This window comes from Zophobas morio, unplaced genomic scaffold, assembly GCF_036711695.1.
Source record: "Zophobas morio isolate AGI-343-1 ecotype UQ-CSIRO unplaced genomic scaffold, CSIRO_AGI_Zmor_V1 ptg000031l, whole genome shotgun sequence".
Classification (NCBI taxonomy): domain Eukaryota; kingdom Metazoa; phylum Arthropoda; class Insecta; order Coleoptera; family Tenebrionidae; genus Zophobas; species Zophobas morio.
The window spans coordinates 3,860,838-3,982,733 of NW_026972136.1; the positions used below are offsets into that span (position 1 = coordinate 3,860,838).

Sequence of the window (121,896 nt, forward strand, 5' to 3'; positions counted from 1 at the left end):
ATTTGAACTAGTCTTGGACCTTCGATGTAGTTCTTTTTTTTTAATTTGAACAACCTTTACATAATCTTGATAGGCCTTAGTGTCTTATTTTTGAAGAAATTTGAACCAAGTTTTGAGGGTCATGCTGTCCTCCTTTATTTTTTTTGATGAAATCTGAACGAATATTAGGAGCCCTTGGTGTTTATTTTTGAAGAAATTTAAAAAAATCTTTGGGACCTCTGGTCTTTTTTGAGGAAATTATAAAAAATCTAGAGAGTCACTACCACCTTATTTGTTGAAGGATTTTAAACATTTTTGGGAGATTTTGGCGTCTAATTTTAAAAAAATAATAGTAATAATAATAATCTTGACAGACCCCAGTGTCTCTTTTTTTAAATTCAAAAAGTTTTTGGGATCCTCTGGTGTCTTTTTTCAGGAAATTTAAAATAATTTTGGGGATCCTGAAGTCTTATTTTTAAAAGGAATTTGAGCTAGTTTTGAGGCTCCTGCTGTCTTCCTTTTTTTTTTAAGAAATTTAATAAGATATTGGGACCCTCAGTGTTTATTTTTGAAGAAATTTGAAAAACAATTGGGAACCTCTGGTGTTTTTTTTTCTTTTGAGGAAACTTAAGATAATCTTAAGGATCCCCGGTATCTTATTTTTTGAAGGAATTTGAACTAGTCATGGACCTTCGATGCAGTTTTTTTTTTTTAATTTGAACAACCTTTACATAATCTTGATAGGCCCTAGTGTCTTATTTTTGAAGAAATTTGAACCAAGTTTTGAGGGTCATGCTGTCTTCCTTTATTTTTTTTGATGAAATCTGAACGAATATTAGGAGCCCTGGGTGTTTATTTTTGAAGAAATTTTAAAAAATCTTTGGGACCTCTGGTCTTTTTTGAGGAAATTATAAAAAATCTAGAGAGTCACTACCACCTTATTTGTTGAAGGATTTTAAACATTTTTGGGAGATTTTGGCGTCTAATTTTAAAAAAATAATAGTAATAATAATAATCTTGACAGACCCCAGTGTCTCTTTTTTTAAATTCAAAAATTTTTTGGGAATCTCTGGTGTCTTTTTTCAGGAAATTTAAAATAATTTTGGGGATCCTGAAGTCTTATTTTTAAAAGGAATTTGAGCTAGTCTTGAGGCTCCTGCTGTCTTCCTTTTTTTTTAAGAAATTTGATAGGGTATTGGGACCCTCGGTGTTTATTTTTGAAGAAATTTGAAAAAAAATTGAGAACCTCTGGTGTTTTTTTTTTCTTTTGAGGAAACTTAAGATAATCTTAAGGATCCCCGGTATCTTATTTTTTGAAGGAATTTGAACTAGTCATGGACCTTTGATGTAGTTCTTTTTTTTTTATTTGAACAACTTTTACATAATCTTGATAGGCCCTAGTCTCTTATTTTTTAAGAAATTTGAACCAAGTCTTGGGGCTCATGCTGTCTTTCTTTATTTTTTTTTGTTGAAATTTGAACAAATATTAGGAGCCCCGGATGTTTATTTTGGAAGAAATTTTAAAAAATCTTTTGGACCTGTGGTCTTTTTTGAGGAAATTATAAAAAATCTCGAGAGTCACTGCCACCTTATTTGTTGAAGGATTTGGAAAAATGTTTGGGAGATTTTGGTGTCTAATTTTAGGGAAATAATAGTAATAATAATAATCTTGACAGACCCTAGTGTCTCTTTTTTTAAATTTAAAAATTTTTTGGGATCCTCTGGTGTCTTTTTTCAGGAAATTTAAAATAATTTTGGGGATCTTGAAGTCTTATTTTTAAAAGGAATTTGAGTTAGTTTTGAGGTTCCTGCCGTCTTCCTTTTTTTTAAGAAATTTGATAAGGTATTGGAACCCTCGGTGTTTATTTTTGAAGAAATTTGAAAAAAAATTGAGAACCTCTGGTGTTTTTTTCTTTTTAGAAAACTTAAGATAATCTTAAGGATCCCCGGTATCTTATTTTTTTGAAGGAATTTTAACTAGTCATGGACCTTCGATGCAGTTCTTTTTTTTTTAATTTGAACAACCTTTACATAATCTTGATAGGCCCTAGTCTCTTATTTTTGAAGAAATTTGTACCAAGTCTTGGGACTCATGCTGTCTTCCTTTATTTTTTTTGATGAAATTTGAACGACTATTAGGAGCCCTGGGTATTTATTTTTGACGAAATTTTAAAAAATCTTTGGGACCTCTGGTCTTTTTTGAGGAAATTATAAAAAATCTTGAGAGTCACTGCCACCTTATTTGTTGAAGGATTTGGAAAAATTTTTGGGAGATTTTGGTATCTAATTTTAGGAAAATAATAGTAATAATAATAATCTTGACGGACCCTAGTGTCTCTTTTTTTAAATTCAAACATTTTGTGGGAACCTCTGGTGTCTTTTTTCAGGAAATTTAAACTAATTTTGGTGATCCTGAAGTCTTATTTTTAAAAAAGAATTTGAGCTAGCTTTGAGCCTCCTGCTGTCTTCCTTTTTTTTTAATAAATTTGATAAGGTATTGGGACCCTCGCTGTTTATTTTTGAAGAAATTTGAAAAAAAATTGGGAACCTCTGGTGTTCTTTTCTTTTTAGAAATCCTAAGATAATCTTAAGGATCCCCAGTATCTTATTTTTTTGAAGGAATTTGAACTAGTCTTGGACCTTCGATGTAGTTCTTTTTTTTTAATTTGAACAACCTTTACATAATCTTGATAGGCCTTAGTGTCTTATTTTTGAAGAAATTTGAACCAAGTTTTGAGGGTCATGCTGTCCTCCTTTATTTTTTTTGATGAAATCTGAACGAATATTAGGAGCCCTTGGTGTTTATTTTTGAAGAAATTTAAAAAAATCTTTGGGACCTCTGGTCTTTTTTGAGGAAATTATAAAAAATCTAGAGAGTCACTACCACCTTATTTGTTGAAGGATTTTAAACATTTTTGGGAGATTTTGGCGTCTAATTTTAAAAAAATAATAGTAATAATAATAATCTTGACAGACCCCAGTGTCTCTTTTTTTAAATTCAAACATTTTTTGGGAACCTCTGGTGTCTTTTTTCAGGAAATTTAAAATAATTTTGGAGATCCTGAAGTCTTATTTTTAAAAGGAATTTGAGCTAGTCTTGAGGCTCCTGCTGTCTTCCTTTTTTTTTTAAGAAATTTGATAGGGTATTGGAACCCTCGGTGTTTATTTTTGAAGAAATTTGAAAAAAAATTGGGAACCTCTGGTGTTTTTTTTTTCTTTTGAGGAAACTTAAGATAATCTTAAGGATCCCGGTATCTTATTTTTTGAAGGAATTTGAACTAGTCATGGACCTTTGATGTAGTTCTTTTTTTTTTATTTGAACAACTTTTACATAATCTTGATAGGCCCTAGTCTCTTATTTTTTAAGAAATTTGAACCAAGTCTTGGGGCTCATGCTGTCTTTCTTTATTTTTTTTTGTTGAAATTTGAACGAATATTAGGAGCCCCGGATGTTTATTTTGGAAGAAATTTTAAAAAATCTTTTGGACCTGTGGTCTTTTTTGAGGAAATTATAAAAAATCTCGAGAGTCACTGCCACCTTATTTGTTGAAGGATTTGGAAAAATGTTTGGGAGATTTTGGTGTCTAATTTTAGGGAAATAATAGTAATAATAATAATCTTGACAGACCCTAGTGTCTCTTTTTTTAAATTCAAAAATTTTTTGGGGACCTCTGGTGTCTTTTTTCAGGAAATTTAAAATAATTTTGGGGATCCTGAAGTCTTATTTTTAAAAGGAATTTGAGCTAGTTTTGAGGCTCCTGCTGTCTTCCTTTTTTTTTAAGAAATTTGATAAGGTATTGGGACCCTCGGTGTTTATTTTTGAAGAAATTTGAAAAAAAATTGAGAACCTCTGGTGTTTTTTTTTTACAAAACTTAAGACAATCTTAAGGATCCCCGGTATCTTATTTTTTGAAGGAATCTGAACTAGTCTTGGACCCCCGATGTAGTTCTTTTTTTTTTTGAAAAAATTGAACAACCTTTAGGGAACTTCTGGTGTGGTATTTGTTGAAGGATTTGGAAAAATCTTTGGAAGCCTTTGGTGTCTTATTTTGAGAAAATTTTACATAATCTTTATAGGCCCTAGTGAAGAAATTTGAACCAAGTCTTGGGACTCCTGCTGTCTTCCTTTATTTTTTTGATGAAATTTGAACGAACATTAGGAGCTCCCGGTGTTATTTTTGAAAAAAATTTAAAAATCTTTGGCACCTCTGGTCTTTTTTGAAGAAATGATAAAAAATCTTGAGAGTCATCGGCACTTCATTTGTTGAAGGATTTGGAAAAAACTTTGGTAGATTTTGGTGTCTAATTTCGAGTAAATAATAATAATAATCTTGATAGGCCCTAGTGTCTTACTTTAAAAAAAAAAAATTCTTTGGAAAGTTCTGGTCTTTTTTGAGGATCCCTGGCATCTTATTTTTTTAAGGAATTTGAACTAGTTTTGGACCCCCGATGTAGTCCTTTTTTCTTTGAAAATATTGAACAACTTTTAAGGAACCTCTGGTGTCCTTTTTTGAGAAAAATTTATAAAAATCTTGAAGGCTCCTGGTGCCTTATTTGTTGAAGGATTTGGAAAAATCTTTGGGAGCCTTTGGTGTCTTATTTTGAGAAAATTTTACATAATCTTGATCGGCCCTAGTGAAGAAATTTGAAGCAAGTCTTGGGACTCCTGCTGTCTTCCTTTATTTTTTTGATGAAATTTGAACGAACATTAGGAGCTCCGGGTGTTATTTTTGAAAAAAATTTAAAAATCTTTGGAACCTCTGGTCTTTTTTGAGGAAATGATAAAAAATCTTAAGAGTCATCGGCACTTCATTTGTTGAAGGATTTGGAAAAAACTTTGGTAAATTTTGGTGTCTAATTTCAAGAAAATAATAATAATAATCTTGATAGGCCCTAGTGTCTTACTTTAAAAAAAATTAAAATTCTTTGGGAAGTTCTGGTCTTTTTTGAGGATCCCTGGCATTTTATTTTTTTAAGGAATTTGAACTAGTCTTGGACCGTCGATATAATTCTTTTTTTTTTGAAAAAATTGAAGAACTTTTAGGGAACCTCTGGTGTCCTTTTTGAGAAAAATTTATAAAAATCTTGAAGGCTCCTGGTGCCTTATTTGTTGAAGGATTTGGAAAAATCTTTGGGAGCCTTTGGTGTCTTATTTTGACAAAATTTTAAATAATCTTAACAGGCCCTAGTGTCCTATTTTTGAAAAATTCTTTGGCAACCTCTGATGAATTTTTTGAAGAAACCTAAAATAATCATAAGGACCTCTATTACCTTATTTTTTGAAGAAATTTAAACTTGTTTTGGAGCCCCTAAAATTGTCCCTTTTTTAAGAAATTTGGACAAACTTTGGAGAACCTCTGGTATCCATTTTTTGGGAAAATTTGAAAGAATATTGAGAGTCCCTAGTGCCTTATTTTTTTAAGGATTTGGACAAATTCTTTAGGAACCTCTTATCTTATTTTGAGGAAATTTTAAATAATTTTGGTAGGCCCTAATCTATTATTTTTTAAGAAATTTGAACCAAGTCTCAGAGTTCCTGTTGTCTTCCTTTTTTTTTTTTCGAGAAATTCCAGGGAATATTGGGAGTCCCTGGTGTTAATTTTTGAAGAAATTTGAAAAAATGTTTGGGAACTTTTGGTGTCTTTTTTGAGGAAATTTAAAATGATCTTAAGGACCTCTGGTGTCTTACTTTTTCAACGAATTTGAACTAATCTTGCAGCTGCTGATGCCTTCCTTTTTTTTTAAGAAATTTGAACAAATTTGGGAACTTCTGATGTCTTTTTTTGGAAGAATTTGAAAGAATCTTTGGGAGCCTCTGGTGTCTTATTTTGGGAAAATTTGAAAGAACTTGAGGGACCTTTTTAAAGGAATTAAAAACATTTTGGGGAGCCTTTGGTTGGCTATTTTAAGGAAATTTGAAGGAAGCTTGGGAGCCCCTGCTGCCTATTTTTGAAGAAATTGGAAAAAATCTTACGGAATCGACTCCGAAACTATACACTGATTGTTGTCAAATTTTGTATGTTTAATAATTTGGCTAATCATCACCACCAAAAAGTTGATGACATCATCTCAAAAAAGTTGTAGCGTACGAATCCGATTTGAGTTTTTCCCCTAGACATCCACAATTTTGCACAGCAGCAGTCTAATTACGTTTTGTCATAATTTGACTTCGGTAGCCAGGAATACGAGTAATTTATGAAAAATTGGAATTTTTGTCTTCTTAAACCTAGTGAGTATTATGACAAAGTGTATTTATTCTAGAAACTTTCGTATTAAATTTTCAACAGACTGATTCTGCTTTTTTACTTTAGGTAGATTGCGTGAATTTAAACACATCATTTATTAGTAATTTTTAACAAAATTTATGGAAAACTTAGTATTGATATTTTATTTTTACTTTCTTAATGTTTCTAAAATCTCATTTTTTGCAAAAAAAATCCATGAGAACTCCTAAAAACGCAAGCACGACAATGTAATTTTTTCGATCTCTAGTGCAACAAAGACCGAAGCTCTGCACAGAAATCATCTTCAGTGTAATAATTAATAATCGATAAAGGTCATGCAAATAAGAGGAAATACGACAAGGGAAATACATCAAATTCTATTTTAAACCTGCATCAACCAATAAAAAATGTATATTTAACGTTTCCCGACTAGAAAATTGCTCACTCGTATAAGTCGTAAAGTTCAAAACAGTCATCATTTAATGCTCCAAAATTGCCAAATAAATTTCAAAAGAAAAAAATATCCCCCCCAATCAAAGAAAGAATTACCATCGACGTCTCCCTAAACGCGATTTTTGCCGCCCCCGCCTACACCTCCACGTGCAGCCTCACCTTTCCCCGTCGTCGTTGAACGCGTAGTCCCCCATGATGAGGTCCCTCAGCCGGTACCTCGGCGGCAGCGGCAACGGAGCAACATTGTCCATCTCCTTGTCTCTGCCCAAGAGTGCCATACTCCCGTCTTCTTCGGAGGACTGACCCTCCAGGATGGCTGGGGGGGCCGCTCAGGCCGCCGGTGCACACTCACTTTGAACTTGGCGTGAACTCGTCGAACACGACGTCGTGCCTTGGACGTCGCGACGCGGCCGGCCGATGTAAAGTGGCGGGCCACGCGTTCGACGCCGGCCACATGACTTGCGCCACTCCAGTTGCTACGAAACGTGGCGGCGGAGGCGCTTGCCACATCTAATCAAATTAGATAGGTGTCGGACGCTGGGGCCGATTGACCGACTTTTTCGGCGATTGGGAGATTGGATGATTAAAGATGCCGAAGAGGGACTATTTGGTGGGTTCTGTTTGATGTTGTGGAGGTCGGGGGTGAAAGCAGGGGAGGAGGGATTTTCTGGGGTTGGGGTTTCAAAGGGCGGAAAACAGGGAGTTTGGGAGATGTGGCTGTAAAGTGTCAAGTTTTGCGTTTTTTACAAATTGTCGTTGCGCGTCTTCGTAGATTATCATCATCAATAATTCAACAGTTCTAGGTGAGTTTCAACTTTCTTGAATCTTGTCGTACGAGAGGCTCTCCCCCAAGCGTAGATCCCTTGTCGTCGCTTGCTTCTAGTTGGGGTTTTACCACTTTCTGCGGTCGAAAGTTCTCGTCGGCTCCTATAATGTGGTGGGTCCATCTGAGGTGAAATTTAATGTGGGTCGCTGTGTCTGAACTCCCTGCCACCTCATAGTCATAATATACAACTGTTCTTTGAGTCAAAGTTATAATAACGACACTCTGAAATTGTACTGAGACAAAATAAAAAAAAGAACGCAAAGTCACAATCCCAAAAAAAAAGATTTGACACAAACTAAAATTAATAACTAACTACTTTTGTAATTGAACTACTCCTCACTTTCCACTCTATAGGAAAAAGAAGAGGAACAAGACCAGCATCTGCACTGTGCACTATAGCCCATTTTTAAAGATTTTCTTTTTCTTCCTTTAGTCACAGAAATGCTAAAAATACATTTTTAATGTGAAAACTATTTCCATTTAAGGGTGGAGTTTCCAAAATCTTCTCAAATGTCCAAAGGATAAAGAACTGTTTGAACATTTATGAAATTAATTGTCAAGTAATCAAATATAGATTGACTAAATTAGACATTTCGAAAAGTTCAAAATTTGTACTTTTTTAATTTTTCTACAAGAATTAGTACTTGAAAATTCTAGATGTCTTAGAGAGTCTATAATTCCTGAGTAACAATTTTAGAGTGAGCAATGCAGATGCTGGTCCGATTCCTACTTTTCATTCGTTTTTGAAGATCGAAAGCGAAAAATATCTCAGTAGCTGTAGAGAAGAGTGGGACCACTAGGGTAGTCACAAACTTCCGTTTGTTTTGTGTCCGAGAACATTTCAACATTGTTGGCGAAAGGTGTCAGCAACTGTTCTTATATAATCTAAATTTGGCAAAAATATCAAAGTGTTTCGCCAAATATCACCCACTCGTCACTCTCCATTACTCAAACGAAAGGAATAGGAACAGGACCAGCATCTGCATTGCGCACTATAGCCCTATTTTTAAAAATGTCTATTCTTTCCATTCCTTTCTTAAGCCATAAAAACATCTAATGTGAAAACTATTCGCATTTAAGAGTGAAGCTTCCAAAATCTTCTCGAAAATCCGAACTATAACGAACTGATTGCAGACCTAAAAGTTTCCAAAATTAATCCTCAAGTAATGAAAAATAGATTGGGCAAAGGACATATTTCAAATTCGATAGATTCGAAATGTCCAAAGTTTGTACTTAAACAAATTTAGAACTTGGAAATTCTAGATGTCTTCGAGAGTCTCCAACTATTGAAGATCAAATGTAAAAACATATCAGTAACTCCATAGAAATATAGGAGCAGTAGGGTAGTCAGTACTCATTTGTTTTTTGTCCGAGAAAATTTTAAAATTGTTACCGAAAAATGTCAACAATAATTTTTGTAAAATCCAAACTTGGCAAAAATATTAAAGCGTTTCACCAAATATCAGAGCATCTTCACGGACAAAATAATAACATTTAACAATGAACTACTTCACTGTTTGCTCCTTGTCAAATCCTCACTTGCCACTCTCCCTAACGCCAACGAAAAGAACAAGACCAGCAGCTGCACTGTGCACTATAACCCTATTTTTTAATATTTCAGTACTTTCCATTTCTTCCTTCCGTCATAGAAACGCCAAAAATACTTTTGTAAACATTTAGGACCGGTTTATGGAAAAGCGAATTAAATATTTAATCCTGGATTAATTTAACAGAGGATCAAAATGTAGAATATGAGGCCCTGATTGGTTAAAACATGCACGTTGCCTAGGAACGGAGATCAATTAAAAGTTAATCGCGAATTAACTTTAATTTCGCTTTCTATAAACCGGATCCTAATGTGAAAACTATTCCCATTTAAGAGTGGAGTTTCCAAAATCTCTCCGAAAATCCGAAAAAAAAACTGATTGCAGACCTGGAGATTTATGAAGTTAATTCTCATAAAAAAATATATCAAAGCGTTTCATCAAATATCAAAGCATCTTCACGGGAAAAATAATTATATCTAACAATGAACAACTTCACCGTTTTCGATCTAACTGCCCCTTGTCAAATCTTCACTCGCTACTCTCCATAACGCAGACGAGAGGAACAGGACCAGCATCTGCATTGCGCCCTATAGCCCCATTTTTCAAGATTTCTATTCTTTCTGTTTCTTCTTTCAGTTATAAAAACGCTAAAAGTAGTTTTCAAATCATCTAACGTGAAAACTATTCCCATCTAAGGGTTGAGTTTCCAAATTCTTCTCGAAAATCCGAAAAATAAATAATTGATTACACACATACAGGTTTATGTATGTATCAAAGTGTTTCGCCCAATATAAAAGCATCTTCACGGAAAAAATAATTACATCTAACAATGAACTGTTTCACTTTCTGCGATCTAACTACTCCTTGTCAAATGTTCACTCGCCACTCTCCACAACGCAGACAAAAGCAATAGGAATAGCACCAGCATCTGCATTGCGCCCTATAGCCTTATTTTTAAACATTTCTATTCTTTCTATTTCTTCTTTCCTTTATAAAAACGCTAAAAATAGTTTTTAAAATATCTAATGTGAAAACTATTCCCATAGTCTCCATAATTTTCTCTAAAAATCGAAAGATAAATAACTGATTGCACACGTGGAGATTTATGAAATTAATTCTCATCAAAAAAAAAAGCGTTTCGTCAAATATTAGAGCATCTTCACGAAAAAAATAATTACATCTAACAGTGAACTATTTCACTGTTTGTGGTCTAATTGTTCCTTGTCAAATCTTCACCGGCCACTCTCCATAATACAGACGGAAGGAACAGGACCAGCATCTGCATAGCGCCCTACAGCCCTATTTTTAAAGATTTCTATTCTTTCTATTTCTTCTTTCAGAAGATTCGAAAGGTCTAGAGCACTTATTCAAAATTTTCTACAAGAGTTATCAGTACTTTGAAGAACAATTTTAGAGTATTCAATGCAAATGCTGGTCCGACTCCCACTTTTTCTCATTCGTTTTCGAGGATCGAAAGCGAAAAATATCTCAGTAGCTATAAAGAAGAGTAGGACTAATAGGGTGGTCAGTTCTCAGCTTTCCTTTGTTTTCTGTCCCAGAAAATTTCAACACTGTAGGCGAAAAGTGTTAAAAATTGTTGTAATATAATCTAAATTTCGAAAAAATATTAAAGCGTTTGGCCAAATATCAGAGAATTTTCACGGCAAAAATAACTGTATCCAAGAATGAACTACGTCACTGTTTACGGTCTAACTGCCCCTTTTGAAATCCTAACTCGCCACCCTCAATAACGTAAACGAAGGGAACAGGACCAGCATCTGCATTGCGCATTATAGCCCTATTTCGAAAGATTTCTACTTTTTTTTTTAGTTATAAAAACACTAAAAATACTTTTCAAAGCATTTAATTTGAAAACTAATCGCATTTTTAACCTAAGGGTGCAGTTTCCAAAATCATCTCGAAAATCCGAAACAAAAAGAAATTATTGCAGACGAAATTAATTCTCAAGTAATCAAAAATAGGTTGGGCAAATGACACATTTCAAATCCGGCAGATTCGAAAGTCCAGAGTTTGTACATCTTCAAATTCTACAAAAGTTAGTACTTGGAAATTCTAGATACTCTCAAAAGTCTACAAACTGAAGAATAATTTTAGAGTGTTCAATGCAGATGCTGGTCCGATTCCCACTTTTTCTCATTCGTTTTTGAAAATCGAAAGCGACAAATATCTCAGTAGCTATAGAGAAGTGTAGGACCCGTAGGGTAGTCAGTAGCCAACTTTCGTTTGCCTTTTCTGTCCGAGAAAATTTCGACATCGTTGGCAAAACATCAACAATTATTCTTATATAATCTAAATTTGGCAATAATAACAAGCCGTTTCGTCAGTCATCATAGCATCTACACGGGCAAACAAAATACAATTAAGAATGAACTACTTCAGTATTTGCTCCTTGTCAAATCTTCACTCGCAACTTTCCATAACGCAAACGAAAGGAACAAGACCAGCATCTGCATTGCGCACTATAGCCCTATTTTCAAGGATTTATATTATTTTTATTTATTTTTTCAGTTATAAAAAAGCTAAAAATACTTTTCAAAACATCTATTGTGAAAATTATTGGCATTTATTAAGGGTAGTGTTTCCAAAATCTAGAAAATTCGAAGCATAAAGAAATGATTACGGACCTGGAGGTTTACAAAATTAATACTCAAGTAATCAAGAATAGATTGGGAAAAGAAAATATTTCAAATTCCGCAGATTCGATAATTCAAGAGTTTGTACTTATTGAAATTTTTCTGCAAGAGTTAGTACTTTAGTACTAGACATAGTACTAGGAATTATACACATACCTTCGAGAATATATAATTACTCAAGAACAATCTTAAAGTGTTCAATGCAGATGCTGGTCGAATTTCCACTTTTTCTCGTCCATTTTTGAAGACAGAAAGCAAAAAATATCTCAGGAGAAGAACAGGATCAGTAAAGTACTCAGTACTCAGCTTTAGTTTATTTTCTTGTCCGAGACAATTTCAACATTGGTAGCGAAAAGCGTCAATTTTTCTTATATAGTATAAATTTGGTAAAAACATCAAAGCGTTTTGTCAAATATCAGAGCATCTTCACAAAAAATAAATAATTACATCTAACAATGAATTACTTTACTGTTTGCGGTCAAACTGATCCTTTTGAAATCCTCACTCGCCACTATCCAAAGCGCAAACAAGAAAAACAAGACCAGCATCTGCATTTCGCACTATAGCTGTGTTTTTAAAGATTTTTTTCCTTTCTATTTCTTCTTTTAGTTATAAAAACTCTAAAAATAGTTTTCAAAACATCTAATGTGAAAACTATGCTCATTTAAATGTGGAGTGTCCAAAGTCTTCTGGAAAATTCGAAGGATAAACAACTGCTTGAAGACCTAGAGATTTACGAAATTAATTCTCAAGTAATTAAAAATGGATTGGGCAGAGAACATATTTCAAATTCGGCAGATTCGAAATGTTCAGATTGCTCTTATTCAAATTTTTCTACAAGAGCTAGTACTTGGAAATTCTAGATGCCTTCGAGAGTCTACAATTACTGAAGAATAAAAAAGAATTCTTGAGTGTTCAATGCAAATGCTGGTACGATTCCTACTTTTTCTCATTCGTATTCGAAGATCGAAAGCGAAAAATATCTCATCAAGTATAGAGAGGAGTAGGACCAGTAAGGTAGCCAGTACTCAGCTTTCGTTTAATTTCTTGTCCAAAAAAATTTCAAAATTGTTGGAAAAAAACATCAACAATTTTTCTTATATAATCAAAGTTTAATAAAAATATCAAAGCGTTTCGCCAAATATCCGAGTATCTTCACGAGAAAAATAATTTCATTTAACAATGAACTATTTCACTATTTGTGGTTTACCTGCTCCTTGTCAAATCCCCACTCGCCACTCTCCACAACTCAAACGAAAGGAACAGGACCAGCATCTGCATTGTGCACTATAGCCCTATTTTTAAAAATTTCTATTTTTCCATTTTTTCCTTCAGTCATAAAAACGCTAAAAATAGTTTTCAAAAGGTCTAATGTGAAAACTATTCGCATTTAAAGGTGGAGTTTCCAAAATCTTCACGAAGAATAAAAACAGATTGCAGACCTGTAGATTTATGAAATTAATTCTGATCAAGTAATCAAAAATAGATTGGGCAAAGGACATATTTCAAATTCGAAAGATTCTAAAAGTCCAGGGTGTGTAAATATTTAAATTTTCCTACGAGAGTTAGTATTTGAAAATTCTAGATGTCTTCGAATGGCTACAATTACTGAAGAACAATTTTAGAGTGTTCAGTGCAGATGCTGGTCCGATTTTTACTTCTTCTCATTGGTCTTTAAAGACCGAAAGCGAAAAATATCCCAGTAGTTATAGAGAAGATTAAGAACAGTAAGGTGGTCAGTACTCAGTTTTCGTTTGATTTTGTGTTTCAGAAAATTTCAATATTTTTGGCGAAAAGCACAACAATTTTTCTTACATAATCTAAATCTGGCAAAAATATCAAAGCATTTCGGTAAATATCAGAGCGTCTTCACGAGAAAAATACTTACATCTAACCATAAACTAGTTCACTGTTTGGTGTCTAACTGCTCCTTGTCAAATCCCGATTCGCCAATCTCCATAACGTAAACGAAGGGAGCTGGACCAGCGTCTGCATTGCGCACTATATCTCTATTTTTAAAGATTCTATGCTTTCTAATTCTTCTTCCAGTCATAGAAACACTAAAAATAGTTTTTAAAACATATAATTTGAAAACTTTACGCATTTAAATGTGAAGCTTCCAAAATCTTCTCGAAAATCCGAAGGATAAGAACTGAGTGTAGGCCTGGAGATTTAAGAAATTAATTCTTAATTTTTAAAGATTTTCTCCATTTTATACATCAGTCATAAAAATACGAAAGAAGTACTTTTGAAAACATCTAATACAAAAACTATTCTATTTCAGACTTGGAGATTTTCGAAATTAATTCTGAATTAATCAAAAATAGATTGGACAAACGACATATTTCAAATTCGGTAGATTTGAAAAGCCGACATTATACTTATTCAGATTTTTCTACAAGAATTAGTACTTGAACATTCTAGACGCCTTTGAAAGTCTACAAATACTAAAAAAAATTACAGTGTCCAATGCAGATAGATGCTGGTCCGATTCCCATTTTTTCTCGCTTTTAAAGACAGCAAGTGAAAAATACATTAATAGCTCTAGAGAAGAGTAGGACTAGTAGGGTAGTCAGTACTCAGCTTTCGTTTATTTTCTTGTTCGAGAAAATTTCAAAATTGTTGGAAGAAAACATCAACAATTTTTCTTATATAATCTAAGTTTAGTAAATATCAAAGCGTTTCGCCAAATATCAGAGTATCTTCACGGGAAAAATAATTTCATTTAACAATGAACTAGTTCACTATTTGTGGTTTACCTGGTTCTTGTCAAATCTTCACTCGACACTCTCCACAACTCAAACGAAAGGAACAGGACCAGCATCTGCATTGCGCACTATAGCCCTGTTTTTTTAAATTTCTATTTTTCCATTTTTTCCTTCAGTCATAAAAACGTTAAAATAGTTTTCAAAAGGTCTAAAGTGAAAACTATTCGCATTTAAACGTGGAGTTTCCAAAATCTTCACGAAGAACAAAAAACTAATTGCAGACCTGTAGATTTACGAAATTAATTCTGATCAAGTAATTAAAAATAGATTGGGCAAAGGACATATTTCAAATTCGACAGATTCTAAAAGTCCAGGGTGTGTAAATATTTAAATTTTCCTACGAGAGTTAGTGTTTGGAAATTCTAGATGTCTTCGAAAGGCTACAATTACTGAAGAACAATTTTAGAGTGTTCAGTGCAGATGCTGGTCCAATTTTCATTTCTTCTCATTGGTTTTTAAAGACCGAAAGCGAAAAATATCCCAGTAGTTATAGAGAAGATTAAGATCAGTAGGGTGGTCAGTACTCAGTTTACGTTTGATTTTGTGTTTCAGAAAATTTCAATATTGTTGGCGAAAAGCACAACAATTTTTCTTATATAATCTAAATCTGTCAAAAATATCAAAGCATTTCGGATAAGAACTGAGTGCAGGCCTGGAGATTTAAGAAATTAATTCTTAATTTTTAAAGATTTTTTCCGTTTTATACATCCGTCATAAAAATTCGAAAAAAGTACTTTTGAAAACATCTAATTCGAAAACTATTCTATTGCAGACTTGAATATTTTCGAAATTAATACTGAATTAATCAAAAATAAATTGTACAAACGACATATTTCAAATTCGGCAGATTTGAAAAGCCCAGTTTATACTTATTCAGATTTTTCTACAAGAATTAGTACTTGAACATTCTAGACGCCTTTGAAAGTCTACAAATACTAAAAAAAATTACAGTGTCCAATGCAAATACTGGTCCGATTCCCACTTTTTCTCGTGCGCTTTTAAAGACAGCAAGTGAATAATATATTAACAGCTCTAGAGAAGAGTAGGACTAGTTGGGTAGTCAGTACTCAGCTTTCGTTTATTTTCTTGTCCGAGAAAATTTCAAAATTGTTGGAAGAAAACATCAACAATTTTTCTTATATAATCTAAGTCTAGTAAAAATATCAAAGCGTTTCGCCAAATATCGGAGTATCTTCACAAGAAAAATAATTTCATTTAACAATGAACTACTTCACTATTTGTGGTTTACCTGCTCCTTGTCAAATCCCCACTCGCCACTCTCCACAACTCAAACGAAAGGAACAGGACCAGTATCTGCATTGCGCACTATAGCCCTATTTTTAAAAATTTCTATTTTACCATTTTTTCCTTCAGTCACAAAAACGTTAAAAATAGTTTTCAAAAGGTCTAATGTGAAAACTATTCGCATTTAAGGGTGGAGTTTCCAAAATCTTCACGAAGAACAAAAAACTGATTGCAGACCTGTAGATTTATGAAATTAATTCTGATCAAGTAATCAAAAATAGATTGGGCAAAGGACATATTTCAAATTCGACAGATTCTAAAAGTCCAGGGTGTGTAAATATTTAAATTTTCCTACGTGAATTAATATTTGGAAATTCTAGATGTCTTCGAAAGGCTACAATTACTGAAGAACAATTTTAGAGTGTTCAATGCAGATGCTGGACCGATTTTTACTTCTTTTCATTGGTTTTTAAAGACCGAAAGCGAAAAATATCCCAGTAGTTATAGAGAAAATTAAGATCAATAGGATGGTCAGTACTCAGTTTTCGTTTGATTTTGTGTTTCAGAAAATTTTAATATTTTTGGCGAAAAGCACAACAATTTTTCTTACATAATCTAAATCTGGCAAAAATATCAAAGCAATTCGGTAAATATCAGAGCGTCTTTACGAGAAAAATACTTACATCTAAGCATAAACTAGTTCACTGTTTGCTGTCTAACTGCTCCTTGTCAAATCCTGATCCGGCTATCTCCATAACGTAAACGATATAATCAGGACCAACATCTGCACTACGCACTGTAACCCTATTTTGACAGATTTCTATTCTTTCCAACGAGGGGAGCTGGACCAGCATCTGCATTGCGCACTATAGCCCTATTTTTAAAGATTCTATTCTTTCTAATTCTTCTTTCAGTCATATAAACACTAAAAATTGTTTTTAAAACATATAATTTGAAAACTGTACGCATTTAAAGGTGAAGTTTCCAAAATCTTCTCAAAAATCCGAAGGATAAGAACTGAGTGCAGGCCTGGAGATTTAAGAAATTAATTCTTAATTTTTAAAGATTTTTTCCATTTTATACATCCGTCATTAAAATACGAAAAAAGTACTTTTGAAAACATCTAATACGAAAAGTATTCTATTGCAGACTTGGAGATTTTCGAAATTAATTCTGAATTAATCAAAAATAGATTGGACAAACGACATATTTCAAATTCGGCAGATTTGAAAAGCCCAGATTATACTTATTCAGATTTTTCTACAAGAATTAGTACTTGAACATTCTAGACGCCTTTGAAAGTCTACAAATACTAAAAAAAATTACAGTGTCCAATGCAGATGCTGGTCCGATTCCCACTTTTTCTCGTGCGCTTTTAAAGACACTAAGTGAAAAATATATTAATAGCTCTAGTAGGACTAGTAGGGTAGTCAGTACTCAGCTTTCGTTTATTTTCTTGTCCTAGAAAATTTCAAAATTGTTGGAACAAAACATCAACAATTTTTCTTATATAATCTAAGTTTAGTAAAAATATTAAAGCGTTTCGCCAAATATCAGAGTATCTTCACAGGAAAAATAATTTCAATTAACAATGAAGTACTTCACTATTTGTGGTTTACCTGCTTCTTGTCAAATCCCCACTCGCTACTCTCCACAACTCAAACGAAAGGAACAGGACTAGCATCTGCATTGCGCACTCTAGCCCTATTTTTAAAAATTTCTAATTTTCCATTTTTTCTTTCAGTCATAAAAACGTTAAAAATAGTTTTCAAAAGGTCTAATGTGAAAACTATTCGCATTTGAATGTGGAATTTCCAAAATCTTCACGAAGAACAAAAAACTGATTGCAGACCTGTAGATTTATGAAATTAATTCTGATCAAGTAATCAAAAATAGATTGGGCAAAGGACATATTTCAAATTCGACAGATTCTAAAAGTCCAGGGTGTGTAAATATTTAAACTTTCCTACGAGAGTTAGTATTTGGAAATTCTAGATGTCTTCCAAAAGCTACGATTACTGAAGAACAATTTTAGAGTGTTCAGTGCAGATGCTGGTCCGATTTTTACTTCTTCTCATTGGTTTTTAAAGACCGAAAGCGAAAAATATACTAGTAGTTATAGAGAAGATTAAAATCAGTAGCGTGGTCAGTACTCAGTCTTCGTTTGATTTTGTGTTTCAGAAAATTTCAATATTTTTGGCGAAAGCACAACAATTTTTCTTACATAATCTAAATCTGGCAAAAATATCAATACTATCATAAACTAGTTCATTGTTTGTTATCTAACTGCTCCTTGTCAAATCCTGATTCGCCAATCTTCATAACGCAAACGAGGGGAGCTGGACCAGCATCTGCATTGCGCACTATAGCCCGATTTTTAAAGATTCTATTCTTTCTAATACTTCTTTCTGTCATATAAACACTAAAAATAGTTTTTAAAACATATAATTTGAAAACTATACGCATTTAAAGGTGAAGTTTCCAAAGTCTTCTCGAAAATCCGAAGGATAAGAACTAAGTGCAGGCTTGGAGATTTAAGAAATTAATTCTTAATTTTTAAAGATTTTTTCCATTTTATACATCAGTCATAAAAATTCGAAAAAAGTACTTTTGAAAACATCTAATACGAAAACTATTCTATTGCAGACTTGGAGATTTTCGAAATTAATTCTGAATTAATCAAAAATAGATTGGACAAACGACATATTTCAAAATCGGCAAATTTGAAAAGCCCAGATTATACTTATTCAGATTTTTCTACAAGAATCAGTACGTGAACATTCTAGACGCCTTTGAAAGTCTACAAATACTAAAAAAAATTACAGTGTCCAATGCAGATGCTGGTCCGATTCCCACTTTTTCTCGTGCGCTTTTAAAGACAGCAAGAAGAGAAGAGAAAATTTCAAAATTGTTGGAAGAAAACATCAACAATTTTTCTTATATAATCTAAGTTTAGTAAATATCAAAGCGTTTCGTCAAATATCAGAGTATCTTCACGGGAAAAATAATTTCATTTAACAATGAACTAGTTCACTATTTGTGGTTTACCTGGTTCTTGTCAAATCCCCACTCGCCACTCTCCACAACTCAAACGAAAGGAACAGGACCAGCATCTGCATTGCGCACTATAGCCCTGTTTTTTTAAATTTCTATTTTTCCATTTTTTCCTTCAGTCATAAAAACGTTAAAATAGTTTTCAAAAGGTCTAAAGTGAAAACTATTCGCATTTAAACGTGGAGTTTCCAAAATCTTCACGAAGAACAAAAAACTGATTGCAGACCTGTAGATTTACGAAATTAATTCTGATCAAGTAATTAAAAATAGATTGGGCAAAGGACATATTTCAAATTCGACAGATTCTAAAAGTCCAGGGTGTGTAAATATTTAAATTTTTCTACGAGAGTTAGTATTTGGAAATTCTAGATGCATTCGAAAGTTTACAATTAATTACGAAAAATTTTAGAGTGTTCAATGCAGATGTTTCAAATTTCAACATCGTTGGCAAAAAGCGTCCACAATTTTTCTTATATAATGTTACGCTAAACAGGTGATTAAAATCAGCGTGAGTTAAACTCAACAATTTATTCCTTAGTAAGTCGGACTTACATGTCTAATTACAGAACGAGTATGTACAAAATAATTCCGGCGCAACTTGACTGTCTTTTCTCGACACTTTATTTTTTTTTAGTTCATTCTGATTGGTATTATCTTTTTTTTTTGTAAAAACGTGGATTTGTTTGATTGTACTTTAAGCGCAAAGGAAGTTCTGCCTAATACCAGAAGACCAATTATTTTTTTATTTATAAGTGTGCCCCCATATGTGAACTTTTCAACATTTCAATGTTTGCGTTCAGTTATGACTTTCGACTTAACTTTAACATAAGCTGGAACCGCGAGCAACAAGTGTCGCATACCAACTCCAAAAATGATTATACACTAAATTTAACATCGACGTCTAAAAAAAGTTCCAACTAAATCCAAAGCTCAATATTCAGTGTATTAAACCGATTGAACGGAAACTTACGACATGCAGTTTTAAAAGAAATAAAACGTACGCTATCACATCGACCAAAAACAAAAGAAACACATCCACATTCTTCCCATCTTTCCTACGTTGTTCAAACCAAATCCCTGCAGCAATTTAGACACCGTCGTCGACTGCACTACAAGAAAGACGCTTCTGAATCTAATCCTATTAAAATTCTCATTAAAAAAAAACAAAAACTCCGTTTCTAACCGTTTCTGGCACAGTCCCAACTCCCGCCAGACAAAAAAAGAAACCTAACCCTGAAGTATGAACATCGCAGTGGAATCGATACATTCGCAGGAGTTTCCCCTGATTTGTATGAACGTGCGAATGTATGGACCCGAGAATCCTTTCTTTTCCGTTTTGTTATACGAATAACGCTTTTCCTGCTAACAAGTCCTTGTTTTCTGGAAAGGTCTGAAAAGGAAATCGATGGCTGCTGAGAGGTAAGAGCTCTTCCCTAACTACAACCTCCGGAGGAAAAGTGTTCATTTGCTCGACAAGATTCTAGATTTTTTTTTTTAATTTAGTAGTCGAAAAATTGCAGTAACGAAGTGATGCGGCAATGAGTACTGAAAGTAGCTTTAAATTTAAATCTGATTACAAGTTGAGGGTTCTTCAAGTGCTTTGATGGCAGAAATTCACGATCAAAGTTTGAGAATTGCACGAAACGTGGCATTAGTTGGAAAGTTTGGAGCTGCAGCTGGAAGCTACAAATGAGCAAAACAATTTACTGATGACTGAATTTGTTTCCAAAATTTCGAGAACGACAGAATCTACTTAACAAAATTCTGAAGTGACGTCATTAATTTGTCTACGCTGAATTTTTCATGGTCGCTTTTCGTGGTTTGCTTAAGTGCACAAGCCGTAACAGCCTTATCGCCCGTAAAATTTTAATAGAGACTCTTACACCCAACGCAACCATTAAAAATCAAGTTAAAATTAAACAAGTTTGAGTTCCGAAGACGCAAATTTAAACTTCAACTTTAAATTAGCCATCCAAATGAACATAAAGCCATCATTAAATATTCAAAGTTAGCCACCGGAACAATACCTTTTGTGTCAGAAAGAGAAATCCTCTGCAAAATTTAATAATCGTTTCTTTGTACAGCTTTAAGCACGAAAACTGCTTAGTAAAGCTTACACGTTCCGGATAAAATGCGTCAAATCGCCCACTTTGACTAATTGGCAATGCAAATAATGCATCTACGAATGAAAAACTCCACGTTCCAACTCTGAAGTAGCAATTTGTGAAGTTTCAATGAAATCCCGATTCGACTCATCCCTCATAAGTACACTCTCCTTTAATTTGGATTCATTTTTAATGAAAAACTTCGTGCAATTCTGTACACAAGTGGCACGGAGTCTTGGCGAACTTTCCTAATGAAATTTGTTGAGAAGCCATTTTGTTTATTTTCGGCGATAAGGAGGTGCAATTAAGTCGGGGAATAGGTAAGTCTATAAAACACTCGTGCGCTATTTCCTTTGATCTTCCCAATCCGGGTAATAAATTTCGAAAGGAAATGGGGCATGGCCTGGTCTCGTGGGAGAAAATGGGTTTTCACGGTCGACGGACAACAAATCGGCTTTGGTTATCAAATCGTTCGAGTTTTCTGGCGATGAAATGTTTGGTGAGATGAATGTGGGACACGATGAAAATCAAAAATACATTTTTTATCATTTCAATCCATGGTTTTGTGGAGCGAAAAGTTTGTTTTATTTCCTTAAGTATAAAATAAAAAAAAAATGTTGAAGTTTTATAGCAACTAAAATAGGGAAAAGTAGGTCCCCCTGTCCACTAAAATCACCTTAAATTTTATTTGTGCTTTAATAAAGTGTACTTATTTCATAGGTATTTTACAAGAAATAAATAATTATGACTAGAATGTTGTGAAAACTGCAATAATTTTAAGTCGTGAGCTGCATATTAAACGATTCCGGATAAATTAAGACCTGTGATATTAAACCCTTGTTCTGAGATATGTATAAGAAGGAATTCCCGAGAAATTATTACTTACAACGGCACCCTTACTTTTATGCGATAGGGCTGACCTTCCCTTTATCTTAAATTATAGTACGTATACATTAAACTTTATCTAAATTAGGAAAACGGCTAAAATGAAGAGATACAAAATTTACTTTATGCATCATTTCTTTTCAAAGTGTATTACTTTCTGTGGAAATTTACTGAAAATTCTTAGGATAACTTTTTTTAATTTATCCCGGCGCCTCCACCTTTTTTTAAACTAAATTAAACTGTTGATATTTTGGTTGGAAAGTATGTCTATATATCGGCAAATTATCTCGGGATCATAAATCGGCCTTATTTTCGCCTTTCCTTATCAAATAATGGGAGAGAAGTTGAGTTCTTTGTTGAAAAAAATTGCTTTTCAAAATAATCCGGAAAATAGATGTTTTGTGATTTTGTGTAAATATAAATATTATTAAAAACCAGTTAATTTCTTTTAAAATTTACTATTGCTTCCTGTGGACACTCTATGAAAATTATTAAGACTAATGTTTTTTAAATTAATTTTTATCCTGGCGCATCCACCATTTTTATACAAAAATTAAGTTGATCATCTTAATTTAAAAATATGTCAATTTAATTGGAAATTTTATCAGAAAAACGAAAATATCCTTATTTTCGACTTCCCTTATCAAATAACGAAGAAAAATAGGGATTTTTGGAAAAATAATACTGTAAAATTCATTTCTTCTAATTTTTTTATAAAAATTTAATTTAATCTAATTAAACTAAACTAGCTTCTATAAGTCACAATTTATAAAAAAAAATGTTTTTAGTTAAGTTTCAAAAATGGTCGAAAATTGGCCCTGAATTTTCATTTTTCAAAAATTTTGCTTTCTAAAAAGTTAACAAAAAAATCCCCAAAAAACATAGAATATGGATTTCGACGTGTTGATTCCAAAAATATAGCGTTATCATGGTCTTGAGGCAAGATTTTAGAAATATTCGAATTGAAAACCTTTTTTTAATCCACGAAATTGTAAGACTCCAGTGGGCGATTCTGGAAAAATGGTAGGAGTTATTGAAGAAATGAAGCTGCACCTAACTTCTGCATATTGAAATCTATAAGAAATTGTCTTTGGTTATGATTCTAAAATGGTGGAAAATTTGGTGAAATTTTGATTTTGAAAAAAATTTCAAAATTTTCAAAAAAAAATTTCAGTGACATTAGATTTCGACGTGCTGATTTACAATATTCTAACGGCGGCTCTGGAAAAATGATGGAATTATCGTAGAAATAAGACCGAAACTAACTTCTGGCCGTCGAAATCAGTAGGAAAATGTCTTTCAAGTTACAAAAATGAAAATTATTACAAATTCTCGTACTGAAAAATTTTGCTTTTGAAAAACTTGCCAAAAAAGTCCCAAAAACATCAGGGATATACATATCGACGTGCTGATTCCAAAAATATAGCATGTTTATAGACCCGAGCCAAAATTTTAAAAATATTGGATTTGAATTTCCCTTTTTAAATCCAAAAAATTGCAAAATTAGTAATAACTTCTGTAGACCAAAATCTATACGAAAATGTATTTTGTTAAGTTTCAAAAATGGTTGAAAAGTGGCCAAAATCTTCATAGGGGAGTCAAAAAGTTCCCAAAAAAATAAAGGGATATACATCTCCACATGCTGATTTCAAAATATAGCATGTTTGCAGCCAAGGAGTAAGATTTAAAAAAAAATCGGTTTGAAAATCAATCATTTTTTATACAAAAAAAATTACAATATTCCACTGGGCGATTCTGGAAAAGTGGTAGGAATTATTGTAGAAATGAGGCCGAAACCACCTTCTGTTGGCCAAAATTTTGACTTTGGAAAAGACAAAAAATAACCAAAAAATTCAGGAAATTAGATTTCGCCGTGTTTATTCCAAAAATGTTGCAAGTTTTTAGAGCCGGTGTAAGATCTTAAAAACATTCAGGTCGCAAATCTTTTTTTCTTTAATCCAAAAAATTGCAAAATTAAAAAAGTTATGATGGAAAAAGTTTACAAGTTATTAAAGAAATTGGTCGAAATTAACTTCTATAGGTCGAAATCTATAAGAAAATGTATTTGTTAAATTTGAAAAATAGTCAAAAATTGACAGAAATTTTCAATATTGAAAAAATCAAAAAAATTCCAAAAAATTCAGTAATATAGATTTCGACATGTTAATTTCAAAAATATTACGTGTTTATGAATCCGGGTAAGAATTTAGAAATATTCGATGTGCAAATCTTTTTTTTTTAATAGTCGAAATAAATTTTCAGTTTGAAAAATTTTGCTTTTCAAAAAATTCTCAAAAATTAAAAATTTCCTTAAAAAATCAAGGATGTAGTTTTCAACGTGTTGATTCCCAAATATAGTGTGTTACTGGTCTCGGAGCAAGATTTTACAAATATCTATTTTTTTATCCAAAGAATTGCAATAGTCTAATGGAGAATTCCGGAAATATAGTAAGAGTTATTGAAGAAACGAAACGGACACTAACTCCTTGAGGTCGAAATCTATAAGAAAACAATATCTTTAATTAACTTTTGAAATTGTCGAAAACTGGCCAAAACTTGTCAAAAAAGTTCCAAAAAATTATAGATATAGATTTCGACTTTTAGAAATATTCGGTTTCAAAAACCAATTTTTCTGAAAATCCAAAAAATATAAATATTCTAACACGAAGAGATTCTGCAAAAGTGGCAGCAGTTATGGAAAAAATCAAGTTGAAACTATTTTCGATAGGTCTAAATCTATAAGAAAATGTCTTTAGCTAAGTTTAGAAAGCGGTCAAAAATTTTCGGAAATTTTCATAAGGGGGATATTGAAAAATTTTGAATTTGAAAAAGTTGTCAAAAAATTACCAAAAAATTCAAGGATATAGATTTCGACGTGCTGATTCCAAATGTATAACACTTTCATGGTCTCGAGCTAAGATTTTAGAAATATTGAAAACTACTTTTTTTAAACCAAAAAATTATAATATTGCAATGGGCGATTTGAAAAAAAGATTGAAATTATGGAAGAAATGAAGCTGAACCTAACTTCGGTATATCGAAATCTATAAGAAATTGTCTTTGGTTATGTTTCGAGAATAGTGGAAAATTAGTCGAAATTTTCAAAAAAAAATCAGTGACATTAGATTTCGACGTGCTAATTTACAATATTCGAATGGCGAATCTGGAAAAATATAGGATTTTTTAAAGTTAAGTTACAAAAATGAAAATTCATACTGCAAAATTTTACTTTTGAAAAACTTTCCAAAAAAGTCCCAAAAAAATCAGGGATATAGATTTCGGCGTGTTAATTCCAGAAGTATAGCATGTTTATAGATCCAGGCCAAAATTTTAAACATATTGGATTTGAAATTCCGTTTATAAATCCAAAAAATTCCAAGGTTCTACTGGACTGGTCGAAAATTGCCGAAGATCTTCATGGGATGTCAAAAAGTTCCCAAAAACTTCAGGGATTACATCTCGATATGCTGATTTCAAAATATGATAGCATGTTTGCAGTCTAGGAGGACAATTTTATAAATATTCGGTTTGAAAATCAATAATTTTTTGAATTCAAAAAATTACAGGACTCCAATAAGCGATTCTGGAAAAGTAGTAGGAGTTATTGAAGAAATGAAGCCGAAAGTAACTTCTGTAGGTCAAAATCTACAAGAAAATGTCTTTTGTTAAGTTTCGAAAGTGGCAAAAATTGGCCGAGATTTAAACTGAGGAAAAGTTAAAAAATACCCAAAAAATTGAGGAAATCCGAGTTCGACGTGTTCATCGAAATCTGATTGCCTCCATTTTTGGGTGTTTTTTGACTCAGTGTAGGATCTTAGAAATATTCGGCTTGCAAATATTTTTTTTCTTTAATCCAAAAAATTTCAAAATTCTAAATTATATTGGAAAAAGTTTAAGAGTTATTGAAGAAATGAGACCGAAACTAACTTCTAAAGTCAAATCCCTTTTGTTAAATTTAAAAAATGGTCAATAATTGGACGAAATTTTCATTTTTGAAAATGTAAAAAAAAATCCAAAAAATTCAGGAATATAGCTTTTGACATGTCGATTTCAAAAATGTTATATGTTTACCAATCCGGTGTAAGAATTTGGAAATCATTTTATTTAAATGGCCGAAATTTTCAGTTTGAAAAATTTTGCTTTTGAAAAAGTTATCAAAAACACCCAAAAAAAATCAAGATTTTGACGTGCTGATTCCAAAAATATACCGTGTTCACGGTGTTGGAGCAAGATTTTACAAATATTCGGATTTAAGTTTAATTAACTTTCGAAATGGTCGAAAACTGTTGTCAAAAAGTTCTCAAAAAATCAGGAATATAAATTCCGACGTCCTAATTTCAAAAATAGACCTGGGGCAAGATTTTAGAAATATTCAGTTTGAAAATCAATTTTTCTAAAAATCCAAAAAATCTAAATACTCTACTGGCATGAAATTCTGGAAAAGTGGTAGGAAGTATGGAAGAAATCAGGTTGAAATTATTTTCTATAAGTCTAAATCTATAAGAAAATGTCTTTAGTTTAGAAATTTTCAAAAGTGGGATATTGAAAAATTTTGATTTTGGAAAAGTTGTCAAAAAATTCAAGGACATAGATTTCAACGGGCTCATTCCAAATATATAACATGTTCATGGTCTTAGGCTTTGACAGATTCGAGTTAAAAATATTTTTTTAATCCAAAAAAATTTAATATTGCAATGAACGATTTGGAAAAATGGTAGGAGTTATTGAAGAAATGAGAATCTAACTTCTGTGGATCGAAATCAATAAGAAATTGTCTTGGTTAAGTTTTGAAAACGGTGGAAAATTGACCGAAATTTTGATTTTGAAAAGTTGTCAAAATTTAAAAAAAAATCAATGGCATTAGATTTCGACGTGTTGATTTCAAAAGATTTTAGAAACGTTTAAACTGAAAATCAACTTTTTTTAAATTTAAAAAAAAATACTGTTTTCTGACGGTGATTCTAGAAAATGATAGGAATTATCGAAGAATCAAGGCCGAAACTAACCTCTGGGGGCCGAAATCAATAGGAAAATGTCTTTAGAGTTAAATTACAAAAATGATCGAAAATTGTTGTCCAAAATTTTCATACTTAAAAATTTTGGTTTCGAAAAAGTTGCCAAAAAGTCCCAAAAAACTGAGTCTAAAAATCTGGCGTGTTTGTAGACGAGGCCAAGATTTTAAAATTTTAAAATCCCTTTTTTAAATCCAAAAAATTGCAATATTCTAATAGGCGATTCTAGAGGAAATTTTGATTCTGGAAAAATTTCAAAAAATTCAAGAACAAAATTCCGCAATATAGATTTCAACGTGGTGATTTCAAAAATATAACGTGTCCTGGGGCAAGATTTTAGAAATATTCGGATTGAAAATCAATTCTTTAACCTCAAATCTTAAAACAAAAAAACACGTGTTCTTTGAAAAAAAAATAACATTGCTTAGAATTTTCTGAAAATTAGAATTCTTATTTTGTACTTTTCTTCAAATATTAACATATGTAGAGAAATACGTAGTTCCTTCTAAAATTGGTTACATCCTCTCATTTTTTTTTTTTTTTAAATTCTTGATATAAATAATTTTTATTCTGGCACCTTCACAATTTTTATACAAAAATACAAATAAATCATTTTGGTAAAAATGTTAGTCCACCTAGTTGTAGATTTTTTTAATTTTCTCGGTATTAGAAATGTAGAAATGTATTTTCGCTTTACCATTTGAAATACCGAAGAAAAATAGAATTTTTGGAAAAATACTATTGCTAAAAATAATAATAAATTTGTAATTGATTTTTTCGAAGTCTACAACAGGGAATTTTATTACAATCACAAGACTGGTCTTATTTTTGCCCTACATCTCTAAATGACAAAAAATTTCTTTTTTTGAAAATATTTACGTAAGTTTCTCTAAAATCTATTACTTCCTGTAGACATTTCTTGAAAATTCTTGAAATATCCATGTACATTATTAATTTATTACACAAAAATAAAATTGATCATTTCGACTCGTAAATACGTCTATCTATTGTCCAAAATAATCCGAAAATTAGACGTCCTGTTCAAATTTCAATGTTTCTATTTTATATACATATTTAACCTTTTTTATTGAGAATTATTCAAATAAATAATGTTTTATTAATTTAGATCCCGCGCATCCACCATTTTTATATAAAAATTTAATTTTAGCATTCCAGTCCGAAAATGTGTCCAACTGATAAGAAATTTTGTATCTTTATTCTCGCCCTGCCTCTTAAAATAACACTATATATTTTTAATAATTTTTATCCCGGCGCCTCCACCATTTTTATGTAAAAATCGTAAATTTGCCCTGACCTTTTGAAAATGTCACAATCTGATACAAAATTTTCTCCGGATCGCGAATTTCTTGGAATCTTTTACACTATTACGAATTAGTCTCATCATCCCCTCCATTAAACTGATCACATAACCTCAAAATTTTACTAAGCAATTATTGCTTGAGCAGTACAACATGGTATTTCGCATGATTTACAAATTAATTACATATCATCCTTAAATTACAATATTTGTAAAGTCAAATTTTATAATTTATGTTAAAAACTACAAAATGTTTTAAAAATTTAATGCAAGAAGACAAAAATTTTATGTTTTACAGTAAATACTTTGAAGTTAAAATTTTTGCAACTTTTTTATATCAAAAAAGTGACTTTACGTATAACAAACAAATCCAGGTGGGTACTAACCGAATTAGCTTTTTTGTGGTACGTGATTCCTTTGAAAGAAATTAAACGAATCTGAATTAATTAACACTCCTGCACACAGGCTGCAAAATTACTAAAAGTCTTTTTAAGCTTGTAGTAACTAAATTATAGCCTTTTATATTAACAGAAATGTTGTAATTAACGCTTGTGGGCAAATTTCCCCTTAATCATTTTCATAAACATTCCGCAGCTGACAGAAAAGCGTTTAGAATATTAAAATACTCACGTTTCATCATCCGCTTAATAACCGTAAATATCAATAAAAAAATTGGGAATAAAATATGATTTACAGCTGCGGAATTTCGTCCTGGTTATGAGACCCTTCCGGACTTTCGAGGTCACCCGAGCACTATAAATTTTTCCGTTACAAGTGGCTTTAATTAAGTGATCGACCTGTGGTGTCCCTAAATCAGTCACAATGGACAACTTATAGCCCCTGCTCCCGAAGGAAAAGACGTATGTCTAGGTTAATCCGGAAACACGAGTCCACGAGATTAATTAATTTACTACGTCTTTCAAGGTGGATTACCGAAATGCTTTGACGGAGACCTTTTGATTCGGAGTGATTTGTTTGCTCGTGACATTTCAATGTGATGAGGAGACGAAAGAAATATCATTTTGTGGTATTTTGTACGAGAGATGGCGTGGGTATTGATTTTTGCGATTTGCCATAAAGATGAATGGAAATAATTATTTGTAAAAAAATACTCATAATAATTTGTTTCTACAATACTGCAATACGTGCTTCGAATATTGCTACCATTTTTCTAAAATGTAGTTAATACTAGTACTGATAGATGTAATATTTTTCAGTCCGCTATCGCGAAGTTACAAATCCATTCCTGCTTTCACATCATATCCCTATCATGAAAATGTTAATCTTGCACCATGTTGTGAGTTGCTTTCAGTCTGTGTACTCAACTTCAAATCCAATATTCCGCTTTACTGCATTTCAATATATTCCATAAAAACCCTGTTACTGCTTATACATTCCGAAACAGCTCATACTACAAGCTTACATAATACAAAAACGACCGATAACATTATATTGCACATGTCAGATAACTCGGCATCAAAACCAGTCACTTCGATCCCGATATTACATTTACTACCACTTCCGCACAAAAATACATATAGGGTTATGATAAAGTGATGTACAAAAAATCTTACGTCAAATTTGTAAAAGTTATGACGTCATCAATGATCTTTTTTAAATGAAACGCCATTATTTTGATCGGACTGTTTGATAAAGATTATTCTTCTACATGAAAATGTAGGGGCGAAATATTGAAATTTTTGGAAATTTGGAAATTTTCAAATTTTCGCATTTCGTACCGATTTTTTCGAAAATGTTACTCCGTGACCATCTATACGCTATATTTTTCGAATTAACATGCCGAGATCTACGTCTGTGAATTTTTTCAGAATTTTTTGACAGCTATTTAAAGGTGAAATTTTTCCAATGGTCCCCCCTTCTTCAAGTTTCGGTCAATTTTTGACATTTTCGAAACTTAACTAAATATCTTTTCTTGTGGATTTCGAGCTCTAGAACTCACTTCCGGCCTGGTTTCTTCGATAACTCCAACCGTTTTTCCAGAATCGGCCGTTGAATTATTATCGAAATTTTAGAAATTTTCAAATTTTCGCATTTCGTTCCGATTCTTTCGAAAATGTTGCCCTGGGACCATCAGCACGCTATATTTTTGGAGTCAGCATGTCGAGGTCTACGTCCGTGAATTTTTTCAGAATTTTTTGACAACTTTTTTAAAAGTGAAATTTTTCCCCCTCTTCAAATTTCGGCCAAATTTTGACATTTTCGAAACTTAACTAAATACACTTTCTTGTAGATTTAGAACTCTAGAACTGACTTACGGCCTGGTTTCTTGATATTTCCAATCGTTTTTCCAGAATCGGCCGTTGAAATATCGAAATTTTTAGAAATTTTCACATTTTCGTATTTCGTACCGATTCTTTCGAAAATGTTGCCCTGGGACCATCAACACGCTATATTTTTGGAATCAGCATGTCGAGATCTACGTCCGTGAATTTTTTCAGAATTTTTTGACTTTTTTAAAAGCGAAATTTTTCCAATGGTCCCTACTTCTTCAAATTTCGGCCAAATTTTGACATTTTCGAAACTTAACTAAACACACTTTCTTGTAGATTTAGAGCTCTAGAACTCACTTACGGCCTGGTTTCTTGATATTTCCAATCGTTTTTCCAGAATCGTCCGTTGAAATACTGAAATTTTTAGAAATTTTCACATTTTCGCATTTCGTACCGATTCTTTCGAAAATGTTGCCCTGGGACCATCAACACGCTATATTTTTGGAATCAGCATGTCGAGATCTACGTCCGTGAATTTTTTCAGAATTTTTTGACTTTTTTAAAAGTGAAATTTTTCCAATGGTCCCCACTTCTTCAAATTTCAGCCAAATTTTGACATTTTCGAAACTTAAGTAAATAGAATTTCTTGTAGATTTCGAACTCTAGAACAAACTTCCGGCTTGCTTTCTTCGATAAATCCAACCCTTTTTCCAGAATCGGCCGTTGAAATATCGAAATTTTTAGAAATTTTCAAAAATTCGCAATTCGTACCGATTCTTTCGAAAATGTTCCACTGGAACAATCAACACGCTATATTTTTGAAATCAGCATGCCGAGATCTACGTCTGTGATTTTTTTCAGAATTTTTTGACAACTTTTTTAAAAGTGAAATTTTTCCAATGGTCCCCACTTCTTCAAATTTCAGCCAAATTTTGACATTTTCGAAACTTAAGTAAATACAATTTCTTGTCGATTTCGAGCTCTAGAACTCACTTCCGGCCTAGTTTCTTTGATATTTCCAATCGTTTTTCCAGAATCGTCCGTTGAATTATCGAAATTTTTAGAAATTTTCAAATTTTCGCATTTCGTACCGATTCTTTCGAAAATGTTGCACTGGAACAATCAACACGCTATATTTTTGGAATCAGCATGTCGAGACCTACGTCTGTGAATTTTTTCATAATTTTTTGACAACTTTTTTAAATGTGAAATTTTTCCAATGGTCCCCCCTTCTTCAGATTTCGGCCAAATTTTGACATTTTCGAAACTTAACTAAATACACTTTCTTGTAGATTTAGAGCTCTAGAACTCACTTCCGGCCTAGTTTCTTTGATATTTCCAACCGCTTTTCCAGAATCGTCCGTTGAATTATCGAAATTTTTAGAAATTTTCAAATTTTCGCATTTCGTACCGATACTTTCGAAAATGTTGCCCTGGGACCATCAACACGCTATATTTTTGGAATCAGCATGTCGAGATCTACATCCGTGAATTTTTTCAGAATTTTTTGACTTTTTTAAAAGTGAAATTTTTCCAATGGTCCCCACTTCTTCAAATTTCAGCCAAATTTTGACATTTTCGAAACTTAAGTAAATAGAATTTCTTGTAGATTTCGAACTCTAGAACAAACTTCCGGCTTGCTTTCTTCGATAAATCCAACCCTTTTTCCAGAATCGGCCGTTGAAATATCGAAATTTTTAGAAATTTTCAAAAATTCGCAATTCGTACCGATTCTTTCGAAAATGTTGCACTGGAACAATCAACACGCTATATTTTTGGAATCAACATGTCGAGATCTACGTCTGTGAATTTTTGCATAATTTTTTGACAACTTTTTTAAATGTGAAATTTTTCCAATGGTCCCCCCTTCTTCAAATTTCGGCCCAATTTTGACATTTTCGAAACTTAACTAAATACACTTTCTTGTAGATTTAGAGCTCAAGAACTCACTTCCGGCCTGGTTTCTTGATATTTCCAATCGTTTTTCCAGAATCGGCCGTTGAAATATCGAGCTTTTTAGAAATTTTCAAATTTTCGCATTTCGTACCGATTCTTTCGAAAATGTTGCACTGGAACAATCAACACGCTATATTTTTGGAATCAGCATGTCGAGATCCACGTCCGTGAATTTTTTCAGAATTTTTTGACTTTTTTGAAAGTGAAATTTTTCCAATGGTATCTACTTCTTCAAATTTCGGCCAAATTTTGACATTTTCGGAACTTAAGTAAATACAATTTCTTGTAGATTTCGAGCTCTAGAACTCACTTCCGGCCTGGTTTCTTCGATAACTCCAACCGTTTTTCCAGCATCGGCCGTTGAAATATTGAAATTTTTAGAAATTTTCACATTTTCGCATTTCGTACCGATTCTTTCGAAAATGTTGCCCTGGGACCATCAACACGCTATATTTTTGGTATCAGCATGTCGAGATCTACGTTCGTGAATTTTTTCAGAATTTATTGACTTTTTTAAAAGTGAAATTTTTCCAATAGTCCCCACTTCTTCAAATTTCAGCCAAATTTTGACATTTTCGAAACTTAAGTAAATACAATTTCTTGTAGATTTCGAGCTCTAGAACAAACTTCCGGCTTGCTTTCTTCGATAAATCCAACCCTTTTTCCAGAATCGGCCGTTGAATTATCGAAATTTTTAGAAATTTTCAAAAATTCGCAATTCGTACCGATTCTTTCGAAAATGTTGCACTGGAACAATCAACACGCTATATTTTTGGAATCAGCATGTCGAGATCTACGTCTGTGAATTTTTTCATAATTTTTTGACAACTTTTTTAAATGTGAAATTTTTCCAATGGTCCCCACTTCTTCAAATTTCGGCCCAATTTTGACATTTTCGAAACTTAACTAAATACATTTTCTTGTCGATTTCGAGCTCTAGAACTCACTTCCGGCCTAGTTTCTTTGATATTTCCAACCGTTTATCCAGAATCGTGCTTGGAATTATCGAAATTTTTAGAAATTTTCAAATTTTCGCATTTCATACCGATTCTTTCGAAAATGTTGCATTGGAACAATCAACACGCTATATTTTTGGTATCAGCATGTCGAGATCTACGTCCGTGAATTTTTTCAGAATTTTTTGACTTTTTTAAAAGTGAAATTTTTCCAATGGTCCCCACTTCTTCAAATTTCAGCCAAATTTTGACATTTTCGAAACTTAAGTAAATACAATTTCTTGTAGATTTCGAGCTCTAGAACAAACTTCCGGCTTGCTTTCTTCGATGAATCCAACCCTTTTTCCAGAATCGGCCGTTGAATTATCGAAATTTTTAGAAATTTTCAAAAATTCGCAATTCGTACCGATTCTTTCGAAAATGTTGCACTGGAACAATCAACACGCTATATTTTTGGAATCAGCATGTCGAGATCTACGTCTGTGAATTTTTTCATAATTTTTTGACAACTTTTTTAAATGTGAAATTTTTCCAATGGTCCCCACTTCTTCAAATTTCGGCCCAATTTTGACATTTTCGAAACTTAACTAAATACATTTTCTTGTCGATTTCGAGCTCTAGAACTCACTTCCGGCCTAGTTTCTTTGATATTTCCAACCGTTTATCCAGAATCGTGCTTGGAATTATCGAAATTTTTAGAAATTTTCAAATTTTCGCATTTCATACCGATTCTTTCGAAAATGTTGCATTGGAACAATCAACACGCTATATTTTTGGAATCAGCATGTCGAGATCTACGTCTATGAATTTTTTCAAAATTTTTTGATGACTTTTTTAAAAGCGAAATTTTTCCCTTCTTCAAATTTCGGCCAATTTTTGACATTTTCGAAACTTAAATAAATACATTTTCTTGCGAACTTCGAGCTCTAGAACTCACTTCTGGCCTGGTTTCTTCCATAACTCCAACCGTTTTTCCAGAATCGTCCGTTGAAATATCGAAATATTTAGAAATTTTCAAATTTTCGCGTTTCGTACCGATTCTTTCGAAAATGTTGCTCCGTGACCACCAACACGCTATATTTTTGGAAGCAGCATGTCGAGATCTACGTCTGTGAATTTTTTCAGAATTTCTTGACAACTTTTTTAAAAGTGAAATTTTCCAATGAAATTTTTGAAATTTTTTCAAAAATGTTGACATTTTCGAAACTTAACTAAATACATTTTCTTGTAGATTTCGAGCTCTAGAACTCACTTGCGGCCTAGTTTCTTTGATAACTCCAACCGTTTTTCCAGAATCGACCGTTGAAATATCGAAATTTTTAGAAATTTTCAAAAATTTGCATTTCGTACCGATTAGGATGTCTTCATTACTGGTTTTGCCAGATAAAGATTCTACCAAAATATCGTGATATTTGCTAAGTAAAGGTACAATTTTGTAGCCTTGATAAAATACAAAATTGGATGTCCGAAACGTCGACAATCTTGTAAAAATTTGCTATTAAAGTCCGAGCTCCTTTTAACTTAACGCAATAAAATTCGCCCGACGAATACACGGCTTAAATAACCGCATAATACGATTGCCGCCTAGCATAACCCAAAATTGTGAGGAATTCATAAATTCGAGAATTCATTCGTTCGTTAGTCCGCTTGAAACAAATGTAAACTGCGTCTGAGACGGGAATGGTGATAAGGTCCTTGAGGACTTTTAAAGAGGGAGAACACAGTGGAAGAGTTGTGTTCTAATGCCGCGTCACATCATTTCCAGCTTCACTTTTCTCCACTCGTTTGCTACGTGTCTTGTCTGTCGACTTCCTGCAGGATATGTAAGGACGAACCACTTACATTCAGCGCCAACTTTTCTGTCGCTTGTTCCATATCTCGGCGTCATTCGCACATTACAGTTTCTTAAGTTTGATTAGTTTAGTGATATTCGTTTTTGACGTGTTCCTCAACAAATAGAAGAGTTATGAGGAAGTTAGGCTACGTGAAGTTTCCTTAAGTCGGGGAGAAAGACAAGACGTGTAGTTTAACAAGTTCGAAACCAAAATGAAATCGAAATAGTTGAAATAAATTAAACAAACTCATTTGCATGTTAGTTGGTGACCTATGCGATGTATAAATATTTTCTGCACGTTTGTTTTTAAAGCAAACAATGCGTAATCAGCGAACAAAAGTTTATTTATTTAACAATAATGTTTGCATCATTTGTGTGTTTGTTCATTTATGAATGTACATAGTGTGGGCAAACCCAATTTTACTAAACAGGGGTTTCCTATATAAATGTAATTATTAAAAATGGGGTGGTGTTTGCTTGCGATTATCACGAAATGACATAATCCTGCAACCCTCGTCAAATTAATTTTCGTGTTCTCGGGCCTTATTCTAAAAGGATTGTAACGTCCTTTTATAAACCCTGTATTTGCACGATAATACCGGATAATTGTTACTCCAGGTGGCGACAAAAAAAAACGCAACTGTTTTCTGTGTTTTTTTTTATAAAATGGCTATCTTTACCATCTACACGACATTCCTAAGACACCTATAAAATTTGACCACAACCAATCCAGTAGATACAGACAATAATTAATAGGTATCGATATATGCTATAGTCAGACAGATGGACACGGAAGACCCATTTTTCATACTCTAGGGATCATGAAACGTCGAGAAAACATGAAAATATTATTACAGTACTTCCTTATAAGTAAAAATCTGTCATCTAATATTTTTCTAACAGTTTTCGCCAGTTATTTGAATTGAATATCCTAATTAAATTAATTACAGATTAATTAAAATAATTTTAGGTTCATATATTTTTTAAATTATTTAGTAAGATTCCAGTATTCATAACTGTAGTATCGAAGCTTAAAAAATTTCTAATGTGGACAACTTGTCTATCTTTTTAATTAATTTTTTTTCTAATTTTGAAACTATTTCAGAAAGAGTTGGAAAAAAATTTCTGGAAAAAAAGAAATGAATAATTAAAATCGTGTTACTGAAACATGAAATGCACCCATTAAGGAATTTTATTTAATACATTTTTTGAGATGAAAAATGATTAACTAAATTTTAAGTAATTGTATACCTACTCCCCAAATTAATATCAGGGGTAGGTACCAAAATTTCATAAAATCTTTGAGATAAACTTTTAAAAAGATTTTACAGTTCACACTATCATTGTTTGACAGATACAGGAATTTTTAAACGGAATTTTTGCTTTAGAAAGTAAGGGAAGGTCTCCCTGTTAGGTTCATAATTCACTATGTTAATTAAAAACCTTTAAAAGTTCTGGATGTTTTAATTTAAGTTATTGTATTATAACAGACTTCATAATTTCTTTCTTGAGACTTAAAAATAGTTCATTAATGGCATTTAAACTAATCTAATCTTAAACCTTATTATATTTTGATTTTTGAAAGAAAGGAGCTTAAACATTTTCATCAACCTTAAATTAGTTTCACTGTGGACTCGAAAACGGGAAGGCTGTAATATTTTCTTAAAGGTTTAATAACTTTTTACGACTTTTATTTGAACATTTATTTTTAAAAATTTCGAAGCTTGCATAATTCAATGTCATCTAAATTACTTGTTGTTTAAAATCTTTGATAGAGTAAAATTTCGACCACCTCTTTTGTTTTGTTTTTTAAGTAGTTTAAAAGAATCTCGCAGACTCCTTTTGTTCTGGTTTTTGAAGCAGTTTGGAATAGTCTTGGGGATCTCTAGTATTTGATTTTTGAAGTACATAGTTTGAAAGAATTTTGGGGAACCTTTTTTGTTTTGATTTTGAAGTAGTTTGAAAGAATCTCTGGAACCCCTTGTGTCTGGTTTTTAAAGTAGTTCTTGGAAGAATCTTGGGATTTCTTGTGTTTGGTTTTTGAAGTAGGTAGTTTGGAAGAATCTTGGGGGCCTCTTGTGTCTGTCGTGTTTTTGAAGTAGCTAAACAGAATCTCGAGGACTTCTTGTATCTGGTTTTTGAAGTAGTTTGAAAGAATCTCGGGGACCCCTTGTGTCTGGTTTTTGAAGTAGTTTGGAAGAATCTTGGGTAATCTATTTGTTTGATTTTTGAAGTAGGTAGTCGAGAATCCCAAGAGAAACTCTTGTATCTGATTTTTGAAGTAATTTGAGAGAATCTCGGAGATTCCTTTTATTCTGAGTTTGAAATAGTTTGAAAAAATCTCAGCGGCCACCTGTACCTCGTTTTTGAAGAGGTTTAAAAGAATCTCGGGGACCTCTTATATCTGGTTTTTGAAGTAGTTTGAAAGAATCTCGGGGAGCCCTTGTGTCTGATTTTTGAAGTAGTTTGGAAGAATCTTGAGAATCTCTTTTGTTTAGTTTTTGAAGTAGTTAGTTTAGAAGAATCTCAAGGGCCTCTGTGTCTGTCTGGTTTTTGAAGTAGCTAGACAGAATCTCGGGAACAATTTGTGTCTGGTTTTTGAAGTAGTTAGTTTGAAGGAATCTCGGGGGACCATTTGAGGCCCTCTTGTGTCTAATTTTTGAAGTAATTTGAAAGAATCTCGGGGATTTCTTGTGCCTCGTTTTTGAAGAAGTTTAATAGAATCTCTGGGACTCCTTGTGTCTGGTTTTTGAAGTAGTTTGGAAGAATCTTGGGAATCTATAGTGTTTGGTGTTTGAAGTAGGTAGTTGGAAAAAATTTCTGAGAATCTCTTGTGTCTGTTTGGTCTTTTAAGTAGTTTAAAACAATGTCGAGGATCCTTTGACATTCCCTTGTATCTGATTTTTGAAATAATTCGAAATAATCTCGGGGATTCCTTTTATTCTGGGTTTGGAGTAGTTTGAAAAAATCTCAGGGGCCCCTTGTGCCTCATTTTTGAAAAAGTTTAAAAGAATCTCGAGGACCTCTTATGTCTGGTTTTTGAAGTAGTTTGAAAGAATCTCCGGGAGCCCTTGTGTATGATGTTTGAAGTAGTTTGGAAGAATCTTAAGAATCTCTTTTGTTTAGTTTTTGAAGTAGTTAGTTTGGAAGAATCTCAGGAGCCTCTGTGTCTGTCTGGTTTTTGAAGTAGCTAGACAGAATCTCGGGAACCCTTTGTGTCTGGTTTTTGAAGTGGTTTGGAAGAATCTTGGGAATCTCTTGTGTTTGGTTTTTGAAGTAGTTAGTTTGAAGGAATCTCGAGGGACCATTTGAGGCCCTCTTGTATCTGATTTCTTGTGCCTCGTGTTTGAAGAAGTTTAATAGAATCTCTGGGACTTCGTGTGTCTGGTTTTTGAAGTAGTTTGGAAGAATCGTGGGAATCTATAGTGTTTGGTGTTTGAAGTAGGTAGTTGGAAAAAATTTCTGAGAATCTCTTGTAACTGTTTGGTTTTTTAAGTAGTTTAAAACAATGTCGAGGATCCTTTGACATCCACTTGTATCTGATTTTTGAAATAATTCGAAATAATCTCGGGGATTCCTTTTATTCTGGGTTTGGAGTAGTTTGAAATAATCTCAGGGGCCCTTGTGCCTCATTTTTGAAAAAGTTTAGAAAAATCTCGGGGACCTCTTATGTCTGGTTTTTGAAGTAGTTTGAAAGAATCTTGAGAATCTCTTTTGTTATTTTTTGAAGTAGTTAGTTTGGAAAAATCTCGGGGGCCTCTGTGTCTGTCTGGTTTTTGAAGTAGCTAGACGGAATCTCGGAAACCCCTTGTGTTTGGTTTTTGAAGTAGTTTGGAAGAATCTTGGGAATCTCTTGTGTTTGGTTTTTGAAGTAGTTAGTTTGAAGGAATCTCGAGGGACCATTTGAGGCCCTCTTGTATCTGATTTCTTGTGCCTCGTGTTTGAAGAAGTTTAATAGAATCTCTGGGACTTCGTGTGTCTGGTTTTTGAAGTAGTTTGGAAGAATCGTGGGAATCTATAGTGTTTGGTGTTTGAAGTAGGTAGTTGGAAAAAATTTCTGAGAATCTCTTGTAACTGTTTGGTTTTTTAAGTAGTTTAAAACAATGTCGAGGATCCTTTGACATCCACTTGTATCTGATTTTTGAAATAATTCGAAATAATCTCGGGGATTCCTTTTATTCTGGGTTTGGAGTAGTTTGAAATAATCTCAGGGGCCCTTGTGCCTCATTTTTGAAAAAGTTTAGAAAAATCTCGGGGACCTCTTATGTCTGGTTTTTGAAGTAGTTTGAAAGAATCTTGAGAATCTCTTTTGTTATTTTTTGAAGTAGTTAGTTTGGAAAAATCTCGGGGGCCTCTGTGTCTGTCTGGTTTTTGAAGTAGCTAGACGGAATCTCGGAAACCCCTTGTGTTTGGTTTTTGAAGTAGTTTGGAAGAATCTTGGGAATCTCTTGTGTTTAGTTTTTGAAGTAGTTAATTTGAAGGAATCTCGGGGGACCATTTGAAGCCCTCTTGTATCGATTATTGAAGTAGTTAGAAAGAATCTCGGGGATTTCTTGTGCCTCGTTTTTTAAGAAGTTTAATAGAATCTCTGGGACTCCTTGTGTCTGGTTTTTGAAATTGTTTGAAAGAATCTTGGAAACCTATAGTGTTTGGTGTTTGAAGTAGGTAGTTGGAAAAATTTTCTGAGAATCTCTTGTAACTGTTTGGTTTTTTAAGTAATTTAAAACAATGTCGATGACCCTTTGAGATCCCCTTGTATCTGATTTTTTAAATAATTCGAAATAAGCTCGGGGATTCCTTTTATTCTGGGTTTGGAGTAGTTGGAAAGAATCTCAGGGAGCCCTTGTGCCTCATTTTTGAAAAAGTTTAAAAGAATCTCGGAGACCTCTTCTGTCTGGTTTCTGAAGTAGTTTGAAAGAATATCCGGGAGCCCTTGTGTCTGATGTTTGAAGTAGTATCGAAGAACCTTGAAAGTCTCTTTTGTTTAGTTTTTGAAGTAGTTAGTTTGGAAGAATCTCAGGGGCCTGTGTGTCTGTCTGGTTTTTGAAGTAGCTAGACAGAATCTCGGGAACCCCTTGTGTCTGGTTTTTTAAGTAGTTTGGAAGAATCTACTGAATCTCTTGTGTTTGGTTTTTGAAGTAGTTAGTTTGAAGGAATCTCGAGGGACCATTTGAGGCCCTCTTGTATCTGATTTTTGAAGTAATTTGAAAGAATCTCGGGGATTTCTTGTGGCTCATTTTTGAAGAAGTTTAATAGAAACTTTGGGACTCCTTGTGTCTGGTTTTTGAAGTAGTTTGGAAGAATCTTGGGAATCTATAGTGTTTGGTGTTTAAAGTAGATAGTTGGAAAAATTTCAGAGAATCTCTTGTAACTGTTTGGTTTTTAAGTAGTTTAAAACAATATCGAGGATCCTTTGAGATCCCCTTGTATCTGATTTTTGAAATAATTCGAAATAATCTCGGGGATTCCTTTTATTCTGGGTTTGGAGTAATTTGAAAAAATCTCAGGGGCCCCTTGTGGCTCGTTTTTGAAGAAGTTTAAAAGAATCTCGGGGACCTCTTCTGTCTGGTTTTTGAAGTAGTTTGAAAGAATCTCGGGGAGCCCTTGTGTCTGATTTTTGAAGTAGTTCGGAAGAATCTTGAGAATCTCTTTTGTTTAGTTTTTGAAGTAGTTAGTTTGGAAGAATCTCAGGGGCCTCTCTGTCTGTCTGGTTTCTGAAGTAGCTAGACAGAATCTCGGGAACCCCTTGTGTCTGGTTTTTTAAGTAGTTTGGAAGAATCTACTGAATCTCTTGTGTTTGGTTTTTGAAGTAGTTAGTTTGAAAGAATCTCGAGGGACCATTTGAGGCCCTCTTGTATCTGATTTTTGAAGTAATTTGAAAGAATCTCGGGGATTTCTTGTGGCTCATTTTTGAAGAAGTTTAATAGAATCTTTGGGACTCCTTGTGTCTGGTTTTTGAAGTAGTTTGGCAGAATCTTGGGAATCTATAGTGTTTGGTGTTTAAAGTAGGTAGTTGGAAAAATTTCAGAGAATCTCTTGTAACTGTTTGGTTTTTTAAGTAATTTAAAACAATGTCGATGACCCTTTGAGATCCCCTTGTATCTGATTTTTGAAATAATTCGAAATAATCTCGGGGATTCCTTTTATTCTGGGTTTGGAGTAATTTGAAAAAACCTCAGGGGCCCCTTGTGTCGTGTTTTTGAAGAAGTTTAAAAGAATCTCGGGGACCTTTTATGTCTGGTTTTTGAAGTAGTTTGAAAGAATCTCGGGGAGCCCTTGTGTCTGATTTTTGAAGTAGTTTGGAAGAATCTTGAGAATCTCTTTTGTTTAGTTTTTGAAGTAGTTAGTTTGGAAAAATCTCGGGGGCCTCTGTGTCTGTCTGGTTTTTGAAGTAGCTAGACGGAATCTCGGAAACCCCTTGTGTTTGGTTTTTGAAGTAGTTTGGAAGAATCTTGGGAATCTCTTGTGTTTGGTTTTTGAAGTAGTTAGTTTGAAGGAATCTCGAGGGACCATTTGAGGCCCTCTTGTATCTGATTTTTGAAGTAATTTGAAAGAATCTCGGGGATTTCTTGTGGCTCATTTTTGAAGAAGTTCAATAGAATCTTTGGGACTCCTTGTGTCTGGTTTTTGAAGTAGTTTGGAAGAATCTTGGGAATCTATAGTGTTTGGTGTTTGAAGTAAGTAGTTGGAAAAAATTTCTGATAATCTCTTGTAACTGTTTGGTTTTTTAAGTAGCGTAAAACAATGTTGAGGATCCTTTGAGATCCCCTTGTATTTGATTTTTGAAATATTTAGAAATAATCTCGTGGATTCCTTTTATTCTGGGTTTGGAATAGTCTAAAAAAATCTCAGGGGCCCCTTGTGGCTCATTTTTGAAAAAGGTTAAAAGAATCTCGGGGACCTCTTATGTCTGGTTTTTGAAGTAGTTTGAAAGAATCTCCGGGAGCCCTTGTGTCTGATGTTTGAAGTAGTGTGGAAGAACCTTGAGAGTCTCTTTTGCTTAGTTGTTGAAGTAGTTAGTTTGGAAGAATCTCAGGGGCCTCTGTGTCTGTCAGGTTTTTGAAGTAGCTAGACAGAATCTCGGGAACCCTTTGTGCCTGGTTTTTGAAGTAGTTTGGAAGAATTTTGGGAATCTATAGTGTTTGGTGTTTGAAGTAGGTAGTTGGAAAAAATTTCTGATAATCTCTTGTAACTGTTTGGTTTTTTAAGTAGCGTAAAACAATGTTGAGGATCCTTTGAGATCCCCTTGTATTTGATTTTTGAAATATTTAGAAATAATCTCGTGGATTCCTTTTATTCTGGGTTTGGAATAGTCTAAAAAAATCTCAGGGGCCCCTTGTGGCTCATTTTTGAAAAAGGTTAAAAGAATCTCGGGGACCTCTTATGTCTGGTTTTTGAAGTAGTTTGAAAGAATCTCCGGGAGCCCTTGTGTCTGATGTTTGAAGTAGTGTGGAAGAACCTTGAGAGTCTCTTTTGCTTAGTTGTTGAAGTAGTTAGTTTGGAAGAATCTCAGGGGCCTCTGTGTCTGTCAGGTTTTTGAAGTAGCTAGACAGAATCTCGGGAACCCCTTGTGTCTGGTTTTTGAAGCGGTTTGGAAGAATCTTGGGAATCTCTTGTGTTTGGTTTTCGAAGTTGTTAGTTTGAAGGAATCTCGGGGGACCATTTGAGGCCCTCTTGTATCTGATTTTTGAAGTAATTTGAAAGAATCTCGGGGATTTCTTGTGCCTCGTTTTTGAAGAAGTTTAATAGAATCTCTGGGACTCCTTGTGTCTGGTTTTTAAAGTAGTTTGGAAGAATCTTAGGAATCTATAGTGTTTGGTGTTTGAAGTTGGTAGTTGGAAAAAATTTCTGAGAATTTGTTGTAACTGTTTGGTTTTTTAAGTAGTTTAAAACAATGTCGAGGATCCTTTGACATCCCCTTGTACCTGATTTTTGAAATAATTCGAAATAATCTCGGGGATTCCTTTTATTCTGGGTTCGGAGTAGTTTGAAAAAATCTCAGGGGCCCCTTGTGCCTCATTTTTGAAGAAGTTTAAAAGAATCTCGGGGACCTCTTATGTCTGGTTTTTGAAGTAGTTTGAAAAAATCTCCAGGACTTCTTTTTTCTGGTTTTTGGTTGGGAAGAATCTCGCGAATCCCTTTTGTTTGATTTTTGAATTAGTTTGGAAGAATCTTGGGAATCTCTTGAGTTTAGTTTTTGAAGTAGTTAATTTGAAAGAATCTTGGGGTCCTCTTGTGTCTGTCTGGTTTTTGAAGTAACTAGACAGAATTTCGAGGATCCTTGAGAACCCCTTGTATCTGATTTTTGAAGTATCATTTGAAAGAATCTTGGGGACCTTTTATATTCTGGGTTTGGAGTAGTTTCAATGAATCTTGAGGACCTCTTGTATCTGGTTTTTGAAGTATTTTTAAGAAATCGGGAGGATCCCTTTTCTTTTGATTTTGAAGTGGTTTGAAAGAATCTCGGGAATCCCTTTTGTTTGATTTTTGAAGTAGTTTGGAAGAATCTTGGGAATCTCTTGAGTTTAGTTTTTGAAGTAGTTAATTTGGAAGAATCTCGGGGGCCTCTTGTGTCTGTCTGGTTTTTGAAATAACTAGACAGAATTTCGAGGATCCTTGAGGACCTCTTGTATCTGATTTTTGAAGTATAGTTTGAAATAATCTTGGGGACCTTTTTTATTCTGGGTTTGGAGTAGTTTCAATGAATCTTGAGAACCTCTTGTAACTGGTTTTTGAAATATTTTTTAAAAATCGGATGGACCCCTTTTCTTTTGATTTTGAAGTAGTTTGAAAGAATTTCGGGAATCCCTTTTGTTTGATTTTTGAAGTAGTTTGGAAGAATCTTAGGAATCTTTTTTGTTTAGTTTTTCAAGTAGTTAGTTTGGAAGAATCTCGGGGGCCTCTTGTGTCTGTCTGGTTTTTGAAGTAGCTAGACAGAATTTCGAAGATCCCTTGAGGACCTCTTGTATCTGATTTTTGAAGTAGTTTGAAAGAATCTCGGGGACATTTTTTATTCTGGTTTTGGAGTAGTTTCAATGAATCTTGAGCACCTCTTGTATCCGGCTTTTGAAGTATTTTTAAAAAATCGGAGGGACCCCATTTTCTTTTGATTTTGAAATAGTTTGAAAGAATCTCGGGAATCCCTTTTGTTTGATTTTGGAAGAAGTTTGGAAGAATCTTGGGAATCTCTTGTGTTTAGTTTTTGAGGTAGTTAGTTTGGAAAAATCTCGGGAGCCTCTTGTGTCTGTCTGGTTTTTGAAGTAGCTAGACAGAATTTCGAGAATCCCTTGAAGACCTCTTGTATCTGATTTTTGAAACAGTTTGAAAGAATCTTGGGGACCTCTTGTGTATGATTTTTGAAGTAATAATCGGTGACCCTTTTTGTTTTAGATTTATGTAGTTTGAAAGAATCTTGGGGATCCCTTGTGCCTAGTATTTGGAGTAGTTCAAAAGAATCTCGGGGACACCTTTTGTTTTGTTTTTGAAGCAAATAGAAAGAATCTCGATGACTCCATTTGTCTAGTTTTTGAAGTAATTTGAAAAAATCTCAGGGTTAACCGTGATTCGAGGTTAAAGCGAAACTGACGGTTTCTAGTTAAAGCTGTCGGTTTTTCTCTCATGACAATTCGCCCTAACAAATGTTACATTAGAAACTTCATGGGGAGACCCATGTTTGATTTGATAGTTGGCCGTTTTGCAAAAGCGGGGTAAAACATATAATATGCGGCAGGTTTTTTGGTCTTACAGATGTGGCACGTGTGATATACTGTCAATAGAGTAAAATCATTGAGGAAGGGTGACAGCTCAAATTTTTTATTTATTGCAAAATAATTATTGAGCAAATATGCCCTGAAATGCGAAATTTGTACTTTCGTATTTTATTTTTAAAACTCAATTAAATCAAATCAGTTTTTAAATTCAACTAAGGATTGTTATTTTACGATATTGATCGTGAAAAGTTGTACATTATGCAACGGGCACGGAACTTCTTTTCTTATTTCTCACGACTACGGTATTATTCAATGAAAGGAACTGATTTACTTTAATAACCTCCGTCACAAGAGTAACAGGAAATAGAACATTCTATAGGTAACATAAAGCCTGATTTATTTTCTCTAAACCTCCCACTCACCTAAACGAAAAAAATAAACCTTTTATTGCAATTCTGTATGCATTTAGAAAATAAATCACCCGTTTTGAAACTTTCATCAGTACACCGGATAAAGTTAAAATTTAATAAAAAAACTAAGTAATATTCATCCCACATAATCCGGAAAAAAAGTACATGAAATAAAGCGAAAAACACGCAAATATATTTCGCAGGCAATTTCAACGCCAGTCCCTAAACACAGAGCATTTTACACAATGATTAAATTTTTTCTGCCCCCATGTCGTACTAAAATTTTCATCAGCACTTCCCGCGATTCGACTTCAAAGCCAGTTTTTCAATCTATTAAGCGAAAAAATTCGTTCGCCAACATGATATCTAATCAAACTCATCAAACGATGCTTTCTGTCTCTGTCTTTCACTCGCGAAGGTCAGCCGCGTCCAACGTGACTCTGCATTGTATATTAGGTGTGCAGGGTTGCCAGATCAACCGATTTTTTATTATAATCAAAATTAAATCGTACGACATCTATCGAAAAGTGACTAAATTTCATTCGAAGCATCTGGCAACACCGCGTACTCTCGTGTTTGTTTGTGTGTGTGTCACGGTCATTGCGGTTTGCAAATCATCTTCAAAAATAATGAGTCAAGGGCAAGGAAATTTGGTCCATGTGGTGAAAAACCGCGCCGAAGTCGTCAAGAAATTGGCAGACTTAATCGCGGAAGTTTCGGTGAAAAAAATATCCACAAGTGGGGTGTTCAACATAGGGGTTTCCGGTAAGTGCAGCGGTCTTGACACGTACGACAACGTTGAAATTCGTTTGTTCCAGGGGGGTCGCTGGTGGGTTTCTTGAAGGAAGGTCTCCCTAAAATAAACACAGACTTCAGTAAATGGCGCGTTTTCTTTTGTGACGAGCGCGTGGTTCCGGAAGACAGCCCGGACTCCACTTACGGACAATACAAAGAACTCGCAACAACGCTTAAACTAAAGGAAAACCAATTTGTTACCATCAAACAGGGCATTTCTGGTATTGTTGCCACCTGTTGATTGCTGTTGGCTTGACAGGTTTCTTTATTAGCGGAGGAAGCGGCTGAGGATTACGGCCGACAGATGGCGCGGCATTTTCCGGAAGTTGAGTGGCCTGAGTTCGATATGTTGTTGTTGGGGATGGGTCCGGATGGACACACTTGTTCGCTGTTTCCTGGGCATAAATTGTTGGAGGAAAAGACGAAGTGGGTGGCGCCGATTACAGATTCCCCCAAGCCGCCGCCGAGTAGGGTCACTATGACTTTTCCGGTGATCAACAACGCCCTCTATTGCGTGTTTGCGGCGTGTGGGAAGGAGAAGGCTGATATGGTCAAAGTAAGATACCTTTATTTGTTTTCGAAGTTATCTAAGAGAGGTGTTTTAAGAGTCGTTAAAAATTATAACATCGATGGTGACAGAATCTGTGGATGAATAAAATTAGTCATATAATGATTTTTTTTCTGACGATTTTGATCATTAATAACTATTCGTGACGGTAAACTAATTAGATGAAAATTTAACAAAATTGTGTAATGAACAATTTCTTGTTTTATATTATTGTTATTAAGTATAACCACTCAATTTTTTTATATTGCCTATTTAGAGGTAATTTATTTAAACTTTCATTAGAAATTTTGAAGGTCGTAAAACTACAGTTGTGACCAGAAAATCGTTGTTTTTCTGACATTTTGAAAATGTCACATTGACGTTTGAAGTTTAAAATTTTTAGCATCACTATAGTGTCAAAAATAACAAAACTAAAAAAATAAGGTTACATTTCTTAGAGCCGAAATTCACTGAAACTAAAATTGATATTTTAATAAAAAAATCATCACAATTGAGATGGGGTGGGTGGGCGGGGTTTATATTTTGCCTTTTTGTCTTAATATACTAGGATTCTTTGAACAACACGATACTGAAAAACATGTTTTTTATTTCTTTATATTTTGCCTTTTTGTTTTAATATGTGTAGACTTTTTTCATAACATGAAACTTAAAACATGTTTAAAATAGAAAATTTGTATCACGAAATATCGATTAAAATCCATATTTCCTTGCAAAAATGTACCATTTTAACCATGTTTTAAGTTTTTTGTATGAAAAGATAGCTATGTTCGATTGCATATATTTTTTGATAAGTTTTCTTTCTGATGCAATTATTTTTTGAAAATGTTTATTTTAATTAATTTTTTTAATCATCCGTGTAAAAGACTTATTTTAAGAATTTAAGTTTGAACTATAATTCTGATTAAATCTATAAAATAAATTGATTTGAGATTCAAAATTAAATTGCAAAATGTTGTTTTATAATTGTGAGTTTTTTCCCAAAAATCAGGACGTTTCTGGATAAACTCAACAATAATATTTAAGATAAGACTGATATACGTTGTAAGAAAATAGAGGGCGGATCGGTGGGGCTAGTACTTGAAAAGATAAGACTGGTTTTGGCAAATGATATACGCTTTAAGAAAATAGAGGGCGGGTGGGCGGGTCTTGTACTTGCTAAGATAAGACTGAAAACTGTCAAGAGTAATCACTAGAATGAAGGAGGGGTGTAGAAAAAGCTAAACCCCCCCATCTCTCTCTCCCCCTTGCCCCTTTCACTCACTTATTGTATTTACTGTGAAATGGGAATTGAATTCTAGTTTGACCCTAACTCCGTTTTGATCACTTATTTTATTGGGTCTCAAAGCATTAAGTAGAAAACCAGTTATCCATGTGCTCAATTGAATCGGAGGGTAAAAACATTCCATGAACAAATTTTCTAAAAATTTTCGTTCGACTGCATATATTTTTGATAATTTTACTTTCCGGTGAAGTTATTTTTCGAAAATGCTCATTTTAACTTTTTTGTTTAAACATCCGTCTAGTATTACACTTATTTGGAGTTTAAATTTGAACCATAGTTCTGGGCTAAAACTGATTCATTTGTTGTCTGAAACTAGAATTGATATCTTAATTTTAAATAATCATAAATTCGAATACAACTATTTTTTTTAACTGGAATTAACTGCTATTAAGACTTTTATTATAAATGAAATTAAAGCAAATTAAGTACGTACACAATTTAATCGGAGGGTAAAAGCATTCTATGAACGAATTTTTTGAAAATTTTCGTTCGGCTGCATGTTTTTTGATAATTTTACTTTCTGATGAAGATATTTTTTGAAAATGTTTATTTGAATTTGTTTTTTTAATCATCCTTGTAGTAAAGACTTATTTTAGGAATTTAAATTTGAACTATATTTCTGATTAAATCAATAAAATAAATTGATTCAGTCATTAATTTCTTTGAGACACCCTGTATAAACACGTCTAAAAAAATATTAATGCAGTGATAAATCACAAGTATAGACTCATCATATTTTACACATTTAAGAATTTATTCAGCAAAATTTTGAGGTGACGTCATCAATTTTAGGGCGAGGCGGGGGAATAAGCAAATACGTGTAAGATTTCAAAGCATTCGGTTTTCAGCTTCAAAATTAAATTGCAAAATTGTGAGTTTTTTTCCAAAAATCAGGACATTCCGGGAAAAAAACACTAATATTTAAGATAAGACTGATTTGGGCAAATGATATATCTTTTAAGAAAATAAGAGGCAGGTGGGCGTGGCTTGTACTTGTAAAGATAAGACTGATGTTGGTAAATGAATAAAAAAAGATTAGGCCCCACCCACCTGCCCTATCTCAATTGTGATGAATTTTTCATTCGTTGGCAGATCGGGGGGCGGGTGGGTGGGGCATATTTGTGTACAAGAATTTACCATTTGAAACGTGTTTTAAGTTTCTTCTTCTGAAAAGACGACTAGGTATATTAAGAAAAAAGGCAAAATATAAGCCCCGCCCACCCGCCCTATCTCAATTGTGGTGATTTTTTTTAATCGTCGAGAGCCAAAAGAGCGGAATTTAATTACAAAATCCTTATTATTTTTCTACAAGAAATTACCATGTAAGACACGTTTTTGAGTATCGAGTTATTCAAAAAATACTAATAATATTAAGAAATATAAACGCAAAATCCACATTTCCTTACAAAAATTTACCATTTTAAATGTGTTTTAATTTTCTAAGAATAAAAAAAAACATCACAATTGAGATGGAGTGGGTGGGCGGGGCATATATATTTTTTTCTTAATATACGTACTATTCTTTGAACACGATACTCAAAAACATGTTTTTAATTTCTTGTAAAGAAATAAGTTTTTGCAGTTAAGCTCCGCCCCTTTAGTTCGCGGCGAATAAAAAAAATCATCACAATTGAGACAGGGTGGGTGGGCGGGCTTACTTTTGCCTTTTTGTTTTAATATGTGTGTACTTCTTTTGATAGCATGAAACTTAAAACATGTTTAAAATGGAAAATTTGTATCAAGAAATATCGATTTTGCAATTAAGCTTCGCCCCATAATTGCAAAATCCATATTTCCTTGCAAAAACGTACCATTTTAATCATGTTTTAAGTTTCTTGATGTAAAAAGATGCTCATGTATATTACGAAAAAAAAGCAAAATATAAGCCCCGCGCACCCGCCCTGTCTCAATTCTGATGATTTTTTTTAATCGACATTTCCCTATACAAATTTACATATTAAGAAAAACGGCAAAATGTAGCCCCGCCCACCCACCCTCTCTCAATTGTGATGATTTTTTTATTCATCCTGAGCCAAGGGGGCGGAGCTTAATTGCAAAATCTTTATTTCTCTACAAAAAATTAAAAGCTTGTGTTTGAGTATCGTGTTATTCAAAGAATACTGTATAGATTAAGGAAAAAACGAGCAAAAAATTAAGCCCTACCCATGTCCACCCCAAGCTCAATTTTGATGAATTTTTTATTCGTTGTCAAACCGAGGGGCGGAGCCTAACGTAGACACATTTCTTTCCCTAGTGTAACTTTTAAATGTGTATTGACGTTTAAATGGCATTGACAATGAATATCTATTCAATTGAGTCCAGTTTACACAACTAAATTTCTTAGAAAAATTTTTTTCAGAAGGTGCCCTACTTTGGCCGCCACTGTATTTTTTGATAATTTTACTTTCTGAGTAAATTATTTTTTATAAATGTTGGTTTAACTTATTTTTTTATATAAACATTCGTGAAATAAAGCCCTATTGTGCAGTTAAATTTGAGCCATAGTTCTGGGGCTAAAACTCATGGTAATTTATTGTCTGAAACTAAAATTGATTATTGACTTATTTAGCTAAAACTGCAGTTGAGACTTACTACATATAAATCTAATTAAACTGTTATATAGGTAACCAATTATACATATACACAATAGAATCAAACGGTAAAAGCATTTTATCAACGAATTTTCTAAACATTTTCGTTGGACTCCATATATTTTTTGATAATTTTACTTTTTCATCAAATTATTTTTTACAAATGTTTGTTCTAACGTATTTTTTCATAAACAGCTGTTCCTGCTAAAAAGACAGATTTTGGCAAATGAGATCCCTCTAAGAAATTAGAGGGTGGGTGGGCGGGGCTAGTTCTTGCTAAGATAAAACTGATTTTCGCGAATGACATACCCTCTAAGAAAATGAAAGGTAGAGGGTACGTCATTTGGCAAAATCAGTCTTATATTGGCATGTATTGGCCCCGCCCACCCACCCTTTATTTTCTTCAAAGGTACGCCATTTGGCAATATCAGTTTTATAGTACTAGTCCCGCCCACCCGTTCTTTATTTTCTTAGAGAGTAGGTCATTTGCCAAAATCAGTCTTATTTTGGCAAGTACTATCCCCACCCACCCGCCCTTTACTTTCTTGGAAAGTAGGTCATCTGCCAAAATCAGACTTATTTTGACAAGCACTAAGCCCCAACCGCCCGCCCTTCATTTTCTTAGAGGGTATGTTATTTGGCAATATTATCCTTATCCTGCCAAGCACTAGCTCCGCCCACCCGCCCTTTTTTTCCTTAGGGAGCTAGTACCTGCTAAAATGAGACTGGTTATGGCTAATGAGATCCCTCTAAGAAAATAGAGGACGAGTGGGCGGGGTTAGTACTTGCTAAGATAAAACTGATTTTCGCAGATGACATATCCTCTGAGAAAAAAGAGGGTGGGTGGGCGGGGCTAGTGCCTGCTAAGATAAACTGATTTTCGCAGATGACATATCCTCTAAAGAAAAAGAGGGTGGGTGGGCGGGGCTAGTGCCTGCTAGGATAAACTGATTTTCGCAGATGACATATCCTCTAAGGAAAAAGAGGGTGGGTGGGCGGGGCTAGTGCCTGCTAGGATAAAAGTGATTTTCGCGAATGGTATATCCTCTAAGAAAATGAAAGGTAGAGGGTACGTCATTTGGCAAAATCAGTGTTATATTGGCATGTATTGGCCCCGCCCACCCACCCTTTATTTTCTTCAAAGGTACGCCATTTGGCAATATCAGTTTTATAGTACCAGTCCCGCCCACCGTTCTTTATTTTCTTAGAGAGTAGGTCATTTGCCAAAATCAGTCTTATTTTGGCAAGCACTAGCCCCACCCACCCGCCCTTTACTTTCTTGGAAAGTAGGTCATCTGCCAAAATCAGACTTATTTTGACAAGCACTAAGCCCCACCCGCCCGCCCTTCATGTTCTTAGAGGGTTTGTTATTTGATAAAATCAGCCTTATCCTGCCAAGCACTAGCTCCGCCCACCCGCCCTTTTTTTCCTTTGGGGGCTAGCACCCGCTAAGATGAGACTGATTATGGCTAATGAGATCCCTCTAAGAAAATAGAGGCCGGGTGGGCGGGGTTAGTATCTGCTAAGAGAAAACTGATTTTCGCAGATGACATATCCTCTAAGAAAAAATAGGGTGGGTGGGCGGGGCTAGTGCCTGCTAAGTTAAAACTTTTTTTCGCAGATGACTATCCTCTAAGAAAAAAGAGGGTGGGTGGGCGGGACTAGTGCCTACTAAGATAAAAGTGATTTTCGCAGATGACATATCCTCTAAGAAAAAATAGGGTGGGTGGGTGGGGCTAGTACCTGCTAAGATAAAACTGTTTTTCGCAGATGACATATCCTCTAAGAAAAAAGAGGGTGGGTGGGCGGGACTAGTGCCTACTAAGATGAAAGTGATTTTCGCAGATGACATATCCTCTAAGAAAAAATAGGGTGGGTGAGCGGGGCTAGTGCCTACTAAGATAAAACTTTTTTTCGCAGATGACATATCCTCTAAGAAAAAAGAGGGTGGATGGGCCGGGCTAGTGCCTGCTAAGATAAAACTGAATTTCTCAAATAATTTACAAAAAAAATCTCAATGGGCTCCCAAAATACTGCACCATGGGTACCCAAACAGTGCGGCACCCAAGACTTTTTCAAGTTCATCCAGCAACAAAACACCAGATTTCTTTAAATTTATCCGAAAATAAGACACCAGTAAAGGACCTAAAATTAACTGCGAACATTTTAAACTTTGGTTTTGAAAACCAATTTTTATACGTCAAACATTTTTAAGTGCTTACTCGATTTTTTCAATGGGCGAGAGAAATATTAACTAAAAGTTTTTTTACTATTTTTTGATGCTTGGATTTCTCAATTTTTCAAGTTTTCAATTCTCAATTTTTCAGGATTTGAATATTGAGAACTTTTCAATTTCTGGATTTTCAATTTTCAGATATTTTAATTTTTTGATTTTTTAATTTTTCGATTTTTGGGTGTTTCGATTTTTCAATTTTTAAATTTTTGATTTTTCGATTTTTCCGATTTGTTGTCTATACTAAATATATTTCATGTTTCAATTTGCGCCTTCAGCGGGAGTATTATTTGCAGTGCTGCACTTGACGGGCGAGGGAAGTTCTGTCGATATAACCTTCGACCAATTTTTATACTTAGCACGTTGGGTTCTTACTAGCATTCCTTATTTAACTGAACAGTTATTAATTTAACTAAACAGTTATTAATTTAACTAAGCAGCTATTATTTCACCAAGCATATATTATTTTTACTGAGAATTTATTTTTCAACTGAGCATTTATTATATAACTTAGCATTTATCATTTTTACCGAGCAAAAATACAGAGCGTTTAAAAATAGAACTGTGCATTTAATTTGTTCCTTTATCTAAATAACAAGAAAACGGTATGAGATCCGTCTAAGAAAATAGAGGGCGGGTGGGCGGGTTTAGTACTTGCTACGATATCACTGATTTTATCAAATGACATATCCTCTAAGAAAATGAACGGTAGAGGGTATAACATTTGGCAAAATCAATCGCATCTTGACAAGTATTGTTTTAATGAATCTGTCACAGTTCTGAACTAAAACTCATAGTAATTTGTTGGCTAAGACTAGAGTTGATGTTTTAAATAATCATAACCTAGAGTATAATAGAATAGAACAACTATTTTAAGTTTTTTTTTTAGTGAAAACTAATCATTTCCATTGAGACTTTTCCAACTGACCACTTGCCATAGTTAGAAAGGGGTAGTCACCAAGGTCTGGTTTCGCTTAAACTTCAAGCTGTCACTTCTGTTACGTTCTCTGACAGTTTTGCCCTGAATTATGCCCATGTTCTCTATTGAACTCGTGTAAAGACATTAATTTTGTGTGCTAATAAAATTTTATGGCCCTGTCAGTGTTATTTAGGGCACTAAATTTCCTCTTCGTTGATTCTTTCCTTCATAGTCCTCGCCTGTCAGCTCTGAGATCTGCGTAAATTCCAGGACTGTATTTCAGAAATTTGTAATAAATCAAGTACTGAGATTTACTCCTATAAACAAAAGTAATGTTCTTACTGTAGGTCTAGGATGTTTTCGCTATTATTTTTAATTCGTGGAAGGTCGTAAATTTTCAATTGGAGGTTTCCGATCGGGAGTCTCTTTGAGGTTGGCTTAGCGAATAATCCTGGTGCATTTTTATCTCGTGACTAATTACAACCTATCAATAAATAAATATAGATTAAATTTGTTTTAATTGTAAGCATATTGATACAGAAGTGTAACATTTCGTTGTAGTCATTCATTAATATAATAATAAAGATTACTAAAGTCACACCTACAAATTCACGGAAAGATATTGACTCGTTCATCCCCTCCTAAACTTTCATGACGTCATTCCAAAGCCATTAATTGTGCGTAAAAGGGAGTGCTACTTTTTTTTAGTTCTTTAGAAATTCTTTTATACTGAATGAACCAATTCATTTTGTTGATTATCTTAGAAACGGTTAATCTAATCAGGAATGTCGTAACCGTCCAAAAATAAATTGCGTAAGTTGCTTGTCACAAGATGTTTGTACGAAATGACGTCGAAAATAAGTGGTTTTAGTAATTCTCGTTTTTTCCAGAGAATTCTTGTGGATAAGGAGGATTTACCAGCTACCCGGGTGCTTCCCTCTGGTACTCTAGTCTGGATTCTGGATGAAGAGGCCGGCAAACACAAGCTCTAACTGAAGTCAAGTTTTTATTTTAAATTTTATATAAATACTTACAATACAGAGGTATAATAAATACCATTTTATTAAAATATTAAGTACATCACATCGTCCTTTTAATCTCAATCATGGAAAATACACAGTATCAATATTAAAATTGTCATTTATTAACAGAATCATGCCTTCTTTGGTAAATTTAACAACATCGAGAACGTGTAGACTTTAAAACTTACATAAATGTGTCAAAGAAGCCACATGAGCGTCAAGAGATGAAATCTTCGTTTTTCGTTAATAAATTAACGGACATTAACAAACATGTTAAAGCCTATTCAAGTATTCTTACAGTAATAACCTGTACAAATAAATAAACTATGCAATAAAAATTGCTAGAAACATCTTTTGCCCGCAAGCCAGACAAAATGAGAGGGAATTTTATAATTAATAATAAATAATTTGTTCCTAAAATGCTCCTGCATCACGTCATGTTCACCCCGAGCAGTCGACTCGAGTACTCGTAGACGACGTAACTTATACTGACTGCGGGCATCACTTTGATGAAGTTGGGCGTTATGCCGCGGTAGAGGCCGAACACGCCCTCTTTCCGCAATATCGTTTTGAAGACGCCGCTCATCGTCACCGATGCGGGGTCTACCGACGGGTGCACCACTGCAACAAAAACAAAACGTCAGCATTTGCCGCTCCCTAGACCGAACTATAAAGTAAAACGAGTAGCGAACGTGATAATTACCTTGCGCCTGCAACCTCGTCCGCACCAACGCCAACGGATACGAACACATTTGACCTAAAGTACTCGAGACGCTGCCGCACGCCAGCAGCATCCAAAAGCTGGGCTGCTCCAGGTTGGAATGAGTCTTCAAATACTTCTTCTTCAACGTTTCATACACAGCCAAATCTATGCCGGCGTACGGCACGATGCCCAAAATGTTTGGAATGTAACCCCTGTAGAAGCTGCCGACCCCCTCGAAGTGGTAGATCTTGAAGGCGGCGTCCATAATGCCCTTATACTGTCCGGTCTTGCGCAGCGCTAACCTAGTTTTTAATACTTCCAGGGGGTAAATGGCGGTCTGGCTGATCCCGCCGGCGAACGCCCCCGCACAGAACCTCTCGTAAATGCTGAGGGGCGCCTTCGAGTCGCCCTTAATCAGTCGCTTGATCTGCTCGTAGGCGGCGAACTTGATGGCGGACTCGGGGGCGATCTTGAGCACGTTGATGCCGTTGCCGCGCCAGAAGCCCGTCACGCCGCCCTCGCGCAACATCATGCTGAAGCAGTCGCCGATCCGCTGCTTGGAGGGCTGCACCTGGAGGAACACTTTCAGTCTGTCTAGAGGGGCTGTGCAGGTCCGGGAAACCGCCCCGGCGATGCCTCCAGCCGCTAAATGCCGCCACCACATCCCTGTCTGCATTTCACTCTGGGTGAAGTCATCAGGGACGTTCATGTCCTCCCCAATATCGAGGTACTGCAACAAAAAAAACATAATAAGACAAGGGTACTTCAGGGGGTTGGTGACAAGAGTACTTGGTAGCGCAAGCCATCGGGGGCAAAAATCGTGAACATCGTGGGGTGTCTCAATACCATAAGGGGGATTTTATTGTCAGTGTGGACGCTTGACGTATCAAGTGTGACAGGTGTCAAAATTAAGTGGTTAGTAACTTGAAAATAAAAATTATTACGGCATGAATGGCTTTCGCCAGCGTTCCATCTTCAAACTCTGCGATTAACACCGATAATGTCTTCATTGTAACTGATGTCAGAATTTTCTATGCTTAAAATGAGGGTTAAAGCTTAATTTTAAAAAGTTTGACATTTGGTCCACTTGGTCCAAGGGAGCTTTCACTGACACTAAATAAAGACAAATTTTTAAATTTGAATATGTATGTTTTGCTTAAATCCATGATGTTAAGAAACATGCAAAACGGGCATAACGTATTCCAAAGATTGCACTCTTGTGATTGCACTTAATCAACGTGAAGTTAGTCGCGTTGATGCAACCCACAATACACCGCCAATTGAGGGAATATTCAATCGATAATCATGAAATTGATCGATTTAACTGATCTATTGATCAACGCATTCTGTATTTTAGCCTCTAATAAAGTTTACAAACGCGACCAGACCATAGGAACGACATTACATTTAATGATGTATTAAAATGGTTGAAATGTTGGTTGCATACTTTACGGGCGTACACATCAAAAACCAAAGTGAATCATTTGTGTCCTTGTTTTAAACGCCTACAAGTAGAATTTAATGGCGATTTTATTTCCAACAAGGACTGTGGCCTGGAATAGTAATACTGACGAAATAATTGGTCGAAAGTACAGTCAAACAAAATTTGATTTTGTGAAATTTTACTGTTTTATATTTCGAAAGTATTAGTCAATGTAATTGAAAAAGTTTCACCTTCTTAAAAAAAAGGCAGTTGGGGACCCCGAGGTTTTACATTCATAAGAAAAAGAGACACTTGGGACCCCCTAGAAGGTTTTACATTGTTAAAAAATACAGTTGGGGTCCCATAGAAGGTTTTAGATTCTTTAAAATACAGTTGGGATCCCCGAGCAGGTTTCACATTTTTAAAAAATACAGTTGGGACCCCTGAGAAGGTTTCACATTTTTAAAAAAGACAGTTGCGACCCCCGAGAAGGTTTCACATTTTTAAAAAACACAGTTGGAACTCCCGACAAGGTTTTACATTAAAAAAATTATATTTGGTGCCCCGAGAAGGTTTTACATTTTTAAAATAAACAGTTGGGATCCCCGAGAAGGTTGCATATTAAAAAAAATTACATTTAGGGCCCCGAGAAGGTTTTACATTATTAAAATAAACAGTTGGGACTCTCGAGAAGGTTTCACATTAAAAAAAAAACATTTGGAACCCCTGAGAAGGTTTTACATTTTTAAAATAAGCAGTTGGGACCCCCGAGAAGGTTTCACATTATTAAAAAAGACAGTTGGGACCCCCGACAAGGTTTTACATTAAAAAAATTATATTTGGTGTCCCGAGAAGGTTTTACATTTTTAAAATAAACAGTTGGGATCCCCGAGAAGGTTGCATATTAAAAAAAATTACATTTAGGGCCCCGAGAAGGTTTTACATTTTTAAAATAAACAGTTGGGACTCTCGAGAAAGTTTCACATTAAAAAAAAAACATTTGGAACCCCTGAGAAGGTTTCACATTTTTAAAAAAGACAGTTGGGACTCACGACAAGGTTTTACAATTAAAAAAAAAACAGTTGCTACCCCCGAGAAGGTTTCACATTTTTAAAAAAGACAGTTGGGACTCACGACAAGGTTTTACAATTAAAAAAAAACAGTTGCGACCCCCGAGGTTTCACATTTTTAAAAAAGACAGTTGGGACTCACAAGGTTTTACCAGTGGCGGCTGGTGACGTTTTGAAATGGGGGGACACAATTTGATTGATGAGTTAAATATGAAGAACTAAAACAGGTTGTCATTACCAATTAATAGACGAAATTGTGTGACGGAAATAAATACAAAAATACATTCAATAAAAATAAAAACGGATTTCTCCACATACCTTTTTGCCTTCGGTGTTCATGGCATCTAAAAGTTCATTTTGGACAGTTTTAGGCGTTCCTTTAAAAACCGTTGCTTCTTTCAAATGATCTGATAAAGTCGAATTCAGCCATAAAATCAATCAGACCTCGAAATATATCTGGATTTTGTGATTCCCTACTTTCGTCATGTCCACGTAAAGCAAATTCAAACACTCCACAAAATTGTATGCACATTATCAATCGGCGTAATATATGGCGATTTTTGTCGACCCTTGCGTTATGTGCCCGAATATTATTAATATAAGCGGTGTGTAGTTGTTTCCGAATGTCTGTATTACCGAGAAGATTATCCAAGAATATTTATCATACGTGTTCGCGCAGAAGGAAAATTAAAACCCGCAGTAGTAACTCAATCCTCCAGAGCACGATCGCAATGGGCTCACAAGCCAGTTGTATCAGGCGCATATCAGGCGGCCACGACGTGTACTTTCCATTGCACCGGTGTAAACAAAACATCTAAATCGGTCATGATTCGGTCCATTCGGTCTCTGTGCTCGGCTTTTATCAGCATTTCATCAGAAATAACATATCATATATCCAAGGCACATCTTTAGATGCAAGTGGAAGTAAGTTTTGATACATTTTATACAAGTGGAGCGAGATAAAAAAATTAGTTTTGATAATTATGACACAAATTTCCGGATAATTTTTTAAATATTGAAAATTACTATTTTGCTATGTCCAGTGTGTTTGTGGACGTTGTAATTTTGGGGGGGCACGTGCTCTTGTGCCCCCCGGCACCAGCCGCCCCTGGGTTTTACTATTAAAAAAAAACAGTTGCGACCCCCAAGGTTTCACATTTTTACAAAAGACAGGTGGGACTCCCGACAAGGTTTTACATTCTTAAAAAATACAGTTGGGACCCTCGACAAGGTTTTATATTCAAAAATCAATTGGGGCCCACGAGAAGGTTTTACATTCTTAAAAAATGCAGTTGGGACCCCTGAGAAGGTTTCACATTTTTAAAAAAGACAGTTGGGACTCACGACAAGGTTTTACAATTAAAAAAAAGCAGTTGCGACCCTCGAGAAGGTTCCACATTTTTACAAAAGACAGTTGGAACTCCTGACAAGGTTTTACATTAAAAAGAAAGAACAGTTGGGGGCCCCGAGAAGGTTTCACATTTTTACAAAAGACAGTTGGGTCTCCCGATAAGGTTTTATATTAAAAAATCAGTTGGGGCCCACGAGAAGGTTTTACATTCTTAAAAAAAAACAGTTGGGACCCCAGAGAAGGTTTCACATTTTTACAAAAGACAGTTGGGACTCCCGACTAGGTTTTACATTAAAAAGAAAGAACAGTTACGACCCCCGAGAAGTTTTCACATTTTAATAAGAGACAGTTGGGACTCCCGACAAGGTTTTACATTCTTAAAAAATACAGTTGGGACCCTCGACAAGGTTTTATATTAAAAAATCAGTTGGGGCCCACGAGAAGGTTTTACATTTTAACAAAAGACAGTTGGGACTCCCGAGAAGATTTCACATTTTTACAAAAAACAGTTGGGACTTCCGACAAGGTTTTACATTAAAAAAACAGTTACGACCCCCGAGAAGGTTTCACATTTTAACAAAAGACAGTTGGGACTCACGACAAGGTTTTATATCAAAAAAATTACAGTTGCAAACCCCGAGAAGGTTTCACATTTCTACAACAGACAGTTGGGACTCACGACAAGGTTTTACATTCTTAAAAAATACAGTTGGGACCCTCGACAAGGTTTTATATTAAAACATCAGTTGGGGCCCACGAGAAGGTTTTACATTCTTAAAAAATACAGTTGCGACCCCCGAGAAGGTTTCACATTTTAACAAAAGACAGCTGGAACTCCCGACAAGGTTTTACATTCTTAAAAAATACAGTTGGGACCCTCGACAAGGTTTTATATTAAAAAATCAGTTGGGGCCCACGAGAAGGTTTTACATTCTTAAAAAATACAGTTGGGACCCCTGAGAAGGTTTCACATTTTTAAAAAAGACAGTTGGGACTCACGACAAAGTTTTACAATGAAAAGAAAACAGTTGCGACCCCCGAGGTTTCACATTTTTACAAAAGACAGTTGGGACTACCGACAAGGTTTTACAATTAAAAAAAAAAACAATTGCGACCCCCGAGAAGGTTTCACATTTTTAAAAAAGACAGTTGGGACTCACGACAAGGTTTTACAATGAAAAGAAAACAGTTGCGACCCCCGAGGTTTCACATTTTTACAAAAGACAGTTGGGACTACCGACAAGGTTTTACATTCTTAAAAAATACTGTTGGGACCCTCGACAAGGTTTTATATTAAAAAATACAGTTGGGACCCCTGAGAAGGTTTCACATTTTTAAAAAAGACAGTTGGGGCTCACGACTAGGTTTTACAATTAAAAAAAAACAGTTGCGACCCCCGAGAAGGTTTCACATTTTTACAAAAGACAGTTGGGACTCCCGACAAGGTTTTACATTAAAAAAAACAGTTGCGACCCCCGAGAAGGTTTCAATTTAAAAAAAAGAACAGTTGGGACTCCCGAGAAGATTTTAGATAAAAAAAACAGTTGCGACCCCCAAGAAGGTTTCACATTTTTACAAATCACAGTTGGGACTCCCGACAAGGTTTTACATAAAAAAAAAAAACAGTTGGGAGTCTCCGAGAAGGTTTCACATTTTTAAAAAAGACAGTTGGGACCCCTGAGAAGGTTTCACATCTTTAAAAGAGACAGTTGGGACTCCGGACAACGTTTTACATAAAAAAAGACAGTTGGAGCTCCAGAAAAAGTTCCACATTCTTAAAAAATACAGTTAGTGCCCGAGTGAAGGTTTAACATTCTAAAAAAATACAGTTGGAACTCCCAAGAAGGTTCTATATTTTTAAAAAAGGCAGTTGGGACTCCCTATAAGGTTTTAGATTAAAAAATCACTTACGCAGGAGAACATCATTTTATAAAATTTAAAGAACATTTATTATGTAAAATTGTAGCATGACGATCATTTTTTGGGAAGACCATAAACGAATAGATTTTAATTAACGATAAGTAAATTTTAAACGTTTGCGTCATTTCAAATCATTCAGTTTTGAATTTTCAAAGTCAAAATGTAAAGCACAATTTTGAATTTTTTCCCACAAAAGAACATTTAAATGTCTAGGGTAAAACTGAACACGGGTTCATAAACCACATGAAGCTAAGCTTGCGCTTAGGAAACAAAACAAACAGGAAGTTAGGGCTTTGGGAATGCCGAAAGATAAGAAAACGGGTCACATCTAAAATTTACGTTATCACATATGCTCTGATTATCGCTTGGTAGTAACAAGGGGAACTAAGCTCTCGAGCACCCATAACCGTCAAGCCTGAATTAACCAAACGGGTAAATGCGTGGATTCCAGAGTTAATTTCGTTGGCACATTCCAACCAATAAATATCATGACTAGCTAACCTAATCCCTAAACAAACAATTCTCGCCTACAAATATTTGACCTAGATGGTATCGATTATGAACCATAAAACACGACCTCATTTCCACCTCTTCCAAGTTTATTAACCCAAACCAAACCCCTTCGATTCTTACATTCAAAAGTCGAATGACTTTCCCCATAAACTTTGAACTGCTCTATTTACTCTTTCAAATATTTATCAGTGAAAGCAACAATTCACGCAGTTGCATCAGACACACATTGTACTCAAAGTTTTCATTATTTTACAAAAAAATCCGTTTCACGATGACTTTGTAAAAATGACCAATCATCATGACGTTCCGATTCTTAACAGGTTCAACCAGTCACAATAAACCACCTCCAGCGCCAAAAACAAGAACTTTTCCTTTCACTCCGTGCCATTTTTCCGTAGATAGAAAAAGCGTTATCTCTGGTTGCTAGTCGGGAATCACAAGGTTCAAAGTTTTATCGCTCATGACGTCACGATGACGATAATTCAGCAGAAGCGTGATGTAACTGTGTCCGCGCTGCACTTACTTAATTTAAGTCGAGTGACGTCACTCCGGCCATGGAGACAACACGGAATTGGCATGTGAATACCGAAAATCTCGATCACAAATTTGTGTTACGCCATGTTGCTCAATCTGTTTGCAGAAGTTACTTAACCGAGGTACTTAAGTCGCGTTATCGCAAATGTTCCAGGCTAGAGATGGGGGAGACGCTTCCGCTACTTATCTCGCTAACGGTAACAAAAAGCGGGCAAAAACTTTCACATTCCGTGGTAATCGAACCTTGGATTTGGATTTTCGAACGACACATTATTGCCACGACCCCTGGGTCTTCAGCGCTAATTTAATAATTAAAGAGTTAGACGGTGACTCACGCGTTGAATTTTTTAGCGATCTGGCGCTTTCTAATTAAACTTTCATTGCTAGGCTTTCTAGAGCGTCGTTATAATTTTAGCCAAAGTCACATGTGGTCGTGGTTACATAAACCCTTACCTTCATTAGTTCCTTGATAAGGTAAATGCATTCCTCCAGGACGTCCGGTATGGACGCCGGAGCTAACTCTTGTTCGTACATCTCGTTATTTATCACAATTTTGCTTAATAATTTAATCACTTATGAAAATATAAATAAGATCACTTAACACAGTCACTTTGGTTTAGCACATGCCTTACAGCTCACCGCTGCGCGTTCTGACTAATGGCGGGAACTCCACCAGCTGTCGAGGATTTACTAGCTCGGACAGCGCTATCACTCTATAGATATGTCTGCTCGAAAAGGTGGGGGGACGGTCGCTGATTACCGGCTATGATTAGTGAAGCTGAAGGATCAGGGTCTGGGACAAAATGCACTTTGACATGAGGTTTGGTACATGTGAGGCTGTGATTAGTTGAAGAGGCTGTGATTGCGATTTTGCGGCCAATCAGAGGCTTGGAAACAGCCACACACTTATTGATAAGGGTGACCTTCAGACAGACGGCTGCAGAAAGATTTGTTTGGGACAGCCGGTTTATAACGGAGTGAGGTTTACAGGTAGAATTATAAACAATAGCTTCCTTGGAAGGATTTAGGGGCAGTTAGAGGTGTTCTAAAATCGATTTGCTGCACGTGTTCGACCGTTTTATCTACCACAAAGTCTACTTTTTTCCAATATTGCGATCAAGAGGTGATAAGATTTACGTCTTTGTATGAAGTAGGTGGATTATCGGACCGGATATTTTGGTTATCTAGATCAAATTCTATTGTTTTGAAAATTTGGGACGATGAGTCTAGTGCAGAAGCGGTCCAAGGTTTGTTTGGACCCTAGGAACCCTGACCTAACACTATCAGTGACTACAAAACAAAACACTGAAATTGTTCGCAAAAGACAACTAGGAAAATTTCCGCTGCTATTACGTCCGTAGCAAATTAATATTAATGAATAGTACGAAATCAAACCATACATTTAAATGGAAATAACAACCTCGTAAAAATACACCAATAAACATTAATTTTTATGAACAATGTCGTCGAGATTAGTTACAAGAGGATTACTATTTTGCAATATCCGACACGGTTATCAAATACACCGAAAATAAAATTTAGTCAATCGGAAAGTCTAATATACATACAAAACAAAATTCTCAAAAACAATACCACGAAAAAACATAACAACAAAAAATGTGAGTACCACCATAAGATATAGTGATAAAATGCTCTTTACCACACTGTGTACACATAATTTTCGAACGAGAGGAAGTTGAAAATATTTTGTTTACAATTTCGGGAAGGGTGATTCATAATTATTATTATTACAAGCCAGGTGTATTTATCTCTGAATGTACGTATGTCTGTGGTTGTTGAACAACTCGCCCTCTATGTACAATCGCACGCAAATGTTTTGAGCCTATGCCTCACCGAAGAAGGCGGTCCAAATCCTTCAAGGGCAGAATTTCAGGTAGGCTCAAACTACAACGAAATTTACATTTTACTCTATAAAATTTTATTGACAATAACGGGACGGACAGTAGTTACATTTGGTAAGAAATATTTATGGCTCACGCCAGTTCTCTGGAATTTGTCGGAGAAGATCTGGCAGGTAGTTGTTCCCATAAAATAATGGTCACTTTCGTTCGTGAGTAACGACTTTGTCAAATAAAATACTTTTAAATGTTCATAATAAATAAATAAAAAAAAAAAACGATATTGTCATTGAGTGACATGTAACTGGCATAATAATAAAAACGTGCCATTTTTGTTAACTGATATTTTTTTCATAAATGTCGCAAAATTATTAAATTTGTCTAATCATCCCCACCAATAATGTGATGACGTCACTTCAAATTTATGCATAGTGAATGGGTTTTAAATTGCATACAGTAACATAGTCCTACACATGTAGTTTATGACTCCGTGTTGAATTTTTATCCGAAACGTCCAGATTTTTGGAAAAAAAATCAAAATTATAAAACAATATTTTGCAATTTAATTTTGAATTTGCAAAATCGAATACTTTGAAATCTTGCAGATGTTTTAAAGTCATGATAAACATGATACATTTTTTATTAAAATATATTTGCTTATCCCCTCTAAAAAATTTATGACGTCACCTCAAAATTTTGCAGAATAAATCCTATCTTAAATGTATAAAATATGATGAGTTTTTATACTTGTGATTAATCACTGCATTAATATTTTTTTAGATTTGGTTATACAGGGTGTCTCAAAAAAGCTAATGACTGAGTCAATTTGTTTTATTGAAGAAATCAAGAATAGCAAAACTGAATACTTTGAAATGTTGTAGATGTTTTAAAGTTTTTGTAAGCATGGTAACTTTTTCGAAAATTTGATTAATATGCGGCAAATCGAAAATCGGAAAAACTGAAATTCACTAATGCAAAAAACAGAAAATCGAAAAATACAAAAAAATCGAAAATCTAAAAATGGATAACCAAAAAATCGAAAAGTCAAAAATTTGTAATACTGAAAATTAAAAAAATCAAAAACAAAAATTAAAAAAAATCGGAAATTAAAATAATCAAAATATGTAAAGTAGAAAAAAATTGCAAAGCCTTAAAACTGAAACGAACAGAAAAATCGAAAAAGCAAAAAATTGGAAAAACAAAAATTCGAAAAATCTAAAATCGCAAAAGTGGAAAATCGAAAATCTGAATAAAGAAACTTGGAAATTCTGAAAATTGGAAAATCGAAAACCAAAAAATCGGAAAGAAACAAAATTGAAGTCTAAAAGGTGAGAATGGAAAAATTGAAAAACCGAAAATTCTAAAAATCGACAATGGACAAATTGAACATCACAAAATTTAAATTGAAAAATTGAACATAGAAAAATCGATGAATTGAAGAATCGGAAATTCGACTACTCAAATTTTCTAAAAATCGAAAAATCGTAAAACCGAAATATCCAAAATTTTAATGGTCGAAAGTCTGAAAACTGAAAATCGAAAATTCTGAAAAGCGGAAAATAGAATATCGAAAAATTTAAAAGAAATTGAAGTCTAAAAACCGAAGAATGGAAAAATTAAAAATCAAAAATTCGAAAAATCAAAACCGAAAAGTCCAAAGATTCAAAAAGGAAAATCGAAAAATCAAAAATCTGAAAATTGAAACTCGAAAATTCGGAAAATCGAAAAGCCGAAAAATCGAAAATTTGATGAATCAGATATGCGAAAAACAGAAAATCTGAAAATACAAAACTGAAAAATCGAAAATCTAAAAATGGAAAAACCGAAAATCGAAAATTCAATGAATATAATACGTAGGTCGATCGAAAAACCGGAAATTCACAAATCTGAAAAATCGGAAATTTGCAAGATTGAAAAACCGAAAATTGAAAAATCAAAAAATCGAAAAATGGAAAATTCAAAAATCGCAAAATAGGAAAACAGAAAATTCGAAAATTCATAATGTTGAAAACTCTAAAAGTCGACAATTCAAAAATCGAAAAGTAAACAAATTTCAAAGCCTAAAAAGTGACGAACAGAAAAATCGAAAACTCGTAAAATCATAAAGTGGAAAATCGAAAACTGGAAATTGAAAAATCGAAATATCGAGAATCGACATATTAAAAAATCGGAAATCGAAAAATGAAAAAAAAACACAATTCAAAAATCGAATAATCCGAAACTAAAATAATAGAAAAGTGGAAAAGTAAAAATTGCAAAGTCTAAAACTGACGAACAGAAAAATCGAAAAATTAAAAAAAATCGAAAAATATCTAAAAATGGAAAAATCGAAATGCTCAAAAATCGAAAATTCGATTAATCAATATTCTAAAAATCGAAAAAACGGACACAAATCCACAAATCTGAAAAATCGAAAATCGAAATATCGAGACTCGAAAAATTAAAAAATCGAAAAATTGAAAAATCCCAAATCGAAAAATGAAAAAACCAAAAATTCAAAAATCAAACTATCGGAAAGTAAAATGATCGAAAAATTAAAAAATAAAACAAATCCCAGATCCATAAAAACTGAAACAAATAGAAAAATCGAAAAACCACAAAATCGGAAAAACGAAAATCGAAAAATCGCAAATCGAAAAATCGTAAAATCAGAAAATGGAAAATCGAATACTCGAAAATTGAAAAATTGTAGGTCGAAAAATTAAAAAACCGAAAAATCGAAAAATTTAATGACCAATGGAAAATCGAAAAATCGAGAATAGAAGAATTAAAAAAACGTAAAATCGAAAATTCAAAAATCAAAAAAATCCGAAAGTAAAATATAATCGAAAAATGCAAAAAAATTGCAGCAAAGTCTAAAAACTGACCAACAGAAAAATCAACAAATCGAAAAACGGAAAAACCGAAAACTCGAAAAGTTGATAGAAAAATGGAAACTGAAAAATCTAATTAGATGAAACGGTTGGTCGAAAAAACGAAAAATCGAAAATCGAAGTGATCTTTTTTTGAGACAGCCTGTATAAGTGAATCTAAAAAATATTACTGCAATGATAAATCACAGTAAAATCCAAAAGTAAACAAATTTCAAAGCCTAAAAAGTGACGAACAGAAAAATCGAAAACTCGTAAAATCATAAAGTGGAAAATCGAAAACTGGAAATTGAAAAATCGGAGATTGGAAAATCGAAAATCGAAATATCGAGAATCGACAAATTAAAAAACCGAAAAATCGAAAAATTAAAAAATCGGAAATCGAAAAATGAAAAAAAAACGAAAATTCAAAAATCGAATAATCCGAAACTAAAATAATGGAAAAGTGGAGAAGTAAAAATTGCAAAGTCTAAAACTGACGAACAGAAAAATCGAAAAATTAAAAAAATCGAAAAATATCTAAAAATGGAAAAATCGAAATGCTTAAAAATCGAAAATTCGATTAATCAATATTCTAAAAATCGAAAAAACGGACACAAATCCACAAATCTGAAAAATCGAAAATCGAAATATCGAGACTCGAAAAATTAAAAAACCGAAAAATTGAAAAATCCCAAATCGAAAAATGAAAAAAAACTATCGGAAAGTAAAATCATCGAAAAATGAAAAAATAAAACAAATCGCAGAACCATAAAAACTGAAACAAACAGAAAAATCGAAAAACCACAAAATCGGAAAAACGAAAATCGAAAAATCGCAAATCGAAAAATCGTAAAATCAGAAAATGGAAAATCGAATATGTACTCGAAAATTGAAAAATTGTAGGTCGAAAAATAAAAAAACCGAAAAATCGAAAAATTTAATGATTCGAACGATAGGAAGTTGAAAATATTTTGTTTACAATTTCGGGAAGGGTGATTCATAATTATCATTATTACAACCCAAGTTTATTTATCTCTGAATGTACGTATGTCTGTGGTTGTTGAACAACTCGCCCTCTATGTATGTATGTACATACCAAAGTGCACCTTGACTCTTATTATTACTTAGCGATATTAAACCACGCGATACATATGAACCTGTCACTTTTAACTACCAATTTAGCATATTCGTTATCTAACAATAAAAGCATTGCTGATGATTGACGGTCGTATTTAAAGTCGCACGAAAGTCGGCTTTTCGACTTAATCCCCAACTTTTACCGCTACTTCTTAGGGTTCCACAGGTAGAAAATTCTCAGCGGTTAATTTTCCGCAGGCGGGATTCATGCTGTTTCTGGTAAACTAATGCGAACAAAAATAACCAAAGTCGGGGCCGTTTGTAGCTTTAAGACTCCTGAGAAGGATTTGCGTTGGCGTAGGTCGGATGGAAATTATTGGAAAAACACTTGCGGCCTACGGGATGTTTATGATTTATTTTTATAAAAAAAAATGTTCGTTATTGTACACAAGTAGCTGCTGAAGTTTGATTAAAGACGATTTTCTACATTACGGGGTCGAGAATTTAATTGAAATCGTCGAGTGGTGAAAATAAATACATATTTCTAATGGAATTTTCACGCTACATTCTTGTTGAAATCTAGGTTCAAACAATGGAACCCAGACAACAAAAAATTGTCTCTTTGTAATCAGCTTCAATTGGGTGATATCTTGATACCTACATCTTAAAACAAATAAATTTAGAAATCATGTAAGAAGCCGATAATCTGATAATTTATCGTACGTAAAAAATAACAAAGAAAGATTAAATGCGAAGAATTATAACCACTGATATCAAAAAGACTTACTGGTCAGTTGCGCGCAACGGTCAGAAAAACCATCAACTATGTATGCATTTATGCATTTTGAGCCGAAGATTTTTGATTGCTCTTAAATTAGAATGAAGAGCTACAAAATAAATATTTTTGTAAAAATGCAAAAAACTGAGGAACAAAAAATAACTTTGGGTAAATCTGTCTATTTTACAAACTATGACCTTGGTGATGAAACTGATTCCTCACAAAATGATGAGTCTACAATTTCCTCGACGATAGGAACACGCAACTACTTTGTTTAAACATTTCCGGAAAAGTGAATCATAATTTATTATAATTATTCAGGATTTAATACACCCGTACTTTTACGGAAAGACAAAGATCTTATCGGTCCACGCTCATTTAAAAAAAACAACCATGATACATATCATTCGCACAAATATATATTTTTAAAAAATAACAAAAATGTAAGTCAAGTGAAATGTACGCCACAGATTTCCAACAAATGTTGATGTAACCTTTGACATCTCGAACTGCTGGACTCTACTGGTATTATTACGTTCGAGATTTAAAATTATGCGATTAATGATGATTTAATGCCACCTCGACATTAACTTTTCTGTGTTCGGAGAAGAAAACTTTCAGGTGTTGGCAAATTTAAAACCCGACTTTCACCCGTTTTCTACCTGGTAAAGCCCTAGGCTAAGTCCTAGGGCTTTACCAGGTAGAAAATTCTGTTTTTCAAAGGTCCTAAATCCGAACAATAAAACTCAGGCACTAAGAATGTTTTCCGTGTTCTGATGATTAATTCCATTGCTAGTATCGAGTGGTATCATAGCAGATCTTACAAACGTTGAGATAACAATTGAGATAATTTTAAATTTAGAAGTCATATGATGAGAGTGATAATGAAAATGATTTATTAGATATAAATACCCCACCTACTATCGCCAAAATGTAACAAAAGCCATAAATTGGTTAAGGTATGATATTATTATCACTTTTAGAAAACTTAAAATCATATATAATGTACGCTCAACACACACCTATAAAAACGCATTCCAACTGCGCCGACTTTTCGAGGGTCAAACTGCGCCGTCACGTGTTTTGAACGACACATTTCTACCAGATTATAGGTGTTTTGGAAATTTTTAGCAGTAATTTGTAAAATTATGAGGTTATGAACACCGTTTTGAATGGCAACAACCCAATGAAAAACTGTAATCAACGGAAGTTCAGCTCTCTTAAAATAATAATAAAAAAATAAGGCTTCCGATCCTAGCAAACATGGAACAAATTTTGACACATTCAAGAAAAAAAAAAAGAATTAATTTTTAAAATGTGAACTAAGCCAGCGAATGTTTCGTTTGTTATTTGTAGTGAATTACTTTACTTTGTATATTTAACAGTTTTAATGTAATAAATGAACAATAAAACAATTTTAGTACCCAAAAAACCCTGATGATGGTTTCGCTAATAATGTCAAGGCCGCGTCATAACCTACCATAAAACTTAAATCGCAGCACTTCCGTCCTTCAAATACTTTTTCTACAAATCAATTGGTTTCAAGTAAAAATAAGTACTCTTGAAATAAGATTTTTATTTTTAAATGCACTCACTCAAGACTTCGGAAACAAAATTTTCATAGCTAACCTCAAAATATCAATGTTTCCATGGTAAAACTGTCCACAATGACTTAGTGTAACTAGTGCCAAATGTAATCATTGATCATCCGCGCAGTTTGGTATCTTAATTTTTTCATCTTGAGCGTACGCTTCCATGTTTTCTCGACGATTCATGACCTCTAGAGTGCGAAAAAAGTGGTCTCCCGTTTCCGTCTATGTGTCGTCTATATCAATTTTTGATTGGACGCATATTCTCTGAAACTACTGGACCGGTTGTTGTCAAGTTTTGCAGGTTTTTTTTTTGTAGATTGTAAAATGCTAACCAAAAATTGATATGGGTCCTTGCAAAAATGTTGTCGACCAAATTTTTGATTTCACAATGTTTCGTTTTTCATTTTCTTAAATTTTTAAATTTTTCCATTTTACGATATTTTTTTTCATTTCATAATTTTTCGTTTTTTCAACTTGTAATCTTTTCAATATTTCAGTTTCTCTACATTCATAGTTTTCAATTTATCGATATTACAATTTTCCATTTTTCGATTTTTCAGTGTCTCAATTTTGAATTTTTCGGCTTTCCAATTTTTCGTTTCCTCAATTTTTCCAGTTTTTGATTTATATTTTTCATTTTTATTTTCACGATTTTTTAATTTTCATTTGCTCGATTTTATATCACAATTTTTCGGTTATTCAATTTTTAAATTCTTCAATTTTGCAATTCTTGGATTTCCTATTATCCGATTTTCCGATTTCTTTCATTTTAAATATTTTAATTTCACAAAACAAATTTAGTTTTTTCGATTTTGCGCTTTTTCGTTTCCTCACTTTTTCAAGTTCTTGATTTCCAATTCTTAGATTTTTCAATTTTCCAATTTTGCATTTTTTTCACTTCTTTATTCGAAAAGTTGAAAAAACTGCAAAATCAAAAAAATGAGAAAATCTAAAAATCGCAAAATTGAAAACTAAAAATCAAGAAACTTAAAAATCGAAAAAATTAATGAAGCGAAAGATTGGAGAATCCAAAAAATTTAAAAATCGAATACAAACCATCAAAAAATCAACAAATTGGAAATGAAAAAATCGAAAATTGAAAATTCTAAAAATTGAAAAATCTTCCGGAAAATCGAAAAATCGAAAACTCCAGAAATTAAAAAACCGAAAAGTGAAAAAATTGAAACGTAAAAAAACTAAAGAATAAGAAACTGAAAAATAAAAAAAATGAAAAAACAGAAAATTCAAATATCAAAAAATCCAAAATTTTTCAAGTTCTTCTTTGCAATTTTTTTATTACATTTTCGCTTTTTCATTTTCAAGTCTTCGATTTAGCAATTTTTCCATTTCTTTTATTCGAAAAGTTGAAAAATTGAAAAATCGAAAAACTAAAAACGGAAAAAATTGCAAATCGAAGTACTGAAAACACGAAAAATTGAAACAGTGAAAAATCGTGAAATTTAAAAATCGAAAAAATTAATGAACTGAAAAATGGGAAGCAAGCAAAAACGAATCGAAAAATGTTAGACATTAAAGAATCGTCAAAATTAAAAAGGCGAAAAACTGTAACACTGAAAGATCGAAAATTTGAAAAATTAAATATCTATCGAGAAATCAAAAAATTGAAAAATTCTAGAATCGCAAAATTGAAAACTGGAAAATTCAAAAATAAAGAAAATAAAAAACCCAAAAAAATACAAATGAAAAATTAAACACAAAAATTGAAAAATTGAAATCTCGTGAAATTGCAAATATAAAATTTGAAACATCTAAAAGTTGTAAAAGCGAAAAACTGAAAAATTTAAAAACAAGAACTTGAAGAGCTGCATATAGCAAAAAAATGAAAAATTGAAAAATTGTATAAGAAAATAAAAAAAAAAAACAGAAACGAAAAACTGCAAACCGAAAATTTTAAGAAATAAAACATAAAAGAATAAAAAAAACTGAAAAACTAAAAATAGAAAACTCCAGAAAATTTATATCGTAAAATAGCAAAATCTAAAAATTGAGAGAAAAATTGAAAAAAGGAAAATAAAATCGAAACATTGAAAAATCGAAAAATTGTATAATAAAGAAAATAATAAACCGAAACGAAAAACTGCAAATGGAAAATTCGAAAAAATGAAATATCAATTAATCCAAAAATTGAAAAACTAAAAATGGAAAACTAGAGAAATTTTAAATCTAAAAAATGCGAAATTAAAAAATTGGGAGAAAAACGAAAAATTGAAAAGAAAATCAAAAAAACAAAACGAAAAATTGCAAAATTTAGAAATTGAAAGATCCAACAGTTGAGAAAACTGAAAAATTTTATCATGAAAACTCGAAAAATCGCAAATCGAAAACTGAAGACATGAAAAATTGAAAGAAAAATCGAAAAATTGAAAATCGAAAAATTGAAAGATTAAGAAAACGAAAAAACCGAAACGAACAATTGAAACTCGAAAAACTGAAGACATAAAAAATTGAAAGCAAAATCGGAAAACTGAAAACTCGTGAAACTGCAAATCTAAAAATTGACACATGTAAAAGTTGTAAAATCGATAAACTGAAAAATTTAAGAAACAAAAACTTGAAAAAATTACAATTGGAAAAAAAAATTATAAAATCGGAACATTGAAAAATCGAAAAATTGTATAATAAAGAAAATAATAATCCGAAACAAAAAACTGCAATTGGAAAATTTGAAAAAATGAAATATCAATGAATCAAAAAATTGAAAAACTAAAAATGGAAAACTAGAGAAATTTTAAATCTAAAAATTGGCACAATGTAAAAGTTGTAAAATCGATAAACTGAAAAATTTAAGAAACAAAAAATTGAAAAAATTAAAATTGGAAAAACAAAAAATTATAAGACCGGAACATTGAAAAATCGAAAAATTGTATAATAAAGAAAGAAATAAACCGAAACGAAAAACTGCAAATGGAAAATTCGAAAAAATGAAATATTAATGAATCCCAAAATTGAAAAACTAAAAATGGAAAACTAGAGAAATTTTAAATCTAAAAATTGTGAAATAAAAAAATTGGGAGAAAAACGAAAAATTGAAAAGAAAATTAAAAAAACAAAACGAAAAATTGCAAAATCTAGAAATTGAAACATCCAACAGTTGAGAAAACTGAAAAATTTTATTCTGAAAACTCGAAAAATCGCAAATAGAAAACTGAAGACATAAAAAATTGTAAGAAAAATCGGAAAATTGAAAGCTCGTGAAACTGCAAATCTAAAAATTGAAACATCTAAGAATTGTAAAATCGAATAACTGAAAAATTTTAAAACAAAAACTCGAGGAGTTGCATATGTATAGTACAATTGAAGAAACAAAAAAATTAAAAATTGAAAAAATTGAAGTTGAAAAAACAAAAAATTATAAAATCGCAGATTGAAAACCAAAAAATTTTGTAATAAAGAAAATAAAAAACCGAAACGAAAAATTGCAAACCAAAAAGTGGAAGAAATGAAACATCAAAGAACCAAAAAACTAAAAAATCAAAAATGGAAAACTGGAGACATTTTAAATAGAAAAATTTAAAACTCCAAAAATCGAGAGAGAAAAACTGAAAAAATTTAAATAAAATCGAAACACTGAAAAATCGGAAAATTGAAAGATTCAAAAGTTGAAAAAACCGAAAAATTTGAACGTGAAAACTCGAAAAATTGCAAATTGAAAAACTGAAGGAGAGGAAAAACGATAAAATTGAAAAATGAAGGAAACAAAAAACCGAAACGAACAATCGCAACTCGAAAAGCCAAAGACAAAATAAAATTGAAAGAAAAATCGGAAAATTGAAAACTCGTGAAACTGCAAATCTAAAAATTGAAACATCTAAAAGTTGTAAAATCGAAAAAAAAAATAAAAATAAAAACAGTGAAATTGAAGAAAAAAATAAATGAAAAATTGAAGAAAGAAAAAATTGAAAAAACAAAAAATTATAAAATCGTAAGATTGAAAAATCAAAAAATTGTATAATTAAGAAAATAAACAACCGAAACGAAAAATTTCAAATTAAAAATTTCAAGAAATGAAAGCAATGAATCGAAAAAATGAAAAACTAAAAATGGAAAACTCGAGAAATTAAACCTAAAAATTAAATTGCTGAATTTAAACTTGGGAGAGAAAAACAAAAAATTGAAAAAATTAAGAAAATAAAAAAAATGAAACGAACAATTGCAAAATCTAGAAATTGGAAGATCCAATAATTGGAAAAACTAAAAAAATTTAACCTGAACTCTCCAAAAATTGCAAATCGAAAACTGAAGACATGAAAAAATTGAAAGAAAAATAAAAAAATTGAAAACTCGTGATACTACAAATCTAAAAATTGAAACATCTAAAAGTTGTAAAATAGAAAAATTGAAAAACTCGAAGAGTTGAATATTATAGCAAAATTGAACAGAAAAAATTAAAAACTGAAAAATTGCAAATCGAAAAATTGAAGAAACCAAAAACAAAAAATTGAAATTGAAGAAACAAAAAATGTATAAAATAAAGAAAATAAAAAACCGAAACGAAAAATGACAAACCTATAATTTGAAGAAATGAAAAATCAAAGAATCGAAAATTTTAAGATGGAAAATCGAGAAATTTTAAAGCAAAAAATTGCAAAATCTAGAAACTGAAAAATTCAAAACTTGGAAAAACTGAAAAAAGGCTACGGGAGTGTTATTTAAGCCACTAGTTTTTACTCTATAGAGGTTACCAGAAAACAAAAATCGTTAAAAAAATTGAAAATTTTTCAAAGCAGGAATTTTTTAATTTCGCATTTACTCGTTTTTTTTTCTACAATTACACGCTAACATAGTTTCTGCATTATCATACAACTGAAAAACCAGAAATCTTTAAAAATGAAACACAAGTGTATAAACGTTGATCGCAATCTCATTCTACCCCCATACATTCACAAAATAAGACAATCTCAGCGGCGAAAGCCAACACTCAAACTATATACAAGAGAAACTAAATTTGGCTACATCCTGTACACTTTCATCATCCTGTGTGAAAGGAAAAGTCACGATCGTTAACCTTTCATCCCATCCAAAAATTCGCCCAAAAAGTACGCATTACACATTCCAATATCACACGAGCATCTACTACTCCAAAAAAATTCCACTCTGACACGTCCCGATAACACCAAGACCCCCAGTCATCCAAATCCCCAATGGCCAGCGATTACAACGACCACAGTCCACACTCCGAGCACGCAAAACGCGATAAAACCCATCTCCTTATTTACCCAAACTGACGTAATCTTTACGTGTTCTCCGCAAAACATTTTCATCCTCTCGAAAACAGCGTAATCCAGCCCTGTAAACATTAATCACGCGAAAAGGAAGCGGCCGATTGCCCCTGACAGCTTGATTCGGAGGCTCGTCTCATTGCACATCAACACAGCACTTTGTCAATTTCGTAAATTTAATAATCCCGGTACAATGCCATGACGACACCTCTGCAACGCAAAATCGCACGTAGGAGGCGATCGATCGCCCTCTTCGGCGCCGGAAAGGCGTCAATTCGAGCGTCGTTACGTCACTGGGGTAAAATGTGAATAAACCGGGAGGCGGCGGCGGCCCTGACGCACTCCGGAAGAAAATTCGCAGTGTACGAGGGCGGAAAATTCCGCGCAGTGGTGAAGTCGCGACGGTTTTTTTAATCGGGGTGATGTTGGGCAAGAGCGTGGGTTGTGCTATTTTGGGTGGCTATCGAAAGTTGATACTCGTGGGGTTTAGTGGTGGCTTTTGGAGCGATAAGAGGTATCGAATTCGCGTGAACCTAGACCTTGGAGGATAAAATCCTGGTAATAATCCAATACGAGCAGACAAGGTCGAGTATGCACTCTCAGCAGTAATGGCCAGACGGACGATCAATAAGCACGATTTTATTAATACGACTTCGTTTGATTATCCTTAGAAAAAATTTCGACTCGTTGAAGTATCGTTAATTCACACTTCAACGTCAGTCTATAAAAAATCTAATACAATAATTATGACCCTACGTCGTGTTATTAATAAATGGGATCAATATTTGTGGATTGTTATCAATTGATTTCTGTATAAAAATAAAGTGTTAATGAAACAGTACACTATTACAGGTGGTACCGACTCCACTGAACCTCTAATCAACGATTTTATTAGCAACTACGTAGACAATTTGATCCTTTATAGATATTTTTCAAAACATTTGCCAATCAATTACCCGCACAATCCGCATGTTTTTGCTAATCAACGAAAGATAATGAATATTGCAATATTGTTACCCCGTCAATTAAATCCCGATAAAAGTTTATTGTACTTTTGACTGCAATTAACTCAAGGTCGTTTTATTTGTCTCGTTTTGCATTTTTTTATTGTATGTAATTTCTATTTGTTCAAGTTTACTAAATTGTATTTGAAATAGTGATTGAAAAATATTTACCATTTTGCTGCTCATTAGAATTTAAGGGGACTATAAAGTTAAAAAATATTTGATCTGCTCGAACAAACAACGTTAATGATGGCTATTATAATCTCAGACACGAATCTGGCTGTCCGTTAAGTGCGCATTAAATTGCAATGAAGTTGTGATCATTTTCGCGTTATCGCTAATTTTAATGGTCGTAGAAAATTGATTACGTGAATTAGGAGACGATGCAGCGGTTCGTACTGATGCATAACGTCAATCGAACTTGACACATCGATTTTGACACTCCGTGTTGATGTATAGGGGCAGAATAGTGTTACAATCAACGTTTATAAGGGGTGTCTGAATGATTTGGTAACTACCGAAAAAATTCTGTGATGAAAGGTTACACAGTTGCATTTTTTTAAAACAGAACACCAATGTATTTTTGCTGTGTTGAGTTTTTTATGGACAAATAAAAATTAAAAATTTATAACTACAATTTTGATTTTTGCGAAAATTTGGATGCCAAGGGTAAAAACTCAAAGCGGACTCATAAACCACATTTTCCATGCAAAAATTTGAAGTGACGTCAAATTGTTGGTGGTGATGATCAGACAAACTTTGGTTAAAGTTTTACTATCTACAGGATATTCCTAAAGTACATATAAAATTTGACAGTCCGCTAGTTTCGGAAATTGTCTAATCAATGTCAACATTGACGAACAATCTAAGATTTAAAAATTCGAAAAATCCCGAAACTAAAATGTAGAAAAATTGGGAAATCGAAAAATTAAAAAGTCAAAAAATCGAGAAATCGAAATTCTCCAAAATCAAAAAATTAAGAACTGAAAAATCGGAAAATGAACCATTGAATAATGGAAACGTCGAAATCTCGATAAATTGAGAAGTAAAAAAGTGAAAATTTCAAAAATAGAAAAATTTGAAAACCAAAAACTGACAATGTCAAAATCAAAATTTAAAAAATCGAAAAACTGAAAAATCAAAAAACCGGGAAATCGAGAAATCTAAAAATGCATAATTTAAAAAATTGAAAAACTGAAAATCGAAATGATAAAAAATCGAAAAACCAAAAAATCGAAACATGGAAAAATTGAAACATCGAGAATAAAAATTTCCCAAAATAGATAAATTAAAAACTGAAAAAGCGGGAAATTGAACAATCATATAATCGAAATTTCGATTAATCGAATATCAAAATCGAAAAATTTAAAAACCGAAAAATTGAAAAATCGACAAATAAATTTAAAAAATCGAAAAACTGCGAAATTTAAAACCAACAAGTCGAAAAAATCGGGAAATCGAAATTGCTCAAAATTGAAAAATCGGACAATTTAACAATCGCATAATCGAAACGTTGGGATCTCAATAAATCGAGAAATTCAAAAAAAAAAAATCGAAGAACTGAAAAACTGAAAAACTGAAGAATCAAAAAACCGGGAAATCGAGAAATCGAAAAACGTACAATTTAAAAAATGGAAAAACTGAAAAACGGAAACACCGAAAAACTGAAAAACCCAAATATTGAAGGGTCGAGAATTTGAAACATCAAAAAAATGAAAAATCCAAAATTTAAAAGATCTAGAAATCGAAATTTCTCAAAAGCAAAAAATTAAACTTAAAAAATTGAAAATCGAATAAACGAAACGTCGAAATCTTGATCAATCGAGAAATCGGAAAATTGAACCATCAAAGAAATGAAAAACTGAAGAACAAAAAAAAAACGAGAAATCGAAAACTCTGAAACTCTAAAATTAAGAAAAAAAAATTGAAAAATGAAATGCAGAAAAATTGAGAAATAGAAAAACTTAAACCAAAACATCGAAAAATTGAAAAGTGGAAAAATCGAAAAGCCAAAAAATCCAAAAACCTAGAAATCCAAATATCGAAAAATTGAAAGATCGAGAATTGAAAATTTGCCCAAAATAGATAAATTAAAAACTGAGAAATCGGGAAATTGAACAATCGTATAACCGATTTTTCGATTAATTGAAAAATAGAAAAATCGAAAATTTTAAAAACCGAAAAACTGAAAAATTGACAAATCAAAAACTTTAAAAATCGATCGAGTTTTAAAACTTGGAAGATCTAAAACTTAAAAAATCGAAATATTGAAAAATCCCGAAACTAAAATGTCGCGAAAACAACAAATCGAGAAACTGAAAAACCGATACATCGAAAAAATGGAAAAATTGAAAAATTGAAAAATCGATCTGAAAAACTAAAAAACTGAAAAATCAAAAAAAATGAGAAATCAAAAAATTGAGGAATCCAAAAACCGAAAAATCGAGTATCGATAATTGGAAAATCGAAAAGGTAAAAAATCGAAAAACCGAGAAATAGAACCATCGAAAAATCGAAACGTGAAAAGATCCGGAAAGGGAAATCGAAAAATCAAGAAATCGGAAAAGCAAAAATTCGAAATTGCCCAAAATCGAAGAAAAAATTCAAAAACCGAAAAATTTAAAATCGACAGATTAAAAGTATTAGAAATCGAAAAATTGAAAAACCGAAAAATCTAAAATCGAGAAGTTGAATAATCGAAAGATCGAAAAATCGAAGTTTCAAAAAAATTGAAAAATCCCAAAACTGAAATATCGAGAAAATGAGAAATCAAAAAACTGAAAAGCAGACATCGAAAAATTGGAAAATCGAAATATCAAAAATTTTAAAAATCGAAAAATTGAAAAATAAAAAAATCGACCTGAAAAATTGCAAAACTGAAAAATCAAAAAATGAGAAATCGAAAAAACTAAAATTTGAGAAAATGAAAAATTGAAAAATGCCAAAAGCATCGAAAAATTGGAAAATCGAAAAGGTGAAAAATCGAAAAACCCAGAAATCGAAACACGAAAAGATCGGGAAAGGGAAATCGAAAAGTCGACAAATCGAAACTGTCCAAAAACGAAAAATTTAAAATCGACAATCAAAAATTTTAAAAACCGAAAAATTGAAAAACCGAAAAATCTAAAATAATAATAATAATAAGTTTATTCCAACACACGTTAATCTATCTATCTATTATACTAATATTAAAATCAGGAAGTAGAGTAATCGAAAGATCGAGGAATCGAAGCATCAAAAACTTGAAAAATCTAAAATTTAAAAATTTAGAAAATTCCAAGATTGAAAAGTCGAGAAAATGAGAGATCGAAAAACTGAAAATCCCAGACATCGAAAACTTGGAAAATCCAAAAATAAATACTTTTTAAAATCGAAAAATTGAAAAATTAAAAAAATGCCAAAATCGAGAATCGAAATACTGGAAAATCGAAAAGGTGAAAAATCGAAAAACCGAGAAATAGAAAAATCCCAAATTCGAAACACGAAAAACGGGAAACGGAAATCGAAAAGTCGAGAAATCAAAAAATCGAGAATTCACAATTGCCCAAAAACGAAAATTAAAAATCGAGAAATTGAACAATGGGAAAATCGAAACGTCGAAATCTCACTAAATCCAGAATTGAAAATTTGAAAGCTAAAAAATCTAAAATTTAAAGATTCGAAAATTTGAAAAATAAAAAATCGAAGAACTGAAAAGCTTAAATACCGAAAAATCAAAAAAAACGAGAAATCCAGAAATCGAAAAACCCCAAAACTGAAAGTCGAAAAATCGAGACATCCAAAAACTAAAGAACCGAAACATCGAAAAATTGGAAAATCGAACGAACAATCGAAAAACCAAGAAATCGAAAATTGGGAAAGAGATGGAAACATGATAAGATCGGGAAATCGAGAAGACGAAAAGTCGAAAAGTCAAAATATCGAGAAATAGAAATTACCCAAAACCGAAAAATTAAAAATGGGACAATTGAAAAATCGGGAAATTGAATAATCGAATAATTAAAAAATCGAAATCCAGATAAATCGAGATATCGAAAAAGTGAACATTTGTAAAATCGAAAAATTTAAAAACCGAAAAATTGAAAAAATGAAAAATCAAAAATTTTAAATATCGAAACATTTGAAAAACCGAGAAATAAAATTTCAAAATTTGGACAATTGAATAGAAAAATCCACGAAAAGGCACCGAAAAATAGAAAAATTGAAAAGCTGAAACGTCGAAAAACCGAGAAATCGTAACATGAAAAGATCGGGAAATCAGGAAATTGAAAAGTCAAAAAGTCGAAAAAATGAGAAATCGAAATGGCCAAAATCGAGAAATCGAAATTCCATAAAATCGAAAAATTAAAATTGAAAATTCGGGAACTGAACAATCAATTACTCGAGACGTGAAAATCGCGATAAATCGAAAAAGTGAAAATTTAGAAAATCCAAAAATTTTAAAATCAAAAATTGAAACGCAATATCAAAAATTTTAGAAATTGAAAAATGAAAAATTTCAAACCAACAAGTCGAAAAATGGAAGTATATATCAAGAAATCAAAATATCAAAAAACTGAAAAATTGAAATATCCCTAATATGATGTGGTTAAAAAATTGGGAAATTGAAAAACTGTAGAATTAAAACATCGAAAAATTGAAAAATCGAAAAATTAAAAATTGTAAAAATCGAAAAATTGCAAAATAAAAAAACCTGAGAAACTGGTACAAAAAAATCAGCAGTTCAAAAAATGGAAAAATTAAAAAATCCGAAAAATGAATTGAAAAACTAAAAAATCGAAAGTCGGGAAATCGAAACATTGAAAAGTCAAAAAAAAAGACAGAACTTTCCTTGCGTCTCAAGCACAGTACAACAAATCCAGCTTTTTCGAAATACATTTTATAAGATTTGATTCTGCGGATTTTATGTTTCTATTACATTGCAACATGTTGTTAAAAAAATTTGATTTTTTTCCAAAAATCGGGATATCTAGGGTGCAAACTCAATACGGATTCATACAGCAGAAGTTAAGATTTACTATTGAAAATTTTGTAGATGACGTCATCCCATGGTTGGCGAGGATGATTAGCAAACTTTGGTGAGTGCTGTACCATCTACATGATATATCTTAATATACTTACATACAAAAACGCCAGAGACGAGGGGCAGACAGACGGAAACGGCACACCTTTTTTTTAATCATTGAGGTCATGAAACGTCGAGAAAACATGAAAGTGGTCATTGTTCCTATTACAATACTTACTTAGCTTGCGCTTGAAAAGTAAAAACATACAAGGTGTTACGTTTAAAAAATACAACTAGTGTATAACTTTCAAAGAAATTTCTACATTTGAAAAAAAAAATCATTCACGTTGGGGCACCCTGTATAAGGAAACTGAACTTCAGTCAAAACTCTATAAAACAAATACACGTGCTTCGGACAACACAAAAATAAAACTAATGCAGCCAAGTTAAAAAAAAACTAATAAACATTGCCAAATTTACAAGGCCGGGAAAATTTCACTTGCATCTAAAATTAAAAGTGAAAAATAATCATTTCATGATATTCAACAAAAATATGTGGAACACGGATTCGCATTATTTATGGATGTTTAAATAAAAATCGGAAGCTTGTGCACAAATTCCAGAGCCAAACAGAAAATTTTCCGCCAGTTTCGATCAATCATAATAATGATTTTATTTACAGAGTCTGGTTCAAACCAGATGCTGTTCGAAATTATCTGAAACTATGGATAGTTGAACAGTTATCGGACTCGCGATAAACGGGCGATTTTGAGTTAATTTCGGTACCACTAAACACCGATTAGCATAATCGCTTTGACGGAGCGATTATAAACTCATTAATAGTTTGCAAACGCGGCTTTGAATAAATTACGGCTCATTGTTACTAAGCCACAAACGGTGCTGTTAGATTTAATTAACTTTCCGCAGCTACTTGAAAGTTGAGCGATGAGCAACAGGTAAATATCCAGAACAAACAAAATCCCGGAGTTTATTCGTGTATTAGCCTCTTTATTTATCGTCAATATTTCAATTTAAGCCATCGGCTAGCCACATTATCTTATCGAATGTCAACCTTTCATTTCCATTTAAATATGAAATATACTCCCTGTCACACCTGAAGGCACTAAACGAAAAAAATTTATTAGCAATTTAGTACAAATGCAAGTGTTGTTTTTCCAATTTTTTAACTCGCCGTTATCTTCGTGGGTTATCGACGTCTGACACAATAATCTGGGGTTCCGTCTGAGTTTCTTGACATTTCACCAATAAAAATTCTCGGTGAAGTCTTCTGCCTCCTTATCGCTTGTGAAATTTTCCTATTGTGTCATTCAATCGCACAAATAACTCGGGGAAGTCATTGCATTTTTTTGGAAAACTGGAACGGGAGTGGGAAGGTTGTCTGGACAAACAGGTTAATACAGGAGCTGGAAAAAAGGGGAATTTATTAAGTTGTGCAAGAAAAATTGTCGCCCCGGTTTTCGTTTTTTAAATATTCGGTTAATTTGTTAGCGACAATTACCTGTTGTAAACAAAAGTGTTTACCTGTGCTTGAACAGTGTCACGGCGTATAAATCATTAAATTTTTAAATAAATTTGAAAAGAATAATTGTCGTCCATGAGACATGTAAATTTCTGTCGAGGACAAAGAATGCCGTTACTTTCATGGATAATTTTATGAAAAAAATATATAGTTTAATTACTGTGTAAAATTTATTTTTGCAATTTAATAACAATTTTTTTTTCGATTTTTATTTTTTGTCTATTCAAGATATCACAAAGAACGATTTTTCTCCTTTATATTTACGTACTTAGGTGTGTGTAAGATTTTTATGAGTGATTTATTATTTCTTTGTAAACATTTTGTTAAATTAAGCACCAACGTTCGTAAAACACAATAAATTGGCAATCCAAGACTTTATTACACGTAATGTAAACCTGTTCCCACGTGGTCAAGTTCTATGAATAAAGTTATTTTAATTCGTACTGTTTAACAATACCTTTATTAGCGATACGGAAACTTTAATTGAGCATTTTCTCACTATTCCACGACTATTAAACTATTAACTCATTAGAAAAATTACAGTACAAGTGATTTTTTTTAGTCAAACATTATTTTTTTTTTTTAAAGTGCCACGGGAATATTTGTTTTCGATTTTTTGCAGTTTAGTTATTTTGTAAAGAAAGTTTAATTTTAACAACAAATATTGACATAACGCAGTCGTTCCTGGCGAACATTTCACATTCATTAACACCTTTGTTATAATTTCAGAATGACGTGTCGTACAGTAACACTATTATTTTAAATAATTTTGGTTATAATGTGTCCGTAAAAGTTCGCAGATTAAATGAAAATCGTTCAATTTATCATACGATTTTTATTATTTCTTATTTATTACCGACAAATTTGTTTTTTTACTTGTTTTTTCGTATTTCCGTGTTTTTATTTCTATTTTTTAGGTTCTCGATTAGTCAAATCATGATTTTTCAATTTTTCGACTTTATAATTTTTGATTTTTACAATTTCCAGATCTATTTTAACTTTTTTGTTTTTAATCTTCTCGATCCTCCAACTTTGAGTTTTTCGATTTTTCTGTTTTTAATTCACGTTTACAAATTAGCAATTTTTGGATTTTTAAATTGCCCGATTATTTCGTTTTATAAAGTTTTCCATTCTAGATATCTATTTGAATTTTTCGTTGTTCCAGTTTTTCGATTTGTCCACTTTTCCATTTTCGATTTTCAATTTAATTACTTTAAAAAATTTTCAATTTTGCGAATTTTGAACTTTTCATAATTTCACTTTGAATAAATTTGTTCTTTTTGTTGGAAAACTGAGAAATTAAAAATCGAGAGAATGAAAACTTAAAACGAGAACACTAATAATCTAAATATTGAAATATCAAAAAAATTATTGTAAAACATGTTGGCGGATCAAAAAACTGATTAATTGAATTTCTCGAGTTTCAAACTTTTGAGTGTTTCGATTTTTAATTTTTCTTCGATTTACTGTTTTTGTTTTTTTTTTCGACTAGATATTATTTTAATTTTTCGTTTTTCCAATTACCGATTTTTTAAAATTATTGGATTTTTCATTTTTCCCATTTTTACCAATTCTCGAAATTTTATCTTTAGAATTTTTCAATGTAACAGTTTTTCGATTTCTTTGTTGTAAAAATTCTTTATTTTGCTATTTTTATTTTTTTCTCAATTTTTTCCATTTTTTCAGTTTCTGGAATTTTCAACTTCGGAATTTTCAATTTTAAATTTTTCCAATTTTTTATTTTTTAATAATTATCCGAGTTTTTAATTCTTCGATTTTTCAGTTTCTCCAATTACAATTCTTTAATTTTGAATTTTTCAATTTTGAGATTTTAGAAATTGTCATAATTTATCGTTCCTTTCGGTGAAAAATTGATAAACTAAAAACGGAGAAAATGAAAAATTAAAAACAAGAACTTCTAAAATTACACTTGGAAAATTTAAAAATAAAAAAATGCGAAATTGTAAAAAAGTTGAAAAATCGATAATCAAAAAACTGAAATAACGATGGATTTTATATTTTCTAGACATTTATTTTAATTTTTCCTTGTCCCAATTTTTCTATTTTTTTTCTGATTTTTAAGTTTCTCGAATATTTTTAATTTTTCAATTTTTCGAATTTTCAATTTTTGATTTTCACTTCATTATTTTTAAAAATTTTCAATTATGCGAATTTTGAACTCTTCATAATTTCATTTTAAATAAATTTGTTCTTTTTGTTGGAAAACTGAGATATTAAAATTCGAGAGAAAGAATTTAAACATCAAAAATCTAAAAATTGAAATATTAAAAAAAAATAAAAAATTATTGTAAAAAAAATTGAAAGATCGACAAAATGATAAATTGAAAAACCGAAAAACTGAAGCTACATATTTCAGGAAATTTTAAAATTTTCTTTTCAATTTTTCGATTTTTAAACTTTTGAGTGTTGATTTTCGATTTCTTCAATATTTTTCGAATTTACTATTTTTCAGTTTTTCGATTTAGATGACTTAGTTTTTTTGTTTAAACTTTTTTTTTGACTTCTACATATTATTTTAATTTTTCGTTTTTCCAATTATCGATTTTTCAATTTTTCAATTTTTCTATTAGCCGATTTTTCTATCTCTTTTTTAAAATTTTTGAATTTCTCATTTTTCCCATTTTTGCAAATTCTCGAATTTATCACTTTAGAATTTTTCAATTTTAAATTTTTTAATTTTTCAAATTTTTGTATGTAACAATTCTTTAACTTCCCTCTTGTTAATTTTTAATTATTTCTCCAGTTTTTCCCATTTTTCAGTTTCTCGAATTTTCAACTTTGGAACTTTTCATTTTTAAATGTTTCCAATTTTTCATTTTCTCCAATTTTCAAATTTTTGAGTGTTCCGATTTTCGATTTCTTCAATTTTTTGATTTGCAATTTTGATTTTTTTTGTTTAAAATTTTTTTTGACTTCTAGACATTATTTTAATTTTTTGTTTTTCCAATTATCAGTTTTTCAATTTTTTATTTTCAATTCGCCGATTTTTCTCTCTTTTTTAAAATTTTTGAATTTCTGATTTTTCCCATTTTTGCAAATTCTCGAATTTTTCACTTTAGAATTTTTCAATTTTAAATTTTTTAATTTTTCATTTTTTTTTATGTAACAATTCTTTAACTTCCCCCCTTTTTAATTTTTAATTATTTCTCAATTTTTTTCCATTTTTCAGTTTCTCGAATTTTCAAACTTTGGAGTGTTTCGATTTTTGATTTCTTCGATTTTTTAATTACTCCATTTTTTGTTTAAAATTTTTACTTCTACATATTTTTTTACGTATTTATTTTTATAATTATCGTTTTCCCATTTTTGCAATTCTCGAATTTTTAACTTTCGAATTTTTCAGTTTCAAATTTTTTCAATTTTCCAATTTTTTTTATGTAACAATTTTTTAATTTCTCTACTTTTAATTTTTAATTATTTCTCATTTTTTCCATTTTTTCAGTTTCTCGAATTTTCAAGTTTTTGAGTGTTTCGATTTTCGATTTCTTCAACTTTTTGATTTGCAATTTTGATTTTTTTGTTTAAAATTTTTTTGGACTTCCAGATATTATTTTAATTTTTTGTTTTTCTAATTATCGAGTTTTCAATTTTTCAATTAGCCGAATTTTCAATCTCTTTTTAAAAATTTTTGAATTTCTCATTTTTCCCATTTTTGCAAATTCTCGAATTTTCAACATTAGAATTTTTCAGTTTTAAATTTTTCCAATTTTTCAATTTGTTTTGATGTAACAATTCCTTAATTTTTCTATTTTTAATTTTTAATTATTCCTCAATTTTTTTCCATTTCTTAGTTTCTCGTATTTCAAGTTTGCAATTTTTCACTTTAAAATTTTCCTCTTGATTTTTTAATTATCCGATTTTCCAATTCTTCCATTTTTTAATTTCCCGAATTTTCAACTTTGGAATTTTTCAATTTTGAGATTTTAGAACAATATAATTTCAGTTTGAATAAATTGGTTCCTTTTGTTGAAAAATTGTAAAACTAAAAACAGAGAAAGTGAAAAATTATAAACGAGAACTTTAAAAACTATAAATCCGAAATGTTTTGATTTTTCAAATTTACGATTTTGCAATTTTTCGATTTTTCAATTGCTCGATTATTCCGTTTTATAAATTTTTCGATTTCTATATACCCACTTGAATTTTTCGATTTTAAGTTTTTCTAGTTTCTCGAATATTTAATTTTAGAATTTTTCAATTTTTAATTTTCCAATTCTACGACTTTTCAATTTTTGAACTTTTCATAATTTCTTTGTGTTGGAAAATTGAGAAATTAAAAATCGAGAAAACGAAAACTTAAAGACGAGAACTTTAAAAATGAAAAACCTAAAAACTGAAAAATCTACATATTTCTACATATTTTAATCTTTCCTTTCAATTTCTCGATTTTCCAACTTTTGTCTGTTTCGATTTTTTTATTTCATCAATTTTTGATTTCCAATCTCTTTTTAAAAATTTTTGGATTTCTCATTTTCCCCATTGTTAGTTCTTCGAATTTTTTCAATTTTGGAATTTTTAAATTTTAAATTTTCCAATTTTTGATTTCTTAATTATTATCCGATGTTTCAGTTTCTTTATATTTAACATTTTTCACTTTTCTATTCATTCTTAAAATTGTCGAATTTTTCAATTCTTCGATTTTTCAGTTTCTCGAATTTAAAATTTTTTTCATTATTTGAGTTTGAATCAATTCCTTTTGTTGAAACATTGAAAAACTAAAAATCGAGAAAATGAAAAATTAAAAACGAGAATTTTAAAAATTATAAATCGAAAAAGAAATGAAAAAAATGTATAATTTAAGTGTTGGAAAATTCGAAAAACGATAAATTGCAACCTCGTAAAATTACAAAAACGGAAAATTAAAAAATTTAAACGTTGAAAAATCTAAAAATCCATACATTGTAAAATCGTAAAAGTTAAAAAACAATGAACTGAAAAATTCAAAAATTTGAAATATCGAATTTTCATTTTGTAGGCACATTGTAATTTTTCGTCGTTCCAATTTTTCTTTTTTTTAGTTTCTTGGTTTGTCAACTCATGAATTTTCCAATTTTTCGGATTTTTATTTTTTTAAATTCCCAATTTTTCAATTCCCAATATTCCATTTTTACAGTTTCTCCAATTTTCAAGATTAGAATTTTTCTATTTAAAATTTTCAGATTTTTCGGTTTAACAATTTTTCGACTTTTTCATTTTTCATTTTTACAATTTCTAGATATTTTAACTTTTTATTTTTCAACTTTTCGATTTTTCGACTATGTATTGAAGTTTCCGGTTTTTGAATTTTTTATTTATAGTTTTTCAGTTTTACGTCTCAAATTTTTAGTTTCTAATTTTTCAATTTTTCGATTTTCAAGTGCTGATTTTTTTCATTTCATAAATTGTTAGAGATTTTGTCTGACAATTTCTCAATTTAAAAAGTTTATAAATGTCTCAATTTTTCCATTTTTTCAGTTTTCGAATTTTCGACGTCTGCATTTTTCAATTTTTAATTATCCAATTTCTTTACTTTTTTGAATTTCTGAATTTTTGGATTTTGCGAATTTTAAAATTTTGCGATTTTAAACTTTTCATCATTTCACTTTGAATAAATTTGCTCTTTTCGTTGAGAAATCGAAAAAGTAAAGAATTAAAAACGAGGAATCAAAAATCTAACGCGTTGACCCTCTTGGAAAATTTTACTGTCGCAAATTTCGGTCTAAACCACTGTTTACACGTTTTCTAGTCAAGTTGTATTAATATGTATATATATACTATTCGATATTTCATTAGATATGATAATATGGAACCATTCTGATAACATTTTACACGCGCACCAAACAACCTTAATTTATTTGTTAATGGGTTCCAACTACCCAGCAAAAAATATTTGAATAAATATGGACTTCATATGTTTAAAACATGCCTTTGTTCAAGGTTCCAGTTTTCTACAGAGTTCTAAACAACAAAAGACTATGTTGAGTAGAAGTAATGCCGTCAGCAAAAATATCAATCGTTAAAAAAAACCGAATGGAAATAGTTTTTGAGCAATACTACAAACAAAGATAACATCAATAACAAAAATTAAAATAAAACAAAAATCGGCATTAGGCAACTAGCAACAATTAACCAAAATAATGTCGTAAACAATACAGTCATAGATAAGCTATCAACGTGCTGCCTTGACTTGCCCAACTCTTAGTAGATTGATTTATTTTTTGCAACTGTTAGAAAACTCTCCCTGATACAAAAAAAAAACACAGTTCCGGCATTCATATAACTAATTTAATGTATAATGTGGCAAAGTTCCATACGAACCAAAGAAATAAATATAACTCTTAAAAAAATTAGCAACAGAAAATCGTCATCATCAACATAAAAAAAAACAACTAAAAAGAACAAAAAATCAAATTAAAACTAGACTCTACATTCTCATGAATTGCGAATAGTGACCTCGTTCTAACTCTAGTTCCTACTTTATTTATCATCTACTAAAATGTGCGGCCCTGCCAACTACGAACTATTGTCACACGTTTTCCATTAAAAATAAAAACTGATATGCACTCACTGTTTGTAAATCAAACTCTGTGCGTCACAACCTATCATTTACTAAACCCCCATCATAAATTAACTTTGCGATCAACTAACCGTCGCTCAAAACAAAATCCTGGCGTAAACCACGAAAGCGTTACGCAAATCAATTTCTTATTTACTACTGTTATAATTGCATAATTAAGTATGTCAAGGTCGCTGGCGAAAAACTCACCGTGGAATGCCTCCAGTACCTGATGAGCTCGTGAATATCTTGGCTATTTGGGGCTAGGAGCAGGAAGTTCCTCCACTCGTCGTAGCTGATGTTCAAGCTACCGTCCTGATCCATCCTGTCGAACGGAAAAAATGTGTAATTCGATGCCGAGAAAATCAATTTCGCTGTGGAAGTTTACAGATCGATTTGTGATTACATAATAGCGACTAGTTAACGTGGAGAATAAGCGATCACCTGACAAGGCAAGCGACGACACGAAATCTAGCACACAGAAAGCGAAGAGGAGAAGAGAGAAACGTACAAATTTTCGGGTACCTGTGTAAGAGTTTTTTGGCCTCCATCGCGTCGAGGGGGATTCCCAGGTCGCTGAAGGCTCTGATTAGCTCGTCCAAATCGATTTTACCTGTTAAAAACTGATATTTAATATTTGCACAAGGTAACAATAGATAATTTGATGGGTGATTATGTAATTGAGCTTATGCAAGACGTTGCATGCAGTCCGCAGAATTTCCCCAATGCATAGTTTTACTTGATTCCGAATATAAATATCAGAGATTTGCTTAAAAATCAGACAAAATAATATCGTCCGATTTTTCAAAAATTCGAAGATTCAAAGTTGTTATATAAGTTCTTTTAGATATTCTGTGTATATGTAAATGAATATCAGTGGATCAGAAGAAACATCGCTTTGCAGCAGAATTTTTGACGTCATCAATTCTTGGGAGGGGATAAATAAATCAATTTTAGTTATATAATCTCTGAGATAGCAAATGCCACACATTTGCAGTTCGAGTCGTCAACAAATTTTGAAATGGCATTTCAGAAACATTATGTAGATAGTAAAACACTAAACACAATTTGTCTACCCCCACTAATCATTTGATGACGTCATCTCAAAATTTTGCAGAGTAGGGGAACGAGGGGCTTGTTGTAACAGTTTTTAGGAAAGCGAATATAATTTGGTATCTATTAGCTGTTTGACCATTATAAAAGTATCTATCGGTAGTCTAACTATTCCCCTATTGGACTGAACAGGCAAAAGGTCAAAATTGTTCATCTTCACTTCACACCAGGCATTTTCTTAAAAAAAGTGCATTGTTACAACTTGCCCCGTGGTTGGGGCTAGTTGTAACAGCCATCATACAGGTAGTACCAGTAAAAATAAAGCTGATGTTGATACATATTTAGACTTTATTTTTGAAAAATCAACACAACACTTCATTATATACAATTTTTTTTTAGTAAAACTGAAATAAACTTTTAGAAAAAGAGTTAACATTAAAAATTTGAGTGTTGTCTTCCTTTTTCTTAATATATCTGGAAAGCGATATATGGCATAGGTCAAAATTTTGGCTCGCTTTTCGTATGCTAGGTATGAGATTTGTAGAAGTGAATTTGGGATAAGTTGTAACATGTTACAACTTGCATCAAAGCTATTGTTACAACATGCCCCGTAGCACAATTTTCTACATTTAATTACATTTCGTCAAAATTATGTGGCTTAGCGTCAAAATGTGTAAGGAATATCAAAGCTGAGTAATTTTTGAGCTACATGCAAAACTAAAAGTTTTAAATTAATTAATAACTGATACGAAAAACCAAATTTTACTAAAGCAATATTTTACATCACTTGGCCAAAACGAGACACGTGCACACATCCACTTACTGCGCTGGCTCAAGGAACAGTGGTTGTGATGACATGATGACTTATGGTGCAAGAATTAAATTCAGTAAAATACCTGACGTTAAAGAGTTTAAATTGTGGGTAAAAATTTAGTGTTACAACTTACCCCTGTTACAACAAGCCCCTAGTTCCCCTACATCCTACTTACATTTTATAAAATAACGCTTCTATGGCTACGATCCCTATTTATTTTTTATTTTTGGCATCCAGATTTCTAGAAAACCAAAAAAAATGTACAACAAAATTTTGGAAACTGCAAAATCAAATGCCCTGAAATTATGCAATTGATTTAAGTTTATCGTAAGCATGGTAAATCGATAATGAAAGCTTATCTGTTTATCCCCTCTAAAAACCTGATGGCGTCCTCTGACAATTTTGTCCCTATCGAAAATGTGCAAATATTATGAATCTCCACTTGTGGTTTGTGGCAATGTTTTAGGATTGCCCAATTCTGATTAAAAAAAATTGGTTTAAGGTCGTCATCATAGACAGAACTTTTGAAATCCAGCTCAATTTTTTCAGTTTCACGAATTTTTAACTTTCGAATTTTCCAATTTTTGATTTATCCGATTTTTCTAAATCTTTGTTGTCAGTTTTTCAATTTCTTTGTTTTTAAAATTTTTGAATCTCCTGATTTTTCCACTTTTTCAGTTTCTCGAATTTTAAACTTCGGAATTTTTCACTTTTAAATTTTCCGATTTCCGACTTTTTAATTGATTATCAGATTTTCAATTTCTTTCTTTTTATTTTTTTTTAATTTCTCTACTCATTTTTAAGTTTTGATTTTTTCAATTTTTCTGTTTCTCGAAATTTTTACGTCGGAATTTTTAGTTTTTCAATTTCCGATTTTCGCATTTCTGGTTTTAAAATTTATTAATTTCAAAATTTTCCGATTTTTCAGTATTTAAAATTTTTTAATTGAATATTTATTCTAAAAATTTTCATTCAATCAACTTTACGATTTTTTCAGTTTCTCGAATTTCCAACTTCAGAATTTTTCAATTTTAAATTTTCCAGTTTCTTGATGTTTCAATTTTGTTTTTAGAATTTTTCAGTTTCTCTACATATTTTTAAAATTTTTAAATACACAACTTTTCCATTTTTTCAGTTTCAACTTTGGAATTTTTAATTTTTCAACTCCCAATATTCCATTTTTTCAGTCTCCAATTTTAAACTTTGGAATTTTTGAATTTTAAAATTTCCAATTTTTGACTTTAATTATTACATTTTTCAATTTCTTTCTTTTTAAAATTTTTGAATTTCTCTACATATTTTTAAAAGTTTTGAATTTTTCAATTTTAGATTTTCCAATTTCAGTTTTTAAAATTTATGAATTTCCAAGTTTTTCGATTTTTCAATTTGGTTTTAAAATGTTTTATTTTATCGACTTTTCTTTCTATTTTTTTTAATTTCTCAAATTTGTCAATTTTGGAATTTGTTGGTATGTTAATTTTTTCATTTTTGATTTCTCAATTTTAAATTTTACAATTTTTCGATTTAACAATTTTGATTTTTCAAATTCTTCAAAATGTTTGTTAAAGTTATTCAATTTCTGTATTTTTAACATTTTTGAATCTCCCAATTTCTCCACTTTTTCAGTTTCTTGAATTTTCTATTATGGAATTTTTCATTTTTAAAATTTCCATTTTCTGACTTTAATTATTAGATTTTTCAATTTCTCTTCCTTAAAATTTTTCAATTTCTCTACATATTTAAAAGCTTTGAATTTTCAATTTCAGTTTCTCGAATTTTCAACTTTGTAATTTTTGCAATTTTAAATTTTTCAATTTCCGATTTTCCAATTTCTACGTTTTTAAAATTTATTGATTTCTAAATTTTTCGATTTTTCAATTTTTGTTTACAAAGTTTTTTAATTTATTTATTTTTAAAATTTTTTATTTTATCAACTTTTGCACTTTTTCAGTTTCCCGAATTTTCAACTTTAGAATTTTTCTATTTTAAATTTTCCAGTTTCTTGATTTTTCAATTTTTGACTTTTCATTTTTGTTTTTAGAATTTTTCAGTTTTTCTACACATTTTTAATATTTTTAAATTCACAATTTTTCCATGTTTTCAGTTTCAACTTTGGAATTTTTATTTTTCAATTCCCAAATTCCATTTTTTCAGAGTCTCCAATTTTCAACATTAGAATTTCTCTATTTTAAATTTTCCAATTTCTTAATTTTTTAATTTGTTTTTAAAATATTTCAGTATCTACATATTTTTAAAAATGTTTAAATTTCCCAATTGTTTCCATTGTTTCAATTTCTCGAATTTTCAACTTTGGAATTTTTGGAATTTTTAATTTTTTCGATTTTTCAATTTGGTTTTAAAATGTTTTATTTTATCAACTTTTCTTTCCATTTTTTTAGTTTGTCAAATTTTCAATTTTGGAATTTGTTGGAATTTTAATTTTTTCATTTTTGATTTTTCAATTTTAAATTTTCCAATTTTTCGATTTAACAATTTTTGATTTATCTAATTTTTCAGAATCTTTGTTAAAGTTATTCAATTTCTGTATTTTTAAAATTTTTGGATCTCCCAATTTTTTCTTTTTCAGCTTCTCGATTTTTCAATTTTGGAATATTTCGCTTTCAAAATTTCCAATTTCTGACTTTTTATTTATTACCAGATTTTTCAATTTCTCTCTTTTTAAAATGTTTCAATTTCTCTGCATATTTTTAAAAAATTTGAACTTCTCAATTTCAGTTTCTCGAATTTTTAACTTCGTAATTTTTGGAATTTTTAATTTTTTAATTTCCGATTTTCCAATTTCTATGTTTTTAAAATTCATCAATTTCAAATTTTTTCGATTTTTCAATACATGTTTTTTAAATTTATTTATTTTCAAACGTTTTTTTTATCAACTTTCCCATTTTCTCAGTTTCTCGAATTTTCAACTGGAATTTTCGGAATTTTTAATTTTTCACTTTTCGATTTTTCAATTTGCTTTTAAAATTTTTTATTCAGCTTTTCAATTTTTTCAGTTTCTCGAATTTTCAGTTTTGGAATTTTTCTATTGTAAATTTTCCAATTTCTAGACTTTCAATTTTTGATTTTTCATTTCTTTGTTTTTAAATTTTCAGTTTCTCTACATATTCTTGAAATTTTTGAATTGCCTAATTTGTCGATCTTTTGTTTCTCTTTGGAATTTCTCACTTTTAAATTTTGCAATTTTTGATTTGTTTAATTATCTGATTTTTCAATTTCTTTGTTTTTAAAAATTTTCAATTTCGCTACACGTTTTTAAGATTGGAATTTTTCAATGTTTCAGTTTCTCGATTTTCAACATTGGAATTTTGTAATTTCAAAATTTTCGATTTTTCAATTTTCAATTTTCAAATTTTTCGATTCACCAATCTTTGATTTATCCGATTTTTTTAAATCTTTGTTGCTAAAATTTAAACAATTTCTTGATTATTAAGATTTTTTAATTTCCCAATTTTTCTCCTTTTTGAGATTCTCGAATTTTCAACTTTGGAATTTTTCGCTTTTAAATTTTCAATTTCTGACTGTTTAATTTTCAGATTTTTCAATTTCTCTACATATTTTTAAATGCTTTGAATTTTTCAATTTCCGATTTTCCAATTTCTGTTTTTAAAATTTATTCATTTCTCAACTTTTCCATTTTTCAGTTTCTCGAATTTTCAATTTTTTATTTTTCATTTCTTTGTTTTTAAAATTTTTCAGTTTCTCTACATTTTTAAAAATTTTTGAAATTCACAATTTTCCATCTTTTCAGTTACTCGAATTTTCAAATTTGGAATTTTTTACTTTTAAATTTTGCAATTTTTGATTATTTTAATTATCCAATTTTTCATTTTCTTTATTTTTCAAAATTTTCAATTTCTCTACACATTTTAAGTCTTGAATTTTTCAATTTTTGATTTTTCAATTTGTTTTTAAAATTTATCAATTTTAAATTTTCCAATTTTTCGATTTATCAATTTTTAAATTAACCGATTTTTCAAAATCTTTGTTAAAATTTTTCTATTTCTTGATTATTAAAATTTTTTAATCTCACAATTTTTCCACTTTTTCAGATTCGGAATTTTAAACTTTGGAATTTTTCGCTTTTAAATTTTTCAATTTGACTTTAAAATTTTTCAATTTCTCTAGACACATATTTGTTTTGAAATTTTTTAATTTTTCGATTTTCAATTTTTAAATTAACCGATTTTTCAAAATCTTTGTTAAAATTTTTCTATTTCTTGATTATTAAAATTTTTTAATCTCACAATTTTTCCACTTTTTCAGATTCGGAATTTTAAACTTTGGAATTTTTCGCTTTTAAATTTTTCAATTTGACTTTAAAATTTTTCAATTTCTCTAGACACATATTTGTTTTGAAATTTTTTAATTTTTGATTTTCAATTTTTAAATTTTCCAATTTTCGATTTTGCAATTTTTGAATTTAAAATTATCTGATTTTTCAATTTCTTAATTTAAAAAACTTTTCGGTTTCTTTACTTTAGAATTTTTGGATGTTTAATTTTTCAATTTTGAGATTTTAGAACTTTACATAATTTGAGTACGAATAAATTTGTTATTTTTGTTGAAAAATTGAAAAACTAAATTGAAAAATGATAAACTGAAACATCGTAAAATTAAAAAATCCAAAGTTGAAAAATCAAAAAATTGAATAATAAAAAAAATGAAAAATTGTTAGAGAAGTTGAAAAATAAAAAAAAATAAATTGACAATCGAAAAATGCAAAAACTGAAAAACCTAAAAATTGATAACATGCAAAATCGTAAAAATGGACGTTTTAAGTTTAAGGTATTATCAACATGGTAAATCGCTAATGAAAGTTTATCTGTTTATCCTCTCCAAAAAATTGGTGACGTCATCTCGAAATTTTACTGGATGTTAAAAATAACCCTACTGCGTTTTTTTGTCAACCCTTCTAAATGGTAAAAAATTTCAAGAAAATTGGAAGAACGTAGCAACGTTGCATCGGTATTTCAAAAGTAAATTATAGTTATAAAATTTGAGAAGCGGCCAATGAAAAGATGTAAAAATAATAGGACGTTTCATTAAAAAAAAAAGAGTTGCCCTTCGACTTTTTCTTCTATTTCTAATTAAAGACATACAACCAAATTTCCAGAATCGTTCCCGAGATTTACTAATTTTAACTAAATTACACAAAAATGAAATAAATAAATCAAATAACTCCATTTCACAGTTTTTCTTGAACGAAAACTCCAATATTTTTGACAGAACATGATTGGAGTAGGAAAAATACTTATTTTAACCAACAGTGTAGTCTACGGATACTTCGCAGACGAGAGGTCCAGGGATCAAACCCGGGACAGGGCACCAACTTTTTTTTACTGATCAAATCAAGAACGGTTCTTCAACTTTCCAGAAAATTTGAGAATTTGTTCGACTTTGGTTCAGGGGCGAGGGAAACAGAATAATGCCATGAAAATGTTTGCACTACATACATATATTAATAAATATTAAAATAGAAAAATAATAAATGATTCTCTATTGCAGAATACGTTCTAGTTCTAGCAAGCATGCAGAATTGGTTATGCTTCAAAGGCAAGGAAGGATTTCTCCAATTAACTTTCGATCAATTTTTGCTTTCCGAGCGCCAGCGCAATAGTTAAACAATTTAGCGTATGGCTAATTCGATGTTGTCCCAACCTTTCAAACCTAGAAAATGAAAAAGTAGGTCCCCGTTTCTGTCAACCAAAATTTGTAGGATCATCCCCACCAAAAATTGGATGACGTCATGTCAAAATTCTGCTAAGCAAATAAAAATTATAGAATCATTTTTTGAATAATTTAACTTTCATTAACATATTTAGTTACGTCAACATAAAGAAAATAAAATTTGCAGCAACAATTTGTAGGTTTGACTGTGCTTCAAAGGTGAGGGAAGTTTGTTTAAATAATTTTAAGGAATTAAATTCAACACATTCTCGGTAAATCATCCAAACGTGACGAAAACAACTTGCAATTTTTGCAAGCTAGCCAAAAATAGCCCAAATCGTTGGAAAACTTCCCAAACCTATAAAAAAATTTAAGAAATGCGTTTAAATTGCAGCTCAAATTGCCAACAATCGGACAATCGCTAGCGAAATGCGTGGTTGCCTACGTCCACTTCTACCAAGCTCTCAATTACTCGCAAAAAGCACAAATCGCAAAGACCTGTCATTTTCGTCGACAAATCCGCCGCAATTACCGCTATCACCACCGGATTAACCACACAACGTAAACACTATCCCAGTCAATGACTCTGGAACTGCACACATCGAAAGCTGTTTGTTTATTTTGATCTTTGCGAATCCGACCATCTAAATATAATCTACGCCGCTTTCGTTTTCCTAGCACGCAAATTCTGAGCCGAAGCCAAACAATCAGAGATTAACGAGACAAAAAGCCGGCGCTCGACGTCGTCACGCTGAAAATGCGAAGACTCGTGCCTTCGCCACGTGTAGGTCCGGCGAATTGGGTAATTATCCAGACGAGCGAATGTCGAGGCCGAAAAAATCTAGAGGCGAAATCCGGATTGCACCGGCGAAGTCGCCAGATCGATGAATATTCAAACACGAACATGGATAAAGTGCAAGTAGTTGAATTGTAAATGGGGGACTTTGGACTTGCGATTTTCCTGCGGCATTGACTTGGCGTTTATAGATCGGGTAAAAATAGCGAAATTTGGCCGGGCTGGGATGTGCGATTAGGTTTGGCGTTTATTGGAATGCACACAAGGACTTACTTACCATCTTTGTTGGTGTCTAGATGGGAGAAATGGAGGCGGAGGTTCTTCTCGTGTTCCCGGACGTAGTAGATGAAGTCGGCTAAGGATAGGTCGCCTTCTTTCGATCGGGAGTTTTTGAGAAATTTCTGGAATGAGAAAATTCGATGAGTTTCGCGGGATTGTGACGTGTGGGTTATTGTTTCGTCTCTTGGTTTACCAAGGACATTGTAAATACTGATAACGCGAGTGATAACATTCGCAGATTTAGACTGGTTCATTGATGTTTATCTGGAACTTTACACATTCGGCCAGTTGGATTTGTTTTTCGGTGGGAAAACGACATGGTGACGCCATAGATTTTTACTATTAAAGCTATATATGATAATAATAGTTTAAATTAATCGATATATAGGATAGTCGCCGATTTTATGTACATAAGTCGAACATAACAAAATGCATGTGTTCGTCCCTTCCAAACAATTGATGACGTCATCTCAAAGTTCTGTTTCCTATAATATGCTCCTTTATTTTCGATATTTCTATTTTTCAAATTTTGTAAATTGTAAATTTCTGATTTTTTAGTTTATTAATGTTTCCATTTTTCGACTTGACGGTTTTACATTCTTCGACATTTAACATTTTTTATTTTTCGATTTTTCCATTTTTTATTTCTCGATTTTTCGATTTTTCACGAGTTTTCTATTTCTCGATCTTCTGACGTTTCGATTTCTCGGTGTTTCAGTTTTTGAATTTTTCAATATTTCGATGATTCAATTTTTTCCCTTTTTCGATTTTCCAATTTTTCGTCATTTTAGTTTTCAAACTATTCATTTTCAGTTTTGCGATTCTTGAATTTTCTGATTTTTCATTTTTCGAAGAATTAACAAGAAAACAATTAAAAAACCTTTAAAAAATGGAAATACAAAAATGAAAATATTGAAAAACTGAAGAATCGAGAAATCGAAATATCAAAACATCCAAAAATTAAAAAAATCAAAAATTTAAAAGTAAAGAAATCAAAATCGGAAAGTGGAAAAATCGAACAACTTTTATCATCATCAGATTTTTCAATTTCTTTCTTTTCAAAATTTTTCAATTTCTCTACATTTTTTTTTAAATTTTGAATTTTTCAATTTTTCGATTTTTCAGTTTCTGTTTTTAAAATTTATTAATTGCTAAATTCTCCAATTTTTCAATGAGAAAATTTTCCAATTTTCGATCATTCAACTTTTGATTTTACAATGATCTGATTGTTCAATTTTGGAATTTTTGAAATTTTTATTTTTTCGATTTTTCGATTTTTGATTTTACAACTATCCGATTTTTCCATTTTTTGTTTTCAAAATTTTTGATTTTACAATGCTTGGATTTTTCAGTTTCCAGAATTTTCAGCTTTAGAACTTTTCATAAGTTGAGTTTGGTTATATTTGTTCCTTTTGTTGAAAAATTGAAGAACTAAAAATTGAAAAATGATAAATTGAAATATCGTAAAATTAAAAAATTGAAAAATTAAAAAATAAAAAAAATGCAAAATTGTTAAAGTTGAAATATAAAAAAATATATAAATTGACAAATCTAAAAATGAAAAAATGGAAAACCTAAAAAATCGACTACACGCAAAATCGTAAAAATTGACGTTTTAAGTCTATTATAAACATGGTAAATCGTTAATGAAAGTTTATCTGTTTATCCTCTCCAAAAAATAGATGACGTCATCTCGAAATTTTGCTGGATGTAAAAAATACCCCTTCTAATGGCTAAACAATTTCAAAAAAAATGGAATAAAAGTAAAAAAGTCAAAAATCGGAAAGTGGAAAAATCGAACTACCGAGAAATCTAAAAACCAAAATATAAGAATTTAGATTTCCCGGTTGTTCGATTTTTCGACTTTTCAGTTCTTCGATATTTCTATTTTTCAATTTTTAGAATTTGTAAATTTTTGATTTTTTAGTTTATTTGTCGATCATTCCAATTTTCGACTTTTCGGTTTTAGATTTTTCGACTTTTAAAATTTTTTATTTTAGATTTCTCAATTTTTGGGTTATTAAAATTTTTCGAATTTTCAGTTTTTAGATTTTTCAATTTTTTATTTCTAGATTTTTCGATTTTCCACGAGTTTTCTATTTCTCGATCTTCTGATGTTTCGATTTCCCGATGTTTCAGTTTTTTAATTTTTCAATATTTCGATGATTCAATTTTTTCCTTTTTTCGATGTCCCAGTTTTTCGTCATTTCAGTTTTAAAACTTTTCAGTTTCTCCTTTTTTCAGTTTTGCGATTTTGCAATTTACTGATTTTTCTTTTCGATTTTTCGAAGAATTAACAAAAAAACAATTAAGAAAATTAAAATATTGAAAAATTGAACTATGAGAAATCGAAATATCAAAGCATTGAAAAATTAAAAAATTCAAAAATCTAAAATTCAAAATTGAAAAAGTTCAAAAATCGCAAAGTCGAAAAATCGAACAACCGAGAAAACTAAAACACAAAATTTAAGAATTTAGATTTGCCGGTTGTTCGATTTTTCAACTTTTCAGTTCTTGTATATTTCTATTTTTCAATTTTTCGAATTTGTAAATTTTTGATTTTTAAGTTAATTAATGTTTCAATTTGTCAATCATTCCATTTTTCGACTTTTCGGTTTTAGATTTTTCGACTTTTAAAATTTTTTATTTTTAGATTTCTCAATTTTTCGGTTATTAAAATTTTTTAATTATTTATTTTTCGATTTTTCGATTTTCCACGAGTTTTCTATTTTTGGATCTTTTGATGTTTCGATTTGTCGATGTGTCAGTTTTTGAATTTTTCAATATTTCGATGATTCAATTTTTTCCTTTTTTCGATTTCCCAGTTTTTCGTCATTGCAGTTTTAAAACTTTTCAGTTTCTCCTTTTTTCAGTTGTGCGATTTTCCAATTTTCTGACCTTTCATTTTTCGATTTTTCGAAGAATTAACAAAAAAACAATTAAGAAAATTAAAATATTGAAAAATTGAAGTATCGAGAAATCCAAATATCAAAACGTCGAAATATTAAAAAATTCAAAAATCTAAAATTCAAAATTAAAAAAGTTCAAAAATCGGAAAGTTGAAAAATCGAACAACCGGGAAATCTAAAACACAAAATTTAAGAATTTTGATTTGCCGGTTGTTCGATTTTTCAACTTTTCAGTTCTTGGATATTTCTACTCTTCAATTTTTCGAATTCGTAAATTTTTGATTTTTTATTTTAGTTTATTGATTTATCAATTTGTCGATCATTCGATTTTTCGTCTTCTCGGTTTTCGATTTTTCGACTTTTAAAATGTCTTATTTTTAGATTTCTCAATTTTTCGGTTATTAAAATTTTTCGAATTTTCAGTTGTTAGATTTTTAAATTTTTTATTTCTCGATTTTTAGATTTTTCACGAGTTTTCTATTTCTGAATCTTCTGATGTTTCGATTTCCCGATGTTTCAGTTTTTGAATTTTTCATTATTTCGATGATTCATTTTTTTCCTTTTTTCGATCTCCCTGTTTTTCCTCATTTCAGTTTTAAAACTTTTCAGTTTCTCGATTTTTCAGTTTTGCGATTTTTCAATTTTCTGATTTTTCATTTTCGATTTTTCGAAGAATTAGCAAGAAAACAATTAAGAAACCTCAAGAAAAATCGAAATAAAAAAATTAGACTATTGAAAAATTGAAGTATGGAGAAATTGAAATATCAAAACATCGAAAAATTCAAAAATTCAAAAATTTAAATTCAAAATTAAAAAAAGTTCAAAAATCGGAGAGTGGAAAAATCGACCAACCGAGAAATCTAAAACCCAAAATTTAAGACCTTTCAGTTTTTTAATATTTCCATTTTTCGATTTTTCGAATTTGTAAATTTTTAGTTTTTTAGTTTATTGATTTTTCTATTTGTCGATCATTCGATTTTTCAACTTTTCGGTTTTAGATTTTTCAACTTTTAAATTTTTTTATTTTTAGATTTCTCAATTTTTCGGTTAATAAAATTTTTCGAATATTCAGTTTTTAGATTTTTAAATTTTTTATTTCTCGATTTTTAGATTTTTCACTAGTTTTCTATTTCTGAATCTTCTGATGTTTCGATTTCCCTATGTTTCAGTTTTTGAATTTTTCAATATTTCGATGATTCAATTTTTTCCTTTTTTCGATCTCCCAGTTTTTCGTCATTTCAGTTTTAAAACTTTTCAGTTTCTCGATTTTTCAATTTTCTGATGTTTCATGTTTCGATTTTTCGGAGAATTAACAAGAAAACAATTAAGAAACTTCAAGAAAAATCGAAATAAAAAAATTAGAATATTGAAAAATTGAAGTATCGAGAAATCGAAATATCAAAACATCGAAAAATTCAAAAATTTAGATTCAAAATTAAAAAAAGTTCAAAAACCGGAAAGTCGAAAAATCGAACAACCGAGAAATCTAAAACCCAAGATTTGAGAATTCAGATTTCCCGGTTGCTCGATTTTTCGACTTTTCAGTTCTTGGATATCTCTATTTTTCAATTTTTCAAATTTGTCCATCATTCGATTTTTCGTCGTCTTGATTTTCGATTTTAAAATTTTTGATTTTTTCGTTTTTAAATTTTTCGAATTTTCAGTTTTCAGATTTTTCAATTTTTTATTTCTCGATTTTTCAATTTTTCAGTTCTTCGATATTTCTATTTCTCAATTTTTCACGACTTTTCTATTTCTCGATCTTTTGATGTTTCGATTTCTCGATGTTTCAGTTTTTGCATTTTTCGATATTTCAATTTTCTCATTTTTCGATTTCCCAATTTTTTGTCATTTCAGTTTTAAAACTTTTCAGTTCCTCGATTTTTCAGTTTTGCGATTCTTAAATTTCCAAATTTTTCATTTTTCGATTTTTCGAAGAATCAACAAGAAAACTCCAAACAAAAAAATTAAAATATTGAAAAATAGCATAATCGAGAAATACAAATATCAAAACATCCAAAATTTAAAAAATCTAAAATTTAAAATAAAAAAAAATCAAAAATCGGAAAGTCTAAAAATCGAGCAACCGGGAAATCTAAAACCCAAGATTTGAGAATTTAGATTTCCCGGTTGTTCGATTTTTCGACTTATCACTTCTTGGATATGTCTATTTTTCAATTTTTCAAATTTGTCGTTCATTCGATTTTTCGTCTTCTCGATTTTCGATTTTAAAATTTTAATTCTCTGACTTCTCAATTTTTTATTTCTCGATTTTTCAATTTTTCAGTTCTTCGATATTTCTATTTCTCAATTTTTCACGAATTTTCAATTTCTCGATCTTTTGATGTTCCGATTTCTCGATGTTTCAGTTTTTGCATTTTTCGATATTTCAATTTTCTCATTTTTCGATTTCCCAATTTTTTGTCATTTCAGTTTTGAAACTTTTCAGTTCCTCGGGTTTTCAGTTTTGCGATTCTTCAATTTCCAAATTTTTCATTTTTCGAGGAATCAACAAGAAAACTCCAAACAAAAAAATTAAAATATTGAAAAATTGCATAATCGAGAAATAGAAATATCAAAAAATCTAAAATTTAAAATAAAAAGATCAAAAATCGGAAAGGCTAAAAATTGGACAACCGAGAAATCTAAAATTTTTCATTTTTCGATTTCTGAATTTTTGCGATGTTTCAATTTTTCGATTAATCGATTTTTTAATTTTCTCATATCCCGATCATCGAATTTTTAGTGTTTCGGTTTTTCAGATTTTATAATTTCCCATTGATTCAATTTTTCAAATTTTCAATGTTTAATTTTTCGATTTCTCGATTTTCCAATTTTGCAATTTTTGGATTTCTGGATTATCCGATTTTCTGATTTCTTTGATTTTCAATATTTTGATTTTACAATATTTGCACTTTTTCGATTTTAAAGTTTCTCAATTTTTAATTTCTCGATTTTTCAATTTTTCAAGTTCTTGATTTCTAGTTTTTAGATTTTTCAGTTTATACTTTTTCATTTTTCCAGTTTTTTGATTCGGAAAGTCAAAAAATTTAAAAAATCGAAAAATTAAAATTCGAAAAACAAAAAAAAAACGAAAAAATTTGTAAATCGAAAAATTGAAAAATCCAAACACTGTAAAATCGAAAAATTATAGAATCGTCAAAATTGTACAGTCGAAAAATTGCAACATTGGAAGACTAAAACATTGTTAAATTAAATATGAAGAAATAGAAAAATTGAAAAATGAAAAAGTTTGAAAATCCAATAATTGAAAAATCGAAAAATTCTAAAATCGTAAAACTGGAAACGTAAAAAATTTAAAAAATTATAACTATGACATAATTAAAATGAAAGCTATAAAAATTGCAAATCAAAAAGTGAAGAAATGGAAAATTGAAAAATCGAGAAACTAAAAAATCTAAAATTGAAAAGAACGACCATAACTTTCTGTATATAACGCAAGGGCTTTTTTTTCAAACCATTCATCATCTTTTTTTAATTTTGGTGAAATTTTCAATCAATCATCATTAAAAGTTATTTATGAAAATTTCGGAACACGGTTTTCACCACCGTTAATTTTAAACAATAAAAAAAATCCACATAATGATAGTAATTAAATAATACACGATCCTCGTTGTCAAGTATTCCGTTACCCAAACTTGCTTCATCCACGAAAGTTACTTAAACTTTATGATCACAATTTGCCAGAGTGCCACGTAAAGTGGATTAAAGTTGAATCTTCTTGATAACTCAACAGAACCTCTTTCCACCCATTTCCTCTCAAACATCGTTTGATTATTCTCCAGCATTTAGGTAAATAACTGCTTGCTGCCACACCTTGTTTCCAAATATTTTTGATTTTTAAAAATTGAGCGGCATCCAGTTTTGCCAGTTCTTTGAAGTAATCATTATCACTAATGCAAATACACTTAAACCAAACTAATCACAGTGTTTAATACACTTTGGAATTTCCGACCAATTGTGTACATTAAAATTAAATAAATATAAAACAAAAATAGTGATAAGAATGCACATTATCTTTCCCTTCGTACTAATCACCTTTGCCCAGAAAATGACTAATTCTAAAACCCTGTGTAATGTGTATACCTTCCACTTCAAAGAACTCTATGAACATAAAAAAAATAAAACACCCGTCTTACTTAAGATATCACTGACGTAGATTTGTGGTTGTCAAGTTAAAACAGACTGATATTAAGTAACCTGACGTTTTCGACAAACTCCCGATGATGGATTGCAGCGAATTACGTTAGTTAAAGTGAGAAATAATTAGCATATAGTATCAAAAAGCACTTTTATCGCACTTCCGACACTAATGACTTAGTATAATAAAGCCATCATGTGCCACCAATTTTAAATGAATTAAGTTCATTAGATGCAAAAAATGTTATAAATTTCGATAAACGGTTTAAATAGGTCGGTACACATGCATTTATTAAAGTATGTGTGTAACATACCAATTGAAACTTATACCCGCAAAAATGATATCGTTTTCTGTAATAACGTTCTACTTAGTGCTGATAACAAAAAACAGTGAAATTAAAACACAAAGCATATACGTAAATTCTGATAAGACGTCTACAACTGTATTAAATTATTTATCAATTTTTGCTGCCTTTTTGAGTCAATACCTAAAAATTTAAACTTTCTGATGAAACGAACCCGAATACGAAATCATGGCAAATAAATAAATGTGACACTGGCTTGGCGGCTGGCATTTAAATCTTTAAAAATAACTTTCAAACTCGTAGTAATTTAAGGTAAGAATTTCCGCGTTCGATGAGAGCACACACTATCTAAACAATCTAAATTTGTACTCTTCATTCGAAAGGTAACTGTATAAGACCACACCTCCGTTGTAATTTTTTGCATTCTCGAAAGCATCAATCATCACTCGATTTTTTTCATTTTTGATTTAATCGACATCTAATCTTGATTTCTTGTTTCCGATCTTTGTTCATCTAAATATAGCAACTTCAAGATAAGTTTGATCCTTGGAACTGATTGCGTCATGACGACACAGACAATAATTTTGGTTTCGAAATGAACTATATTTTAATCTTATCGTTGCTCCAAAAATTCCGAATGCATTATTAAAACTGAGAATTTGTTGAATTAGTTGCAATCTCCAAGTCCACGTTTTTTTTCTACGACTTTTGTTCTTTATCTCCTATATTATTTACTAATTGTAAATACCAAAGGTATTTATTGTCTGTTGTTGAAAATTCCAAGAGGAATAACCTTGAATGCATTCGACTTTGTACATTCTAAATCCGATCCAATTAACAAAAAATTGAAACGAAGTTCCGTTAACATTGGTAACATCTGCAGACGTTGGATGGGCGGAAACGGAAGACCTACATTTTCAAAATCTAGGAGCTATCTCTTAGTCTTAGACTTAGATCATCTGGTTGTTGTGCAGCAGATTTATTCTCTCGTGAATTTAAATTTATTTAGAAAACTACTAGCTCCACCTAAATTAGAACCGACGATTCATCTGGTCGCCGAGTTCGAGGAAACCTCAGGGCGTTCACCAGCTCGGTTTCAATTTAATCTGGTATCTCTTAGTCTTATTACAAACACATTTTATCTTCAAATTTGTTCTGTCTTAATGTTATTTCATCACAATTGCAGACAAAAATCACCAAACAAATCCCAGAATAAAATTTTGTTTCTCGTAAAAAATAAATCAACGCAAACCGCAATATTTACAATACAATGACGCAACCAACAATAAAACCGTAATTTACAATTTGCTTCATCCGCAAATACGCACACTTCTATCTGTGTTAAATCTAGCTCGAAATTTCGCGACATTTGAAACAAAATGTCGCAAACTACGAGTACAGCCTTGACCACCAACGATTGACATTCCTAGTTAAAAAACGCTTCGATTAATTCGTATAATGTTTGGACTAGTTTGAATAATAATAATTAATAACATCCAGACTCCACAAAAGTACGAAAGTTTCCAAAACACAACAACAATAATTATTACTTTAATCTGAAAACATGATGCTCCACAGAGCGTAAACAACACATGTTCGTTTTTCTGAAAACCTCCAAGCGTCGAAATCTGATATCTGTATTTTGCAGACGTAACGTATTTGCGGACTTTTCCGACGTGTTTTTTTTATTTATCATTATTCGTTAGGTTTCAAACGTAACGAATTGTGGTCGTATCTCACATGTTTTTTATTTACTATTAGCGTCGTCAAAAGTCAGGTGCAAGCCTTAAATGACGCATTCTGGAATTGTGAGCGGCAGGTCGTTTATTTTTTTCAAGATTGAAAATATTTTTCATTTTTCATGTTAAGGAAACTTGGACATTGACTTTGGTTGAAATAAGTAATATGAGTATGTTTTTGTCGATTTTTACTTCCCGAGCGTAAGCAAAGGAAGTATTGTAATCGAGTCCGTCGGCCGACTCTCTACTTTTACGTTTTCTCGATCTTTCATGACCCCTAGAAGACGAAGAAATAGGTCTCCCATTTCCGTCTGTCTGTCCGTCCGTCTGTCCGTCTGTTGTCCCGGATTTTTATTAGACAGATAATCTCCGAAAGTACTCGACCGATTGTTGTGAAATTTTGTACTTATATTAAGAATATCATGTAGATGGTAAAACGCTAACCAAAATTTGTCTAATCATCCCCACCACTAATGCGATGACGTCACTTCAAAATTGTACATAGTAAATGGGTTTTCAATTGTATAAAACAACATAGTCCTACACATGTAGTTTACAACTCTGAATCGACTTTTCACCCGAAACTTCCAGATTTCTGGAAAAAAAATCAAAATTATAAAACAACATTTTGAAATTTAATTTTTAATCTGCTAACCAGAATGCTTTGAAATGTTGCAGATGTTTTAAGGCTACAAAGAGCATCATAAATCTTTAGTCAAAAAATATTTGCTTATCCCCTCCAAAAACTTGATGACGTCAGCTCAAAAGTTTGTGTAATAAATCATATCTAAAATGTACAAAATATGATGAGTCTGTACTTGTGATCTATCACTCCATTCATATTTTTTGGATTTGCATATACAGGGTGACTCAAAAAAATTAATGAATGCGTAAATATATTTTATTGATTTAATCAGGAACTACAAAACCGAATGCTCTGAAATCTTGCAGATGTTTTAAGGTTATAAAGAGCATAATAAATGTTTAGTCAAAATATATTTGCTTATCCCCTCCAAAAACTTGATGACGTCAGCTCGAAAATTTGCCGAATAAATCATATCTAAAATGTACAAAATATGATCAGTCTGTACTTGTGATCTATCACTCCATTCATATTTTTTGGATTTGCATATACAGTGACTCAAAAAAATTAATGAATGCGTAAATATATTTTATTGATTTAATCAGGAACTACAAAACGGAATGCTCTGACATTTTGCAGATGTTTTAAGGTTATAAAGAGCATAATAAATGTTTAGTCAAAATATATTTGCTTATCCCCTCCAAAAACTTGATGACGTCAGCTCGAAAATTTGCCGAATAAATCATATCTAAAATGTACAAAATATGATCAGTCTGTACTTGTGATCTATCACTCCATTCATATTTTTTGGATTTGCATATACAGGGTGATTCAAGAAAATAAATGAAAGCGTAAATTTATTTTACTGATTTACTCAGGAACTACAAAACCGAATGCTTCGAAATCTTGAAGATATTTTAAAATTATCATAAGCATGGTAAATTTTTGATCAAAATGTATTTGGTCGTCCCCCCTAAAAAATTTATGACGTCACCACAAAATTTTGCTGAATAAATCCTATCTAAAATGTACAAAATATGGTGAGTCTCTTCTTGTGATTTATCATTCCATTCAAATTTTTTCGATTTGCATATCCAGGGTGACTCAAAAAAATTAATGAATGCGTAAATTAATTTTATTGATTTAATCAGGAACTACAAAACCGAATGCTTTGAAATCTTGCAGATGTTTTAAGGTTATAAAGAGCATAATAAATTTTTAGTCAAAATATATTTGGTTATCTTCTACAAAAAACTGATGACGTCAGCTCAAAAGTTTGCCGAATAAATCGTATCTAAAATGTACAAAATATGATGAGTTTGTACTTGTGATTTATCATTCCATTCATATTTTTGGATTTGCATATGCAGGGTGACTCAAAAAAATTAATGAAGGCGTGAATTTATTTTATCGATTTAATCAGGAATTACAAAACCGAATGCTTTGAAATCTTGGGAATATTTTAATGTTATTATAAGCATGGTAAACTTTTGTTCAAAATGTATTTGTTCATCCCTCCTAAAAAAATTGATGACGTCACCCTTAAATTTTGCTGAATAAATCCTATCTAAAATGCAAAAAATATGATGAGTTTGTACTTGTGATTTATCATTCCATTCATATTTTTTAGATTTTCTTAAGAGGTGGTTCAAAAAAATTAATGAAGTCAATTTATTTTATTGATTAAATTAAAGGCAACACTTATTATTAGTATTACACCCCAACCAACACAATTTGGTAGACACAAAATTTGTTAAAGGAAAAACTCGGTTGAAACATAAGGGTAGCACGCTTATTTACATCGACTTTAACATTACAGACCTGCATTTGTTTTATGCGCTCACTTGGTTCCGCGAATGTGAAATAGACATGTTTATAATCAACCAATTGTGAATTTCACCGTCAAGAATTAAAATAAAACCCAATGTTTTATACAATAAGCGGAAGTCGAAGCAATAAAACCGATGGTCGTTTTGTTTACAGTTTCTCTGTTTGACTCTCACGTATGCTGTTACGCCTGTCATCTTAAATTAAGAATGTTTATACATACACGATTTTCAGTTGCCTCTGATACGTAGGTATACGTGAGTAAATTGTTTCGTTATTTTATTGATTATTACAAATCAATATTCAAAACGACCCAATTCATTTTCCCGAAAATTTGAGAATATAATAATTTTATTCTTAGTATTACACTACATCTATCCCAACTGATATACGTGTCCTTGCAAAAATGTTGATGACGTCATAGCATTTTTTTTTTAAATTCCCACTACAAAAATGTAATGAGTAAAAAAACACAATAGGCATGCAGTCGTCAAGTTTCCGACAGCGAGGGAAGTACTGTCTAAACTCTTTAGACCAATTTTTTTTTATGTAAGTAATTTTAGGATGTGCCCAAGCCAATTCAATGGGGTTGCATTGACAGTGATAGGGTGGAAGTTTACTAAGCTAGAAAATTATTGTAATCTTGTCCATCTAATAAATTGCTGCCTTTATGCTTTTTCGACATTTTATGTCATCTGTATACATTTTTATTAGACGATAATCATCAAAACTACTGGACTACTGGACCCACTGATGTTAAATTTTATATTTATATAATGAATATCGTAGAGATTGTAAAACTACAACCAAAACTTTTCAAATCATCATCACTAACAATGAAATAAGCTCATCTCCAAATTCGCAACAACAAATGTTATTTAAATTTTATAGAACAAGATACTCCTACACTTGTGGTTTATGAATCCAAGTCGATTTTTTACCTTAGACAATCAGCTTTTCGAGAAAAAAAATCAAAATTGTATAACATTTCGATATTTAATTTTGAAATTGCAAAACCGAATGCTCTGAAATGATCCAAACGTTTTAGGTTGTGGGAAGGATTTTTCCAATATCTAATTCATCAAATTTTCAATTTTTCGATTTTCCATTTTCCGAATTTTCACTTTTTCGAGTATTTGATTCGTCGAATTTTCGCTTTTCCGACTCCGAATTTTCGATATTTTGACATTCGAATTTTTTGTTTTTTCCTATTCAACTTTCTGAATTTTCGGTTTTTCGATTTTTTAACTTTTATTCGATTTTTTTATTTCCCCAGTTTTCGATTTTTCGATAACCGAATTTTCAGTGTTTCAACCTTTAGATTTTTCAATTTCCGATGTTTCAATTCTTCGATTTTCCGACTTGCCGAAAGATTTTTCAATTTTTTTGAATTTCCATTTTCCTATTTTTCAATTTTAGGAGTTTTCGAATTTTCAATTTTATTCTTTTTCGATTTTTCGACTTGGCGATATTTCAATTTTTCGATATTCGAATTTTCAATTTTTCGATTTCCGAATTTTCGGTTTTCCATTTTCCGATTTTACAATTTTCGATTTTTCTAATTTCCATTTTCAATGTATTGGAATTTTCCATTTTTTTGCTTTTCGGTTTCTCAATGTCCGCTTTTTAATTTATCAATTTTACCATTCTACAATTTTTAGACATTGCACTTCTATTTTTCGATTTTCCGATATTCGAATTTTCAATTTTTGTTATTTTTGGATTTCTAAATTTTTTAATTTTTCAATTTTTCGATATTCGAATTTTCAATTTTAATTTTTCGATTTCTAAATTTTTCAATTTTTTTACTTTTCAATTTTTCGATTTCTGAATTTTCGATTTTTCAATATCCGAAATTTCAATCCTTTAACTTTTAGATTTCTCAATTTCCTGATTTTTTTTTAACTCTTCGATTTTTCGATTTTCGATATTCGAATTTTCAATTTTTTTACTTTTCAATTTTTCGATTTTTGAATTTTCGATTTTTCAATATCCGAAATTTCGATCCTTTAACTTTTGGATTTTTCAATTTCCCGATTTTTCGACTTTCCGGAAAGTTTTTTTCAATTTTTTTCGATTTACCGATTTTTCGATTTTCCTTTTCCCGATTTGTATATTGTATTTTTCAAATTTCCATTTTTCGATATTCGAATTTTCCATTTTTTCTTTACTTTTCGATTTCCGAATTTTCAGTTTTTCGATACCCGAATTTTCAATCTGGAATACTTAGATTTTTCAATTTACCGTTTTTAGATTATTCGACTTCCCAGAAGATTTTTCTATTTTTTCGATTTTCCAGTTTTTTGATTTTTCGATTTTTCAGTTTTTCGAATACTAAATTTTCGCTTTTTCGATTTTTCGACGTTCGAATTTTCATTTTTTTTACATTTCGGTTTTTCAATTTTCCATTTTTGATTTATGAATTTTATTACTCTACAGTTTTTAACTTTTTAGACATTTCATCTTATACTAGTCGATTTTCCGATATTTCAATTGTCAATTTTTTCCTGATTTTTTAATTTTCCAACTTTCCGGAGGATTTTTCAATTTTTTCAAATTTCCATTTTCCGATTTTCCAATATTTTGAAATTTGTGTTTTTTTGAATAAATTAATCGAATTTTCGATTTTTTGTTTTTCGAATTTTCGGTTTTTCGATATCCGAATTTTCAATCTTTCAGCTTTTGGATTTTTCAATTTCACGTTTTTCGATGTTTCCACATTCAGGAAGATTTTTCTATTTTTTTCGATTTTTCAATTTTCCATTTTTTCGATTTTTCGACATTCGAATTTTCATTTTTTCCCTTTTCGGTTTTTTGGTTTATCAATTTTACCATTCTACAGTTTTTACTTTTTAGACGTTTCATATTCTGCTAGTTGATTTTCCAATACATATTCGAATTTTCAATTTTTTTACTTTTCGATTTTTTGATTTCCTGAATTTTCGATATTCATACACGAGTTTTAAATCATTTTACCTTCAAAATTTTCAGTTTGCTGATTTTTCAATTTTTCAACTTTCCGGGGGATTTTTCAATTTTTTCGATTTTCCATTGTTTCAATATTTCGCATTTTCGTCTTTTGGAATTAGTTAATCGATATTTTTTGAATTTTCGTTTTTCTGATATCCGAATTTTCAAATCTTTCATCTTTTAGATTTTCCAATTTCCCGTTTTTCAGTGTTTCCGCTTTCCGGAAGATTTTTCTATTTTTTCGATTTTTCAATTTTCCGGTTTTTTGATTTTCGATTTGTCAATTTTTCGAGTTCCGAATTTTCGGTTTTTCAGTTTTTCAACATTCGAATTTTCATTTTTTTTACTTTTATATTTTTCAATTTTCGATTTTTGATTTGTCAATTTTACCATTTTACAGTTTTTAACTTTTTAGACGTTTCATCTTCTACTAATCGAATTTTCAGTTTTTTTACTTTTCGATTTTTTGATTTCCCGAATTCTGGATTTTCATGTCTGAGTTTTTTCCAAAAAATTTTTCAATTTTTCCGATTTTTCAATCTTTCGATTTTTCGTTTTTCGAATTTCGATTTTTCTATCTTTCGACATTCGAATTTAATTTTTGTTACTTTTCGATTTCTAGATTTACGATTTTTCAATTTATCCATTCTTCAGTTTTCCGATTTTTCGATTTTTTTTAGAATGTCCAATTTCTCGATTTTTCGACTTACCGGAAAATTTTTCAGTTTTCGATTTTTTGATTTTCCGATTATCCAATGTTTCGAACTGTCGACATTCAATTTTTATTTTTTTTATTTTTCGATTTTCCTATTTTCGATACTCGAATCTTCATTTTTTTGCTTCTTGATTTTTCAGTTTTTCCATTCTTCGGTTTTTCGATTTTTCAATTTTTTATTCCCCGAGTTTTCGATTCCTCGAATTTTCTATATCTGAATTTTTAATCTTTTTACTTTCATGATTTTTCAATTTTTTTATTCTTCGATTTTCGATTTTTGGAATTTTCAATTTTCGGTTTTTTGATTCTTTCATTTTCGATTTCTCGATTTTTCAACGTTTCGAATTTCGATTTTTAGAATTATCTGTCTTCGGATTGTTTGATTTTTCGATTATTCGATTTTTTCGAATGTTTGATTCATCGAATTTTCGATTTTTCTATTTTTCGGATTTCGATTTTTCGATCTCTCGACATTCAAATAATCTTTTTTTCAATTTGCCTATTTTCGATATTTCGATATCCGAAATTTCAGATTGTTCAATTTCAGGATTTTTCGACTTTCCGCAAAGTTGTTCTATTTTTCTATTTAACGATTTTTCGATTTTCCATTTTGGGATTTATCGAATTTCCACTTTTCGATATTTGAATTTCCCATTTTTTACTTTTCGAATTTCGATTTCCCAATTTTCAGTTTTTCAATATCCAAATTTTCAATCTTTCAACTTTTGGATTTTTCCACTTTCAGGAAGATTTTTCTATTTATCGATTTTTCGGTTTTCGGATTTTTCAATTTTTCGAATTTCCATTTTTGATTTCCGAATTTTCGCTTTTTTGATTTTTCGACAATCGAGTTTTCATTTTTTTTTACTTTTCGATTTTTTGATTTCCTGAATTTTAGATTTTCATATCCGAGTTTTACTTTTAGAATTTTCAGTTTCCTGATTTTTCAATTTTCTGGAAGATTTTTCATTTTTTCGATTTTCCATTTTCCGTTTTTTCAATATTTCAGATTTTTGTTTTTTCGAATAAGTTAATCGAATTTTCGATTTTTCTGTTTTTAGAATTTTCAGTTTTTCGATATTCGAATTTTGAATCTTTCAATTTTTAGATTTCCACTTTCCGGAAGAATTTTCTATTTTGTCAATTTTCCAGCTTCTTTATTTTTCAGTTTTTAAATTTTTCGAATTCCGAATTTTCGGTTTTTCGACATTATAATTTTCATTTTTTTTACTTTTCGATTTTTGATTTATCAATTTTACCATTCTAAAGTTTTTAACTTTTTAGACATTTGATCTTCTACTAGTCGATTTTACTATATTCAAATTTTCAATTTTTTTACTTTTCCATTTTTTCGGTTTACCGATTTTTCGATTTTCCATTTTCGGATTTTACGAATTTCCATTTTTCGATACTCGAATTTCCCATTCTTTTACTTTTCGAGTTTTCGATTTCCGAATTTTCAGTTCTATTTTTTCGGTTTTTGGATTTTTCAATTTTTGGAATTTCCATTATTTTTGATTTCCAAATTTTCGGTTTTTCGATTTTTCGACAATCAAATTTTCATTTTTTTTTACTTTCCGATTTTTTAATTTCCTGAATTTTAGATTTTCATATCCGAGTTTTACTTTTAGAATTTTCAGTTTCCTGATTTTTCAATTTTTCAAATTTCTGGAGGATTTTTCATTTTTTCGATTTTCCATTTTCCGTTTTTTCAATACATATTTCGAATTTTTGTTTTTCGAATAAATTAATCGAATTTTCGATTTTTCTGTTTTGCGAATTTTCGGTTTTTTGGATATTCGAATTTTCAATCTTTCAATTTTTAGATTTTTCAATGTTTCCACTTTCCGGAAGATTTTTCTATTTTTTCAATTTCCCAGCGTTTTTATTTTTCAATTTTTCGAATTCCGAATTTTCGGTTTTTCGATTTTTCAACATTCGAATTTTCATTTTTTTTAATTTTCCATTTTTCATTTATAAATTTTACCATTCTAAAGTTTTTAACTTTTTAGACATTTTATCTTCTACTAGTCGATTTTACAATATTCGAATTTTCAATCTTTTTACTTTTAGATTTTCATGCCCGAGTTTTAAATCTTTTTACTTTTAGAATTTTCAGTTTCCTGATTTTTCAATTTTTCAACTTTCTGGGGGATTTTTCAATACACATTTCGAATTTACATTAATCGAATTTTCGATTTTTCTGTTTTTCGAATTTTGGGTTTTTCGATATCCGAATTTTCAATCTTCCAACTTTTAGAATTTTCAATTTCCCGTTTTTCAATATTTCCACTTTCCGGAAGATTTTTGTGATTTTTCGATTGTCCGGTTTTTTGATTTTTTGATTTCCCGAATTTTCGATTTTTATATTCGTGTTTCACTTTTAGATTTTTCAGTTTCCTGATTTTTCAATTTTTCAACTTTCCGAAAGATTTTTCAATTTCGATTTTTCAATAAATATTTCCATTTTTCGTTTTTCGAATTTCGACTTTTCGATCTTTCGACATTCGAATTTAATTTTTTTAACTTTTCGATTTCGCGATTTACGATTTTTCAATTTATCCATTCTTCAGTTTTTCGATTTTTTTTAGAATTTCCAATTTGTCGATTTTTTAATTTTTCAACTTACCGGAAAATTTTTCAATTTTCGATTTTTTGATTTTCCGATTATTCAATTTTTCGAACTGTCGACCTTCAAATTTTATTTTTCGACTTTCCTATTTTCGATACTCAAATTTTTTTACTTCTCGATTTTTCAGTTTTTCCATTGTTCGGTTTTTGTCAATTTTTGCACTTTTCGATTTTTTATTCCCGAAGTTTTCTATTCCTTAAATTTTCTATATCTGAATTTTTAATCTTTTTAGTTTCATAATTTATTTTATTGGTCGATATTCCAATTTTTCAAATTTTGTAGTTTCCGATTTTTAGTATTACGAATTATTATTTTTAGAATTTATGATTTTTCGGTGTTGTTATTTACATCACTGGTTTTTATTTATAAAGGTTATCACAAAACAAAAATCGCAAGATCAAAGTTCATAATTTATTAATTTCAAGGGCGAAATGACATTCGAACAATTTTTTGAAAATTTTATCGACGGCTAGTCAATTTTACAGAATGGTAAGGCGCATTATCCATTACCACTATACCCATGTTTTAAAGATTGTAAAACCCATGGTCTCACGGTAGGTAACCTGGATCTTTGATTTTTTGGAAGTTAGCAATTTTGAACACCAGGTTTCGCCAAAGTGTACGCAGTTTCAATTTTCAAATGATTGTACCGAACGATGAAACTCAAAAAAATGTGCTAAAAAGAACTAATTGAAGGGCGCAATCGAATTCATAACCTCATTTTTAAAGCCGTTTTTAAACTCTCAAGTCACTAGATTTCCATGGCTTGCTACAATCTAAAAAGGTCGTGATTGTAGCCCACAAATACCAAATTACGGATTTTAGCGACCATTTTTAACAATTTAAAGACCCATTTTAGACACCTATCAATACCTTTACCCACGTAAAACCCAGACCTTTCCTTAGTTTACAAACGTAACGTATTTGAGCCTCACATGATTTATCATCACTCATGCCGTCAAAGTCAGGTGGAAGCCCTAAATGACGCGTTCTGGAAATCTTGTGATCAGCAGGTCGTAAAAAAGGTCGTTTCGATTTTTTTATGAATGAAAGTTCGCTGTTCACACCTGAAATTCACGGGCCGACCTTGGATGGATGTTAGTCAAATTACACGCTTGAACCTGAAGCGAAGGAGTGGAATGTACTCTAGACTCTGAAATAATCCTGACGTCATCCCATATCCCGACATGGTTCGCTTTCGTCGCTGATCCAGGACTAGGACAAAGTAGCCGACAAAAATCGATTATTTAATAACGGTCAAGAGCAGACCGACCGGAGCCACACTGGTGACACAAGCGCCAGAAATAGAACAATTTCAGTGTAATTGTAATTGAAATTGTAATTGTAATCGTGGCCAACGCGGAAATGAAGAAACCCGCGATGACTAACCCAATCAGACCGGCGTTAACCAGTCCTTAAACCCCGCCGACGACCAACCGGAGGATCGCCTAAAATCAATCGCACTTGTTGGGCCCGGAATGTGGGTCGCCGGGGCTCCCTGGCACGTGATAGCCCACGTTTCTCCCTGTAATCCGCTCGTAAATCCGAGTGCGCTAAACCAATTAGAGTCCACTTATGATGTTTAGTTCGCAAACATACCTCGGCGTAATGTTGATGGACACCGGTGCCTTTCAGAGCCTCGCTCAGGTCGCGGATGTCAATCTTCCCATTTCCATCTTTATCCAGTTTTTTGAAGAGCTTTCCCAGCCGCTCTTCGTCCTCGAAGGGCAGCTCGTGAAGGTAATGGGGCCGGGCCGCGAGGTCGATTTCGTTTTGATTGTTCTTGGTTGGCATTTTAGCGCGGTCGCGACGCTCGACACACTCGCGAGACGCCGAATTTCTTGGCTTTTTCGCTTTATTTGAGGTAACACAATGCCGCAATGCGACTTCGCAAAAACGGCATTTGACAGCTGTTTGGGAATTTTTGACGAGGAGAGCGGCGACACCTGGCGGCCGACGGGGGATGCTGGGTTAGGGATCTGCAGGAAGGAGGCGCGGAAATTTAAAGTAGTTTAAATGTTTAATTAAATAATTGAAATATTATTAATATTAAAGTGGTCATGTAATCAAATACAATCAATTAGTTGACCTTCACGTTTTTTACAGCAAAGTATGTACTGTAAAAATACACACCAAAAATTAATTTTAATCTCCACAGAATTAAAAAAAATATCTCGTCACAGCTCCTGTTAATGCCAATTAATACGTATACACAGACATAAACATATAATGCATTTGATAGCTTGTAATGAAAATAGAAATCTATATTTAGGTCGTCATGTGATCATGGATATCGATAGCTCTTGTAATCTGTCGTGTTAGTGGGTTAAATTTAGTTGTTTAATCAGTTTTATCACAATTAATCCACCCAAAATAAGCTTTAATAAACATCCACTGAGAATCAAGTCACTTAGTAACAAGAAATATAAAAAAAAAGAATTAAATACAAGATAATTCAGAATTTTGTGCAACACACTGATAAAGCTGTGACACATATTTTTAGTCTATTTTTTTAGCCCTATGTATTTCTATAAATATATAACTAACCTTTTGGCTTTCCTACTAAATTTATTAGGTCTGTCTAGATTTCTATTAGATGGATCCAGATTTTTGCAAAAAAAATTAAAATTGTATAATAACATTTCGTAGCCTAAGAACTTGTGTGACCTAGAGACCACAGCGCGGCCATGCAAATATCGACTCAAGCGTTCAGAATTTCTGCGGAATATACAACTGTTTTTTGTATTGATTTTTACATATTGTTAGTGTATGATATATCCACAAATCGAAAAATCGAAAAATTGATGAATCGTGAAACTGAACAATCAAAACTTCGAAATGTCCGAATCTCGATAAGTCGAGATATCACAAATTTGAAAAATCGAAAATTTAAAAATTCGGAAAATTGAAAAGTTAAAATATAGAAAAAAATAAAAAAGAAAGCTCGATGAAATGAAAAACCCAGAATTTTAAAAGTTGAAAAATTGAAATATCGGAAAGCCGGAAAATTGAGAAATCGAAGTATAAAACAGTCAAAAAATTGAAAAATCGAAAATTTAAAAAACGCAAAACTGGAAATTCAAAATGTACAAAATCGAGGAATCAAAAAATCCACAAGTCGAAGAATCGAAATGCTGAACTAAAAGCTGAAATATTGAAAAATTAAAAAATATAAGAAAAATTGACGAATTGAAAAATTGAAAAATCACAAATCTGGAAGAAATATCCAACAATTGAGAAATTAAAAAAATTCAAAAATCGAAATATATTATAAAAGAAAAATTCGGAAAATCGAAAAATTGAAATACATATAGACGAAGAATCGCAATACTGGAAAATACCCAATGATTTTTCAATGTTTTTTCATTTTTGATTTTTCAGTTTATAATATTAAAATTCGAGAAACTGAAAAAAATTGGGTAGAAGAAAAAACGAATTGAAACTGAAAAGATCAAAAAATTGAACAATTAAATATGGAGAAATTGATGAATTAGCAGTCGAAAAGTTGAAAAATCTAACAATCGATAACTGAAAAATCGAAGTATCGAAAACTTGGAAATAAAGAGTAAAAAATCGAAAAACCGTGAAATCGAAAAATCGAAACATCGAAAAATTCAAAAACTGAGACACCGAGAAATTGAAAAATCAATGGATCGAGTCGAAAAGTCGAGAAGTGGAAAAATTCAGAAACCAAAATGCGCCAAAATCGAAAAGTTGATAAATCGAGAAATTGAACAATCGAAACATCGGAATGTCCGAATCTCGATAAATCGAATCATAAAAAATTTGAAAAAACGAAAATTTAAAAATCGGAAAATTGAAAAATTGGAATATAGAAAAAAGAAAAATGAAAGCTCGAGCAAAGGAAAAATCCAGAATTTTAAAAGTTGAAAAACTGAAAAATCGAAGTATAAAACAGTCAAAAAAAAAAGTTTAAAAAACGAAAAATTGAAAATTAAAAATGTACAAAATCGAGGAACCAAAAAATCCAGATGTAAAAAATCGAAAAGTCGAAGAATCAAAATGCTGAACTATCTTAAAACTGAAATACTGAAAAATTAAAAAACTGGAAGAAATATCCAAAAATTGAGAAATTAAAAAATTTAAAAATCGAATATTTTAAAAAAGAAAAATTGGAAAACCGAATATTTAAAAATACGGAAAATTGAAAAATTGAAAAATTTTAACATAGAACAACTGAAAAGTCGAGAAACGAAAAAGTTTTAAATCATAGTTTTTCGTTTTTTTCATTTTTCAATTTTTCCATTTTTCAATGTTTCGATTTCATAATAATTTTTCCTTTTTCAATTTTTCAATTTCTCGAATTCCTAATTTTTCGATTTTTCGTTTCTTCAATTTTTCAAGTTCTTGATTTCTAATTTTTAGATTTTTCAAAGTTTTCCGTTTTTTCATTTTTTAATTTTTCAGTTTAAAAAATTAAAATTCAAGAAACTACAAAATCGGAAAAAATTCAAAAGCCGTAAAACTGAAAAAACGAAAAATTGCAAAATCGAAAAAGTAGAAAACTGAAGAACTGAAGACGCGAAAAATTAAAACACTGAAAAACTAAAAATCAAGAAACCTAAAAATCGAAAAAATGAATGAATCGAAAAATTGGAAAGAAGAAAAAACGAATTGAAAAGGAAACTTGGAAAATCCAAAAACTGTAAAATCGTAAAATTGTGAGATCCAAAAAGTGTAACTAAAAGACATTAAAAATTTGAAAAATCGAAAATTTAAAAATTGGGAAAACTGAAAATTTGAAATTTAGAAAAACTAAAAAGTGGAGAAATCAAAAAGTATAGAATTTTAAAAATTGAAATTGTGATATCAAAAAATGTAAAATAGAATAGAAAGGAAAATTATAAGATTTGATTCTGGGAAATTAATTTTTTTATGATAAATTTTGGGATGACGTCATCAATTTTTCAGGAGGGGATAAGCGAAGAAACACATTTTCTTTCACTTTTCAATGTTCCCATTTTACGTTGTTTGGGTTTCAATTTTTCAATTTCTCGTATTCCAAATTTTTCAATTTTTGGTTTCTTCAATTTTCCGAGATTACGATCTTTCGATTTTTCGTTTCTTCAATTTTTCAAGTTCTTGGTTTCCAATTTTAGATTTTTCAAAGTATTCATTTTATACTTTTTCGTTTTTTCATTTTTGATTTTTCAGTTTAAAAAATTAAAATTCGAGAAACTAAAAAATCGGAAAAAAATCAAAAATCAAAGTACTGAAGAAACAAAAAATTGCAAAATCGAAAAAGTAGAAAATCGCAGAACTGAAGAAATGAAAAATCGATCATTGAAAAACTAAAAATCGAGAAACCTAAAAATCGAAAAAATGAGTGAGTCGAAAAATTGGAAAGAAGAAAAAACGAATTGAAATGAGAAATTGGAAAACCCGAAAACTGTAAAATCGAAAAATGATAAAATCTTCAAAATTGTGAGATCCAAAAACTGTAACTTAAAACATCAAAAAATTCAAAAATTAAAAATGCAGAAATTGAAAACTTAGAAGTTGAAAAATTAGAAGTCGAAAAATTGAAAAATCGAATAAATGCGAATGGTTTAAAATCAACTAACTGAATTCTAAAATAGTAAAATTGAAAAATCTGACAGTTGATAACTGGAAAATCGAAACATCGAAAAATTCAAAAACTGAGACACCGAGAAATTGAAAAATCAATGGATCGAGAACTAGAGGAGTTGAAAAGACGAGAAGTCGAAAAATTGAGAAAGCGAAATACACCAAAATCGAAGAACTGAAAAACCGAAAAATCGAGAAATCGAAAAATCTGAAATTTAAAACATTGAAAAATCGAGAAACCG

General features: G+C 31.4%; 2 protein-coding genes across 6 annotated transcripts; one reads left to right on the top strand and one right to left on the bottom strand.

Annotated features, from left to right (window-relative positions):
* Positions 1 to 45,662: 45,662 nt before the first annotated feature.
* LOC135139183 (6-phosphogluconolactonase) lies at positions 45,663 to 54,638 on the top strand. The gene is made up of 4 exons (XM_064069308.1): positions 45,663 to 45,932; positions 45,986 to 46,183; positions 46,235 to 46,518; positions 54,446 to 54,638. The coding sequence occupies exons 1-4, from the start codon at positions 45,797 to 45,799 to the stop codon at positions 54,545 to 54,547; spliced, it is 720 nt and encodes a 239-aa protein (XP_063925378.1). The 5' UTR covers positions 45,663 to 45,796; the 3' UTR covers positions 54,548 to 54,638.
* LOC135139182 (mitochondrial adenyl nucleotide antiporter SLC25A25) lies at positions 54,543 to 117,977 on the bottom strand. 5 transcript variants are annotated; one of them, XM_064069302.1, is made up of 6 exons: positions 117,665 to 117,977; positions 98,223 to 98,346; positions 90,120 to 90,207; positions 89,805 to 89,919; positions 55,281 to 56,010; positions 54,543 to 55,198 (listed from the first exon to the last, which is right to left on the bottom strand). In XM_064069302.1, exons 1-6 carry the CDS (start codon positions 117,857 to 117,859, stop codon positions 55,008 to 55,010), a joined length of 1,443 nt encoding a protein of 480 aa, XP_063925372.1. In that variant the 5' UTR covers positions 117,860 to 117,977; the 3' UTR covers positions 54,543 to 55,007. The 5 variants fall into 5 exon arrangements, with proteins under 5 accessions (XP_063925372.1, XP_063925373.1, XP_063925374.1 ...); XM_064069303.1 differs by lacking the exons at positions 98,223 to 98,346; positions 117,665 to 117,977 and adding an exon at positions 97,648 to 97,726; XM_064069304.1 differs by lacking the exons at positions 98,223 to 98,346; positions 117,665 to 117,977 and having other exon boundaries at positions 90,106 to 90,188.
* Between the last annotated feature and the right edge of the window lie 3,919 nt (positions 117,978 to 121,896).

What these genes read in the sequence shown, in the direction of transcription:
- LOC135139183 (XM_064069308.1), top strand. Translation starts at nt 45,797, where the DNA reads ATGAGTCAAGGGCAAGGAAATTTGGTCCATGTGGTGAAAAACCGCGCC. An exon ending in GTTCAACATAGGGGTTTCCG is followed by an intron (nt 45,933 to 45,985) that starts GTAAGTGCAGCG and finishes CGTTTGTTCCAG; the next exon opens with GGGGGTCGCTGGTGGGTTTC. An exon ending in CATCAAACAGGGCATTTCTG is followed by an intron (nt 46,184 to 46,234) that starts GTATTGTTGCCA and finishes TTTCTTTATTAG; the next exon opens with CGGAGGAAGCGGCTGAGGAT.
- LOC135139182 (XM_064069302.1), bottom strand. Translation starts at nt 117,859, where the DNA reads ATGCCAACCAAGAACAATCAAAACGAAATCGACCTCGCGGCCCGGCCC. An exon ending in TCCATCAACATTACGCCGAG is followed by an intron (nt 98,347 to 117,664) that starts GTATGTTTGCGA and finishes TTCTCATTCCAG; the next exon opens with AAATTTCTCAAAAACTCCCG. An exon ending in GCCAAAAAACTCTTACACAG is followed by an intron (nt 89,920 to 90,119) that starts GTACCCGAAAAT and finishes TCCGTTCGACAG; the next exon opens with GATGGATCAGGACGGTAGCT.